Source organism: Mercenaria mercenaria, chromosome 13 (genome assembly GCF_021730395.1).
Source record: "Mercenaria mercenaria strain notata chromosome 13, MADL_Memer_1, whole genome shotgun sequence".
NCBI lineage: Eukaryota > Metazoa > Mollusca > Bivalvia > Venerida > Veneridae > Mercenaria > Mercenaria mercenaria.
This window is the reverse complement of record NC_069373.1, coordinates 41,934,362-42,078,540: the sequence shown is the minus strand read 5'-3', so window position 1 is coordinate 42,078,540 and position 144,179 is coordinate 41,934,362. Positions and strand designations below refer to the sequence as shown.

The 144,179-nt window shown below is 35.6% G+C and overlaps 5 protein-coding genes across 5 annotated transcripts; 2 read left to right on the top strand and 3 right to left on the bottom strand.

Annotated features, from left to right (window-relative positions):
- Positions 1 to 2,319: 2,319 nt before the first annotated feature.
- Positions 2,320 to 16,031, bottom strand: LOC123529869 (uncharacterized). Its single transcript, XM_045310433.2, has 3 exons — positions 15,753 to 16,031; positions 11,118 to 11,196; positions 2,320 to 3,479 (listed from the first exon to the last, which is right to left on the bottom strand). The coding sequence occupies exons 2-3, from the start codon at positions 11,180 to 11,182 to the stop codon at positions 2,966 to 2,968; spliced, it is 579 nt and encodes a 192-aa protein (XP_045166368.2). The 5' UTR covers positions 11,183 to 11,196; positions 15,753 to 16,031; the 3' UTR covers positions 2,320 to 2,965.
- Positions 16,032 to 22,694: 6,663 nt separating this feature from the next.
- On the top strand, positions 22,695 to 51,786 carry LOC123529472 (general transcription factor 3C polypeptide 6-like). Its single transcript, XM_045309818.2, has 5 exons — positions 22,695 to 22,829; positions 28,664 to 28,741; positions 42,863 to 42,974; positions 45,521 to 45,634; positions 46,848 to 51,786. Exons 1-5 carry the CDS (start codon positions 22,791 to 22,793, stop codon positions 47,060 to 47,062), a joined length of 558 nt encoding a protein of 185 aa, XP_045165753.1. The 5' UTR covers positions 22,695 to 22,790; the 3' UTR covers positions 47,063 to 51,786.
- A 686-nt stretch (positions 51,787 to 52,472) lies between these two features.
- On the bottom strand, positions 52,473 to 85,316 carry LOC123528826 (proton myo-inositol cotransporter-like). Its single transcript, XM_045308850.2, has 9 exons — positions 84,763 to 85,316; positions 71,046 to 71,205; positions 68,793 to 69,001; positions 66,935 to 67,046; positions 59,939 to 60,099; positions 59,066 to 59,201; positions 56,532 to 56,833; positions 55,750 to 55,902; positions 52,473 to 54,928 (listed from the first exon to the last, which is right to left on the bottom strand). The coding sequence occupies exons 1-9, from the start codon at positions 85,151 to 85,153 to the stop codon at positions 54,744 to 54,746; spliced, it is 1,809 nt and encodes a 602-aa protein (XP_045164785.2). The 5' UTR covers positions 85,154 to 85,316; the 3' UTR covers positions 52,473 to 54,743.
- Positions 85,317 to 88,135: 2,819 nt separating this feature from the next.
- LOC123530402 (zinc finger protein ZFP2-like) lies at positions 88,136 to 89,164 on the bottom strand. The gene has a single exon (XM_045311174.2). It carries the CDS (start codon positions 89,162 to 89,164, stop codon positions 88,136 to 88,138), a length of 1,029 nt encoding a protein of 342 aa, XP_045167109.2.
- A 24,773-nt stretch (positions 89,165 to 113,937) lies between these two features.
- LOC123529406 (pseudouridylate synthase 7 homolog) lies at positions 113,938 to 143,584 on the top strand. The gene is given in 16 exon segments (XM_053521625.1): positions 113,938 to 113,951; positions 117,586 to 117,964; positions 118,548 to 118,647; positions 119,072 to 119,176; positions 120,310 to 120,439; positions 121,726 to 121,837; positions 128,454 to 128,531; positions 130,328 to 130,393; positions 132,682 to 132,870; positions 133,842 to 133,903; positions 135,875 to 136,032; positions 136,391 to 136,538; positions 139,068 to 139,139; positions 139,950 to 140,088; positions 141,355 to 141,506; positions 142,231 to 143,584. Coding segments are annotated over 15 exon segments (2,001 nt in total). The 5' UTR covers positions 113,938 to 113,951; positions 117,586 to 117,599; the 3' UTR covers positions 142,356 to 143,584.
- The last annotated feature ends 595 nt before the right edge of the window (positions 143,585 to 144,179 follow it).

The following is a 144,179-nucleotide window of genomic DNA, read 5'->3' as shown; positions in this document are numbered from 1 at the left end:
CTTCCCCACATGAATCAGAGGTGGAGGACGAATGATTTCAGACACATTGTCTTTTATGAAATCGTCATGGAGAACATACGCCCCGACCGGGGATCGAACTCACGACCCTGCGATCCGTAGATCTGTACTCTCCCTATTGAGCTTAGTGGACAGGCTGGTTCAAACAGTATAGCTTTAATATTTGTCACCTAGTTCTTAATGTCTTTGTAACAATTCTAATTCCCCAAACAGAACATGTATCACTTATAACTTCCAATAACTTTTTACAAAATTTCAAATGTATTTTTTTAATTCCTTTGACTTCGCAAAACTGAATAATTCAAAATTAAACCAAAAAATGCATCAAAAAATTGACATAATATCTTAGGGGTTAGTTTAAGATTTCTATAATTGACTAATATCACATGCATTACTTATTTTACGCGCACAAAACATTACCAGTATAAATAAAAACATGTCCCCGTTTATCAAAAAGGCATATACTAGTATTGTATCAAAACATTTTTTCATATCTACATTTACAAAGTATAACCTTTTATTTTCACATAAATAAATGTAGAACAATGTTAAGCAATATATAAACAAAGCCGAACTCTGCATCCGATATAATATCATTTATAATTAAAACTTAAACAAACTCAAATAATGTTATGATATCATTCTATTCATTTTATGACCTCAACCCAGTTTTAAGATGTCGAAACAGAATTCACAACCGAATTAATCAGTTATAAGACAGGAAAATCATGACAAAAACAAAACAATCTCTTTATCCGGCCAAATCTTAGAAACAAATTTAAATTTGGTTTGATATCTGATCATCCATCTACAATGGAAGTCTATAGCTCATCAGTGGCATCGGTTGAAATCAATGGAGATTCGTACGTAGAATTAACAGTAAGATCTTCACTTATCGTTGCTATAAAAGAAACACTCGCTATAAGAATTGGCTTTACGAATGATATGAACAGTATTAATATGTTGCAATCATTAGATTTGTGTACAAGTTCAACATCTAAGTATTTTTGTGATAAAGTTTTGGAAGGCTCTAGGATGATTTTATTAGTGTATGGCGCTCCAATATTCAGAATGAAGTTGGTCCATCTGGTCGGGTAAGAAACAACTTACGTACTTGTAACAGAATCATACCTCAGATCACATTTATCTGTCAAACATAGATCTGCTTTTGCCAAATTTCGATGTGGGATGGTTCCGCTTTGATTTGAAAATTGAAGGTATGACAACATTCCAGAAAGTCAGCGTGCTTGCCCAATATGTAAAATGTCAGTTGAAAACGGCATACATGTTTTGTTTGAATGCAGTGCTTATCAAGATTTAAGAGACGTACTCACTGCTAAATCTATTGCTATTAATAACAATCATATGACTATTTTAATAACCAGGAGAAATTGAATTTTATGCTCTCCAACAATGATATAATTAATGTTGATGCCAAAACCTGCTGTATCATTTTAAAAACTAGGAACAATTTGCTGAACAAATAAACTAACACTTGTGTTGTTTTATCATGGATCGTTGAAATTATGATTCAGTATATAAAGTTCTATGTTGTAGATGGGTTGTAGAAGATTCATTAATTTGCAATGACATCTATTTATAAGTGTTGGTTATTGCATAATGATGTTCTATGCATTACGACTATGTGATAATCATGCTTTTGTTCTTCTTTGTTATTCTTAAATAGTCCATTCCTGTCTTCGTTAACGGAAGTTTTATGCTTTGCTGTAGAAAAAAATGACATTTCTATTACATTCGCTATAGAATCTATTCTGAACAGGATTATAACTTTAAGGCTTTCTACAATCCTGTAATATATAGACAATTTATTTTAGAAATCTTATATGTTAATTTGTTTTTCATCTGCCTCTAAAACACTTCTTAAGAAATATATGATCAATAAAGTACGATACAGAAACATTGTTTTACACCCGTTTTATCTAGTGCAGTAACACCCATTTATAAATTCAGTTTATTATCAGTATTTTAAGGCATTTCTTCTTAATAACTGAGCAGGTGTGTTTTCTTTTTAGTTTTAAAACACTTTTCTATGTTGGTCTATGTAGATGAATTATGTCTGTGATATCATAAGTATTGTCTCATAACACTGCGTAGAGTGGCAATGACTGTCAATATATTGTATACACTTGCTATCATTATAAATTAATAAGAATTTGTCAAATAACTATATGCTTGTATTTTTATTAAGTTCGATTGTAAACAAGTTTTGGTCGATTTACAGCTAACTTATATTAATCACTCTCGACACCTCATTCCTGATGGAATCCGTCGCCAGAGGGTATGAGAGAAGAGGCCAGTTGTCCCTTTTAATGATGAGCGCCACTGGTACCATTTTTCACGTCTTTGGTATGGCGCGGCCGCGGATCGAACCCACGACCTCCCGCACTCGAAGTGGACGCTCTACCACTAGGCTATTGAGGCGGTTCATGATGTTTTAAATTGTATTATACGGAGACATTAATAAACAATACAATAAAAATCTGTTAAAAAATCAGTATCTACACCCTTGTAATCGTAAAACGAGTACTATCATATCACTGCATTATCAATAGCACGTTTTGTTCTTTCTACACAACTTGACCGATTTTTCTAAAGTAAATTAAAAACATTTATGTACATGACAGATTTTCATAATGTCCATTGTTTCGTAAGGCTACTGGAATCACTAAACAAATTACGAAATCTAGATCATCTTCTACTTATCTTATACGCGTTTAGGCCTACTCCTTCGGTTATATTGTATCTTTGTTTTTGTTTTTATTTGATGGACCTTTTTTCTCACTTTTTGGCGAGCTTAACTTTTCCTTTTGTAGCTTCACAAATATGAATTGTTGTTAAATAAGCAGTTCATAATATTGTCTAAAATAATGATAAATGTTCAACATCAAGTGTTTGATAAAGCTTCATCAACGTATAATACTTTTAGTCAAAATAGTTTAGGTACATTTAGTATTTTTTCTGCATTAGTTCTTCCATCTATTATAAGCACGTGTGTATCATTCAGGTAGTGTTTAGTAACGTGTGGACCAGCAACTATACCTGGTACATTCTCAAGATGTTCGACTTTATCAGCATCAGTCGTATTAAGATCTATTTTTATATCCTGAAGCTCCCTGACAACCATTTCCGGTGTGTCTGTCATTACAGTTGCAACAGTTTCCGTTACATTTTCAGCAGCAGTCTTCGGAGTGTTCGGAGTGTTATTGTTTATCGGAATTATGACACAAAAAAGAACAACGGTCACCAATGCTATCCCCGTTACAATTATTCCAACGATTGTCAATCCAGCAGCTTTGTTCACATGTCTGTACGTCATGCTATATTGGCACTTAGACCAGCTCCTTCTTGAACGTAGAATAAAGTAAATTACGGTGGGTGCAAGAAAAGGGTTTGTCAAGGATACAAGGATACACAGTATAACAATAGCCTGTGGGTACGACCTGAAATAATAAATCAAAAGAATTTATGAATTCTGAAGAAAGAAAAAAAAACACTTCCACTACACAATTAACAAACGATAGACTCGTAATTAGATAAACCTGTCATGTTGGCAGTCCTTGAAAATGAAACAAGTCCCGAAGCATTTGAAGGCCAGTAGCGCATAATTGATTATTTTAGTCTTCGCACCTATGACACTACGGTAGGGTGTTTAAATACGAAAGCAAACCTTTAACTGGCCAGTGAGGTTCACCAGCTGTACAAATGACAGAAACTAGTTCTCTTATGCATGCTTTATTCATTAACACTTACCCAGCTAAATTTCTATAATGAACTTGTCCATCTTCCAATTTGGACAGTACCAAAACTGTTAAAAGGTGTGCTTACCAAAAAGATACTGGCTGAATAGCAAACAGTGCAGATCATTATTAGACTTTTTGAAAAATATTCTAAGTATGGGACAGTACGGTAAAACATGTATTGGACGGAACCAAAGTTTTGAGATATCTCTTCAGATGAACATGTTAGGCGAAACGTAAACAAACTGGCAAAAAAAACGGAATATGCATTCTTCACAAAAATCGAAATGATGAATGAAAGTCCTCTTAGAAATGATTCTAAATGTGAAAATCACTGGTTTTGTCTCCAATTATATATTCTGGAGTAAGCTCTATTTTAGGACTTTATAACAATATTCTATCAAGCATTTTCGTCGGGGGGCGGGCGGCATTTGTTATACCATGTTTCCACCATTCTTGTGTGTACTATTGTATGCGCACGTGTTTGTTATTATCTGCACACGTAAGAGCTAAGACGTAATAATTTGTGCAGTACAGAGGTGATATGGTATGTTATGCTAAATGCGTTCGCACGTATAAGCTTTCACGTTATAACTTACACATGCACAGGTAAAAGTATAACCTCTCCGGATGAATTGTTCAAGTGGTAACACTGTCTAACTACGAAACCAGTGGTCTTGAGTTCGAGCCGCTCCTCCAACTAAAATCATTAACATTTTGATACGAGTCCCGTGTATGGGTGCTTTACACCCGGCACGCTAAAGAACCTGGGAAGCTTCTAGAATTGGAGCGTATTCTATATCTTGCACAATCCTCAAACTAAAATTCACTAAAAGTCTTCTGGAGGAGTTGCCAATATGGGCTACTGGTGGAGGAGTTGCTAATATGGGCTACTGGTGGAGGAGTTGCCAATATGGGCTACTGGTGGAGGAGTTGCCAATATGGGCTACTGGTGGAGGACTTGCCAATATGGGTAACGGGTGGAGGAGTTGCCAATATGGGCTACTGATGGAGGAGTTGCCAATATCGGCTACTGGTGGAGGAGTTGCCAATATGGATAACGGGTGGAGGAGTTGCCAATATGGGCTACTGGTTGAGGAGTTGCCAATATGGGCTATTGGTGGAGGAGTTGTCAATATGGGCTACTGGTGGAGGAGCTGCCTAAAAGGCTACTGATGGAGGAGTTGCCAACATGGGCTACTGGTGGAGCTGTCTAAATGGCTACTGGTGGAGGAGTTGCCAATATGGGCTACTGGTAGAGGAGTTGCCAATACCGGCTACTCATTATCGGCTACTGGTGGAGGAGTTGCCAATATGGGCTACTGGTGGAGAAGTTGCCAATATCTGCTACTGGTGGAGGAGCTGCCTAAATGGCTACTTGTGGAGGAGCTGCCAATATAGGCTACTGGTGGAGGAGTTGCCAATATGGGCTACTGGTGGGGGAGCTGCCTAAATGGCTACTGCCGGAGGAGTTGCCAATATGGGCTACTGGTGGAGGAGTTGCCAATATGGACTACTGGTGAAGGAGTTGCCAATATGGGTTACTGGTGGAGGACTTGCCAGTATGGGTAACGGGTGGAGGAGTTGCCAATATGGGCTACTGGTGGAAGACTTGCCAATATGGGCTACTGGTGGAGGAGTTGCCAATATGGGCTACTGATGGAGGACTTGCCAATATGGGTAACGGGTGGAGGAGTTGCCAATATGGGCTACTGGTGGAGGAGTTGCCAATATCGGCTACTGGTGGAGGAGTTGCCAATATCGGCTACTGATGGAGGAGTTGCCAATATGGGCTACTGGTGGAGGAGCTGCCTAAATGGCTACTGGCGGAGGAGTTGCCAATATGGGCTACTGGTTGAGAAGCTGCCAATATGGGCTACTGGTGGAGGAGTTGCCAATATGGGTAAATGGTGGAGGAGTTCCCAGTGTCGGCTTCTGGTGGAGGAGTTGCCTAAATAGCTACTAGTGGAGGAGCTGTCAATATGGGCTACTGGTGGAAGAGTTGCCAATATGGGCTACTGGTGGAGGAGCTGCCTAAATGGCTACTGGCGGATGAGTTGCCAATATGGGTTACTGGTGAAGGAGTTGCCAATATGGGCTACTCTTGGAGGAGTTGCCAATATGGGTAACGGGTGGTGGAGTTGCCAATATGGGCTACTCTTGGAGGACTTGCCAATATGGGTAACGGGTGGAGGAGTTGCCAATATGGGCTACTCTTGGAGGACTTGCCAATATAGGCTTCTGGTGGAGGAGTTGCCAATATGGGCTACTGATGGAGGACTTGCTAATATGGGTAACGGGTGGAGGAGTTGCCAATATGGGCTACTGGTGGAGGAGTTGCCAATATCGGTGATTGGTGGAGGAGTTGCCAATATGGGCTACTGGTTGAGAAGCTGCCAATATGGGCTACCGGTGGAGGAGTTGCCAATATGGGTAAATGGTGGAGGAGTTCCCAGTGTCGGCTTCTGGTGGAGGAGTTGCCTAAATGGCTACTAGTGGAGGAGCTGTCAATATGGGCTACTGGTGGAGGAGTTGCCAATATGAGCTACTGGTGGAGGAGCTGCCTAAATGGCTACTGGCGGATGAGTTGCCAATATGGGTTACTGGTGGAGGAGTTGCCAATATGGGTTACTGGTGGTGGAGTTGCCAATATGGGCTACTCTTGGAGGACTTGCCAATATGGGTAACGGGTGGAGGAGTTGCCAATATGGGCTACTGGTGGAGGACTTGCCAATATGGGCTACTGATGGAGGACTTGCCAATATGGGTAACGGGTGGAGGAGTTGCCAATATGGGCTTCTGGTGGAGGAGTTGCTAATATCAGTGATTGGTGGAGGAGTTGCCAATATGGGCTACTGGTGGAGGAGTTGCCAATATGGGCTACTGGTGGACGAGCTGCCTAAATGGCTACTGGTGGAGGAGCTTCCAATATCTGTTACTGGTGGAGGAGCTGCCTAAATGGCTACTGGTAGAGGAGCTTCCAATGTGGGCTACTGGTGGAGGAGCTGCCTAAATGGCTACTGGTGGAGGAGCTTCCAATATGGGCTACTGGTGGAGGAGCTGCCTAAATGGCTACTGGTGGAGGAGCTTCCAATGTGGGCTACTGGTGGAGGAGCTGCCTAAAAGGCTACTGGTGGAGGAGCTTCCAATATGGTTAAAAATGGTGGAGGAGTTACCAGTATCGGCTTCTGTTGGAGGAGTTGCCAATATCGGCTACTGCTGGAGGAGTTGCCAATATCGGCTACTGGTGGTGTCTATAAATAAGTTCACAAGCACTGACATCTGTACTGCGGTAGAAATCAGATTTGCAACCTTTACACACACTAAAAATCAGAATAATGAATCACCGCATGACATTTTAGTAATAAACATTTTGGCACAATATTTTCAAACATATGTGCGTGCTCAGAACACAACGTACTTTGTTATAGAGCAAACAGCATTTATTTATAAACTTTGTCGATGTAGCATATATAAAATATAGGAAAATAAGTACAATACAGGTGCTACCTATATACACTCTTGGTAGGAACAGCGAAGTTGTAAATGTATGTCAAACGATACATGTCTATATGCTATAATGTCTAAATTTTGAAACACCATAGAAGTTTGATGTATTGTCAATAATCATATAAGAATCGTATATTTTATAAGTTCTTTACACGTTCGGATACAAGTCATATGAACTGACTTGATTGGTTACGTATTTGCTGCTTGGACACAGTTCCACATCATAAGATGTTTTGACGTCCTAAAAATCAAATCCATCTACCGGCTCCTTGAAGCATAGAACAATCATGCACCTGTCTCTCATAGAATGTGGATGGCTTCCCCATGCCGCTTAACCCTTATCATGCCGGGCACGATTGATTCTGTCGTGCAGTTTGATCAAGATCTGTACTGTTCGCCATCCAGTCAGAATCTGTTTGTAAGCACCCCTTTTAACAGCTAATGGTACTGTCCAAATTGAAAGATGGACAAGTTCATTATAGAAATTTAGCAGTGCAAGGGTTAATTTATTGATTTGAAGCACAAAATGTTTAATGACGTTACTCTGTATATTTGAAGCTTATTTATTTTATGTTTTTCGGTGGTTTATCGAAATATAACGGTGAATTATACCTGATAAACTCACTGGCCACTCAGTGAAAAATTTTCAAATCTGATACCCGGATTAACGTCAAAAAGTTTAAACCCAGCGTACTGAAAGCCGGAAACAATATGACGAGACGTCGTTAAAATGACGTCATCTTTGCGATGCTCCTGATAAAGTTTCCCGCAAATTCGACATTTTTGAAATAAACCAAACAAAAGTAGAGTTTTAGACCCTAAAATAAACAGAAAAATTGTTGGTATCGATGTAATATCACGGTAAATTTCACTCGTGAACACCAAAAGTTTTATTTCACTTGTGGCCCGCCCACCGTGAAAAAAATCACTTTTGGGGCCCACTCGGTGAAATTATAACGTGATATTACACCGAAACCAACAATTATCCTCTATATAATGCAAACATAATCAATTTAGCATGCACTGAAAATATAAAATATCGTTTTTTAGATGAAAAATAAGTTAGGAACACTGGTTGCCAAACCAGTTATTATTATGATATGAACGGAAACTAGAATCAAACACTGTTGTTATTTTGATAGCTTAGATATAAAAGAGTACAGACGTATAATTCTTGTACTAAATTTACATCTTGGTTCACCCACCATGACCCAGAAGTTGAAAGTTCGTTTAAGTTAAGGCCATCAAAAAAGCATATTCAATGTCACATATTTTTAGGAAGCGATGACAGACTCCTTTGCATTGTATCATTTTTCGTAGAAATATTTCATTTAAGTTATTGACTTTGTCTTGCTGTGATGATATTTCTCTTTGAAAATGGTTGTTCACGCACGGTGTGCAAATTATTGAATTATTATACCTCACATAAATGTTCAATGCAAATTTCCCATTAGTTTAAGTTGAATAATATATCATATTCCCCAGTGATTTTATATCACATGCGCAAAATCGTTATTTTCAATTTCTGCGCAGGTGATATGATCAATAATTTCATATCACATGCGCAACAGCGTTATTTTGTTTTTCTACGCATGCGATATTATTTAACAAATAATCAAGGCCTTCGAGTGGTTTATCGTCTAGTTTACCACGGTTCAGAGTTCAGATGCGTAGGGATTGAACCACGAGGGCGTTAGCCCGGCAGGTTGAATACCGAAGCATCTGAACGATGAACCGTGGTAAATTAGACGATAAATCACAAGAAGGCATTGATTGTTTTCATTCTGACATGCTCATTGACATATTTTAATAAATATCATGCTGGACTTCATTTACCCGAGGAGTAATGTATCGGACGTCATGCGGCAATTTGACGTCATAATTGACGTCATAATGCTCTCTTACCAGTCCGCGCGTCAACCGTTGTTTATCGCAGAATATACAGAGCTTGATTTCCTTCTTTGTTTAATTGGAAATCAAATCGAGCCATGTTAGAATTTTTCGTATCACCCGTTGAGAGATTGATACTTCGCATTGATTAAAATACTGAGTCGATAAATTTTCACACGAGGCGCTTACATAATTATACGTTAGGATTAAATTACCCTTTTCTGGTGCTCTTGCATGTGCGAACATGGCCGAAGTTTCTTTTTTATGCTACGTGCAAAATATTTCGAAAACAATTTTTCATCAAATATCGAATCGAAACTACCACAATAAGTTTGGAAATGATCTAACTAAGAAAATGAGTGCTCACACTTACATGTTATATTTAGAAAACAGAAAGTTATCGCCGTTTTTCGAATGTTACTGATTGGCGCAATGTTGAAATATTAGAATAAATATAGGGGTCAGCGATATGTAAACGTCTCGACTAAATCTATCAAAAAAAGTCTTAAATTACACAGCAAAGTCGCCACAAATTATGAGTGCTAACAAGTAAAGACTCTTAAATTTAATTCTGTCTTCATTATTTGGTTAGTAATTACTTTTTAATGTTAAATACATTATTATGTTGACTTTCCAGTAAATGCTTTGACCCTTATACGTTTTCGGTATAATAAAATAAATATTGCGTTCCTGAGAGGGTGATATGAAAAATGTTCATCCCTCGAAATATGAATATAGATCTCGGCTGGCGCCTCGGTCAATATTCATATATCTCGCGATGAACATTTTTCATATCACCCTCTCAGGAATGCAATATTTATATATATAACGGAGGTTTATATGTAGTCTTTTTAAATTTAAAGGTCATTCTGTACGCATTTATTTCCATGAGATCTTAAACGGCGACTGCAAATTCAATTTCGCACACGTATACGTAAAACACCCATGGTAACTTGGGCCCAGTTCAAGCTACAAACCCGTTGAATTATTCACCCTTTATTCAAATACGATTTGTTTTCCTATTAAACAAAGAAGACTGAAAACGTGACATTATTATGCAACGAAATCACTTAGTGTACGTCAAAATTATTACGTCATATTATCACATGCTTGACGTCGTGGGAGTGTAATAAAGCCATTACTTAAAAATGATAATGGTCAGAGACCACCAATTAAAAAAAGTACAGGGAACTTACTGGGAATGAGGTAAGTGTATACCTGGGAATAAGGTAACGTCTGTGCGTTCTGATTGGCCAGTCATGTAAACAAATCCAGGAAGTGATTATTTTTTCAAAATTGATATTTTTTCACTGCATTTACAGTATTTTATTATACATTATGACCAAATTTGCTACATTTTATGTGTATTGAAAAAAAGTTTTATCAAACGAATTTCTCCCGCCATGTCAATGATGTAAACAGGGGGTCATCTCATTCACACGAAAATTACTTAAATAAAGTATCACTATTCATATGTTTTTCGTCCGGTTTTTTGGTAGAACCAAGATAGCTCTTGAAAAAAAAATGTAATTAGATATACATGTTTCGATGTATGGAAGGCCGTACACGCCATTATGTTACAATGTAAGTCTATGGGAAAACAATTGGTGGTCTCTAACCTAATGCACTAGTGTAATAAAGCTTTGACGTCGACGTCGTTTATAGTATAGGAGACGTTGGTCAGACTTGTTTATATAGTAAAAGAAAGTAGTTTTTTTCTGTTTCGACAGGAAAAGCTGATATGTGATGTGACTTTCCACATTGAATTTATTAAACGAGTTGAATAAAATTAATGAAATGCTCGACACAGCCTCGCATTTTATTATTTTATTCAACTCGTGTAATAAATTCAGTATGAAAAGACACTCATGCAATATCCTCTATTTAAGACATAAATCTAAAGAAAAAATTAATCATGATATTCATGAGAAAATTTGCTACCTTGTCACCTGTCGTCCAGCTGAACCGTTTGGCAAAGAATTTTTCTCCGTTTCTGTGTCATCCATTTTAACCCCTTAAACTGAAAAAAATGAGCGCAGTAAATAAAACGCATTATTATATAAACTAAAATAAAAGGATTCTGATTGACCAGAATGACTGCTCCTCGCAGAAAAACACAACTTTGATATTGCACAGTTACAAAGAAAAGCCAATTACCAATTCATATCTGATGTGGACCAGTATTTTTTTTTTTTTGTTTTTTTTGTTGTTTTTTTTTTTTGTTGTTTTTTTTATTCGGTATGAAATAACGACGGATATTACAGGTAAAACTTCAAATATTTATGTAATAAAATGTAATAACTTAGTAATTGACTTCAGCTCGCAGGCTAAAATGGGGGGTGGGGGGTGGGGAGGTGGGGGGTGGGGGGAAGAGAGAGGTGCACCAGTTTAGAACGAAGGCTTTAACGGCGAGGCGCATAGCGGGATGTTGCCTTCCGCTCATGTTAAGGGGATCAAAGGGTCTCCCCGCGGAAAATTTTGAAATATTGGTATGAAACTGTGGCCTCATGTGCATTTTTTTTTAAATTTCGAGTTACGAGAGAGGATACTCTTCTCATTTTAAGGGGGTCAGTGGGTCTCCCCGCTGGAAAATTTTAAAATACAGGTCTAAAATGGTGGCTGGGTCTAAATTTTTAAAGAAATATTATTCCTTTGCCAAAATGGTTGTTTTATAGTAAAAACATTTAAGATAGTGTGCGTTTTTTATTCGAAATAGTGTTGTTTTGTAGATGTAATTCGTCGCAAGTGATAATACATTTTTTGTTTTAGTTCAGAGATGGATGCTAAAAAAGGGTTTCGTGCCAGGTTCTAGGCCAGCGCATAAAGGCTCGAAATACACAGAAGTTTAAAAAACATGTCCATATTGAAAATGCATATACTCTGTATTTTAATCAGACACAATTGTCATTATAATTCTATCGAAACATTGTCCCAAATAAATGCGAAAAATAACATAAATTAGTAGCATAAATGTATATTTATTAACATTTTTCTACAAATATCATTTTGTTTTACGGTACAGACATGCAACAGTTGACTTTTCCCCAGCTGAATATTACGAACCGCTACCTTGAAAAAGATGAATCCAGTTATACGACTTGCTAAAGAAAAAAGAAATTGTTTAAGGAAAACAAAATGTGCAGAAAAAATTATTACATTAGCCGTCATAAAAAACTTACTGGCACTATTCAAAAAATATCCCTGATAAGCCTTTTTCACACTTTGTTTTTAAAAGGCATTCATCAATCCATATGCATTTGTTCTCCAGATCAATACTTTTCCATGTTTGAAAATACGTTCCAACGCCTTGAATTTTGAATTATGAACTTTATGAAAATTAACCAACATTCCTGATTTCTTGATACATATACCGATTTTGCTAATTATCTGTGATCAGAAAATATATTTGTGTTGAAGATATTGGACATTTTCCACACTGTCGCTGAGGCACAACTGCATAAATATCACAAAGTTGACAACATTTTCTTACTCCACGTGACGTAACTCATAATTTAATCAAGTATCTATACTGAACAAAACTGCTAACTCGCCATTTGTTACTTCGCCAATATTTTAAAAGTTACTGAAAGTATTTCTTAAAATTTGGCATACTTTTAGAACAATATGCTGTAGCTTTTAAAAAATTTAAAAAAATATCAACAAAGTCAAGTAACGACATTTTATAAATTTATTCATTTCACGACTTCGACCCATTTTTTGAAGTCACAAAATACGCTAAAATTTATATAAAATGCAAACTTGAGGAAAACATTATGAGAGAAGAAAATGACAACAAACACACATTAATTACGTTGTCGTGACCTGTCGAAAAATATCGTTTCATATTCGTTTTCGATATTTCACCATTTTCTGGTAAAAAGTCAAAATCTAAAACTCTGTATTCTTATAAATTGAAATCTGTTGTCTTAAAACAGAACTTTTTAATGTATTTTTGTAAGTTTTAAAAATAGGATGTGGTAGTGAAATGAATAAAATTATACGCTTGCTTTATTTCATATTTTTGAAATATAGGTATATGTTGTTAAAATTATTGACAACATGTTGACCTACGGGTACGCTTGATTTAAAAAAGAAAAAATGTACTTTCAGTTTCTTTTAAGATATTGACTTAATAGTAAATGGCGGGTTAGCTATTTTGTTCAGTATATAAATAAATACACCATGCAATTGAAATTGCGTATTACAGCAAAGTTAACAGGATATAATCAGGGATATTATATAGGTTTCTGTCCGTCGTACATGTCGCATTCTTGTCATATCAGTTCCGAAACAGTTATACAGAAGCCAGGATTGTGAAATTAATGACGTCTGTAGACGGCATTGTCATAAACAGTTGAGAACTGTTTCATGGGCATTCACTTTGTATATGTTTTATATGGGCAAAATTTCAATGTTTTTTTTTCTTCTTCAGAACTCCTAAACAGAGTTTTCGTGGGTTCCTTTCGATGGATTCCGGACCAGTGCTAATGTTTCTCTGGCAACATACAACGAATTCCTGACATCTAAATCGACCTCTCTCTCCCCCCCCCCCCCCCCCCCCCCCCCCCCCCCCCCCTCTCTCTCTCTCTCTCTCTCTCTCTCTCTCTCTCCCTCTCTCTCTCTGTATATAGATAATAAACTGTATATAGATAATAAACGTCGTATGTTCAATACTCTCTTGCACACAGTTCAGTTATTAATTTTTTCTTAAGGAGGTAGGTTACCTTTATATTTGTATGTGCGCATGTCCAACCGGAAGCTAACGTGACGATTTACGACGACGTTTACGACAAACTAAATGTGTTTGTATATTCATTCTTCTGAAAACAAATCATAGACCTGTCTTCGATCTGACGCCTTATGGTTTAAATAATGCAGAAATAATGATAAATTGCCGCAGAAATGCTTCAAACAATGTTGCCTTAAAATGACGTCATTGACGTCATGACGTTACGTGTCAGTTACCGCGCAAAATTAATAGCTTTTATCTTGAAAGTACGTAATTCTGTGCATTTTCTTTATTCAAACTATTTTCAAATAACCATTATTTGCTGAGATATTTTTTATGCGTCTTTTGCTCTGAATAATAATCAATATTTTGCTTCTTTTATGTAGTTATATTGAAATGTTATGCGGAATGTAAGAAAATGGATGATGGTAACCAATGTTATTTGGAATATAGTTGGGTGAGAGGTTACTTGTTACGGTCATTTTCAAATAAAAAATCTAGCAGTTTGATTTGTAATACCTATTTTTCAGGTTCCGTTGATAATTTGTTACTTATATACTAAAACTAAGATCTAAAATTGTTCAAATTTCAGTAGAAAATTGTGGTTTCTTGAACTGAATTGATGTTACCATGGAAACGAAGCCCGTGACATATGTATCTAAATGTAAATTTCAAAAGCGTTGACACTAGTCTATTTAAGAAACACAGCTTCGGCTTTTTATTTTCATTTCAACAATATCCATGAGAATAATAGTAGCACGCTGAACGAGTTTTCCATGAAAAATGCCAGACGAGGGGTACTGCTGTAAGTATTCTAAGCTTAGAAATTTGTTTGAATAAATGCAGATAACACGAAAATATAACTTACGTTAGAAATAATATGTTTTAAAGCTACATCAACTAGAAAGATAATCTTATTCAATATTATTTTATAAGAAATTACAACAAAAAGCAAGATATAAGCCATTTTAAACATCTCTGTTGCCATGGTTACTTTAAACTTTAAGAAAAACAGGGTACCATGTATAGTGCTTGGTATTTTGCTAATAATATTACCCAAATATTCCATGTTAGTCATTTACAAAATGGCACTGAAGCCGTCGAAAACCCCTATTTTTATACATAGTTGTTTAAAAATGAGAGAAAATGCGTTACCATGGAAACATGAGGCCCGCGACATATACATTTTAAGCTTATATTAGAAAGCTAATGTGCATACTAGTTAAATTATATATTATGCTGACTTCTACGGATATCAATGAAACTAAAATACACTGAAAAGTGTTAAATATCCGTATTTTCCTTCTTCTTTCAATATGAAATACCTTTGGAGGGTCATGCTCTTCAAACCTGGATAAAAATTGAACTTGAAGGGACAGAGACAAACGAAACTGAGATTTTAGCAGTTAAAACTTCATATTACACGAAATACAAAACGTTGCTGCGGTTCAACTAATTTGAATTTACCCTTGTAACAAGGTAACCTACCTCCTTAAACAAAAACAATGAATACCAAAGAAATATTGTTCTTATATCTTTAACGACCACAGTATTTAAAGTTACATACGGCCTTTAATTTTATGTTAAAAACATATAAAGCAGCTATTTAATAGATGTTATGCAGAAATGAACAATTTATTCAGTAATGTTTTCTACCATGTTAATCAATATTCAAACCTTTGGAAAATGCTTGAGAAATCAATTATCGAAAACAGGATTTAACAAGAAATAGGCATATCTTATGACCATAATAAAAAAAGGTGTGGCAGCCACATTATTAACAAAAGCACTAATGAGCCTTTATATCGGATTATCAGAATAGTGTTCAAGCTGTAATTAAATCTTACCTTTGGTACCAGGAATATTTCTGATTGTTTCATAAAAGCTAATCAAATGTCTTTATTAAATGTCATTCCTTAATTCTGAATATATTGTCTGTCAGGCTGTCCAATGTCCAACCCTCTCCCCAACTTAATTGTAAGTTATTCATTCAATCAAAAAAAAAAAAAATACAAATTATTTAATACATGTACATTAAAAACATAAACTAAATGTTTCTGTGCTGATGATCTTCAACACTCGCGGTAGTCCGTATATTTATTCTATAACAATACACTCAACCTAATATTTTCATTGATTCTAAAATGGTTGATGAAACTGTCAATGGTTTTCGTTGGTGCTGCTGATAAGGCCAGTCAAAACTTTTCATTTGTTTCCATTTAAATTTTGCACTTTGTCAAAGACCTTGTGTTAAAAGTGGATTAATAGGATAAATATGAACTTCTTGAAATTTGAGATTTATTATTATTTTTTGTAATGGAATGTTTCGATTGGTTTATTAAACCACTAGATCTACATATCAATAGAAATGACAATTGAACAGATTGTCAGGTCTTGATCTGTGCTAGTCCATTCCATTCTATTTTTTCCAGCTACATTCCGCTCTGCACTGGTCTGCACCGCTACTTATCTGCTACTTGCTATTCTGGTTCATAAAGGTTTTCATAAAGACGCACTAGAACAGCGGAACTCGGATGAACTTGCCGAATAGAAACATTTCCAATGTATGATTGTTAACAGTTTCAGACATCACGTAAAAAGTAAGGTCCGTGCAATGAAGTTCATTATCGAAAACCAAACTGACACCATTTGGGCTGAAGGTGCACTATTTTATTACCCTTTGGATCCCGCCTGGTACTGACCTTGAAGGTAGGATTATTATGTGCACTGCACAGTGAAATGTTGCTACAAAATGTTACAATTCGAACAAGGTGTCAGGACACAGACAAATGGACAAACAGACAGACGGACAATGTTTGCCACTCAAATTTCAAAACTACCGCTTGAGGTCCAATGAACTGAGGGCAAATACTTTTGACTACGACAGGCTGGCATTCAATAAGTGTTTTATTGCATCAGAAATATTTTTTTCATAATGATTTTCTTCCCGTTTAGACTTTAGCCCGGCAAAATATGATGTTGAATATAGAATAGTCACATAGCATAAGCTATGAACTGGCGATTTACATCAGGAGTCATACACACTTACTGAATGGGTTCCCGGTCAATGGTCAAAATTATTACCCGATGTTCGAAGTCATTCAATAAGTGTTTGAATACCGAACCTGTGTTGAACTATAGACCGGTCAATAGTAAACAATGTTTTCCTTTTAGATAGGTCGATATGAGGACACTGGTACCGGAAACGTCAATAATTTTCCATACACTGACGCCTGAATTTCATAGCGGGTGCGTGACCTAGTTGCACGTTTTTGTTTATCTAGTTCAGTATTTTCAATCCTATTCAGGCTATTGAACAAATTCATAATAATTACATTATATTTATACGTGTAGATGCATATGTAATAAAAAGGTTATCATCTTTGCATCGGGAAATATTCACTTGTTCTTCGGCGGAGGAATATTGCGCTCCTAAAGTCAATATTGATCATTGCTGAAAGTTTGAATAAATTATATGAAATAATGAATGAGGAATTCAGGTCACAAACATTTCTCTATATATCATATAGAGTGCTAGCTATATTGCAATAACGGCGTTCCATAATTGCGATAAGCCAATCGCATATCGGCGTAGCCAGAGTGATATCGACCGACGGCGTAGCCAGAGTGATATCGACCGACGGCGTAGCCAGAGTTAGATATCACTTTTCCAAGACCGAAAAATCCTTACAATTACAAAACCTGAAAGGCAACAATTGTTTTATTATTAGATCAAACAATTCATAGGTTATTTCGAGAAAAAGCCAAAGCACTTGCAAAAGTTGGTCATTTTAAGTTTTGTACGAGGTCACCTTGTTATGACGTCAAAATGTTACGCCGTCACGCAGGGAGTGTTTTTGGCTCCGTCATTTTATTTCGGATGTTATGTAATAAAACACTTACTGAATGGCTTGACCGTCAAAGGTCAAAACTACTGCCCGAGGTCTGAAAATAAGTGACATCAGAAATAAATTTTCGCATTTTTTTGTTTTAAGTTTTGACTTTAGCGCAGCAATATTTAGTGTTGGTTAAACTATATGAACCGATTAATAGACCAAACTATGGACCAGCGACTAATGTCAGGAGTCATTCAATAATTTTGACCATTGACAGGCTAGCCATTCATAAGTGTTTACTAGTGGGCGTTCACCAGCCCCCTACCCCACATCCGCCAACCAGACGGTGGCGCCTAAATCATTTGATACACCGTGTTTTAGATTGGTGGCCAAATTAGATAGTTTGGCTGAAAAATGTCTGCTTCAGTTTCCATTTACTGTGTCAGTTACATGGATCGAAGTGGCAGTGAAACATATATTCTACATATTTTGAACGACCTTAGTACATCAAAACAAAACTGGTGAAGAAACAAGTATTTTTTTTCAAATGTCGTTCGCGCAGCTTTGTTTGCAGGTGTATGTTTGTTTATTGTTTTAAATGTCAGTTAACTCTAGTGTATGTCACTCGATAAGTATTCGGTAGAAGCACCAAGCGACCACAAAATGTGCTTTTGTCAGATATACCAAATGTTGCTGTCAGTAGTGTATATGGAGCAGATTTGCGAGTCAGTTCGTTCGAACTGCCCATCGTACAAAACCACGCTTTAAAAATATGCTTACTCACATTTTTAATCTAAAGTATGATCAATAACATTATGGATGTTAAGCCAAAAACTATTTTCTTGTCGAGGCAGGAACGAATTTAGAACTGCACGTGTTGACTTAGGTTGATATACCGAGGACAGTACACAATACCAAAGGACAACGAGACAGAGTTGCCTGTTTCAAAAAAAAAAAGAAAAACACGCATGAAATAATTTTAATGACAAGCGCATAAATAACTTTTTTGCAATTGATAACGATGGTGTAAATGATTTATGATTTATGACTGACGCATGAACAACGCATGAAATAACTATTTTATATATAGATAACTCATGTAATTACTGTTATGTAACGCATGAATAATGCATTGGGTACATGTAATTGTTTACTTTATTTTACAAATAACGCCTGGAATAACTGTCATGAATAACCCATTATATTTGTTTTATGAGTAACTCATGGAAAAACTGTTTTATGATTCCCGCATGTTTGAGTAAGTTTGCCAAATTTGTCATTCCACGGAAAATTGAGATATATGCAGCTGTTTATACATGTCATGTTATAGCGCCTTAGTTATAGATTTGACCTCTTGTAATTCGAAAAGCAAGAGGAGCTTGAATTATTTGTGACCACTGTGTCGATATTTACCCAAATTGCAATAATTACTAGGAGTATCTATAACGTTTTTGCTCTGTTGTATCATTTGAAATGCATATACGAGTACCATGTATGCGCGATGGAACTGGCTTTATATATAGTGTTTGCATACCTAAACTGTCAGGCATATGGAGTGCAAGTCACTGAGACTATCAGAACTTGTATGTCTGTACTTGTTTCTCCACCATACATGCTTCAAATGCATTGTCGAAAACGTGTTCTTCATTTTTAAAAGACACCCACTGGTGATATATTCATATGCCCGCGCAACAATCTGTATGGCCTCTGCAAATATAACTGCACAGAAAACGTGTGTTACATTTATCATACCTCAATTGATTTTCAAAACAAAACTCCGATATCATTGCTATCAAAAAGTATTCTTTATCAATTGTTTATAGTACTGTTTTTATTCAAGAAAGAAAAAAACGCGTTGATAGTTTTTACCTTCAGAGATACCTCGAGCTTTTCAAGAATAGCACACTACAATGTCTTGAATAGACCATGGAACTAGTACGTCGGTTTCTGAAACAGTTTCTCAGTTATTCATTTTTAAATGTGCGCGCAAATAAGCATAAATGAATCTTTATATTGTCTCGATATCAGTATCCTTCTCATGTTTACCGTCCCTCTCGAACCAATTTATTTAGTTTCATGATTTTACATCTACATCTACATCTACATGTTACTTCCAGCAATCATTGGCGATTATGACTGGAAGGCGCTTGTCTGGGCAGTGTTAAAAAATGAGAAAACTCATTAGGTGCAAAGAATAAAAAATTACTACAGGTGCTAAGTTAAAAACATAGTGAAGGAAGTTACTGCAGATGTACAGTAGCCAGCCGCTCAGCAAATATGTTGAGGCTGGGGCTGGACTGTACATAGTGAGGAAGGCCATTCCATAATCTGATTGTACGGGGGAAGAAGGAGTTCATGTGGTATTGAGTACGGGACTGTGGAATTAGGTAGTTAAGGTTTCTGGTCGGAGTTAGATGGTTATGGTCGACGCATACATGATTCGTTCGGATTTTGTAAAAATAGATGAGAGAAGATTGTATGCGCCGTTGTTCTAAAGTTTGCCAGTTTAGGGTGTTAATCATCTGGGTTACACTGCTTGTATAATTATAGTCGTTAAAGGTATATTAGATCCAAATTTCATATTTAAAACATGAACAGTTTATTTCAAATACTACCACTAAAAAACTGGCTGTATTTTTTTTAACGCCGGTTACTGCTTAAAATTAAATTATGAATGTCGCTCTATATATGCAAGTTTAATTTATATATTTAGTAAAGTTAAATACATTTGATCAGGATTTTATACATTTGAAATAAATATCTAAAGATAAAACATTTTAGTGGAAGATAGACACTGGATATCTTTAACATTCAGTTACGCGTGCACGGATATACTAATGCATTTGTACCTTGAGTGACTTGTAGTTGATAATTGGAAATACTCATGTATACAAAAATAATATGGACAGACCGCCTGAACAAGACTATTTAAAAAATCTTCATAAAGTATTTAAAAAAAAAAACAAACAAAAAAAAACAAACAAAAAAACTTGTAAGTAGGCCTAGGGCTCCAGATTAATTAAGTCGCATTTTTTTATCGATTTGATGTCCCCTGTCATCAGAATTCACTACATTTGTCAAGACTAGAATCATTCGGAGAACTCATCACGGTTTCTTGTATACGCCACTCTGTACTGGGTCGGCATTAAATCTCCCACATTGCGTGTACGCACACATTGAACCTATGTTAAACCTAACCCTAACCTTATTATAGTACACCAAAGAGCTATAAAATAAATGTATTTTTTATAGTTCTTTGAGTACACTCAATACGTGCGCACATCCAATACTATTATAGGGGCGATTTAATGTTGGCGCATATGGTCGGCATTTACATTTAAGCATACAACACATTCATTGCTATAAACAAATATTTAGCACACTTCTGTTTGAAATATTCTGACAAAGATAAAAAAAAAGTCCTTCGCTACTTCATTATATTAAGGAGGTAGGTTACCTTGTTACCAGAGTAAATTCAAATTAGTTGAACCGCATCAATTTTTTGTATTTTGTGTATATGATGTTTTAACAGCTACAATCTCAATTTCGTTTTTCTCTGGCCCTTCAAGTTCAATTTTTATCCAGGTTTAAAGAACATGACCCTCCAAAGGTATTTTATATTGAAAGAAGAAGGAAAATACGGATATTTAACACTTTTCAGTGTATTTTAGTTTCACTGATATCCGTAGAAGTCTGCATAATTGATAATTTTACTAGTATGCGCGTTAGCTTTCTAATATAAGCTTAAAATGTATATGTCGCGGGGCTCGTGTTTCCTTGGTAACGCATTTTCGCTCATTTTTAAACAACTATGTATAAAAACGGGGTTTTCGACGCTTCAGTGCCATTCTGTTAATAACCAACATGGAATATTTGGGTAATATTATTAGCAAAATACCAAGCACTTTACATGGTACCCTATTTTTCTTAAAGTTTAAAGTAACCATGGCAACAGAGATGTTTAAAATAGCTTATATCTTGCTTTTTGTCGCAATTTCTTATAAAAAATATTGCATAAAATTATCTTTCTTGTTAATGTAGCTTCAAACATTATTATTTCAAACGTAAGTTATATTTTCATGTTATTTGTATTTATTCAAACAAATTTCACAGCTTAAAATACTTACAGCAGTACCCTTCGTCTTGCATTTTTCATGGAAAAATCGTTCAGCATGTGCTATTATTCTCGTGGATGTTGTTGAAATGAAAATAAAAAGCCGAAGCTGTGTTCCTTAAATAGGACCAGTGTCAACGCTTTTGAATTTTACATTTAGATATATAGGTCACGGGCTTCGTTTCCATGGTAACATCAATTCAATTCAAGAAATCACAATTTTCTACTGAAATTTGAACAATTTTAGAGCTTAGTTTTAGTATTATAACTAACAAATTATCAACGAAAACTGAAAAAATAGGTATTACAATCAAACTGCAAGTTTTTTATTTGAAAATGGCCGTAACAAGTAACCTTTCACCCAGTTATATTCCAAATAACATCGGTTACCATCATCCATTTTCTTACATTCCGCATAACATTTCAATATAACTACATAAAAGAAGCAAAATATTGATTGTTATTCAGAGCAAAAGACTCATAAATAATATTTCAGCAAATAATAGCTGTTTGAAAATAGTTCAAATAAAGAAAATGCACAGAATTACGTACTTTCAAAATAAAAGCTATTAATTTTGCGCGGTAACTGACACGTAACGTCATGACGTCAATGACGTCATTTTAAAGCAACATTGTTTTGAAGCGTTTCTGCGGCAATTTATTCATTATTTCTGCATTATTAAACCATAAAGCATCAGCTCGGAGACAGGTTCATGATTTGTTTTCAGAAGAATGGATTTACAAACACATTTAGTTTGTCGTAAACGGCGTCGTAAATCGTCACGTTAGCTTCCGGTTGGACATGCGCACTTACAAATATGAAGGTAACCTACCTCCTTAAAAAAAGTCCGAGTGGAAGGAACGGATAGGGTTTCCTTTTCATAACAGGCTTACTTCCCTTTATTAAATTATTTCCATTTGCACACACGAAAAACATGGACGAGGTTGACAGTCACGAAGAGTATGATTATGAGGTAAAGTGAATATAAAATGAAACTATGAAAATGTTAAATAATACTCTAGATCTGTTTTTCACATCCAACCCTACCCTTATTAAATCCGTAAAGTCAGTAGCTGGTATCTCGGATCATGATATTGTCCAAATTACCTCTGAGGTCAAACCCCGTCTTAATAAACAAAAACCTCGTATTGTACACTTATTTCGGAAAGCCAACTGGGTCAATTTCCAACAGTTTGTAAAATCAAAGTCACCTTCTATCTTTAGTGACTTCCATTCCAAATCTATTGAAGAGCTGTGGATAGAATTTAAAGATCTTATCCATGAAGGAATAAATCTTTTCATTCCCTCCAAGAGGTTGGGTTCTAAACCATCTCTTCCCTGGATCACCCAAGGCATCAAGAGACAAATCAGAAAAAGAATAAAAATTGTACAAAAAACGAAAAACAGTTCAAATTCAAAGGTCAAACATCAGTACAAAAATTTCAGAAACCAGGTCAAAATGGAGATAAAGCAGGCCACACAAACTACCTAGAATATGTCCTAGAAGCACACTCAGAAGATCCAAATAACCCCAAACCAGGTCAAAACTTCTCCCGTAAAAAGCTCTTCTCAACTATCAAAAATGCTAAACAGGACACTGAAGGCATTGCCCCACTATCGGAAAATGATAACCTTATCACAGATAGCAGGGGCCAGGCAAATGTTCTCAACCGCCAATTCCAGTCCGTCTTCACTCCAATGAATCCCTTAAAACTAGGTCAGCTATGCTTAATGAAAACTAAATACCTGTTTAGCAATGCCCCAAAGCCTCAATACCCCAAAATGTCTGAAATTTCCATCAGTGTAAATGGTGTCCAAAAGCTTTTGTCCACATTACAGAGTGACAAAGCTTGCGGTCCCGATAACTTAAAACCGGTAGTCCTGAAAAACCTAAGTGTACAAATAGCCCCCCTGGTTACCAAACTTTTCCAAAATCTCTAGAAACAGGCACTATCCCTTCCGACTGGTCCAAGGCGAATGTCACTCCTCTCTTTAAGAGGGTGACAAAAGCAACCCTGCTAACTATAGACCCATTTCCCTGACATGTGTTCTTTGCAAAGTTATGGAGCACATTGTCGCATCAAACATCACTAAACATTTCCAGGTCAACAACATACTTTATCACCTTCAACATGGCTTCAGGTCAAAACGGTCATGCGAAACTCAACTGTTAGGACTTGTCGAGGACCTATCCAGGAATTTAATTCAAGGTCACCAAACAGACTTAATACTCCTCGACTTCTCAAAGGCGTTTGATAAGGTTAATCACCTAAAGTTACTATATAAGCTGCACCAACATGGCATCCAGGACTGTACACTACAGTGGGTCAGATCATTTCTCATCGGTCGCCGTCAGTCCGTCTTAGTCAATGGTGATAAGTCGGATGAGGTCCCGGTCACATCTGGTGTCCCACAGGGCTCTGTCCTCAGCCCTCTTCTCTTTCTGCTATACATAAACGACCTGCCTGAAAATATTGTTTCACAGGTCTGGTTATTTGCTGATGATACTGCTGTTTATATCACAGTCAACAATGTTACACAACAACATACTCTGCAAAAGGACTTAACCAGGTTACAAAAATGGGAACACACATGGGACATGGAATTCAATCCATCCAAATGTACAGTGATTAATATTTCCAAGTCTAAACACCCTTACAAATCCACTTACACACTACATGGGCAGATACTAGAAACCGTGAGTGATGCAAAATACCTTGGTGTTAGCATCACTTCGGATCTAAACTGGAACAAACACATAAACCAGGTCACTTCAACAGCTGGTCAAACACAACTTCATTAAGCGCAATATTCCCTCCAAACAGCAAAATATTAGGGAATTTGTCTACAAAACCCTTGTTAGACCACAACTAGAGTACTGCAGCTCAGTGTGGAGTCCACATACACAGCTCAACAAGTCAACATACATAAAATCGAGATGGTCCAACGCAGGGCCGCTCAATGGGTCACCAGTGACTATTCAAATTACAGCAGTGTCACACACATGTTAAAGCAATTGGGGTGGCGTTCCCTTGCAAACAGAAGAAATGATGCCAGGCTACTGATGTTCTACAAGATTGTCCATGGACTGGTTGCAGTGCCAATGCCATCTTATATTTTACCTCCTACCCGGCTCACTAGACACATGCATTCCCAATCTTTCCGGCAAATTCAAACACCCTGTAATTATTACAAGTTCTCTTTCTACCCGGCTACCATCATTCTCTGGAATTGTTTGCCGGCTGACATTGCTCAAGCACCTACCCTGGACCAGTTTAGGCAAGGGGTAACCAAACTGGGCCAGGACTTCTGAGTGACCAGGCTGTTTTTAATCCTTTTACTGTACATTTCGCCTTTTTATTAGCACTATCAGCTTTTTCTCAAATTCTCACAAATACTTTATGTATTACTTTAATTCTCCTGTACATTCCTGCTTTTAAACTCTTATGTACTGACGCGCACCTGCATAAAATACTCGCAAGGGTGTCATGCAGTATTTATAGATAGATAAATGTAGTTTAAGTCTTTATGCGTATATGTAATAATTAAATTATTTCCAGGACGATATTTAAATAATGCATACAACTGCATCGGTTAAAATTACGCAAATCGTGGAGTGATCTCCAGTTTGGAATCCTTCAACTGGCTGGGCACATCTCCCAATCGGGGTAAATTACCTCGTTCGGGGTAATATACCCCGATCGGAGTACAACTAGAACAATAGAAAAGCACAAAAAAATTGATATTTCTTTTTTCTTTAAAGTGCTAATATAAATATTTTTGCTACAGCTTTATATCATCATTACAAATATGCCTATGTACCATTTTATCAATTTTGCATATGTTAAAAAATGGTGAAAATCTGAAATATTTACAACAAAATTCTGTTTAAAAATTATCATATTGTCAACTGTTTATATCATACGAAGTTGACCTGAGAATATGAGCATTAGCACTTAGTTATCAAAAATTTTGTACTTTTCTATTGTTCTTGTTTTACCCTGATCGGGGTATATTACCCCAAACAAGGTAATTTACCCCGATTGGGAGATGTGCCCAGCCTGTTCAACTAAAAAACTTAGACAAATTCTAGAAAATGTACAACGAAGAAGTACAAAGCTTATTCATGAGATCAAACATCTACCAGATGAAGAAAGACTCAAGCGTTTAAACCTATCAACCCTCTAGTATAGACGTCGTCTTTTTGATCTAATCCAGCTGTTTAAAATAGTTCGTAATACTGTACGAGTACATTGATGTGAATAAGTTTTTTACCTTTAATGATTACATTACACGTGGACATATTTGTCAAATAATGAAAGTGAGGTGTCTTAAGACAATAAGACTGAATGCTTTTCCTCATCGCTGTATTGAGGACTGGAATCATGCAACTACCAGAAGATCTAGTCATTAGTGAATCTGTTAATGTTTTTAAAAATAGACTTCCGTTATAAGAAATGACCCTGTCACATACCCCAAAATTGAGAAATCGACCAATAAAATGTGACATAAAATTAGCAATTTTATATAGGGGTACTAAGACTTATCCAATCCATTTTCTTACAAATTTTCTTCGCTTTGTTGAATGGCATTTAGAGGCAAAATGCACACTGACACCTACTATTCTAAAGAGAGAATTAAAAAGGCATACATTCAGCCAGACACTTGAAAAATATTCCAAATTTCACAGAAAAGAAAACATTGCTCAAAAATTCGAACTCTCGAGCTCATTTGGTTGTCCCCTCGGCTCAATTACAGTGATAACTACATCTATTTAGTCAAACAGACTATTTCTCGCCAGAATGGCTTGTGTTTACAAAGTTTTTCACACCTCTGCCTGACATTTGCCAAGCTTCCCCTTTAACCGGCATGTGCGTCATTTTCACATGCTTATGTAATTAGCGTCGGTATACGACAAACATATTAAACAAAGTGACTTTCGTTCACTGCAATGCTTTAATGGGCTTTGATTAATACGAATAAAATTATTTAAAATAATTGAGCAATGTTTGTCTTTATTTTTTCTACATAAAAACGGGAGATCCGATGTCAACTTTCATACTGCTTTAGCTCAGCTGAACAACTTAAAGGACCCGGAAACGGGGGGATAGCTAAGTCGGCTACTGGAAAGCAAGGAACAGCACGAAAATTAGATCCAAAAACTTTAGAAACAAAATATAACGCCATCATCGAATGTGAAAAAGGTCTGAAATCAAAGACAGAAATCGCTAATATATTTGATGTTCCAAAAAACACGCTCTCTGGCTGGATAAAAAAAGTCTGAGTCAATCAAAGAGGGTTACGCTAAATTTGGTCCAAAACGACGAAATATGAGAACGGTATTGCGAGTAAACTGACTTATGCCCTATTTCATGTGTCTGTTTATAGCCTATGTCTACATGTGACGTCATTTAGTACTGTTCTTAAATATTTCTGTGTACATGTCCGTGAATTAATTGTTTGTGTTTTAACGTGTTTATATTTGATAATATTTGTACTGGACTATGATTCATAAAGGTTTGCTATTCATGTCTTTCTATTTGATGCTGTCTTCACCAAATTCTTATAATTATATTAGTGTTTTATCAGTGTTTTTTCGTATCTATTTTCTATTTTGTCATGTTTGAAAATAAATAATAAAGAATATTTCAGCGTTCGTTTTTTATTGATCTGATCATCGTATCATACACACATTAAGGTACAATATGACAATATATTACGATGTAAGGTTTGTAACACATCATGCCCTCGAATTCCCAAATTCAAAATGGCCGCCATTTGGATGGCTCGAACAACAGAAAACTCAAACTAATTTCCACGGGACCCTCGAGTTCGAGCCATCGAAGTTCGACTGTAATACTTAATCTTTAAGTGACACAAATTTTATGACTGTAAACATTACTCTCGTTGTCTCTTACGGGTTTCCCTACATTTTTTTCAACCTATCCAAAGCCGCATTTCAATTCCAACCTTTGACTGAGAGTGACCAGTAACATGCAGGTACATTTAGGCACCATGTTATTTATGGTCCTACTCCTTATGTAACCTTCTACCAAGACTACAACAGAACCAATGGAAGGTGACAACACGTAACACACTGGGTAATTTGAATGATTTATTTCAATAAATGACCGGTTTCGGTCTTATAAAGACCTTCAGGTTTATCTACCAAGATAGTTCAAATTATTCTGCTTTGTCAAAAAAACATGGTCACTACAGGGCATGGTCACTTTTCCCTATAAATGTATCATACTATAGTGGAAACTTAAAAAAAATTCTTGTGTAAAACTGTAGGCCTGATTTTAGAATAATTTTATGCAAATAGGTCTTGTGTGACCCTCTACCAAGAGTGTTCAAATTATTCTGATTCATTTAAAAAAAACATGGCCACCAGTCCTTATATGTATAAAGTGGAAACTTTAAAAATCTTCTTGTGTGAAACTGCTAGCCTGATTTTAAAATAAATTTTTTTAAAATGGCCACCAAAATTTCTTGGATATTTGGTGGTGATATCAGGGTTTTACTGTCTACTGTAATCGTTGGTTCAAAAATGGCCATGCCCAGGTGTGTGACATGTAAATAATAAGATTTTTTACCCAAGGGTTTGGAAAACACTTTCGGATAACCTTGTCTTTCCCCGCATGGTAGGCAAAAAAAATATGATTTTAAATTTGCTTCTTTGTATGTTTTAAAACATGAAATTTTGATGTTTGTCTGGAGGAAGGTCCCTTTAAAGGTATGATAGAATTACTTTACATGTTTATGCATGTATTATGTAGTCTGACAGTAAATATTTTTTTCTTAAAGGAAACAATAGTGATGGTGGAGTTACAAGGTATCATGGAAAATGACTTCTTGGGTCAAGTCAGTCAGGCAAAGATGCTTGTAAGTTTTATTTTATCACAGTTGATTTAAAGCAGTTATTTTATGGATGGTATAGTCAGATTCTAAATGACTGGTCAGAGTGCATAATTATGCCTATTTGTATTTATAAGTTAAATGAATTTCGTGACAGGATAGACAGTAAGTATAGTTTATATGTAATTGTAGATCTACTGATATTTATATGAAACATAATACAGGAAGTGCATTGGAAAAATCATGTTTATATTGTGAAAATCATTAAAGAGACTCACCTCCAATTCGTACGGCAACAAAAAAAGAAAATTTTTAGATATCAGAAAATTACTGCTATATTTCTGAGTAAGGCTTTGAAACTTAGTTACTGACAGAATTCCCGGCTGTCAAAATCCCAGAAGTTTGGAGCAATCGGACAAACTTTCCGGAGCTTGATATGGAATACTGGGAAAACTGTGGAAAAATGTCCAGGGATTTCCGGAGAACTTTCCATGGACAATTTTCCGGAGTGATTCCACAGACATCCGTGAACAATTTTCCAGAGTTATTCAGCAGTCGTCCAGGAAGTTCTGCTGACAGTATTATTCAATAGCAATAAATGTGACTTATAGACTTTTTTGCAGTACATGTATAGTGAGCAATAACACTGCAGTACAAGCAATATGATTTTATTGCATGTGATCACTTTTGCAGTTTCAAACACTATATGAAAACCTTTGCCAGTTAAAAGTGACTGATAAGAATATTTTTTAAGCATATACATAGTTTTGAACAAAGATTAGTTACACTTAAATAATGATGAAATCATTCAAAGAAAGTACCTACAGATATCTGTTTTCATATATGCATATTATTTATATATCTTTGTGAAGCCTTTGGTTATACTTTAGCATTCATTGTTTTATGCTATATAATGACTGATTTACAAATATACATGCATGTGTTAATTAGCATAATTACAAATGGATGTATTGTTTCACTGGTCAATTATGTAAACAAACTTAGTTGAGCAATTTCTAGAATCCTCAATATTAACTTTGAACTGAATTACCTCACATAATAAAGTTTCACTAATTTTAACACAACTTGTTAACATCAGACTTCCAGTTACACATTTTGAAAATTCCTCTGTAAGATCAGTTCATCTAATTGGCTGAGCTTGATCACATGGTATTCCCAGTCTGATGCTAATTGTTTTCTGATGTGTTTAAAATCCCTTAGAAAATGACAGAGTTATTTTCCAGAGTTAAATGACCAGAATTTTTTCAAAGTGCTACATTTCCGCAGTGTCGGTGAATATTCCATGAACATTTTGATAGATGTCCAGAGTAATTTCCAGAGATGTCCGTGGAAAACATTTGCAATCAATCTGGACATGTTATATAACAGGTGACTTTTCCGGACTATTCCATGGAAAGTACCTACTTTCCATGGAAGTTTTGCATTTGTCCGCAATTTTTCCACAGTTACTCTGGAATATGTACAGCCGGGAAATTTATATGTTATGGAAACACATAAGAATTAGTTGTTTTCAGTAATTTTTCCTTTAAAAATTGAAAAGCGTTTATAATGGAGTACTGGAGGTAAACTGCCTTAATTATAAAGCTTTATATTTAACGACCATATTCCTCCGTTGTGTATTGGTCAGTAACACTGGAAAATTTTTATTGCTGTGGCAGCCCTGGTTAGATTCCTGTCTCGGGCATGTTTTCTTTCTTGATTTGGCATTTTTAAGATACATTTTGTAGTTAAGAAACAAAAGCTCATGTTCTAAAGTTTATAGTATGACCAAATTTCTATTTTAAAGAAAGATCATTTTTAGCCAAAATCTGGAGGCCAATGCCTTTAAGAAATCATACATACTAGCTGACTATTTACACTCCTATGTGTAGGCTGAGTATTTTAGACTAAAGGTTGGGTATTTCAGACTATTACACTCCCATGTGTAGGTTGATTAATTCAGACTATTACACACCTATTATGTAGATTGAGCATTTCAGACAATTACACACCTTTGTGTATGTTGAGTATTTCAGACTATTAATTTACATTCCTATGTATAGGTATAGCATTTCAGACTATTACACTCCTATGTGTAGGACGAGTATTTCAGACTGTTACACTCCTATGTCTATGTGGATTATCGTACCAGCATTTTTCGAAGAAAATAAGGGGGACATAGAAATAGACTGCGTCCTTCCATCCGTCCTTCTGTCACACTTCGTGTCCGGTCCATAACTCTGCCATCCATGAAGGGATTTTGAAATAACTTGGCATAAATGTTCTTTGTAACGACTTGTCGTGCACAAGACCCAGACCCCTAGCAACAAGGTCAAGGTCACACTTAGAGGTTAAAGGTTAACAGGGTCTGTTTCGTTTCCAGTCCATAACTCTGCCATTCGTCAAGGGATTTTCAAATTACTTGGCATAAATGTTCCCCATAATGAGACAATGTATCATGCGCAAGACCCAGACCTCTAGCTCCAAGGTCAAGGTCACACTTAGAGGTTAAAGGTTAACAGGGTCTGTTTCGTGTCCGGTCCATAACTCTGCCATTCATCAAGGGATTTTAAAATTACTTGGCATAAATGTTCCCCATAATGAGTTGATGTATCTTGTGCAAGACCCGGACCCCTAGCTCCAAGGTCAAGGTCACCTTTGGAGATTTTTGGAATTTGTTTTTGTCTGGTCTGTAACTTTTATATGCATTGGATTATATTCATATATTCGCCATTTCAAGACATTCTGTCATGTACAAAGGTCAAGGTCACAGTCACCCAAGTTAACTTTTTTTTTCTTTTTTTATCCCCCGACGAAAGTCAGAGGGATATAGTTTTGGCGTTGTCCGTCCGTCCGTCCTTCCGTCCGTCTTTCTGTCCGTCCGTCCGTCCTTCCGTCTTTCCGTCCGTCCGTCCGTCCGTCCATCCGGAGCCATATCTAGGAAATGGTTGGGAATATTTATTTAAAACTTCATATACATGTTCACCACAATGAGTTCTTGCGGCCCGTCAAGTTTCAGTCAGATTGCCCAAGTAACACCAGAGTTATGGCCCTTAGAAGTTTCTAGTGTTAACTATATAGGGTACTATAAATATGGCAATTTCTGCATCATAACTTTTGATATATTTGACCTAGAACTATGAAACTTAAACAGAATTTAGATCACCATAATGTGGTTGTGTACACACAATTTCATTTGGATTTATTTGTAAATTAAGAGTTATTGCCCTTTAATTGTATAAAAATCCACATATTTGTACATAACAAACTTACCATTTGGTAGAATTTCATTAAATTTCTTTCATTCTTTTCCATGAACATTTATTGTAAACATGTGAAGTTGTGTACCCACACCTGGTCACCCCCTTACCTTGATCACACACCTCCCCCTATCCCCGACACCCCCCCCCCCCCCCCCCAAAAAAAAAATGATTTTTAGCTCACCTGAGCACAAGTGCTCAGGGTGAGGTATTGTGATCGCTCACCGTCGGCGTCGTCCGTCCGTCGTCCGTGTGTACGTCCGTCCACACTTTCCTTTAAACAACATCTCCTCCTAAACCAACAGGCCAATTTTTGATGAAACTTCACAGGGATGTTCCTTGGATGGCCCCCTTTCAAAATTGTTCAAAGAATTGAATTCCATGCTAGAACACTGGTTGCCATGGCAACCGAAAGGAAAAACTTTAAAAATCTTCTTCTCAAAAACCAGAAGCCCTAGAGCTTAGATATTTGGTGTGAAGCATTGCCTAGTGGACCTCTACCAAGTTTGTTTCAAATCATGACCCCGGGGTCAAAAATTGACCCGCCCCAGGGTCACTTGATTTTACATAAGAAATCTTAAAAAATCTTCTTCTCAAAAACCAGAAGCTTTAGAGCTTAGATATTTGACATGTAGCATTGCCTAGTGGACCTCTACTAAAATTGTTCAAATCATGACCCTGGGGTCAAAATTGACCCCGCCCCAGGGGTCACTTGATTTTTTACATAGGAAAATCTTCAAAAAATTTCTAAAAATAAACCAGAAGGCCTAGAGCTTAGATATTTCACTGTAGCATTGCCTAGTGGACCTCTACAAAATTTGTTCAAATCATGGCCCCCGGGGTCAAAATTGACCCGCCCCAGGGGTCACTTGATTTTTACATAGGAAAATATTTAAAAAAATTTCTTCTCAAAAACCAGAAGCCCTAGAGCTTAGATATTTGACATGTAGCATTGCCTATTGGACCTCTACTAAAGTTGTTCAAATTATGACCCGGGGGTCAAAATTGGCCCCGCCCTAGGGGTCACTTGACTTTACATAAGAAAATCTTCAAAAGTTTTCTAAAAATAAACCAGAAGGCCTAGAGCTTAGATATTTCACATGTAGCATTACTAGTGGACCTCTACAAAATTTGTTTCATATCATGACCCTGGTCAAAATTGACCCAGCCCCAGGGGTCACTTGATTTTACATAGGAAAATCTTCAAAATATTTTCTAAAAATAAACTAGAAGGCCTAGAGACTAGATATTTGACATGTGCATTGCCTAGTGGACCTCTACAAAATTTGTTCAAACCTTGTCCCCCGGGGTCAAATTGACTCCGCCCTAGGGGTCACTTGATTTACATAGGAAAATCTTAAAAAAAATTCTAAAAATAAACCAGAAGGCCTAGATCTTAGATATTTGACATGTAGCATTGCCTATTAGACTTTTACAAAGTTTATTCAAATCATGACCCCTGGGGTCAAATTGACCCTGCCCCATGGGGTTACTTGATTGTACATAGAAAATATCTTCAAAATTTTCTAAAAATAAACCAGAAGAGCTTAGATATTTGACATGTAGCATTGCCTAGTGGACCTCTACAAAAAGTTTCAAATCTTGTTTTTAAGTTTACTTAAGAAAATTTCAACTATATTTTCTCATTAATTCTTTTGATTGATTTCTATTATGATCTTTTGACCTTGAAGACTTGTCCTTAAGTGCAATGATAACAGGTGAGCGATATAGGGCCATCATGGCCCTCTTGTTTTTTAAAAATTCATTCCTTACTTTAGATTTTTTTCAAACAAACTTCATATACATGTTCACCACTATGAGGTTATGGGGCCCATCAGGTTTCAGACAGATTGCCCAAGTAACACCAGAGTTATGGCCCTTAGAAGTTTAGGTTAACTTAGGTCTATAAATATGCAATTTCTGCTCATAACTTTTGATATATTTGACCTAGAACTATGAAACTTAAACAGAATTAGATCACCATAATGTGGTTGTGTACACACAATTTCATTTATTTTTGTAATTAGAGTTATTGCCTTTAATTGTATAAAATCCACATATTTGTACATAACAAACTTACCATTGGAAATTTCATTAATTTCTTCATTCTTTCTGAACATTTATTGTAAACATGAAGTTGTGACCCACACCTGGTCACCCCTTACTGATCCCCCTCCCCCCCTATCCCCCGACACACCCCCCCCCCCCCCCTAAATTCATTCCTTACTTTAGATTTTTTTCAAAAACTTCATATACATTTTCACCACTAGACTATGGGCCTAACAGAATTTAGAGCACTATAATGTGGTTGTGCACAGACAATTTGGACGGATTTCTTTTTGTAACTTCAGAGTTATTGCCCTTTAATTGTCTAAAAATCAACATATTTGTACATAACAAACTTACCATTTGGCAGAATTTCATTAAGTTTCCTTCATTCCTTTCTGTGAACATTTATTATAAACATGTGAAGTTGCGCACCCACACCTGGTTACCCACTTGCCTTGGTCACACCCCCCCCCCCCCCCCCCCCCCCCCCCCCCCCCCGTCCCAATTTTTTTTTTTTTTTTTTTTTTCATTTCTTATTTTAGATTTTTTTTCAAACCTTCCAAATTGTACCATTCCCCCACCTCACTTCTCCACCCAGTCATGCCCACCATGATCATGCATCCTCTGCCCCACCCCCTCCACTTCACCCTTTTACCTTTTTTTTTTTCATTTTTAATTTTCAATCAATATTTATAATCAACATGTGAAATTTTGATTCCTCTCCGTTCCCCTGCACCCCACCCCCTAAAAAAATATATATTTCCATTCCTTTTTTTTTTAAATGTCAAACTTCAACATGTTAAGTTGTGACTGCACAAACCTTGCCCTCAGCCATGTTCAAGATATCTTACCTGTGTTCTCTTAAGGACATCTGGTCTTTTAAGTTCAAATGTACATGTAAAACAGCAACACCTGGTGCCAAACCACTCAAAGACAATATTTCATTCCAGTTAAACTTCAAGCTCACATTTCAGTTAACTGCATTTAATTTTAAAAGCTAACCTTATTACAGTAAGCATATCCCATTCAAAATAAATTCTTTAGTCAGGATCAAAGTATCATACATTTATTATGTACTCTTTAATTAAACATTTGTTTTCTGTTAAATTGATTTTGACTAATGAAATTATTTGCTTCTTATTAACATCCTTAACTTTTTGCCAGATATATCTTTTTGCCATTCCTCACCACAAACCCTTTCGGCGGGGGATACCAATTCATCGAATTTGCTTGTTGTACATGAAATTACCCGCCTTTTATATGATAAAGTACCGGTACAATACATGTGTTTTTATATCAGTTTTCCCACTAATTTAAAAACGAAATTATATTTTAAGTAAGATGATTGGTATTGATAGATATAAAAAGCTATTGACAATTGTAGACTTGTAGAATGCAAACCTGGGCACAAGTTATAACTTAATGGTTTATTTAGCTGAATGTAGCATTACTATGGCTGCAACACATTAGGTTGATATGTAGTGCAGCTCTGCATTGACCAACAATAGAAATAACTTTTTCTTGTGTGTAATTCAAAAACAAGTTTTTAGCTCACCTGAGCACAAAGTGCTCAGGGTGAGCTATTGTGATCGCTCACCGTCCGGCCGGCCGTGCATCGTCCGGCCGTCATTCGTCCACACTTTCCTTTAAACAACATCTCCTCCTAAAGCACCAGGCCAATTTTGATGAAACTTCACAGGGATGTTCCTTGGATGATTTTCTTTAAAAATTGTTCAAAGAATTGAATTCCATACAGAACTCTGGTTGCCATGGCAACCGAAAGGAAAAACTTAAAAAATCTTCTTGTCCAAAACCACAGGTCATAGGGCTTTTATATTTGGTGTGTAGCATCATCTAATGGTCCTCTACCAAGATTATTCAAATTATTTCCCTAGGGTCAAATATGGCCACATGGGGGTCACATGGTTTACATAGACTTAATTATATAGGGAAAACTTTAAAAATCTTCTTGTCCAAAACCACAGGTCCTAGGGCTTTGATATTTGGTATGCAGCATCATCTAGTGGTCCTCTACCAAGATTGTTCAAATTATCCCACTAGGGTCAAATATGGCCCCGCCCCAGGGGTCTCATGGTTTATAAAGACTTATATAGGGAAAAACTTTGAAAATCTTCTTGTCCAAGACCACAGGTCATAGGGTTTTGATATTTGGTATGTAGCATCATCTAGTGGTCCTTTACCAAGTTTGTTCAAAATATCCCCATGGGGTCAAATATGGCCCCCGCCCCGAGGGTCACATGTTTTATTAGCTCACCTGAGCACAAAGTGCTCGGAGTGAGCTATTGTGATCGCTCTCTGTCCGTCCGTCGTCCGTCCATCCGTCCGTCCACACTTTCCTTTAAACAACATCTCCTCCTAAACAGCTAGGCAAATTTCATCCAAACTTCACAGGAATGTTCCTTGGGTGAAGCTCTACAAAAGTTGTTCAAAGAATTGAATTCCATGCAGAACTCTGGTTGCCATGGCAACCAAAAGGAAAAACTTTAAAAATCTTCTTCTCAAAAACCAGAAACCCTAGAGCTTAGATATTTGGTGTGAAGCATTGCCTAGTGGACCTCTACCAAATTTGTTCAAATCATGACCCCGGGGTCAAAATTGACCCCGCCCCAGGGGTCACTTGATTTTACATAGGAAAATCTTAAAAAATCTTCTTCTCAAAAACCAGAAGCCCTAGAGCTTAGATATTTGACATGTAGCATTGCCTAGTGGACCTCTACTAAGTTGTTCAAATCATGACCCCGGGGTCAAAATTGACCCTGCCCCAGGGGTCACCTGATTTTACATAGATTTCTATAGGAAAATCTTCAAAAAAATTTAAAAAATAAACCAAAAGGCCTTGAGCTTAGATATTTGACATGTAGCATTGCCTAGTGGACCTCTACAAAATTTGTTCAAATCATGACCCCGCCCCAGGGGTCACTTGATTTTAAATAGGAAAATCTTCAAAAAAATTTCTAAAAATAAACCAGAAGGCCTAGATCTTAGATATTTGACGTGTAGCATTGCCTAGTGGACCTTTACGAAATTTGTTCAAATCATGACCCCCGCGGTCAAAATTGACCCCGCCCCCAGGGGTCACTTGATTTTATATAGGAAAATCTTCAAAAAATTTCTAAAAATAAACCAGAAGGCCTAGGTCTTAGATATTTGACATATAGCATTGCCTAGTAGACTTCTACAAAATTTGTTCAAATCATGACCCCCGGGGTCAAATTGACCCCGCCCCATGGGGTTACTTGATTATACATAGAAAAATCTTCAAAATTTTCTAAAAATAAACTAGAAGGCCTAGAGTTTAGATATTTGAAATGTAGCATTGCCTAGTGGACCTCTACAAAATATGTTCAAATCTTGACCCTCCAGGGTCAAATTGACCCAGCCCCAGGGGTTACTTGATTGTACATAAGGAAATCTTCATAAATTTGCTAAAAATAAACCAGAAGGCCGAGATCTTAGATATTTGATATGAAACATTGCCTAGTAGACTTCTACAAACTTTGTTCAAATCATTAACCCCGGGGTAAAATTGGCCCTGCCCCAGGGATTACTTGATTGTACATTGGAAAATCTTCCAAACAATTTCTAAAAATCATCAGTTTGACATTTGAAACATGTAGCTTATATTACTCAGGTGAGCGATCCAGGGACATCATGACCCTCTTGTATTGACTTACATAGGGAAAAACTTTGAAAATCTTCTTGTCCAAAACCACAGGATCTAGGGCTTTCATATTTGGTATGTAGCATCATCTAGTGGTCCTCTACCAAGATTTTTCAAGTTATCCCCCTGGGGTCAAATATGGCCCCGCCCTGGGGGCACATGGTTTAAATAGACTTGTACAGGGAAAAACCTTTAAAAAATTCTTGTCTTAAGCCATTAGGCCCAGAGCTTTAGTATGTGTTATGCTCTAGTGGTTCTCTACCAAGATTGTTCAAATCATGACCCGGGGGTTCAGAATAGGCCATGCCCGGGTGGTCCCTTGTTTTACATAGACTTTTTTGTTTTTGAAGCAGTGGCAAAGAAATTTGGACCACAAGCATAATGTTTGATACAGATTTCAATATTCATCTTGAATTGTCTTAATCATGACCTACTGACCTACTTCCTTGTTTTTGAAGGTACAGCCAAGAAATTTGGACCACGTTTATAACTTTTGATACTGATTTCAATACTCATCTTTAATATTCTTAACCCTGGACTAATGACCTACTTTCTTGTTTTTGAAGCTACAGCAAAGAAATTTGGACCACCAGTTTAAATTTTTAAACAGATTTCAGTAGTTATCTTGAATAATCTTTAACATGACCTACTCACCTAGTTTTTGTTACTGAAGCTTAAGCAAAGAAATTTGTTTAAGCAAGCAACTAAACTCAGGTGAGCGATATAGGGCCATCATGGCCCTCTTGTTTTTAGTACCATATGTCATGCATTTCATTTGTTTATTAAGTACCTCCCTTTAATATATAAAATATTTCATTCTACTCACCCTGGCGTCGGCGTCGGCGTCACACCTTGGTTAAGTTTTTGCATGCAAGTACATACTGCTATCATTTAAAGGCATATAGCTTTGAAACTTATTTATTCTTTTTCTAGGTCAATTACCAACCTCACTGGGTCAAGTTCCATAACTCTAACATGTATTTTGAGCAAATTATGCCCCCTTTTGGACTTAGAAAATTCTGGTTAAAGTTTTACATGCAAGTTACTATCTCCAAAACTAATGCAGATATTGAATTGAAACTTCACATGTGTCTTCGGGGTTATAAAACTAGTTGATAGCACCAAGTCCCATAGCTCTGACCTTCATTCTGGCCAAATTATGCCCCCTTTTGTACTTAGAAAATTTTGGTTAAAGTTTTGCGTGCAAGTACATACAGCTATTACTAAAAGGCATATAGATTTGAAACTTATTTTTGATCTTTTTCTAGATCAATTACCTACCTCACTGGGTCTAGTCCCATAACTCTGACATGTATTTTGAGCAAATTATGCCCCCTTTTGGACTTAGAAAATTCTGGTTAAAGTTTTGCGTGCAAGTACATACAGCTATTACTAAAAGGCATATTGATTTGAAACTTATTTTTTCTTTTTCTAGATCAATTACCTACCTCATTGGGTCAAGTCCCGTAACTCTGACATGTATTTTGAGCAAATTATGCCCCCTTTTGGACTTAGAAAATCCTGGTTAAAGTTTTGCATGCAAGTACATACAGCTATTACTAAAAGGCATATTGATTTGAAACTTATTTTTTCTTTTTCTAGATCAATTACCTACCTCACTGGGTCAAGTCCCATAACTCTGATATGTATTTTGAGCAAATTATGCCCCCTTTTGGACTTAGAAAATCCTGGTTAAAGTTTTACATGCAAGTAACTATCTCCAAAACTAATGCAGATATTAAATTGAAACTTCACATGTGTCTTCGGGGTTATAAAACTAGTTGATAGAATCAAGTCCCATAACTCTGACATGTATTTTGGGCAAATTATGCCCCCTTTTGGACTTAGAAAATCCTGGTTAAAGTTTTGCGTGCAAGTACATACAGCTATTACCAAAAGGCATATAGCTTTGAAACTTATTTATTCTTTTTCTAGGTCAGTTACCAACCTCACTGGGTCAAGTTCCATAACTCTTAACATGTATTTTGAGCAAATTATGCCCCCATTTGGACTTAGAAAATTCTGGTTAAAGTTTTGTGTGCAAGTTACTATCTCCGAAACTAATGCAGATATGGAATTGAAACTTAACATGTTTCTTCGGGGTTATTAAACTGGTTGATAGCATCAAGTCCCATAACTCTGATATGCATTTTGGTCAAATTATGTCCCGTTTCGAACTTAAAACTCTTTCGATATTTAACATTTTGGGTAATAATTTCCTGCTTCTGTGACAATATTTCGAATAGTCGAGCTTGGCTGTCTTACGGACAGCTCTTGTTATTATACGCCCGAAGGGACGTATTATGTTATGACACCGGTGTCCGTCCTTCTGTCTGTCTGTCCGTTAGCAATTTTGTGTCCGCTCTGTAACTCTGAACCTCTTGAAGGATTTCGAAGAAACTTGACACAATTGTTCACCACATCGAGACAACGTGCAGCGCGCATGTTTTGGATGGCTCGCTTCAAGATCAAGGTCACACTTAGGGGTCAAATGTCATATGACTTTGTTTTGTGTCCACTCTGTAACTCTTGAACCCCTTGAAGGATTTTGAAGAAACTTGACACAAATGTTCACCACATTGAGACGACGTGCAGAGTGCATACTTTGGAAGGCTCGCTTCAAGGTCAAGGTCACACTTAGGGGTCAAAGGTCATCTGACTGTTTCATGTCCACTCTGTAACTCTTGAACCCCTTGAAGGATTTCGTTGACACAAATGTTCACCACATCGAGATGCCGTGCAGAGCGCATGTTTTGGATGGCTCGCTTTAAGGTCAAGGTCATACTTAGGGGTCAAAGGTCATATGACTGTGTTTCATGTCTGCTTTGTAACTCTTGAACTGCTTGAAGGATTCTAAAGAAACTTGGCACAAATGTTCACCACATTGAGATGCCATGCAGAGCGCATGTTTCGGATGGCTCGCTTCATTGTCAAGGTCACACTTAGGGGTGAAAGGTCATACCTTTGGGCGTATATTGCTCTGCATTGCGGTGCTCTTGTTTATTTTTCCTTACCAATTTAAAAGTAAAATAAAAATACAGATATTAGCATTTGAAAGCATTCACCAGTTACAGATTTCCAGACATTTTCAAACTTCAGAATGTCTCCATGAATTACATGATATATAGTAAACTGTTATGATTTATATAAATTGTTAGTATGTTGCCCTATTACCTAGAATATATTGTATCGGCATGCATTGTGTTTTGTGAAAAATGTCCCTAGGCGGGGGACATTGGTAACTCTGTTACAGACTATTACACTCCTATATGTAGGTTGTGTATTTCAGACTCTTACACTCCCATATGTAGGTTGAGTATTTCAAACATTACACTCCTATGTGTAGGGTGATGATTTTAGACTGTTACACTGCTATATGTAGGTTGAGTATTTTAGACTATTACACTCCTATGTGTAGGTCCCATATTTCAGATTGTTACACTCCTTGTAGGTTGAGTATTTGAGATTATTACAATATGTGTAGGTTGAGCATTTCAGACTATTACACTCCCATGTGTAGGCTGAGTATTTCAGACTATTATACTCCCATGTGTAGGCTGAGCATTTCAGACTATTACACTCCCATGTGTAGGCTGAGTATTTCAGACTATTATACTCCCATGTGTAGGCTGAGCATTTCAGACTATTACACTCCCATGTGTAGGTTGACTATTACACTCCCATGTGTAGGCTGAGCATTTCAGACTATCATACTCCCATGTGTAGGCTGAGTATTTCAGACTATTACACTCCCATGTGTAGGCTGAGCACTTCAGACTATTACACTCCCATGTGTAGGCTGAGTATTTCAGACTATTACACTCCCATGTGTAGGCTGAGTATTTCGGACTTACACTGCCATGTTTAGGCTGAGTATTTCAGACTATTACACTCCCATGTGTAGGCTGAGTATTTCGGACTTACACTGCCATGTTTAGGCTGAGTATTTCAGACTATTACACTCCCATGTGTAGGCTGAGTATTTCAGACTATTACACTCCCATGTGTAGGCTGAGTATTTCAGACTATTACACTCCCATGTGTAGGCTGAGTGTTTCAAACTATACTATTAAATGTAGGTCGAGTATTTCAGTATCTTTGAGAAAACTGTACTCACATTAAGTGTTAAAGGGAGTGTAATTAGCTTCGGATCAAACTATCCAGCTTTTGGGTAGTAATATGGCTCTGCTGAGTTACAATTTAAACAGTAACCCAAGAATGGATATTCATGTCTGCACCTGCAACTGTAGACTGGCTCCCGTCCCTATGTTTGTTCTTATTTACATATATCAGTTTTCTTCATTAAGAGGGAAGTAACTCCAGAAGGTTGTTTCTACATTGACTTTTTTTTTATTGCCCCTGGCTCCAAACATAGGTATGGTTCAGCCATCAGATAAAACTGTGCTATTTTAGAGGTTTAAAAATTTCTTATAAAATGTTTCCAGTATTAATATAAAAGATAACCATGCAGCCTGGGAGCCAGGCTAATGCAACTGGTGATGGATTCTATTTCTTGTATGCTGGATTTTACAAATAAAAGAAGAAATAAAGTGCTTTTAGGTTAATCATTTATGTGTGTATTGATAAATGACATTCATAAATGACACATTCATTAATGAATGACGCGTTCATTCATAATTGATGCATTAATTACAAAAAAATGCGTTCATTCATAATTGATGCATTCATTCATAAATGACGCATTCATTCATAAATGATGCATTCGTTCATAAATGATTCATTTATTCATAAATGACACATTCATTTATAAATGACACATTCATTTATAAATGACGCATTCATTCATAAATGAGGTCATAAATGACGTTATTTACAGCATGAGAGACATCTTACACCCTGGGAAGAGTTTTTCCAGGGCTGGTGAAAACACTGGCAACTTTGGTCTGGTATGCAAGAAAAACCTGTTTACAATATATAGCTGTTACAGTCATGTCATAAACAGTTTATTGAACATTTGTTCCACCGTTTAAATGTTTGCTATTAAAATAATAAGTAAATATTTTTGCTGGCATTAGTACAAAAACAAAACAGTATAGAAAATTATTTGTTGTAAATGTCTTTCCTTGACATGCAGTAACACTGGTTTGATATTTGCAGAACTAAATAATAACTTTTGTTGTTGTTGTTGTTGTTTAGGGTATAGATACAGAGAAGCCTTTACTGCAGTTAGATGATTATACATTCACTGGACAATACTCAGATACCCTTGGCACAAATTTAGTTTTTCAAGATAAAACAGAGACTAATGGTATGATTTTGTTTCTTTGTAATTACTTAAGGTGATGTCACTTTTTGAATTTCCGGTGAATAACAAAAAACCAAAGAATATTCAGTTCTTTCCAAAAACCGTTATATCATGATTCAACCAAATAGTTTCCTTTGTCTACCAGAAAGGAACAATTCTTATATCTTAATATTGAGATTTGATACCTTTATAACAGACATTCATATGTGACGTCGGTGAGCTCAACAAAGCAATTTCAAGCACAAATATTAATGTGGAATATAAAGTAAGTTGCACATTACAATATCCGTCCAAGATACTTTCAAAAACAATGCATTTGCAGAATAGAGAGATAAAAAATAAGTTTGACAGCTCGCGAAAACTAATGACAAATTTTGACAGGTATATGATGACTCATGACCTAATTAATTTTTTTCTGTTATTTCTAACTTCCAGATTGATTTTCATAAAATGGGTATTCTTTATTGTAGCTTACAACTCATACATTTAAACAATAAAAGAATATATTGTTACCTCACTGTTGTTTTGTCTATCCATCTCTCGTACGAATTCCTATTGTTTCAGTCATTTGTCAGTAATTAGAGCAACTCACAGTGTTGCAATCATACAAAACACATCCCTTGTTTTCACATAGATATTGAGGATTTATCTAATTAGCACATGTATTGGAAACACAATTTCAATACCGACTGTGTATTGTAATAATGCTAAACTATCTCAGTCGTGACGTCTCCTTAATGTTGCAACATGCAGAAAAATATCAGTGACTGCATTGCCTATTTTGTAAATTATAGTGGGGCCTTCATGGCCGAGTGGTTAAGGTCACTGACTTAGAATCACTTACCACTCATCAATGTAGGTTCGAGCCTCACTCGGGATGTTTAATTTTTCATGTGAGGAAGCCATCCAGATGGCTTACGGAAGGTCGTGGTTCTACCCAGGTGCCCCCCTGTGATGAAATAATTCATGGAGGGCCACCTTGGGCCTTCCTCCATCATCAAAGCTGGAAAGTCGTCAGCTTGCTCATCTTTTAACAGTCTGTCCCAGACAAGCGCCTCTCAGTTATAATCAGAAATGATTGTTGGGCAGTACATAGTAGATGTAGATGTAGATATGACCTATACTTGTGTCAGTGCGACGTTAAACCCAACAAAAACAAAGTAGTTAAATATAAAATAAAATTATTTTCTTATGCAACCTTCTATTTTCTTGTTCTATATTTAATGCTTATATAATTTACTTTGTTACCTCTGTTGTTTTCTAGGTCAGGATGTTAAAGGTCAAGGTTAAAGTGACTGTGAGACTGACATTTGTCTATGATTTTTAACTGGAGAATGCTTGGGCCAGTGATCATCAAACTTCAGAGCATGATTGTTTACGGACAGTAGATAATCTCTGTGAAGGTCACAGAAGTTTCCAGACTGAAAGTTACACACTTACTTATGACAGGTCATCATGCTGGGCATTACACACTTACTTTGACAGGTCATCATGCTGGGCATTACACACTTACTTTTGACAGGTCATCATGCTGGGCATTACACACTTACTTATGACAGGTCATCATTCTGGGCATTACACACTTACTTTTGACAGGTCATCATGCTGGGCATTACACACTTACTTTTGACAGGCCATCATTCTGGGCATTACACACTTACTTATGACAGGTCATCTTGCTGGGCATTACACACTTACTTATGACAGGTCATCATGCTGGGCATTACACACTTACTTTTGACAGGCCATCATGCTGGGCATTACACTCTTACTTTTGACAGGCCATCATGCTGGGCATTACACACTTACTTTTGACAGGCCATCATGCTGGGCATTACACACTTACTTATGACAGGTCATCATGCTGGGCATTACACACTTACTTATGACAGGTCATCATGTTGGGCATTACACACTTACTTTTGACAGGCCATCATGCTGGGCATTACACACTTACTTATGACAGGCCATCATGCTGGGCATTACACACTTACTTTTGACAGGCCATCATGCTGGGCATTACACACTTACTTATGACAGGTCATCTTGCTGGGCATTACACACTTACTTATGACAGGTCATCATGCTGGGCATTACACACTTACTTTTGACAGGCCATCATGCTGGGCATTACACACTTACTTTTGACAGGCCATCATGCTGGGCATTACACACTTACTTATGACAGGTCATCATGCTGGGCATTACACACTTACTTATGACAGGCCATCATGCTGGGCATTACACACTTACTTTTGACAGGCCATCATGCTGGGCATTACACACTTACTTTTGACAGGCCATCATGCTGGGCATTACACACTTACTTTTGACAGGCCATCATGCTGGGCATTACACACTTACTTATGACAGGTCATCATGCTGGGCATTACACACTTACTTTTGACAGGTCATCATGCTGGGCTTACACACTTACTTTTGACAGGCCATCATGCTGGGCATTACACTCTTACTTTTGACAGGCCATCATTCTGGGCGTATGACTTTTTACAAATAGTCCATGTTTAATCAGTATTTTCAACTTACAGATTCAAGATCAGGAGAAAAGAAGTTAGAGTACAGTTGTTTGACAAACAAGAAACTCAGCCTGCAGAGGGTTTTTCTCAAAGATAATAATGAACTCACACAATTGGATAGCGCTGGTATTTGTCCATATTTTATACCAAAGTTACCTTATGGGGTTAAGATTTTCCATAATGCTCAAGACGAACCTCTTATCTTCATTATAACCAGAATACATTGTATTTAATAAAAGTATTAAGTACAGCTTATTTTGTTGTAAAGTTACTTTAAGCATGGGATACTAACAGTTCTGATGTTCTTATTGGGGGTTCCACGGCCGAGTGGTTAAGGTCGCTGACTTCCAATTACTTGCCCTCACAAATGTCGGTTCGAGTCTTGTTTAAGGCTTAGAATTCTTCATGTAATGAAGCCATCCAGCTGGCTTACAGAAGGTCGGTGGTACTACCCAGGTTCCCGTCAATGATGAAAGAATGCTCAGAACAAAAGCTGGAAAGTCACTCTATGACCAATAATTGTGTCTGTGTGAGCTTAAACCAAACAAAAACAAAACTGATACTCTTAATATAAAGTTACCTCACCCTTGCAGGGGCCTCCGTGGCCAAGTGGTTAAGGTCGCTGACTTCAAATCAATTGCCCCTCACTGATGTTGGTTTGAGCCTCACTCGGGGCATTGAATTTTTCATGTGAGGATGCCATCCAGCTGGCTTATGAAAGGTCGGTGGTTCTACCCAGCTTCCCGCCCGTGATGAAATAATATACGGAGGGGCACCTGGGGCCTTCCTCCACCATAAAAGCATGACCTATAATTGTGTCGGTGCAACGTTAAACCCAACAAAACAAAACCTCACCCTTGCCTCAGTTGAAAATTTATATATTCTGTATTAAACATGCTGGCATTGTACACAGTGTGTCCTGTCATGCTTGTGGGTATATTAGAATTAACCCACATCCATTTGCCCCAGACATGCATTGGTAGCAGAATTGTAAAAGTCTGGCTTAACAGTGTAGTAAAATGGGATGGATACAAATATACAAACAATTGCTGTTCGGTCCACCTTTTCCATAACAAGGACATTCTTAGTTTCTCATCAACCCTTATATGGTAGGATCACAGTTAGGGGTCACACTGGTTCAGATGTATTTTAGTTAGAGTTTTACATCAGAAAATCTGAATTTTAAGAGCCACATAATTTTTTTAAGGCTACTTGTAAATTTTAGCAGATGGCTCAAGTGGCACATGATAAAGTGACCACTGAGAGCTAATTCATATTATGAGTTAATCATTCATTTATTTGTTTACTTTGTGTTTCTATTTATCTACTTACTTGGTAGCTTGTGCTTCATCTGACGATGAGCAGAACGATAACGATGCAACACATTCCCCCGATGCTTCTCCTGGACCATCTGAAATTATAAGTGAAGCAGCCATAGATAGAGGTCTTAATAAAGACTTAGTGGCAGATGCCTTTTCTAAAACAGCAAAACATCATGTGAAGAAGACTTCAACAAATTCTGAACAGGCAGACGAAAAACATGAAAAGACTTGATCCTAAAGATTTTGAGGTACTTGACTGAAACTACGTTCATTTTAAATGAACCAAAAATGTTATTTAGCGGATCCCTTATGTGAATGTTTACTAAAATATCTGTACTTCAGTGGATTAATAGATGAAATTAAGTTTGTGGAAACTTTCTCAATTGTTGAAAATGCCACGTAAAATTTATGTTTACTAGGCTACCTTTCAAATACTGATGTGGTAAACGTGTGACTGTTTGGTTCATCTGAGGAGGAAGTGCTCATGGTGAGCTTTTAGGATCGCTGAATGTCTGTCGTCCGACTGTTGTCCACAATTTCTTTAAAGAACATCTTCTTCATAAATATCAAGCTAAATTCAACCAACCTTCGATAGAACGTTCCTATGGTGGTCACCTTCCAGATTCTCTCCAATCTGTGTACATCCATACAGAATTTGGTTTCCAAAAGGAAAAACTTTACCAAATTCCTGCAAATCATTCTGTTTTGTTAAAAAAAACATGACCTCTAGAGGGCGCAGCTAGTTTTCCCTATAATGATTGTATGGAAAATTTTGAAAACCTTCTCTTCTGAAACTGTTAGTTCAATATCAAAATGTATTGAAAGCCTTGTTCCATGGGTGACTGTTTACCAAATTTCTTAAGGGGCTTCCGTGGCCGAGTGGTTAAGGTCGCTGACTTCAAATCACTTGCCCCTCACCGATTTGGGTTCGAGCCTTACTCGGGGCATTGAATTCTTCATGTGAGGAAGCCATCCAGCTGGCTTACGGAAGGTCGGTGGTTATATCCAGGTTCCCGCCCGTGATAAAATGATGCACGGAGGGGCACCTGGGGTCTTCCTCCACCATCAAAGCTTGAAAGTCGGCATGTGACCTATAATTGTGTCAGTGCCACGTTAAACCCAACAAAAACAAAATCGAACCAAATTCCTTGAAATCATTCTATATAATTTAAAAAAACGTGGTGCCAGGGGCCGGGGCTAGTTTTCCTTGTTACTGTAATAGAATAATAATGGATGTATTGAAATCTTTGAAAATATTCTTCTCTGACACCACTGGCTGGATTTCAGAATTTTTTGACAGGACTGTTTTTTTGGGTGACGCCTCTACCAATTAAATTCCTTATAAACATTCTATTTTTTTTTTTAGTAAAACATGGCTGTTAGGGATGGGGCTAGTTTTTCCCTATATGGAAAACCTTGAAAATCTTCTCTGAAACCACTGGGTTGATTTCAGAATAATTTGAAAGCAATATTCCTTGGGTGACCCTTTACCGAAATTTCCTTCAAAACATTCTGGTTTGTTAGCTCGACTATACGAAGTATGGAAAGCTGTCCTACTTTACCCGGCTTTATGAATTATCCCCCCTTTTTACTTAGAATTTCAGGTTAAAGTTTTGATGCACTTTCACCAATAAATCATTCTGTTTCATTGAAAAATATGGACACTTCGAGGTGGGGCTAGTTTTCCCTGTATGACTATATGATCTTACTAGATCTCAAAAAAATTGTGGTACGATTTCAAAATAATGTGAATGAAAATTCCTTTGGTGACCCTTAAATCAGTCTGTTTCATAAAAACATGACCACCAGGGGGCAGAGCTAGTTTCATAGAAAACTTTGAAATCTCCTCCAAAACAGCTGGTCCATTTTCAAAATAATTTGACAGCAATGTTCCTTGGGTGACCATCTTCCAAATTCATTCAAATCATTTTGTTTCATTAAAAAACATGGATGTCAGGGGGTAAGGCTCGTTTTCTCAATAGCACTCTATAGCACTTTGTGGAAAACTTTGAAAATTTTCTCATCTAAAACCACAGGTCTGATTTCAAGCAGTGTTTCTTTTGTGGCCCTCTACTAAATTTCTTCAAAACATTCCTTTTTGTTAAACAAACATGGCTACCTGGGGACTGGGGTACCGGTAGTTTTCTCTATATCGCTGTTTGCCATACAACCTCCTCTGAAACTTCAGGCCCAAATTAAAAATAATTTCACACAGATGTTCCTTAGGTGACTCTGTACCAAATTCCTTCAAGCACCCACCAATATTATCCCTTCCCACCCCTACTCCATTATTCGCCACACACACAAATATACAATGTCATTACCCACCCATACTATTAAGCGTAAACTGCAAAAGTCTTCCAGTCAGAAAACACTATAACCCTATTTCAAAATAATATCAACATGTACTTTCCTTGCATGAGCAAATTACATGAAATTATTTTGTTTCATTTTTAGTTCGACTATACGAAGTATATGGAGAGCTATCCTACTCAACCCGGCGTCGGCGTCTTTCCGTGTCCCCACCTTGGTTAAAGTTTTTTTTACACTTTCTCTTTTTTCTCCTCATCTCTGTAATTACTTGATGGATTTGCTTTAAACTTTTAATAGTTATTCCCCATCATCACCCACATCATATGGCACAAGGGCCATAACTCTCACACCAATATTTCATGAATTATCCCCCCTTTTTACTTAGAATTTCAGGTTAAAGTTTTGACGCACTTTCACTCTATCTCAGTTATTCCTAAATGGATTTGATTCAAACTGAAAGTAGTTGTTCCACATAATATCCAACATCATATGACACAAGGCCCTTAACTCTGGTACCAATATTTAATTAATTATCCCCCCTTTTACTTAGAGTTTCAGGTTAAAGTTTTGATGCACTTTCACTATATCTCCGTTTAATTACTAAATGGATTTGATTCAAACTTAAAATATTGTTCAGCATCATCACTCACATCATATGACACAAGGGCCATAACTCTTGCACCAATATTTCATGAATTATCCCCCTTTTTACTTAGAATTTCAGGTTAAAGTTTTGATACACTTTCACTCTATCTCAGTTATTACTAAATGGATTTGATTCAAACTTAAAATAGTTGTTCCACCTTATCACCCACATCATATGACACAAGATGCATAACTCTGGCACCAATTTTTCATGAATTATGCCCCCTTTTACTTAGAATTTAAGGTTAATTTTGATGCATTTTCACTATATCTCAGTTATTAGGAAATGCATTTGATTCAAACTTGAAGTAGTTGTTCCACATCATCACCCACATCATATGACACAAGGTGCATAACTCTTGCACCAATATTTTATAAATTATGCCCCCTTTGTACTTAGAATTATACCTATATAGTGTTTTGATACACTTTATCTTTACCTCTCTTATTACTTAATATTTTTGACACAGACTCAAGCTATTGTGCAATATCTTCATCCACCATTGGAGTCATTAAACACTCCAATGACAGTTCCACTTTCCTCAGATGTGCCCAGTTTCACTATCCAGCATCGAAATAGTCAGGCACACTGTCTCCTGTGACAGCTCTTGTTTAACAACTTCAGCAACTTCGTTTGACGTATAACATCTTTTATCAGTATAATATTATGGCTCTACTGTTAAACTAAATATTGATGGTGAAACGTTTTGTTAATGATCAGTTTGATGTTAGCTCTATGGTAGAGTGGCCAGATTTGTTGTGTTTCTAGGTTGCACACTCCCTAAGTCACTTTTCGCTAAATGTGTGAGATGTTGTGGTCCTGTGTTTAAAAGACTGTTCCAGTCCACTGGCACCAGACCAGAAAGAAAATGCCACTGTATATGTTATACCATACCCCTTGGTATACTATAAGAACCAAGGTCATGAATGGGAAAATGTACTTACCCATTTCAATCGTGCATTTCTCACCTAAAACACGCAGTACGGTAAATGTATTCTATGGATATTGAACAAGTGGTAATTTATCTTCCATTGTGTACCAGTCACATTCCTTCAGTATTTCTTATCTTAGAGAAACAACGTGTAGTTTATAGTTTCATCAACGTTACAGAAAAAACTTGGATGAACTTCCCTAATGAAGTTCCGGTCTAGATTACAAAATTATTCTGACTGGCTGATGTGAAAATGTATGTCAGTCATCGTTTAACTACACGTGTACGCTAAAATGTGTATATGCAGCATAAATGTGCAATGTGAATTAAATAAACAATACAAATGTATACCAGTGTATGACTTCAAATTCAAAATCATTTCTAAGATGTATTTCATTCATCATTTCGAGTTTTATTGTATATCTGTGAATAATTTGCATTCTGTTTTTGTTTGTTTACATTTCGCCTAACATGTGCACACTGCTGTGACCTCTAGACCGGATGTTCCTGTAACGTTGACGAAAGCATAAGGTATGTGGAGTCTTTGCAATATGAAATATTGGGACAATTTGACTGGTGCACGATGGAAGATGAATTACCGCTTGTTCAATATGCTTGGTAGGCATTCATCGAACTGCGCGTTTAGGTGTGAAATGTACGATTGAAATGCGTTAGTGCATTTTCCCCGTTCATGACCATTGTTCTTATAGTATACCTAGAGGTATAGGGTATAACATGTACGGTGGCATTTTCTTTCTGGCCTGGTGCCAGTGTTTCAGTCTTTCTTAAAATGTAGGGACACACCAGAGCAGTTGTCTCCCTTTGGCCATATTATCTGGGAAAACATAAATTGTTTTTACCTCTGCTGTCTGAAACCCTTTAAGTCGTCAGAAATTTTGTTGACACCAGATTTGTTAGATTTTGTTTGATATTGGTAGATTAAGAAGTGATTTTATAAATCTTTCTTTGTTGTTAATATTTTGGTCATCATTCTCCAGTTCACGAATTTTGTTTATTTAATGAATATTATATGAAATATTGGTATGCATTATATAGATATCGTTTATGATATTCTCTCTTTCTTTTTGAAAGTGACAGTGAACCATAACTTTATGCAAGACGCCTATTAGTATGTGGAGCAAAACACAACCACAATCTTTCTATCTGAAACAACGAAATCGTCAATTAACCTTTAGCCTGCTGGTGGCAAGTGATTCTGTGTTTGCGACCAGTGCAGACCAAGATCTGCATTGTTCACTATTCAGTCAGTAAATTTTCAGTGAACGCCCCTTTAATAAACAAGTTGTACTGCCAAAATAAAAAAAGGACCAGTCCATTTTGGATATTTAGCAGGGTGAAGGTTAACAGTGGCTGTTGGAATAGCAGACTTTCTACGGCATCTCTGGGAAAACTTTTCACATTTTTCACAAGACGATATGACACTGATCTGCCCTTTGGGGCTCAAAAGATTCATGGGAATTGTAAAGCATCAGTCTATATAGTTTCATCTTAGGAAACCTGTTTTAACTGTTCATATTAAAGTGTAGAACGGCCTCCAGACACAACTAGGTCAAACAAAGATTCACATTTGGTCATATATTACACTTGCCACAGTCCTTACATTTGCCAATCATAAACTCTTCCAAAATTTAATTTTCTTCATAGTTCAAACATGGTCAACTTCTCTTGCTACCGAATGTGTGCTTATAATATAGTCAGATAGCGTTTGTTTATGAACAACAAAATATAATATACATGTACTAATTTTAATATCAGACTAGCAGCTAGTCTAGTCATGTATTTAGATATATTATAGAAGGCATATTTTGAAATATATGTATTAACAATAGATATTTATTCTCTGTATAGGAAAACTAAAAACTATATGCAGTTAATAACATTACAAGTGCAGTCATATAAATGAACGTGTCAAAGTGAGAACAGGCCTTAGGGTACTATAAAAGGGATGCAGATCAAAATGTACTCTTAAGTAAAATGTACCCAAAAAAAAGTACCTACAAAAAGTCTAAATGTACACACAGAGCTCCGTGTACTTGGACTCTGTGTTGTTATATTTTCTGGACCTTTTGGATCACTGAGTCCATTCTGTTTTACTATAATAAAATTCTGCTCAAGTCAGTGCTAGGGGCATGAGGGGTGGGGTGTTTCCCCATGAACAGACTCAAAGCGTGTCTGCTATTATTTTCCTTGGTTGCTTTCTATATGCTTCCAAAGGCTCTTTTAGATTTTTTATTTTTTAAAGGGAGTACATACTAACTTTTTGGGGAATATTTTGACTCTGAGACTCAATTTGAAGTACTGTGTAAAATCTAAAATAATTATTAAAAGAGTATAAAGTGTATGTCATGGTTATGTCCCTTTACTTGGATTTTTATAAGTATATGATGTGAATTTTATTCTAAGGCAAAGTCAATTAAAATCTTAGCAAAACATTCCAAATATAAAATATAAACTTTTTTATGTTGTTGGAAATTGAAGCTTATGTTTGATGATAGGTCATTTTTTATGATCTGGGGACAGTGATACTTTAAGGTATCCAATCCACAAAACATTTATATGCCTGGTGACCCCATGTTGTTTTTTTTTTTGTATCATTTGAAAGAGTTGTGTCTGCTAAAAACAAGAATTAGTAAATAAGATGACCATAATAATATGCACCAATCACTACAGTCATGTTTTTTGACTGCAATATGATAAATATTATACTATAATAATTGGATTTCTGTTGAAGCAGGTGTTTGAAAATTATGAAGTGAAAAAAATCTATAACATATTTTTGTCATGTAATTTATCTTTTCTTTTACAGGAGACAATACACTTTTAAATGATACCAAAATTATATGAGCTTACCAGGCATCAGTATTTGATATATTTTAAAAGCACTGTTATATAGAACATGCTTATTTGTGGACCAGATACCTTAACATAACAAAAATGAAACACTTAATTAAAAGATATTATGGGCAGAAAAGCCCATCATCTATTTCTGCCCCAGTCAAAGACATATAAGTGTACTAGTAGTGTTTGAGCCATTTTAATATATATTTGCAGTTTATTATTTTTACTTCAGTATAATTGGACAGACAAGTGTAATTTAACAAGTGTTTACAATATACTAATAACTACATGAATCTACCAAATGGCCTCAATTTTCCCAGAAGCTGCACTTTGCTTAGCAATGAAGGCACACATGTAATAATGTAAATGTTGCTGTTGATTAAATGTGAGTGTATGTACAAAATGTTTACAAAATTACACACAGTTTGGCTACATATACATGTATATGGTCACGTGACTGACACAAGACATTGTAATGTTCATGTCCAGTAACTGAATTATTTTTTTAAACTTTTTCAGTAAATGAAAAAAATCACCCCATCTGTGACTGGGACGTTTTTGAATTACATGAAATTGTAATACATTTTGTATAGAAATATGCACATAAAGATTTCATTGTCATGTCTGAATATTCAGTAATGAATTCAATTTAGCGTATCCGGATGTTACATATTTGTTGAAAAAAAGCGTTTCCTCTTAAAATTTGTTAATATTTGTAGTTTATGAACGCGGACGTCAATGTAAACTTTTTGACATGTGAATGCTTGTATACGATTCATGTAAAGTGTAAGAACAATGCATTGAATGGTGTAAAATGTCTTAAGAGGCTTTTGAAATTTGATGTATATACTACTTAGCCTGGTTCTACAAAAAATCAGTTATATATTTTATATTGGGGTTCAAATATACTGCGCCCTCTGTATAAACAAAGACGCTCTGTGTGTAAGCGAAGATGCCCTCTTTGTAAACGAAGATGTAGATTTTTTGCACCCCTGCTGTCATTAATAACATATAGCTTCGAATGAAAAATGGCGTAAATTGGCATTTATATAGGTTCACTGAGAATTACGATAATTTTCTGTTGACCATTAGTGTTTGTTTCTACGATGATAAAACGTTTTCAGATCTTTTTTATGAATACTTCGTACAAACTGTGTTTTATATTCAAAACTTCGTGTCATCGGCGGGGGCGTTGTTTGCCTCTTTATTTTTCAGATATTCCGCCTTGTATTCCGCTGACATAAATAACTCTTGAACTTGTTCTAAAGATTTGTTTTTCGTTTCCGGCAACATGAAACACATGAACAGCATGCCTAGGAAGCAGACACCAAAGTATAGCCAGAATGTGCCTGAAAATAAAACAAGAATGCGCATGCAAATTTTTTTTGTCAAACTCATTTGATTATAAAAATATACACTTGCACACATCACATTTATACTTGCATACAAGCAAGTGAAATGGGTTCGACGAAAGTTATTGCATGAAAAACTCTAGTAAGTTATTGTCAGCCATTAAGACATATAAATAGGTTATTGTTCATAGACTCAAATTTGCCTGGTTTGAATTTAAATTATTCATATTTTTTTCCACTTGTACTTTACGTTCAGTACGCTGTTGAGGCCGCTTTAATGGCCTAATTGCTCTATTTTACCAATTTCCCAGTAATTCTTTAAAAATTTCATGCCATTTAAGTAGCAATAAATTACGATTTTGTGACGGGCAGCTTCCGCGTTCCTTCTTGAATTTGGTAAACATCATGTGGATTGAATGAAATATTGAGAATTTCCAGTCACAATAATTACACCCAGTTCTTTAATTTGAGATAATTTGAAAGCTTTAATGTATTCGTATTAAATGCTGAAACATCGCAGTATAGCTTAGTGGAGGAAGCATCTTATGATTGTGGTCTATCCTTGCTATTTCTAATAGAAAACTGTGACATATTTAGTACTACAATAATATTTCACTTGTATGCTGGTTATTCAGTTTGCGCACCCCGCCCCCACCAGTCGGGTAGTTCGAATGCATTGCAAATCATAATACTAGTACATGAGTTTTTCAAACATTTATATTGTTTTGGTTGAATATGACCTCGATTAAATTTGTTAAAGTTAAAATCAGTATTTGTACATCAAATTAATAAATGAAATAAATCCGACATGAGGTTACCATATTTTCCGACACTTTCTAGAAGTGAAAGGAACGTAAGGGAGACAATGAGATTGAACACCCAGTTAGTGGCTGTCGCTAAGGAGGTGCCTGTGCTTCTAGCCCAGTTTGGATAGATCTCCGAGTTGATTGTCCAAGGCATAGGTCCAAGACCTGAAAATACATATGACAATATCAGTTATATCGCCAGGCGCATGCAATTTTTTTTTTTTGATTTCCGGTACTCGAGAGTCAAATTATCAAAATTTTAACTCAGTTTTTGTAACCAGATCCAAGAAATATCTTTAGTATAAACCTATTTTCTTATGTATCTGCACTGAGTATAACAGTGTTTTGAAATGAGTACATCGCTCGAGCGCATTGGATAAACAAAAGAATCTTCTAACATTTAGCCTGTTGGCGGCAAGTGTATATGGATACACATATATGTATGTATATGTAAGTTAATTACTAAAAGAAGTCTGCGAAGTCGTTTGTTCCCAAGTGGTATCGGAAAAAGTGTTTTATGTCCATAATATGTTAGTCACAGTAACAAATATCTATTCGAAGATACTGTTTAACTCCCCTTTCAGATATTAATAGACGCGCAGTCAGTTCAAGAGAATTTATTTTTTATAAAAGGGCATGTATTGGCAGTGAGATCTCGATGTGTGCCTAATCAAAAGTGTTAGATATACAGACACGAATACTAAAATCAGGTTAGAAACACTAATTGCATGTATGTTGGCATACCGCCTGCTTAAGAGATTGAAGCGTGGGCAGGAGAACAATGAAACTCGTACCTGGTGCAAAACCCATAACAAATAATGCCAGTCCAAGTACAGCCATCCAACTGTATTTTGTAGGGCAAAAACTGTCGGCCCAGTTGTATATTCTTTCACTGCGTGGTTTGTCCCAGGTACTTATCTTGTTACACCGGAAGTTGGCGTCAGTAAAATTATTCGTACGAGTGTCATTGTACTGCAAGTAGGCGTAGCGTTCCGGATTGTCCTTGAATGCTGGCAAACAACTTCCGCTTGATGCTCCATTATCTTTCTCATAACAGAAACCACAACCTTCGTCGGTTATACAGTCCTCGCATAAACTGAAATGTTCGAGGTCAAATAGTTTTGTTTTCATAAACTTTTCTGTAACAGACTTTAAGGTTTCGAAGTAGGCCTTGAGAAACGAAAATCAAACAACACCAAATCATAGAAAGAAAGAGTTGTTTGACATGAAAATTGAACAGCATGTAAAACATGTATATTACTTTAGAAACAAGTGTCAGTATACTGATAAAAACCTTGAATTCCGGAAAAGGACTGCCTAAAGGAGCTCCACTTCCTGACAGTTAAACGCCTTTAAAAACTCACCATTTTCAAAGAACAGATACACATGTTCGTTTTGATGCATTTGCAATAGCGTGCGAGTGGTGAAATTTCGCAAAACAAGGTGGAACACAGTTTTCAGCAATTGTTTATCTTTATTTCTTTACAAATGGTATTCATTTTCAAAGGGAGACACCTTTTTCCGATTATTTTAAGTACAAATGGCATTCATTTTCAAAGGGAGACAACTTTTTCCGATTATTTTAAGTAATCGTCGAGAAAAAGTTGTCTCCCTTTGAAAATGAATGCCATTTATAAAGAAATAAAGATGAACAATTCCTGAAAACTATGTTCCACCTTGTTATGTGAAATTTCACCACTCCCATGCTATTACAAATGCATCAAAACGAACACGTGTAACAGTTCTTGAAAATGGTGAGTTTTTAAAGGTGTTTGACTGTCTGGAAGTGGGGCCCCTATAGGCAGTCATTTTCTGGAATTCAAAGTTTATATCAGTATACTGACACTTGTTTCGTAAAGTTATATACATGTTTTACATGCTGTTCAATTTTCATGTCAAACAACTCTTTCTTTCTATGATTTGGTGTTGTTTGATTTTTGTTTCGCAAGGCCTACTTCGAAACCTTAATTGTAAGTCCATTAAATACAATGTTTTCATATCGTTTATAAAGTAAAGAAGAAAATTAAATATAAAGAAATCAAAAGTATTTCTCGTCTTCTACTGTCTGTCAATCCGTCCGTCTGTCATAAAACTTTGCCCGGACTACAACTATGAAATTACAGGCGGAATTTCGACCAAATTATTAGAAAGGTTCAGGTCATCGCAAGTCTTCGGCATTTACCTGTTGAATTATCGCCCCTAAAAGTTCATTTTTGTTTTATAACGCTTGTCCGGACTATTTCCTGAATACCACATTGTTGGATTAATCATTACTAAGCCTTGTTGCACCTATTTTCGGGAGTTTTTTTGGTTGAATTATTTTTGGTGGAGTTATAGGCCTTTGAAATAAAACAAGATGATACATATTTCGCTCTGTTTACCCTGTAACACATTGCTTCACCAATCCAAAGAGCTATAAAAATAAATTTATACTTCTTTGACCAATCGTATTCGCATTTACAAAGAATGTGCATATCTGAAAGATTTTGTTATAGCTGAATAATGGACCAGATCAGGGTATTTGCCATTAAATGCCCAACTATGTTTAAACCCGATCACCGTCCGGTCATATTTATGTGCACAGTATATGTAAAAAGTGTTAGATCTTATTCAGATATGATTAGTGATCAGATTGGGGTAGTTGGTCCAAAGTTATATGCCCTTGATCTAGTCGAATCTTAATTGTAAAAGTAATGTCAGGAGATCCGGTGAGGTCAAGCAATTGATTACTGAGTTACGGACTTCTGATTTAGCGATAACGTACATGTAACGTTTATATTCTGTTATTATACGTAACATATACTAGACTTTGTACTACTCCCGCACGATAATTTAAACGACAGCATGTTTATATTATTGTTTGATTATTATGGTTGTCATGCATCGTTGAACTCAAAAAGGTTGTCAATGATAGAAGTTAAGTCCATACTGTAATGTTATACAAAAATATTTTCTTGAAACGTACAAGTAAAATCATAATTATCAAACATGTTATCGTTTGTGTTATCGTGTGGGATTTAGATATGCATTTATCCGTATGTTGTATTAGGTTGGGTCTCTGTGACCTTGACCTTAAGTTAAGCGCAGTGTTGCCTAGATGGGCGATATTGGGCCGTCATGCTCATCTGTTGTTACTTTTGTTCATCAGTTATGGCGCCATGCAATATCAAATAGACTTTTAGTGATTTTTGGATAACTTGTATCACAAACATTGTACATTTCTTCTGTTTAACTCTTTGTGCTACACCCAGATGTTGCATCTTCATTCATCCTGTCATTTAAGAAGACATGGGGGCTTTTTTCAAAATTAATCTCATGTTATACTTACTTGAATGAAAAACACTTATTTGTACTGTTTGTCATTGAATTGTTATTCATTCCCGCCTCGTATACGCCCATTTCGGGGGTAAACTTTATAGACAGCTGGAAACCAATAGCCAACACAGCCAGTCCAATCATCACACCTAAAAACAACATATCATCATCATTATTCAATAATATGTACACAACTTAAATTAAATAGGCAGTCAGAAGGATTCGAACCCGGATAGACATCAAATTTCGTTAGCACATCGGACCCCTACCCCCCCCCCCCCCCACCACAACTCGCCGCCCCCACCTCCCCTGTAACTGCTGACAACCTTTGTTTTACTGCTCTGAGATTGGTCGTATTACGCCCCGTTAGGCGGAGCTCGTGTTTAAGGTCTGTAAAGGCCGCCGTGATCGTTTACGACTGATGCAGTTGTCAAATTGTGTCAGTGTCATGACAAGTACATGATCTACCCGGGAACTGAAAGATACATGCGATGGGTGTTGTTGGCATGCATCTTTTTTGATTAAAAAATGACAGAGCGTGAAACGAAGGTCGCCGTGAAATGCAGCACTTCCGACTTAAATACCTCGATTCAATTAATATATAGTAAATGGGTGCAGGATTTATATTTGTCTACTGACATTTTTTGACCATATAAACAAATGTGCCGAATGCCAACGGCACATTGCAACCTAGTAATAAAGTAAACATTAGTCTGTAGGGTATAATAGATCAAGGCAGTGGAAAGCTTGATATGTTTTATCGCAATGAACGGAATCCATTTGTTGTTCGGCTGACTTGCTTGATAATATGTCATTTCAGTTTTACCTTTTACTTGCCTTTACTATATGCAGTAATTATGTTTAAGCACATTACAAAGCTTGTTACCGATCATGCTGAAAATTGTAAGCCATCTTCTGCCGCTCCGCTCGACCAGCCATATACCAATAAATGTACACAAGCAGTTGACGGTGTTCGGTACACAGACAAGCCAAATAGCCAGCTCCACCGGGAACCCAGCCAGTTTCAAAATAGACGCGCTGTAGTAACTGGAAAAGGAGAGAAATGGTGTTAATACAGTTGCATGTATAGGACATATAAGGATAATCAACAGCAAACAATAGCGAGCAGACTCCGGTATGTGACAGTCTTTCTTCACCAGCTATACCCTCTCCCTACCCCTACCCCATATTCCCAGCAACCCAAACGCCAAAAGAAAAGCAGAAATAATTACAGAAATGATCATCCATTTAAAGCGAGACCATGTAGCTGTGCACTAAGGTAACTTGAGAGATTTCCGCCGATTCTCCATCAGTTTTTAGCTCACATGTCACAAAGTGACAAGGTGAGCTTTTGTGATCACGCAGCGTCCGTCGTCTGTGCGTGCGTCCATAAACTTTTGCTTGTGACCACTCTAGAGGTCACATTTTTCATGGGATCTTTATGAAAGTTGGTCAGAATGTTCATCTTGATGATATCTAGGTCAAGTTTAAAACTGGGTCACGTGCGGTCCAAAACTAGGTCAGTAGGTCTAAAAATAGAAAAACCTTGTGACCTCTCTACAGGCCATACTTTTCAATGGATCTTCATGAAAGTTGGTCAGAATGTTCAACTTGATGATATCTAGGTCAGGTTCGAAACTGGGTCACGTGCGGTCAAAAACTAGGTCAGTAGGTCAAATAATAAAAAAACCTTGTGACCTCTCTAGAGGCCATTTTTTTCATGGGGTCTGTATGAAAGTTGGTCTGAATGTTTATCTTGATGATATCTAGGTCAAGTTCGAAACTGGGCCAGCTGCGGTCAAAAACTAGGTCAGTAGATCTAAAAATAGAAAAACCTTGTGACCTCTCTAGAGGCCATACGTTTCAATGGATCTTCATGAAATTTGGTCAGAATGTTCACCTTGATGATATCTAGATCAAATTTGAAACTGGGTTACTTGTGGTCAAAAACTATGTCAGTAGGTCAAATAATAAAAAAAACCTTTGTGACCTCTCTAGAGGCCATATTTTTCATGGGATCTGTATGAAAGTTGGTCTGAATGTTCATCTTGATGATATCTAGGTCAAGTTTGAAACTGGGTCAATTGCGATCAAAAACTAGGTCAGTAGGTCTAAAAATAGAAAAACCTTGTGACCTCTCTAGAGGCCATATTTTTCAATGGATCTTCATGAAAATTAGTCTGAGTGTTCACCTTGATGATATCTAGTTCAAGTTCGAAACTGGGTCACGTGCGGTCAAAAACTAGGTCAGTAGGTATAAAAATAGAAAAAACCTTGTGACCTCTCTGGAGGCCATATTTTTCTTGATATCTTCATAAAAATTGGTGAGAATGTTCATCTTGATGATATCTAGGCCAGGTTCAAAACTGGGTCACGTGCCTTTAAAAACTAGGTCATTAGGTCAAATAATAGAAAAACCTTGTGACCTCTAGAGGCCATATGAATCTTCATGAAAATTGGTCAGAATTTTTATCTTGATGATATCTAGGTCAAGTTTAAAACTGGGTCACATGAGCTCAAAAACTAGGTCACTATGTCAAATAATAGAAAAAACGATGTCATACTCGCTTTAAAACTTGGTCATGTGGGGACAGGTGAGCGATTCAGGACCATCATGGTCCTCTTGTTTCCATAGGTGTCCCATTTACCCTATACACTAGGTAACCCTATAATTGGGGTTGATATTTATTGTCAATTCAAGTTGCGAAAAGAAAGACAGAGAAACGACAGACTGGATCCCGGGCTAATCTGAACTATATTCGTCTGTATTTATACCTGGCCATTCCCTTGAGGATCATCAGGCTGGAGATGTTTTATACTTTCATAAATATCTAATAGCAGAGGATTACAAAATCTTGTTTACGCTGACTTGGTTTCATAAAAATGTACTGGCATCGAACTTTGATCTATATTATCTATAAGTTCGGCAGTTAGTTTTTCAGCATCTTAGATGTCATGTAATAGTAGCGTCCCTTTAGCAGTGAATATGACTATGGTGGTAAAAATTGTAACCTCGAAGGGAGTTTTTAATTAGCATGTGATTTCTAAATATTTCCACATTATATACTTCCTGCAAATATACATGACTCGACTTACAAATGTACACAAATCACCAACGTTGCATTAGCATTAACAACATTTTGCATATCTGGTAGTCCACAAGGTTCCGTCATTTCTATTGGTTAAAAGACGTCACGTGATTATCCAATATATTCCATCCACATTAGTAAACACCCGAGTAGGATTTATCTAACAAACCATGTAACTTGTTATATTTTGTACAACTTTGAGATTATTTGGATAAATTGAGGGTCCTATGCAAAAAGTATTAATGCTGTATGGGTGGCTGCATTCTTTGAATGTGACTTAGTCTTGTTAGCTCGAAATTCGAAAGAAAAAAGTTATTGCATCACCCCGCGCCATTTGTAAAGCAACCATACAGTCTATTCCAATGTTAATAATTTTAAGGGGCCTCCGTGGCCGAGTGGTTAAGGTCCCTGACTTCAAATCACTTGCCCCTCGTCGATGTTGGTCCGAGCCTCACCCGGGGCGTTGATAGTTTATGTGAGGAAGCTATCCAGCTGGCTTACGGCAGGTCGGTGGTTCTACGCTTGTGATGAAAAAATGCACGGAGGGGCACCTGGGGTCTTCCTCCACCATCAAAGCTGGAAAGTCGCCACATGACCTATAATTGTGTCGGTGCGACGTTAAAACCAACAAAATAATAACTATAATTGAAAGCAAGGGGGCTGAATTCACGACCCCTGGTTTCGTCGTCAGAAAGTGTTGCCACTTGACCACTGCGTCCGCTCTGTGTCTGTTTGTTTTGTGCAGGAAGCTTTAAGTAACTGGGCTGTCTAACGCCTGACACTTAGAAGACTTCTGTGTGACTTTGATTACACTATTGTCAGTTCTTGCTCAACAAGATCTCCTTTTCGTCCACTTAATTGGCAGAAGTCAGAAATATTCTACAAACTCGGTCAATCTCTACGTGACCAGACGTGTGCGTTTTGAGAAAAACAAGATATTAATTGACATAACCAAACAAGAACCTTACACAATAAAGGCTAAGAACAGAAAATGTTATATTTTTGAAATATTGAGGGCTGAATGCCTTACGTTTTTTCGTTTAAACACCTTCTTCTATTCTAGTGTACATGCTATCTTTATAAATTCTATACAATGACCTCTAAAGGCAAAACCTGGCTAGAGATAAACGATGCCGTTGTGCGGATGGATGGATGGGCCGCGTCAAGTTTTTCATTTCCGTTAACTACCTTAAGTTTGGGAAGAAACTTGCCCCATAGGAAGCTTATGGTAATACCAAGATTGGCACATGTAGGGAGGATGAACGGATGGATGGGCCGCGTCAAGTTTTTCATTTCCGTTAACTACCTTAAGTTTGGGAAGAAATTACAATATAGGAAGCTTATGGTAATACCAAGATTGGCTCATGTAGGGAGGATGAACGGATGGATGGGCTGCATCAAGGTTTTCATTTCCGTTTACTCCTTTAAGTTTGGGAAGAAATTGCAATATAGGAAGTTTACGGTAAGACCAAGGTTGGCGTATGGCCAGTCAAATTATGGTCAAGGTCACTGTTACTGACTAATAGAAGAAAATTTGTTTCGGCTCAATAACTTCAGTTTGTATAGATGTATTGAAATGAAACTTGTCCTATATGTACCTTATAAAAACAGGTTTGAGATTGCATTTGTGATCAGTGGAGTCAAGTTTTCAAGGCCAGCATAACTTATTTAATTTCTGTCCTTTGAAAAACCGCCGTGGTACAATGGTCTAAGGCGTTGGTTTATCATGCCTTTTGAATGTAAAAATCTTGGAGGGCATCAGAATGGTAGTAGTTTCAATCACCGTCCGGGTTTAAGTGGAATTTTTGTGGGCATTTAGATGTCACAGGGTCAAGGTCAAAGTTACTAAAGTGTTTTTTTCTTCACTGGAATCATGGCAGATGTGGTTTTCGTTTTATAACCTTAGTTAGGATTGACATATTGTCACCAGACTTGGTGTATAGCTACCGGTCGCTGTTACTAAAAGTGTGTTGCTTTTTTCATGGCTATAATACTCTAATAATGACTTATTAGGAATGAAATATATTGGGATTGAACTTGATATGTATATAGCTTAGTAGGACAGAAAGTCTGAGGATTGTTTTTGTAGCTACTATGAGCAATGTTATATATAGTTCGAGGTCATTGTTACTAACAAGAGGGCCAAGATGGCCCTAGGTCGCTCATCTGAGAAACACACCATAACAGTGTAAACATGTTTGACATAAGTGATTTCATGGAAACAAATATTCTGACCAATTTTCATTAAGATTGGACCAAAAATGTGGTCTCTTGAAGTGTAAACAAGTATTTTCTTCAATTTGACCTAGTTTTTAAGCCAAGGTAACCTACATTCAAACTTGACCTAGATTTGATCAAGGCAATCATTCTGACTAAATTTCATGAGCCTCAATTGAAAAATACAGCCTCTGTTGCATACAAAACGTTTTTCTTTAATTTGACCGGGTGACCTAGTTTTTGACCCTAGATGACCCATATTCAAATTCGACCTAGATTGCATTCAGACAAATATTCAGATCAAATTTCATGAAGATCTGTTGTAAAATGCAGCCTTTATTGCATACACAAGGTTTTTCTTTGATTTGACCTAGTGACCTAGTTTTTGACCCCAGATGATCCATATTCGTAACTGGCCTAGATTTCATCAAGGCAGTCATTCTGACCAAAATTCATGAAGATCAATTGAAAAATACAGCCTCTATCGCATACACAAGGTTTTTCCTTGATTTGACATAGTGACCTAGTTTTTGACCCCAGATGACTCATTTTCGAACTCATCCTAGATTTCATCAAGGTAATCATTCTGACCAAATTTCATGAAGATCAATTGAAAAATACAGCCTCTATCGCATACACAAGGTTTTTCTTTGATGTGACCTAGTTTTTGAGCCCAGATGACCCATTTTCGAACTCGGCCTAGATTTCATCAAGGAAATCATTCTGACCAAAATTCATGAAGATCAATTGAAAAATACAGCCTCTATCGCATACACAAGGTTTTCCCTTGATTTGACATAGTGACCTAGTTTTTGACCCCAGATGATTCATTTTTCGAACTCGGCCTAGATTTTATCAAGGTAATCATTCTGACTAAAATTCATGAAGATCAATTGAAAAATACAGCCTCTATCGCATACACAAGGTTTGTCTTTGATTTGACCTAGTGACCTAGTTTTTGAGCCCAGATGACCCATTTTCGTACTTGACCTAGTTTTTATAAGGTAATCATTCTGACAAAATTTCATGAAGATCAATTGAAAAATACAGCCTCTATCGCTTACACAAGCTAAATGTTGACAGACGACAGACGGACGCCGGACATTGAGCGGTCAGAAAAACTCACCTGAGCATTGCTCAGGTGAGCTAAAAATAGAAAATGTATGAAAACCCTTGTTTTCTTGGAATTTTCACGTCCTTTGTTATATATGATAAAATAATAAAATATTCTTTTTTTAGTTTATTAAACCAGTTTTACACACTATGTAATAGATTTTTAAACAACAAACATCTCCTCAACTAATGAAAACTGTTTAAACTAAAGTAAAATGCAAGTTTTTTTTTCATACGAAGTGACATATGTAATCATAATTACATGACAGTACGAATGGTATTTAAACTTAGTTACATGACAGTTTGAATAGTATTTTAACTTGCTTTCATGACAATAGGGGTGGTATTTTAACTTGCTTACATGACAGTATGAATAGTATTTTAACTTGCTTACATTATAGTATAACTTGTATTTTAACTTTCTTACATTATAGTATAACTTGTATTTTAACTTGCTTACATTATAGTATAACTTGTATTTTAACTTTCGTACATTATAGTATAACTTGTATTTTAACTTGCTTATATTATAGTATAACTTGTATTTTAACTTGCTTCCATGAAGGGGCCTCCGTGGCCGAGTGGTTAGAGTCGTTGACTTCAAACCATTTGCCCCTCATCGATGTGGGTTCGAAACCTCATTTGGGGCGTAGAATTCTTCAAGTGAGGAGGCCATCCAACTGGCTTACGGAAGGTCGGTGGTTCTACCCTGGTGCCCGCTCGTGATGAAATTATGCACAGAGGGGCACCTGGGGTCTTCCTCCACCATTAAAGCTGGAAAGTCGCCATATGACCTAAAATTGTGTCGCTGCGACGTTAAACCCAACAAAATAAATAAATAAAATGCTTCCATGAAAATAGGGGTGGTATTTTAACTTGCTTACATGACAGTATGAATAGTATTTTAACTTGCTTTCATTATAGTATAACTTGTATTTTAACTTGCTTACATTATAGTATAACTTGTATTTTAACTTGCTTTCATGACAATAGGGGTGGTATTTTAACATGCTTACATGACAGTATAACTTGTATTTTAACTTTCTTACATTATAATATATAACTTGTATTTTAACTTGCTTCCATGAAAATAGGGGTGGTATTTTAACTTGCTTACATGACAGTATGAATAGTATTTTAACTTGCTTTCATTATAGTATAACTTGTATTTTAACTTGCTTACATTATAGTATAACTTGTATTTTAACTTTCTTACATTATAATATAACTTGTATTTTAACTTGCTTCCATGAAAATAGGGGTGGTATTTTAACTTGCTTACATGACAGTATGAATAGTATTTTAACTTGCTTTCATTATAGTATAACTTGTATTTTAACTTGCTTACATTATAGTATAACTTGTATTTTAACTTGCTTACATGAAAATAGGGGTGGTATTTTAATTTGCTTACAAGACAGTATGAATAGTATTCAACAGGAATAATGTTTTAACTTGCTTACATGACAGTATTGATTCCACAGAGTTGTTGGAAAAGCTGCATACCACAACCAAGAAAGAGCGCTCTCCTGACAGGCTGCGTCCTCAACATACGCCCAAGTACTCCTTTACCGCCTGAGAATACATGAAAGAAAACAAAATATTATGTTTAATTCTTATTAACGCCACATACCGACATGTTATTAAGATGATTTTAACCTATTCTATACTATTGGTTTAAATCCATCTATGGCCATTCTTTGACTTAAAATAACTTGGTAATGAATGTCTTGCATGACTATAATGAAAGTTAACTCTCTCTTTTTAACTTTTACCTTTTAAATACTTGTCAAAAAGTTGGGCGTGCAGTCTTATGGACAGCGCTTGTTCCATTGTTGTATTCCCTTGTATAAGTAGTATGGTTAGATCAAATTAAAATACGTTAAGATAAAGTCAATATAAATATGGGTCTGTTTTTTCCATCAGTGTGGTGAACACTTTGACTTTGTAAGTAGCACATTGCATTACGGTATCGATATTTGTCAGATGTTAGAGTTGTTTTCGGGTTGTTGAACCTATCAGTTTGTGAATTGTCGAAAATGGCATGTGCTTGGGTGTAAGGTAAGTGACAGAATAATAATTTAGTCGAAGCATGGCGTAGACATAGAAAGATTAACTTTTAGCCTACTAGCGGCAATTGATTCTGCCTTTGCATCCATTGCAGACCATGCAGGCTGGTCATAAGTGCACTGCCAGTAAAGTTTCAGTGAACAACCCTTTGAATAATAAGTGACACTGTCCAAATTGAATAATGGACTAGTCCATTTTTAAAAAATTAGCAGGGTAAAGGCAGCATGCAAATGAAATACACAGAACATAATGTAATTTTAAATGTGCGTTTTAAGTTTTGATGCTTAGAAGCTTAATATAGACTAACTTTGTATGACCTTATTACAAAACTATTTCCGTCTTGCAGCCTTCAAAATGGGAGAAATGGATCAAATATTAAAATTTTTGTCTTGGGAAAATACTAGTTCATAGAATCTAGGAAGGATAAAGAAAGGCTGATACAGCAATTTTCCTTTTTCAGGAAATTAAGTTTTTAACAGAAATGTCCTTAAATGGTTTATAACATGCGATCTATTGATGGTGCACGAGTAAATAATCTACAGCCTCTTTGATCAAATTCATCAAATTCAAGAGTTGTTGCGTTAAAAAGACTAAATTTAGTTTCTCCAATTTTGCGAAAAGTAGAAATTACGTACACGTCATCAAAATATTTTCTTTTTGTTTGAAACTAAATTTTTGGAATTAATTTTGCAAAATGATAACAATGCTCTGCACGTTTCCTAAGTGCATGCTCCTTACAAGTATTACGGCGATATTTAATAGCATAACATTCACTTCCCTCGCACGTCATTATTAGTTATGACTAATACCACAATAGCTACATTTCTTTGAAATTGAAAGCTTTAAAAAAACACAAAATTATATGTTCTGTTCTTTTTATATATCGCGCAAAACACGCAAAAATGAGAATAAAAAGTACCAAATTCTGCCCCTCCAAAATCCACGAACCGCACCCAAGTCGTTAAGTCGTAAGACAATGATGACATTAAATCTAGACGTCATCCTGTTACGTGTCTTTTTAATGTTGTAAAACGTACAGATTACAATATACAGTTGAAACTCGTTATCTCGAACTCCAAGGGATCGAGCGTTTTACTTCGAGATATCTAAAATTCGACTTAAAATGATATTTTATGAACGTGTTTGCGGGACACGACTTGAAAATAACTTCGAGATAGCCGGATTTTTTAGACAAGCGAGTTCGAAATACCGAGTTTTACTTGTATATGCAGCGACTACTAGTCTTAGTACCTTCCATTTCAGCTTGTCTACTTTGGTCAATTGCCATCTCGATTTCTTTCAGCTCGTTTTCAACTCTTTTGACCTTTCTGATTTTCTGTAGAGCCTTCATCGCATCCTCCCTACGTCCCTTTTCCATCAGCCACCTAGGACTTTCCGGCAGACCAATAAATCCAAAGAACTGAATAACGCTGGGAACACCTGCTAAACCCAACATGTATCTGTAAATTATAGTCAACAGTAATTTAGTGCATGTGACCAGTGAAAACTGAAACCCCAGACATCTCTGGGAGAACGATGGACTTTTATATACAAATAACATCCGCGTAGCCCAACAAATGCCTGTAACATTACACGAAAGACTTGGTAAGGCACTGCATGTTTGATCAATCAGAAGTAATGGCGTAACATCATTTACCTGGATAACATATGATAAAGCCTGGACCCGGTTTACGGAAATGAAAATCATTTTGTGAAGTAATTGCAACCCTGGGTAAATTCATTTACAACGGCAATGTTACTATCTTTCTAAAGTTTAAATATGGTATGAAAACATCTGACACTTTAAATAATTCCAAATAATGTCTTAAAATCAGCTTGAAATGTGCTGAACTCTTTTATTATGGGCAGATATCTCAAAAATAAGCACACGGACCTACTAATGGTATACATGTTATTTGGCAATATGATTATTTACGAAAGTGAGAGGTTTCATTTAAATCTACATCGTAAAAACTTTCCTATATATTCGTGAAATGTTACCAAAATTGAGGTTTTTCCATAGACTCCCATTATGAAAACTTGTGCTAGGTCCAAATTTTTCAAATTAGCCGAGCGAAAATATCGAGCACACGACCCAGTCTTTTTTATCTGCCAAATTTTCGAAGTATATTCAAATGTTTTTAAAACTGGATTTAATCAAACTCTACACTGTAGAAAAGAATTGATCCGAACGTGCAGAACTATCTTAACACAAAATAATAATTGTCAACTCCTATTGAAAATATCATGCACCCACCGAATCGAATAGATTTATAAATGATAAAAAAATAATGAATTGAAACGCGAAAACTCTTAAAATATTTTAAACCTTATCAGGGCCCTCTTTTTACAACATAACGATTTGAATCTGTAAAATGACATATTCATTAAGTGAGTAGTTTCTAAAAGCGTGGTTGCTACGAATCCGTCGTCATTATTTATTTATTTATTTATATATATCATGTACTGTTTCTTTTTGACAGTGAATAAATGAATATGTTGGAAATCAGACGTTTTCAGGTCCGATCGTGGTCATTATTTCAAATATTTACCCTATTTGCAGACAGATTTTTATTTAGACAATTGAAGCACTAGAAAATGCAATTTGAAACGTAGTAGAGAGAAATACACTCCCATTTTCTACTTTAATCAGCTGATTTTTCTGGGACGCAGCGCACTGGTGTTCAAGTTATCTCGATTGTCTATAAGTATATTTTTATTACTGAAGAGTCTACGGTTGCACTTTTGTTCATTTTCCCTAGATTTGATACAAAACAATGATATTTATGACTAGGTAGAAGAAAATATAACCTCTAGTGTTTTAACAATGTGACCTCTGGAATGTTGACAAAAATTTTCTATGATTTGACTAAGTGACTTAGTTTTTGATCTTATGTGACACTTCCATATTTGACTTAGGTTTCATAGAAACAAACTTTCGGACTTGTTTTTTGAAGATTTGATAGAACATGCGGTATATTGAGTGTAAACAAGGTTTTTCTAACATTTAACCTGGTGACCTAGTTTCAGACCAAGTATGACAAACTTAACACAGATTTTATGCACACAAACATTCAGACCAGATTTCAACAAGATCAGGTAGAAACTGTTGATTTTAAAATATTAAAAAATGATTTTCTATGGTTTGATCTTGTGACCTAGTTTCTCAGATAACGCAGTTTCAAACTAGACAAAGATTCATTGTAGACACACATTCTGACAAAGCTGTATAAAGATCAGATATAAAATGTGGCCTGTAGAATGTCGGAAAGGTTTTTTTCTGTTATTATACCTAGTGTGGTCAGGTTTTAAGACCCCAAATGGCCCAGTGCCGAATTTGTTCACGGTCTTATTCAGGCAGACATTCTTAGTTACTACCAAAGTTTCATTGAAATTGGGCCAGAACGATGACCTGTTAAGTATTGACGGACGGAAGACGGCGGCTACAAGGGCTGACAAGAAGAGTCGCATTGAGCAGCTTAGGCTAAAATGTAGAAAACTTACCTCCAGCCATCCTCTTGCATACCACTGAAGAGGCCTGCGACTATACTGGAGATGAGTATGCCAATGGTTATAAACAGCTGATTGATTGTTACCAACCGTCCACGAATATCAGCGGGGGCTGCCTCGGCCACGTATACTGGGATAGACATGGAAGCGAAACCTGAAACATGCAATAGATTTTGAGTTGTTTACTTCGGATAGCTTTATACTGAAATTACCTTGAAGTACATGAAAATCACTCCGCTCTCTGCCAGCGACTTCTTAGGTGCTTTGGTAATCTATACCAATTCCTCTGTGTTTATCGGCCAGTACTTGATTTTTTTTCACGCCCTCTTGTGAACATGTCACTATTTCTTAGTTTTCTTTCAAATGGCTTCCTAGACTAGTTCTCTGGATAATTTAAATGCACAATTGGAATTACCGTTTTCTTCATTTGATAAACCAATTTATCATAGTTGTCAGAATTTACGGAAGAAAACAGAAATATTTTCTTTTATATTCAGTATGACCCAATTACCTACAATTTTCGAAATGTAATACCACGCAAGTTTCGAACAAAACAATGTCAATATATTCATATATTCCATTGACGTTCATATTGTATAGGTCGTATATACTGAATGTGACTTTTGCAGGATACTGATATGTGCGAAGGAATAACAATCAGATTAAGGAAGAAGAACATTGCTATTCCTCCACTTTATAGTTGTGGTCTTGTTGAAGACAGTCATCAATTTTCTTTGTTTGTCCGCGTTACACCCAACTATTGTGCGTTTTATTCGACCTGGCGGGGCGGAGTTAATCTCTGACATGCAAATAATGGTGATCTTAAAAAAAACGAGCAAAATAGGTAGAGCAATATAATTGTTTAATTCCGTTAACCAACGACTAAAATTGTATGCTACATTGGTTACAATGTAAGGAAGATTGCCACTGAATAAGAAATCAGGTTGCCGAATATACTACATATCCTGCACAATAATGCAGTGGACCGTCGCGAAACCCCGCCCCGCCAGGTCGATTAAAACGCACAATAAGAACAGAACTTTTCGACACATTGTCCCCAATGTCTTTTATTGATCTTCATACAGTACTAAATGGAGACGTCTCGAAAGACTTTGATACTTAATGCAGTGTTTGGGTTATTGTTACTAAACTTTATTGTTCTGGCTTCTCCAAAGGCTTATTGTTTCCTGTAGTTACATATCAATGACACATATCAATGATAAGTTTGTCTTACTTTATTTATTATCATACTAAGTCCATAATCAGATACCCAATATGTTACTCTTATTTTCCACTTTATTATTTATTCAAGCAAAAATATCATTAAGATCCTTAACTCATCAATTGAATGAAATAATTAACCGCCATAGAAGTAAAGATAGTGTTGTTATATTGGGAGAATAACTATATAAGTTTTTTTTTCGTTCTAATCCCTTTCGTTTTTGTGTAATATATGTATACTTATGAAATTTTGATCTAACATAATACTAATCTCCTATGCAGCGGTCTGGGGATTACAGTAAAGCGACCTCTGCCAGCCAAGATTTTAATGAATCTTGTTTTTTTCATCACTCGATATTAGATTTAAGCTATTGAACTTCTTTTTATGTATTTTTCCGAGATTTATGGCTAATGTGGGTGATAAAATAAAAAAAAACTTCTTTTCAACGGTCATGTGATTCGCGTGGTAGATCAATGTAGTGTAAGGGGTGATAACCGCTGCTTATACAAGTAATATCCACACGTTTCTTTGCGTCATTACGTATTATCCGTCAGTCTCTCACTTCCATTACTTTTGTTCAAGATCCATACAAAAATGGGAACATCTATGATTTGCAAATGTTCTCTTTAATTACAAAAATGAATTACGTTATCAATATGTAAAAGAAACAATATAAATACTTTTTCGTTATATATACAAATTTATAATTACAGAACACATAGAGCTCAAGTTTATTGTCGGCTCTATGACTTGTTTGCCTTATGAACATTCAAATTCTTGGCAAACATATTTACCATACTTGCAAGACTCAGACCCTTAGCTCGATGGTCATTACTACATTTAGATTACTAGGCATATTAAGCCACTCTCTTTCTAAGATCATTGCGTAGAAAAAAAAAGCTTGTTCCACGAAGACTGCGATGCATGTGCTTCAGATGTCACTGACTTTGTACAGACTATGTTTTGGAACTTTAAAATTTATATTTCAAATATATTTTTGTAATACTGAAATGTTCAAATTTGATACAGTTAAAGGTCTTAAAGGTCCATAATGCTTTAAAATTTTATCTTAAAAACAGATGAAACAGCTTTCCAAATAGATGTTATGCGTACTTAAATGGTTAGAAAAGCACTACCTTTAATATTGCACATGAACTGTTATAGTTAGAGCCATAAAGGGAGGTAATAAAAACAATAGATTCAATAAAACATTCTAGTACATTCAGCAATATTCAGACCTTTGACAAATGTTGAAGAAAGTAATTGTCAGAAATAGGATTTAACAAGAAATTAATGTATTTTATGTTCATAACGGAAGATGTGGCAGCCACATTTTATTAACGAAAAAGTGGTGAAAGAATAACGGTAACAAGTAATGTGCAATTCATCTTAATAGATAATATATCTTGCTCGCAATTCTACTAGAATTTGTCCTCTAGATAAAAGAACACGTCTTCGTCATGCCCTTATTACATTCTGACGTGATCTGTGTCACAGAATTTGTACTTTTTTTCTTTTCTTAAGAAGATAACCCAAATTTTCTTACATGAATAAGTTGTTCTTTCACAACAGACGAATGTTGTAGGGTTTTGCCCGGAGTCTTAAATATCAGGATATAGGACTTACTTTTGAACTGAAAAATATTTGATAATGTCAATTTCAGGCTGTGTTCACATAGGTATACTGTCAGCATAACTGCGGATTTAAATAGTCCTCGAATGTGAGGCACTGCGGAGCGTTATTCCTCAGTTGTACTGAAATTCTTTTCTGAAATCACACAACAGGCCTATTCTTGGCATTCTGATAGCATTTCATCATGGAACACGTAGGTTACACACCACAAGTCATTTTGGACCCATTTTTGATTTATTATATTTTATTTGTATTATTTTTATTATTATTATGTTGTTGTTGTTATTATTATTATTATTATTATTATTATTATTATTATTATTATTATTATACCAAAATGCACTCTTAAACATGACCCACTATTTTCTGACATTATTTTTCAAGCATACGGTTGCAAAGTATTTTCAATTTCTCATCGTGTTTTAGAGTTTTTTTTTTTATGGGAAATGTCTGTTTGAAACATTAACTAAACAACCAACTGACTACGTTGATGGAAACTTTACTCGGTTATAAATGCAAATTTTTATTTAGACAATTTCGAATTTCCATACTAATTTCCATTTCTAGTGTTTATAAAACACACGGTTTGCTATATACAACAAAACCTGTATTAAGAAGCCAACGAAGGGAACGACATAATCTGGATACTTGAAGCAGCTGGTAGCTACTAAAGCACTTTGACTGTACACTTTGTCAGGATAGTAACTGTGAAAACAACTGATAATTATGTTGATATAAGATGTCTACTTAACGACTCCTTGGATCTTATCAGTGTATCTAGATAATATTTGACTTGTTACTTAAGCGATGGTTCTTCAAAATGCCACTTCAACTGAAAACAACTGCATTTGTCTTCTATTATATCCACATATGCGCATTCAGGTCGTTTACCACATAACTTGCTTTAACAGCACTTGACGAAAAAGGACATTCTCCATAACCCGACAAGGTTATTGACCACCCACACATGGTCTGATTTGCCTGTGGTGTCGTGAAATACATTTTTTTGCACAAGTTCAAAACATTCCGCATTTTTGCAATAAAGATGAGTCTGTAACTCATTTAAATCAGTTATAATAACATTGTAATATTAAAGCTAAGTTCGATTTGTATGGTAATCTCGACATAAATAAAAACATGAAAAAGTAAAATAAACGATAATTCATATAAGATATAAATTATAAAAATCATAACTAATACAGTTGATGTCATTCTAGCGCTTTATGTAGATGTTTAAAATCACATTTAGTTTCATTGCCTATCGAGAAAATCTGGAATTTTCCCACCAAAAAGCACGCTTAGGGTGGCAAAGATTTTTGCAAACACTTTACAGGTACAAAGATACTGCAAATCAACTGTACATATTTCACAGATCGGGAAACAGCTGTAAGAAAGAAGTCAGCTAGTTCAAAGTGATCTGGCAGTACATTCAAATGCATGTATTTATGCATGTTTTTTTTTTGTGTGTCAATATTTTGATATTTGAAGTATATAGTAAAGCTTTTGTGGTTCAATTTAGATCACATATTTATCGACACTGGGTGTATCCCCTAGACCCCATACACGAGCAGACAGATAAAATGTTGATCTAGGACACAAAGAAAAGATGTGTTTAGGGAGGATTTGGGTTATTGACACCTGATAGATAGTTTATCTTGGTATGTCAACATGTACGAGGGGTACACAAAATTATCTAAATATTACAAGTTAATGTATAAAAATCTGTTCGTTATCGAAAGAAATACAAGTAATGTTATGATAACTGAGCATACTACGACCGACAGGTACGGGGCAAACACACCTCATTCGGAATGCTAAATAGTTTGAAAATGACGGCCAAGAATAAGTGGAGACGCAGGAACATTTGTTAACCATTCTGATATTCCTAGTGAAGCTTTCTTGAATATTCTTTGCTGGTATTAACTGCTGGTCACTGGGTCTAATTTTACAAAACTGCCGGAGTTTTTGGTTTCAGTTTGCAACATTGTGCTCAAAATCAACTAATAAGATGTTTGCGTTACCAAATTGATTACAACATTGGGTCAATGTACAAGAACTTTTGAAACATTCAACTTATTTTTTTTTCAAAATATAAGAAATGTTTAAATCAACTTTGCCAGTGTGAGTTGATCATTTTGGTCACTTACCGGGAATGTTGTTAAAAAAAGTTAAAGTTAAGGATTCGTACTATCAGGACACTGGTTCAGTGACAAGGTCTGGTCCATATGGATACAATTTGTATTTCTAAACTTGTACGAAAATGTAAGCAGACGCGAAACAACATTCCCATCTGCGACATCAGACGCGCATAGGCATACAGACACTAAATAGGAAAATGGCGCAAAAAAATGGAAACTAAGATCATATACCACCACTACAATTTGGGGTCTCATTTTTAGCTGATTTTGCAGTTTGTGTGTTTGACTGAAAATATTTTTCTTGTATGAAACATGTCCACTCACTTTTCTTTTGATTTTTATTCAGCACTGACAATATTCTTCAAGAAAAATGTAAGTTACAGACATTTAAAATGGGTCCTGATGTGTGCTGTGGCCATTGGAAATATATCAATTTTATATAGAATAAAGAACAGATATTTATTGTGTTGAAACATCATAAGGTTTCGGCGTTTACAGAAAAAGATCGAAAGTTCACACTCTCTCGCATTACATTTCCGGTTCTCTGCTTTCAAGAGCTAGAAATTGTAACAGTTTTCCGATGATTTGGTTCTAGAATTCGTTCAATAAGGAAAAACTTTCGTCTTTAAAGTACACTTGAAGGATTTCAACGTTTCTTATTTCCGTTTTGTCCTATGAGAAGTTCAGACCAAGCTCAATGACGAATATGAAGAAAGATCTGTTTTGTATTTGTTACTTTGAATTCTATGGGCTATTTCTTACACAGTGGATTAATGTCAGATTTTATAAAACAAACCATTTACACAGCGTATTATTTACCTGTTTCAACTGAATGATAATAATTGTTTTCTATAATGTCAATACTCATAACAGACGATAAAAATACTTGATAAATACATTTATAGTTACACACTATGTGAACCTATTAAATTACATCGAAGTTGCTGTTGTTGTTGTTTTTTTCTAATGCTGAAATTCATCGTGGAAAATAAGGTCATATATCTACATCATTACTACATATTGGGGTATGTTAAGTTATTTCAGCTATAATTATTACTGGCTATTTTTCGACTGAAATATTACACTCAGTGCATCAAACATGACAAAACAGTTCTGTTGAGATTTTAGTACTGACAACGTAGATTAAAGACGCTTAAAAATACAAACTATTCACATTTATCCCATACCAAACTCTGCAATACGCAGGTAAAAGCTTTTAACTTGTGTTTTATTATATTTACTTTTTTTATTTACTATCAAACCTATCTGTAAAGACCACCCTTGTAAGCAGGTTGTGTACCTGGGGTTTTCTTTGGGTTTTCTTTCCCCAAGGCCAGAGTTATGGCCCTGCATTCTTGTCATTAAAGGCCTAAATGTATGTGTTCTGCACGTATCTCAAAAATGTTTGACCTGGATTCATCAAATATTTAGAAACGTAATTCAGCTAGTGAATTTATGCACCTAGGGTTTAATTTTGAATGAGTAGGGTACAACAGAATTATTTCTTTAAAGCTACTACATTTGTACTTCAAAAGTCAATTACTCAATAATGAAGAAAATAGTATTCGTCTGCCCTTTTTACCAATATCAAACACTTTGAAATTCGCAAGGTTTTGTTTAACTTCCAAGGCTCTACTACCAACTCGGTGAAACGATTCATTTGTGAAATGAAAATGCTGTGTTATACATGTGATAAACAGATTGGAAAACATTGTATGTTTACTGTTGTGTTGTAAAAATATAAATTCTTTGTAAAATTGTAAAATTGCTTATTGTAACAATTTGCCCCAGACGCTGTAACAATTTACCCCAACGGTGGGGTAAGTTGTTACATTTCACCAACATGGTACAACTATCTTTATCGGATAGAAATATTCTTCGTTTTAGAATTAATAGTACAAAATTGAAAATTGCAATGAATGAGCTTTACAAAGATAATGAGCTGGACAAAATCGGTTAAATAATTCATCCGATACAATATAAAATGTGAAAAATGTAACAACTATCCCCGGTCTCCCCTACTTCCACTTACTTTCAGTGACATATATATATTCTATGCCAAACTTGGTGGAAATGAAAATATTCAAAAATTTCACACTAACTTGGTGAATAGCTTTAAAACTGTTGCATATGATACAAACAATTTTATTTTGACCACTACTCTCAGACAAACAGAGCACATGACAGACAGACAGACAGACAGACCAATAAATCTTGAAGAGTACTGACAAGTTGAAAATGGTTATTATCAAGAAACGTTTATTAATTATGACAAACAAGTTGTTTAGAAAGAACTTATAAACAGCTGAACATTTTTGTGTTTCCAAGTAATGGGCACTCATCATTCATTAGAGAAAAAAATGAAGTACCCTTGCGCGTTTTTCTTCTAATTGTTTTATACTAATCTGACCCTTACCGGACACATAATTCTATGTCGATGATTCTATTCTGCTCTTAATGAGAGATAAGGAATTCCAGGATTTTCTAAAAGACATGATTTTCACGAGTGTAAAAGAGTCATCCTATTTAAATGTTTACTCATGTTACAGGCGTGATATGGGTTGAAAACATGTCTCGTGATCGTAGAAGTATTCTACTCTATGGCCTTGCTAAAGATATTTGTAATCAGTATTAATCTTACAAGAAAGGGCGCCAGTCAATGTCGAGCCTCTCCATTAACTTGTTTCACAAGACATAATGGGAACCGGGATGACATGTCTGCAAAGCGGATCACTATTGTTCTAACAGTTACACATGTTTCATGACAAAGTTCAATGTCAATAGCACAGCAAACATAGTTATGTTTCTGTTTTCATTCTACAAGATCATTGGGTTGAAAGAAATGGCATCAGACACAGGGCAAAGACTTTTGCAACACTTTTGTAAAGAATAAAATGATTTTAAAAAGAGATATAATCGATTTTCGCCACACAAAAAATGATAATTCCGGTTTATTTGTTATATCTTTTAAAAGGTTTAAGATAACGATTTTACGATTAAGGCAAAAGTGTTTCTAATCTTTGCTTTAAATGATAAAAATTATCTGCAGTAACCCCTTTACCTTTGAAAAAGTAACCACCTCAGTTTCCACCAAATCAGTTGGAAATATATTAGGTCCATTGTTGTTAATATTGTCTGCAAAGTACGGAAAAACGTGGAAAATCGTGGTTGCATTGGTGGCGTTTGAAAGAAAAAAAATCCACTGTGTAAAAATGATTATTCTAACACGATCCGATTCATTTTCCTATTAAACAAAGAAGGAAGAAAGCAGTGAATTATCATACAACAAATCACTGTTCTGACGTCACAATTATTACGTCATGGCGTCAAGCGGCATAGCGGCGCGCTGGAAAAGAAACCGATTGAAAACGGGCAAATATTTAATGCATGTCATCAAGGATGTACTTTAAAATCCTTTATAACGTGTTAGAATCGAAATAATATATCTCAGTTAGTGATTTGCTCTTGAATAAATCATTGCTTGTCGTTCAGATGCGTATTATTATATCACTCGGGCTACGCCCTCGTGATATAATTCCTTCGCATCTGAACTCCAAGCAATGATTTATTCAACGACAAATCACTGGATGAGATATATTATTTCTTAAATTTATTTTTGTTGTCAACGTGATATTTAGCGCCATGTACGCATCAAGAAATAGCGCATTCAAATTTCATGAAATATTTTACTTAATAACATGTTTTAAACGAAATGTCACTTTGCACAAATATGTTAATTAATTTACAAACATACTGAGTCAGTTATTCGCTTTGCTAAATAATTCGCAATAATTTTCGCCCGAACTGAACTCTGCCGGAAGACGTATTACCATTTCCGGCCCTGGCGTGTACTATTGGCGCCATGCTTGCGCGAAGAAACAGTTCCATCATATTTGACATAAAGTTTACAATAAAGAACATATTAGAATCGAAATAATTTATAGCAAAACCGTGCTTTATCACTTTTTATACACTCGGGCGGTTATACGTCGTCCGAAATAAGTTCACGAGGGCTGCGCCCTCGTGAAATTATTATGCTCGACGTATAACCGCCCATCGTGTATAAATAGTGATAAAGCACTGTTTTGCTATAAATTATTTCTTCAATAAAAAAAGTAAATTAACAAAATTTAATTTTAAAGAATTTTCTATTTCTGATTTTTTTTTAACAAAAGTGGTTTTATAAGATAATTACATTCTCAAATTACCCACAATCTAAATAATGGTAAAAGGTAAGGATAAACCCTTTAAAGTCTTTAGCATTTCACTGATACCTTATCAGTCAAACTGCGTTATTTATCAATAAAGGAATTATTACGTTCAGAAAAAAAAATAGAAACAAACTTTGAATATTGACATAATAACTTGTTCCAGTGTTATTTTGTTATTTATTTAGAAATCCGTGACAAAACTTCAAAGGTTTCAGTAATATTTCAGAACTGGATAGACAAACAGGTCATGTCTTCAGTAAACATGATGTTTTCTTCTATAATGAGGTGATTGACAAAGTGATTAACTTATTTTCTGTCATTATAAAGCAGACATAATACTCATCAGCCGCGACAAATTTCACAATATGCTAAATGTGTTGATTCCCAGTTGCATCCTTCAGACACGCAAAAGTGTAAAGTTAGACTGCAGTGTATTGTGTAGTCTGTCCATGCATTATTCGCAGAGTCATTGTCTCCATGGCCAAGGTTCAAATTACAAAAAAAAAATAACGACAATGTCTCCTAGGATCAGTGAACAGAAATACTGTCCAACCTGGTGCTAACCTGTTAATAGCCGTCACCTGCCGATAACGGCCATTCCAAATCCTCCCAATATAGCTACACCCTCTCTAAATACATGTACTTAGAAATATTGCATGTAATTGATATTCGTAAAATGATAACCACTTTGAAAAAGAAAACAGAGAAATATTATTTTTATTAGCTCGACTTTCCGAAGAATAAGTAGAGCAACTGCACTCGGCCCGGCGCCGCCATTGGTTGAAGTTTTTGAAAAAGTCAAATATCCCTGTTACTATCAAAGACATTGACTTGAAACTTAAAATAATTATTTACTATCAAAGTGTACACCAGGAGAAATAATCCCCCTAACTCTGATTTGCATTTTGACAGAGTTATGCCCCTTTTTAACTTAGAATTTTTTTGGTTAAAATTTTTTATTAAGTCAAATATCTCTGTTACTATCAAAGCTTTTGATTTGAAACTTAAAATAGTTATTTACTATCAAAAACTACACCAGGTGAAACAATCTACATAACTCTGATTGAATTTTGACAGAGTTATGCCCCTTTTTAACTTAGAATTTTTTGGTCAAAATTTTATAAAGTTTTTACTGGCAAAGTTCTAATTCAGAGTCAAGCACTGAGAAAAGTCGAGCATGCTGTCTTAAGACAGCTCTTGTCTGAAGTTGTCAAGTACTTGTAACTGATAAAACGAGCTCGTGTTACATGTTTTAACTGTCAGTCTATGGCAAAATTGCACAAACTGTAACTATCTCAGTGTGCATTGGCTTTGGGTTCATTTAGATAAGCCATCGTTATTTAAATTAAACTGAAAATGGAATATCAGAGAGGTTTATCAGTGCGAAATAACGGCTTGTACCGTCATGACTAGTATACACCTTAAAACTAACCCTTATTAAACAGACACTTAAGAATTTATCCTTTTTTTCTATCTAACCACCAATATCAATGTTTTATTAAATTCTGTAAAAAGTTGGGTTGTATTTTACAATTAAATATAAACGGACAGACAAAAATTCCGTATTATACCTTTTAAACTCCGTATTGTACTTCCGTATTGTATGCTGCCGGACTATTTTCATAAATATGCATGACCCGACACATTTCTATAAATAGCGCACATAAAAACTTCACTAAGGTCCATTTAATATCGATAAATATTGAGATTTCGTTCAAAGACAAAACAAGAATCAAAATGGTAAAGGTATATAATAAAAGGGTCATTATAACAGTAGCTAGATCTGGGACTTTGTATTCGGCTCTCGTAGATTTTGCAAGGTCGGATCACACTCGGCGCTTGCGCGCCTCGTGAGATCCGATCTGGCAAAATCCACTCGAGCCGAATACAAAGTCCCAGATCAATCTACTGTTATAATAACCCTATTATATTCCTATCTTTATATATATCTTTGATTTTATTTAAAAATTGTTTAATTATGTTTCTTAGACTCCTTTCAGTTATATATGCGCATTTGTTTATAGTCTTGCAGTTTTTGAGTTATCTTTAGAAAGCAGACGCGCATGCGTGGAAGTGAAATGCCAGTAATCATTAAAATGTCAGTCATTAGTGTAATGCTATAGATCAGGGAAATACCTGCAAAAAGTGAAATGCCAGCAATTAGTTTTAATGCCAGTAATTAATGAAATGCCAATAATCAGTGAGATGCCAGTAATCAGTGCAATGTCATTAATCAGCGAAATGCCTGCAAAAAGTGAACTTTCAGCAATCAGTGCAATGCCTGCGAAAAGTGAAATGCGAGCTATCAATGTAATGTCAGTAATCAGTGAAATGCTAGCAATCAGTACAATGCAATTTATTAGCGAAATGCCTCCAAAAAGTGAAATGACAGCACTTAGTGAAATGCCAGCAAGCAGCGGAACGTCAGCAATAAATATAATGCCAGCAATCAGTGAAATGCCGTCAGTCACCGAAGTGCAGGAAATCGTCAAAATGATTTTAGTTCTTTTGGTAGATTCACATTACTCCATTATCCCCTGCTAGAAGTTGTGCGTTACGCAATATACTGTAGATATCTTTTTAAAGATCATTTTCAGCCTTTATAACCGAAAACATTCATGACACTGCATATTTTTGATAAAGCTGAATAAGGTCATTTTGCCTGGACCCGAATGTACCCGATATACCTAGTATAACCGTGATTAAATCTCGCATTCCAAAGTAGTTAAGAGAAAATGATAATACTTATCAAATGTTATTCATCATTTAAGAGCGTATTTGATTGTACTTAATCTTCAATTATGATATACGCGAGTTATTTTCTGAATTAGAAGAGATAACAGGTCTCTTAAAATGTCTAAAATTGTATAACTTTATGTTACTGAAATGAGAAAATATGTCAATAACAACACATACGTGGATAAAACAGCTGATTCATATAGTTTAGCAATATCAGGTGTCCAGTTTGAAGGCACTTTTCTTCTTTTAAATATATTTGGGTTGGAGGTGTTGGTGTGTGAACGAAAAGTAACGCAATTGTATTTTATATAATACCTAGTATATTGTTTTTGTTAAATGTTTTTAAGCAACTTTTTTGTTTCACATTTATTATATATTGGCCTATGATACGATATCATTTTTAGGATCACGTACTTGTTGGGAGGGTATTTCCTAACATGGGTAAATTTACCAGAAACGCCAGACCGGTGAGCAGAATGAGAAATAGCCGAGACCTATATATACTGCGCTATCTAGTTGCACGTGCAGAAACATATATATCAGCTTACATGGGCTTTGGAAATATATTTGATTACAAAACCACTACACGTGCAAGTGATGATTATACTAGTATCTTATATATAGAGAGAGAGACATTGCACTCCAACTCTTTGTACGAATTACAGTGCGCTCTGTATCAACATGTCGGTGACTATTAGATTCTTTCACTAGTTGTAGGTGCAGATGGGAATATCTGGCTCTCGGGTAACTGTTTAAGCGGTAACGAGGCTCCTGCCGAGTTACCGCGTTAACAGTTACCCGAGAGCCAGATATTCCCATCTGCACATACAGCCAGTGATTAATCTTTTTCTTGCATGCCATATTCAAAAAATAATAGTAAAAATAAATTCAAAAAATGATTTTCTTTTAGCACTTTTTTCTTATAGTAGCGTACTAACAAAGCGCGGGAACTTTAGGTCCGTAAACAGGAAGTACGTCATGACGTTACAAGGTTGAAAACAACGTAATAGTTCCGCTTTTGTTTTATCATCTGCATTGAAATGTTATTTCGGTTAAATGACGTTTTTTTGAATCGAGAAATATGTTATAAGGAACAAAGAGAAACTATCAAGGTATTTGATTTTTATCCCGTTTTACGTAAAACATTATTATTACTACACAAATCTTCTGTACATATGTAGTTCGTTATACGTCATTTACAGCACGAGAGTCATCTTACACCCCAGGGTGTAAGATGGAGTTTTCCAGCACCGGTGAAATCACCAGAAATTCCAGTCTGGTATGCAAAGTAAGTGAAGTTATTACATTCTGTTGGCTATATTCAATACTTGAGAAAATCTGGAAACTTCTCACAGGTTGGAACGTGTACTGTATGCGACGTCAATTTTACAAGTTGGAAACTTTGCAAAAAAATATATGATGGGTTATGTTATTTTTTACAGTCAGTTTTTATTTGCCATAATAAAGCTTTCATCTTTTATTAATACAGCGATTTATTTGATGTATGAATTCGACAAAATAGTGAGAACTTATAGTCTCTGAAAGGTATATGGAACAATTCCTAGGAAGCCGGCAGGAATCAATTCACGCTTCAGCTAATGGTAAACTATGAAGGCTATACATACGTTATCAAATTATATGGGTTATGGTTGTGTTAATGATTTGTCCAAAATATGAATTAGGTCCCCCGGCTTTAAGGACATCTAGATCGAATTTTTGCTCTAGATTTTGGTTTCCGGGAAGTGTCTGAAAACTAATCATTTACTCACCTATTCCCGCCCCCACAACTAATCGGCCCGCTAGTAGCATTTCCTTGTTTTGGGACACCCCCATGAGAACAGCACCTCCCGTGAAAATCACACTGGCAAGCATAACTACTTTCTTCCGTCCAATGCAGTCCGTCAAGTATCCGGCAATCAGAGCAAATAAGGCTGCCGCCCCGACAGTGGCACTGACGATTAACTCTTTCCATATTGTCGACAGGTTCCAGTTATCGCCAATTAAAAGCATTGAACCAGATATAATACCGGTATCATAGCCGAATAGTAATCCGCCCATTGTTGCGAAACAAGTTAAGTAGTAGACAAAAAATCTAGAACCCTTCTCGTCTTGCTGGCTATTGTCCGTTGCCTCGTACTTCTTTCCATTCTCCACACCCATTGCTGACTATTAATTTACGGACTCTTTCCCGAACAAGTTGCCAAACTGGGATTTTTTTCAAACTAAACCTAGGCAAGTCAAACTTTTATGCGTTCTTTACGGGTATCACTAAAATGAAACGTTTGTGAAATGATTTGTACCCGAGGTAGGTGTCCAAATGACCGTATATAGGAAGAGATAACGGAATATCATGTATTGGCCGATATTTCAAAACCTTTATCAGCTGTGTCCTAGTGCATGAAATATGTCAACTATATAAGTATGGTTAATTTATAACTCAGAAGTTTGAACAAGATTAATTACCCATTATGTTAATGTCTGAAGTAAACGTGTTTCTTGGTGTGAATTTACACTGTACATTGCACTCCACACAGTACAATATAATCCCTGTTATAACGACACCTCCGTTATAAGGACACCTCCGACGACAGACCTTCTTTACAAACGCAATTATAGTCAATGCTAATAGTCAAATTTGTAGTTCTATGTGCCAAACGTACCTCAAGATGTTCTGTAAAAATATCACACAAAACGCTTAGATTTTCATTATCTTGGTACCACTGGAAAATAATGCTTATATAAAGCATTCTGTCCAGAAACGGGGGAAAATTGTTTAAACAATTTGAATATCTCCACTCCCGAAACAAATGACTTGACCTTGAATATTTTCCATGAAAGAGCAGAACGGCCGTTACTCGTGCATGCTACGTGTGCGGGCATTTATATCACTGAAGCGAACACTGAACAGGAGTTATTTTGTTGAAATGACCCCGATATAGACATAATTATGTACCATGTATCCCTGTACTCTACGTATATGCTATCAGTGACGTAATTTTCGTTTAAGTACGGTACATGTGTATTTTAATATCGGTTGTCATTTCAGCATTTTTTATCGTGAACTAATATTACATATCTAAGAATGAAAATATAAACTCCATTCTTTTAGCTAACTACGTTCTACCAAACTTGCAAAATGTAAATTATTTTCAGCAGACATTTCAAATGCTATTCTCACTCCTTTATCTCGTAATTATCGCATAGTGCGGCAATTTTCCTTTGATCTTTGCAGCATGTTATACATAGTAACACACATTATTACTACAAAACTGTGCTGATATCTTACAAAACTGTTGCGATATATATCAACACGAAAATCTCTATGGAGTTTCATAAGAAAAAAAGTGTTCCGATATATATCAGCACAGTAAAACTGTTCCGATATATATCGGAACACTTTTTCTCTATTGAGGTCCTATCAAGGGAGTATAATTTTTTCCTTTCAAAGAAAAGATGATTTTAGCTCCAATTTACAGTTCACAGAGAAAGAATTGTCACAAACACCTACATTTATAAAGTAAAAGAATAAATAAACTAGAATATTTCAAAAACTTGATAGTTATTGCCAAATTCAGAAATACATGAAATATATGAAATTCTGAGATTTCTCAAATGTTTCTTTTTCTTTGATTTTTTTTACAAACAAAACAACAAGTTTTACAATATGTCTGGCCAATGAAATGCAAAGATTTAAAACCAATGCAGAAATTTGTTGGGTACTTTTATCTGGGGAACACATTTTCTAAAACAGAAGTTTTAGTGTTTCAGTCAGCGAGGCGCAGAAAGGGAATCAAAATAGTAAAAATAATAATAAACAAATTTAAATGAAAATGATATATAAATTTTAATGATAAACTATGCGATAAAACAGTTATAATATGTAGTGCTCGTGTGTTACCAGGATATATCAGAGCTAGGGGTACATCTCGTTATTTTTCTCTTCACATATCTGTCTCGGCCTACCGGCCTCGACGATATGTGCAGAGAAAAATACCCTCGATGTACCCCTAGCTCTGATATATCCTGGTAACACACTCTCACACATACTATAACTATTACTAAGCACGCAGTGCATTTATGCTTGCTTCGTGTTATCACCCTCTCATATGGACGTTGATCTTATCGCACGAGTCATGATTTCGCAGCTCATGAGTCCACGAGTAAGTACTGTCTGTAAACTGTGTAAGTGAGATAAAAACCTGTAATGTCTATCTCAAGTCAATTTTCTCTTTTTGATTTATCCGCATGTCTAACGAAATATAAATAAAAGAATTATGGGGAAAAATTATTTCCAAAATTGTGGGTCGTCTCTTTCCATTTGATGTATTTGAACAAAAAAAGGATTTTATAATAAATTTATATAATTTACAAAGTATATCTGCTTATTGGCGGAAGCTCGTCACTTTTCTTTGACATTAAACGTCAGCTCCCTCTCTTCAGTTTCATTGGGTTTTTTTACTTTGACTGTGACATTTTCAACTCCATATATGTACATATAGGAACCTACTATATGAAAACTGTCTACAGTTTCACACTCAGCGTTTGCAAAGGCTTCTTATGAATGCTCTCAAAATTACATGATTTAACAAATAGGACGGACTCTCCATGCTAGAACGGGTAAACCTTGGACAAAGATACTTAATGGAACTATTACGATTTTGGTACGCTGGTTACGATTACCGTAAGTCGTCACGACTTGTATATAGTTTTCAGCTTCTGGTGTTGCCTACATTTTAAGTTAAGGTGAATCAAATCTTGATCTGTACAAATGCCCAATTTCATATGCATAATTATATCTTTTAAATTTTATGATCTGCATTGCAGTAAAATATATCCCGAACGTTTTGATGCATTGACTGGTAGCTCTTAGAATTACCTTCTTTGTTCTTACCTTTGGTTGACTAAAACAAGAGTTCATTTTTTTTCAGGTGTAAGTGCAAGAATAGAATACGAGAACCACTGACCGCACAAATATACAAATACTAAGAAACTGAATTTGATTTAGTAACAGTTTATTTTCAACAAAACCATAACAAATTAGCATGCAATCATACAATAATCATGTCTTGGGTATCCACTGGTCATGAACATGTAATTAAATAGATTGATTTCTTACAGTCAAATTTCTTGTTTCTTACGTAATTAGTTATGAATATTCATATGAAGCTGGAGTTGAATCTTCTGTGGAAATGCTCTCACACATCCGGGTACCTGGCATTTGAAGGGGTTATCTCCCGTGTGAAGTCTCTCGTGCACTGTGCGTGTATATTTACTGCTGAATGATTTGTGACAGTAGCTGCATTTAAAACTCTGATGATCCCGATGATAACGCTGGTGCTGAGTTAGCGATGACCTCTTCGCAAACTTCCGGTCGCATTTCTTACATGAAAATGGCGTACTTCCGGTATGAATATTCATGTGATCTTGTAATCGACTATTGCTTGAAAATTCATGGTTACAGATTCCACAGAAATGTCCGCCATGAATACGCTGATGTTTAGAAAAGAAACATGGGGCAACAATTCTATCACAAAGTCCACACTGCATTTTCTCTTTATCGATGTTCACGTGTTTTGTAACATATCCGTGCTTTCGGAAGAACTCCATTTTCAAATTGCACGCAATACCTTGAATGCCATGCAAATATTGGTGCCCTTGTGCGTCTCTATTATCCACACACCAGGAGTTGCAAGCATGGCACCAAAACGATCTATCAAACACTTGGTCATAGAATTCGGATGTATTGCTTCCTGAAGCTGACGTGCACGGTGTTCTCGCTGTATAGTAACTATAAACAACAGCTGGTGTTGATACATCATCACTTCTCTTGTGTTTGGTATCACCAAGCAAAGCGTCTATTGAAAAGGGATGAGGCGCTGCTTTCTGTTCATAAGATTCAGCCTCATGTTTTACTTGAATAACAGTAGCACTTGACCCTCTAGCGGAGGTGTCTAGTGTTGAGCAAGATTGTTGACATGTACTATTTGTTGAAACGTCATCAAAGTCTGACTCGGTGTTTAAATCACTGCCTGGACGTAAATCCTCATGGTTCACCAGACGATCACATATGCGGCGTAAGAATTTGGTTTGCGTCAGATCTAATGGCGCATCGTCCGCTGGTCGCTTAACTGCTGCAACACGCTTAATAATATGCAACATCAAATCCTCCATTTTCTGCAATAAATAAATTTAGGATTAATACACGTAAAAAAACGTTTTCCATTTCGCTGCTTTGTCGATTTAAAAACGTTCACCACCAAGGTAGATCTACACGAACGGGTCAAATGATTTTTGGCAATATTGAATTAAAGCCCGTGTTTCGAAGTATATACTAATATTTCGGGGAATTCTTTTTTAATAGCTGTAGTGATTTGAAATCACTGAACCTGAAAGCCTGACTTCTTCGCAATAGGAGACATCAGAAATATGACGTTTCCGAGTATAGAAAAACTTGAGATTTTTCTTTATTTCTTACAGTTTCAAATTAACAGATTTTCTACCACAGGTCCTGGTGATGCTTGTTGATTTTGAGATGTTTGTCCATGAAATGCAAAATGTGCAGCTGTATTTATAACAGAGAGTGAAATTACTTCTTGTGCAAACTTGCATAAAGAGATCATCTAAGAGGAAGGGCAAATTAAATGCGGCCTCGTTATACAATATCATTTATTTTTAACAATACAAAAGTGAAATTGTAAAAATGAAAATTGTCTCTTCTTGTAAGTGGTCTCATAAATGAAATCACTAAAAGGATGGCGAAGTTGCTGTACAAGAGTCATCACTGATTTTTTTGCAATATCCGGACTCGGATTTTATTCTTGTCTGTCCTCCCGGTATAAGAAACGTGTAAAACTACCATAAAGATTGGTTATTATGATTATAATAAATGGTTCTATAGACTTTATAGAAATGATAGAAAAAATAGGGAAAGATTTCATCAACATAAATGTAATTATCAGTTTACTTACAAAAACTTAATACTGCTATTATGTTCATGAATAAAAATCGTAAAATGGAAATCTTACCTCGATTGAATTAAATGGTGTTTCCGTCACTGATAGCTAAGTATTTGTTATTAGATTGAATTAGCAGACACGTCAGTGATGAATGATAAAACCAAACAGTGTGTTTGCCATTAAATAGGAATTACACCTCGCACATAACGTGCATTAATTACTCAAACTGCGCGTGTAATATGTGCTCGCGCTCAAAAATAATCTGTGAAAAGCGGGCGTCCACTTACCCAAGCCAGGTTGTAATTTCGGAAAACTTACTGGCATAGATTTGCCTTTAGCTAGTTATAAATTATACACGCGATGTGTAGCATTACAACAATCAAAATGCCCGGGGTATTCTTGCCCGTCTTTGACAAACATAGTTTTTTTTCATGTTTTTTGTTTGTTTTTGTTTTGTTTTTTTTGCTCCATCGAGACAGTTAGTATTAAATATGTTCAAGGAGAGCCAATTTAAAGCATATAGGTGCAATTATATTCTGATTCTGTTACGACTTTTTCTATTTAATCTACCCTTCTTTTTCAAAGTTGTGTCAACCAAGTGTAATTGTAGTTAATCAAGGCTGTTGATATGAAGGCACATCGTTTATACTGGGTCTAGGAAATGCTCCTTACGTTTTGTTTCTTTCATATATCTGTCGTATTCGACTTTGATACAAAACTGTATATCTTTCCCCAGCAAATGCCTGAAACAAACTACACTCATGAAATTCAGACGACAGTTGCATTTGGTACAAAAACAACAATTACAGAGAAACCTCCTTAATATAAACCCCTCTAATCCGGAAACCTCTTTTAATCGAACAAATTGTTTTGTTCGAACAAATTGTTATTCATCCTTTACTGTAAAGATTTGTAATATGTTTAAGAATTGTGATATGGTTTTTATTATAAAACATTGTTTTTCCATTGATTATCGAAATGTTAGAGTGAAACATATGTGGTATTTTCACAGTGATAAATATCAAAATAGTGGGTTTTCGCATCCACGCAGTCTGGCTAAAAGTTACAGCTGTAGAAATATTACAGATGTTGAAAAAGAGGGCATTATTTTAACGGACGAAAGCAGTGGCACAAAAAGTTTTAGGATGAATTGTAATTCTCTAGAAAGGCTAGTAACTTCTACAAAAATGGCAAAATAGTTAGTACATAAATGATCTAGTAAGTAAAGAACAATATGAAATATGTTTACAGTATAGAAGTTGCAAAATTTAAGAGTATGATACAAAGTAGAAACTATGCATCAGATCTTGTTTATAAAACTTTCTTTGTCAAGAAAACATATGACAATCTTGTCACTTTAAACTTATTAGCTTCAAAAATAGTGTAAATAGTTAATATATGTACTTAATCATGTCCTTTTACAACTATATATAAGATAATTAAACATTTACACTTACTCCATGTACTCCATAACGGCTAAAATTCCAATATTGTAGATGATGTGGTGTCTGTGAATTTTAGTTATATCCCATCAAAATGCATGAAAGATGGCTGACAATACTCATGTTTCCCTCCAAAAAAAATACAGCTGTAATTTTGAGACATGACCATTTTACAGCTGTAACTTTCAACTATAATTTTATACAGCTGTATCTTAACAACTGCAGATTTCAACAGTATTTCTGGTCATAATTTCCACTTACAGGTCTTTTATAGCTGTAATTTCAAAATACAGGTCTTTTACAGACGTTTTATAGCTGTAAACAGGTCCTATTTTCGTACAGGTGACATTAATTTATTAAAGAAAATATACGACCCTGTATTATATAACCTTTTAAGAAACTTACTTAGCATAATCAATGGCCGATCGGAAACATTTAGAAAACGTTCCTATTCTAATGTCGATTTTCTTGGCTACAACTCAAAAACAGGCAAAATTGAAAATATAGCCTTCTATTTCTTGCACACCCAAGACTCTGTAGATTCCAAGTAAATAGTATACTAAAAGTTATTTTTATTCAGTTTTGAAATTCCTGATAAGTTATGCTTTTGAACCGTCCATCGAGTTTATTTTTGTTGAGGGTATATCTACACATGCATTTAAAGAAAAATACTCATAATAACAATACTTACGCATGTTCTTTTGTTAGAATTCTAAATTGTTAGACTGAATTTCATTCAAAGTTCAATAAAATATTTCTCATTAATATATATTACATTTTTGTGTTCATTCTCTATGAATTGGTAAGTCACACTTGGCTGGCCAATCAAACTCCGTGACCTTAGAAATAACCTCTGACTTTAAAATTATTTCCTAATTGAGGCGACTCTGACTGAACGCGCTCCGCGGATTAAATATTTCTAAACCCGAGGATGGAAAAGTGGCTTTTTTAAACATGCCAAACATCTTATTTATCACAAAGGTTAACATACATCGTTACCTTCGAAACCATTGTCAATATGTGGAAACAAACCTCATATGCGACCCTCTAATTGTGTGCAACAAATTCACCCATCGAATGGTACTCTACATGTGGACTGACCTTGTCAATATTTCTGAAATTCTGTCAGTGATATTAATATTGCAATAATGCTAAAGGTCCTTAAAGGATTGATTGATTTCTTCTATGCAGTTTATGCATGTATATTGTTCTTCAAAACCACATGCAAAGTCGTAAAATATGTATGTTCTAGTCTATAAAGCTTTATAGATTGGTCATGTATATGTTGTCTTAATGTTTTTATTTGGTTTTATACATGAATGAGACTTAAATAAACTAATAAACTAAACTAAAATAAACTAAACTAAACTAAACTAAACTAAACTATGTTTATAGCCAGAGTTTCTTAACTGCCGTATTTACTCTTAATTGCCGTATTTACTCGACTGAAAGTGGTGGTACTTCGTTGTAGGATTTAACAACTAACATGTTAGCATAAATACTTTGGAAATAGTGGAATTGACATTTTTCGGTAATAGAAAGCAACATAGTTCTTTTTCAAAATTCTAGTGTTTTTTTTTTTTTTGTATTTGGTACAGATAGCTACGCACCCTTGGTGCAGAATGTAACGCCCACCCCCACCCATCCACCGTCAATAAGGTAGAATGGTATTGTCCTTGTGTCCAGTCCTGGGGTTCCACACAATGATGACCAATATTTAAAACAGATATTGCAACCAAAATTTTACAAGATGATCATTATATATTTATATAGATGTGCCCTAGAAGGAACTTTTGCTATGCTTTAACGCTTTAACTTGTTCTATATAAGGTTCGTGTTAGGGGTTTGGTTACATTCACTAATAAAATAAAAATCCTGGTGTGTACTGAAGCCACTGGTCAGATGCCCATAAGGGCATTGACTTTTCTATAAACTTAAAACTTGGAGTTTCATTTTATATTACTGAAATGTCAATTAGACTAAATTTTGAAAGCCGAGTTATGTTTGATGATCTTTACTTTTAAGGTATTCTAGTACCTATATCTTGTACTTATGTTAAACGTTTATCGCTTGTTCATCAGACAACACGAGGCTTGGTGATATAGAATCTATGGCAACAATCAATGAAATTACTGCACTCTAAATAGTTAAAGGGTAGTTGATTTTTCCAGGAGAAAAAGATGGCTGCCATGTTTTGGAATCGGTGCCTTCATATCTATATCACTTTGAAAGAAAAAAAATCTTAAAACTCAGTTTCCTCTCCACGAACAACTTCGTTTAAGTCATGCACCAAATATACAAATTGCACTACTTTAAATTTCGTTATTATCAAGAGTGTAAAGTAGATACTTTGTAGACAAACATTAGATAACATTAATTATCGGAGTATAGATTTTCACCAGCTTAAGAAAATATGAATAATATGCATCCATTGGCATACTTAAACATGAGAACAACCAGCTGTTTTACAGATAACATTATTGTACATGAGTCTTTATATAAATCACCGATCCATAGTTTGTGCTATTTGACCGTCTATAGTTCAATATACCAAGTATTGTCTTTCAGTCTTTCGAACCCAGGGAAATAGTTTTTACTATTCACCGACAAATCATTCAATAAGTATAAACTATAGCTACATTCATGTTATATTACACTATATAACCATTTGTTTATTGTTTTGTGAATAAATATTCACTCTTGCTCTGTATGAATATGTACCACATGGGTCTCTATGACCTTCTGGTCGAAATTTAAGAAAACTTTAAACTTTCAATTTTCATCCTGCCGGACTCTCAGGCGAGCGGATATAGGCCGTCATGACCCTTTTGTTTTATAGTAAATGTTGATGGAAATTAAAGAAGGGATTGCATGAAAAAAAAATATCACATGACAATTTAACAATAAACATTATATCTCTGCGGAATTACTGAATCTAACCTGCAGCAGACGACATTGCGAACGCTATATATGGAAATCAGTTTAATGAGTTTGGTGGGAAAAATAATTAAATGACGTCATGGTTGTGATAAATCACTTCATTTTTTATGGTTTTCTATTTGTTTTCCAGAGGGTGAAAAATAGGTGAGAAAATAAGAGTGCATGAGCGCTTATAAAGTTGTTGCCCCGTTCTTGACTGTTTGAGCAGGCATAAGCTAAGTACGAAAGACTGGTAGAAACATTTCAACTTCATGACTTCACGACTGTAATTTCATGAATTCACGACTGTAACTTCATGAATTCACGATTTCAACTTCTCAAATTTACGAATTTACGATTTCATCGTTTAGATCATTAAAAATACGTTTAACAGTTATGAACAGTAACTGTATAGGAAAGCCTTGCCGTCATACTGAAGTTAATAAAACCATGTGTATGAGTTTAGATATCGTATATTTCAAAGGTGTAATCACATTTGAGCAACATTTTATGACATTTTGCTGTTTTCATTTATTCTGCTAGAGATTTATTTAAGGAACAAAAGGACCCATTACATAAAGTTAGACCCGTACTCGAAATGTATATTTCATTATGATTACTTTTTCATGAAATTTTGCAATTACTTCCCTTTAATATAAAAGTATTCAAAAAGTGGACTATTTCTTTCGGCTTAAATATAATTTCTAGTTTTACATTTGTATTTGAAAAATATTGGGATATTTTAACTACTTGAAACAAAAGGCAAGTTTTAAAACAGCACTATAGCTTTGGAATTCATCCATTTTCAATCCGTCTTGGTTGCACAACCGAGATAGGCAAAGTGAGGTAATACTAATTTTATAAATTTGCATTTCTAATGAATTTTGGCAAAATATATACCTGTTAATGCAAATATTTGACGAATTCAATGTAACAGTGCTTATATTCATATTATTCATTAGGCAAAATAGGCTTATTGAATTTATAATTACATTCTGTATGCTAAAATAATGCTATCTTGGTTGGGCAACCAGGATACGAAAATCAAATTTTAAAAATAGTTCCAGTGAAAATTTAACATGTATTAAGAACTCGGTGAATACAAATAAATGTAAATGATTTGTTGTTAAAGTTTTGAACAAATCAATTAGTTGACCAAAATCTGCCGGATTAACCACCTTTAACTGCGACAGTATCATAATTTACCCTAAACATATAAATAAACAGAATTACTGTGTAATCATTAATATTCATCGGCAACTATATTTCTTGGTTGAGCCTATATACACGAGAGTAAATTCCAGCGCACAAGTAAAATTTTACCCCGTAAAACAGCTGTTTTGACCAAATCACAAAATTTCAGGCCCATGAAATTTAACGATTTTACAGTATTCTGCCATGTCTGCAAATGGGAACGACCTTCGCTTATGTAATTTATGTCTTCTGTAAACGCGACTTCACGTCGATTTCCTGTTTTTGCAAGGATTAAACTAAAAAAGTAAAGTATTTCTAAACAGCTTCATTAGTGACAATTTCGTTAGAACATTTCAAAATATGAAGGTATTGTATCTCCTGTGTTTCCGATGTATTTGATTCATAAGAAATAGAAATCGTAGGAGGAAATAAAGTAATGCAATCGCAATATCTGAGAATTCTGTGTCTCAAACGAGTCATTATCTACAATGTTTGTATAGAACAAAAACTTTGAAATCCAATCTGCAGCCCATTAAAATTTTATTGAAACATTCGGGAAATTGTGTATTGTGCAGCAATATTATCTACGGTAAACTCGATTTTTTTAGTATGTGGGCGAAACTATCAAATTATATTGAATGCACATGTAATATAGTTACCCGGACCCACTTCACGCCTCCACACTACCATCTCAACTCCGTATCGTAACTAATGTGACTATTGATCCCCGTTTGCAAAATCAGACTTGTCATTCCGTGCTATACTAAAAAAGGACAGAAAAGCACTATTCGTTGATATGTGCACTCACTTGTATTTAACAGAAAGCCGGGGACAGTGGTTTAGTTTTCCCTGTTTTTCTTCGCTTCGTACACGATACGAGGGCTGTTAAAAATAACGTAGACTTTTTCTCTAGCTTTTATATACTTTAATGAAACAAAACAAAAAGTATAGCATCGTGATTCACAATCGTTCTGCTCACTGCACTTCAAATTGACGTGATTCTGATCATACGGTCAGGTGTTACGCCACTTCGAAAACAGACACTTACAGGCGCAAGGTGATCATATTTTAACGACGTCGTGCCTTCATCGTTTTTGCATTATCCAATATTTGTATTTCTTTTATGAATTTTGATGAACAACTTGTAAATCATAATGAGTTGTTTGGTTAGAATACTGAAAAATGTATGAACACTTCTGCCAAGCATCTCAGACTGGGTGCTAAACGTGAGTATTTGGTCTTTACGTTAACGCGCAATCACGGATTTTTTTAGTCATACGAATTTGGATGCAGAAATTGATACAAAGTTAATTTCATTTTCCCCTTCATCTTACACTATCCTGGCGGATACAAACAGTCCTCAGTTTTTTTGCTGTGTAGAGCTATTTTCCTTATTTTCTTTGCAATTTTTTGGGGTAAAATCACATGACAGATCTATGCTTGACATGTAGATAGCATTTTGATCATGAAATAACAACATGACAAAATTTTTCATGGAAACTTAGATCATACACCACCAGTATAATTTGGGGTCTCATATTTTAGCTGATTTCGCAGTTTGTGTGTTTGACCTAAATTATTTTTCTTGCATCAAACATGACCCCCACTTTTCTTTTGATTTTTATTTAGCACTGACAATATTCAAGAAAATGTAGTTTACAGACATTTAAAATGGGTCCTGATGTGTGCTGCGGCCATTGGAAATAGGTCAGTTTTATACAGAATAAAGAACAGCAACTATTTAGTGTGTTATAACCTATATAGATCTGACGTCCACGTCAAAATTTCTGCACACTAACTGTTGCAATACCAGACTTATGTTGTTTTTTTATTATTATTATTTAACTCCCGTGACGTCAAACATGTGATGAACAAATGTATGATCAAGCTATTTGTGTAGCTATTGATGGACTTGAAAATTCTAACTAGATTGTTTGGTGTTGCATTAGGTGCATTTTGAAGTCAGTTAAGATATGCGTTGTGCATCATAGCACTGTGTTGCTAATAGCTTTTCTCATTTAGAATGAAAATGAACCAGAATAAATTAGTATTTATTTGCAACGCTCTTTCAAAGCACATAAATACAATGTAACATGAAAGAGTAGTGACTGAGACTGTTTAATTATAAAACATCCCCTGGGAGTCTGGTTTCAAAGGCTATGACGTAAAAACATCGATCCTAAGTTTGTTTTATTATTCTTTGGTAACCCTCGCACGGTCAAATAATAGATTACATGATTGTTTTAAAATACAAGGCACTCCTGATTAGATGTTTGTTGCCACAGGCGGAGAAAACATACTTATAAACAATTAAATCTTGAGACCTCGTTTTCAGTACTTTGAGCATTTCAGTGATATGAACACCATCATAGACAGTTAGTATAACATGTCTTCTTAACAAAAATATAAAAAAAATATTGAGATGTTATGTTACATTTACATGTAACGCTGGGTAGTCACTTCCTATTTGGAATAAACAGTCCACATGGGTCCGTGAGCCATATATATATATATAAATAATAATGATCCCATAGAAACAAATGTCAAAGAGCCATTTTGAAAAATAAAACTATGCCGTTCGGTCAATGAGCCATAGAATATTTAGTATATTGCTAATTGACACAGGAACAAAGCTTTTTCAAAATTATTTTAATATATTTAAGCCTATATGTCTCATGGAACCATGATGCATCCTGGGTACTTTACTTCCACTTGTGGCTGCTATCGTCCAAATAGGAGGAGCACCTTGTGTTTTCATGATGTTACATTATGTTTTCTCTTCATTTCATTTAGGCCAAACATAAATCATTTATTACCTCACTTAAATTCGTACCAGAAATAAACAAGCAAGAATGTATAGGATTGGTACAAACAGGTAGATGTATTTATTCCATTTTCGCACATTCAAAAAGCACACATGAATAATGGTTCAACAAAACAACAAAAATTGCCATAATGAAACGATGGCTGCACTGTCTCTTAACATATAAGAAAAGAAAAAAAATAGCACGTGAACATTAATGGTATCACGTGAATAGTCCTGAACCACTATTCCCACTCACTATGTAGTATATAAATCACAACCACACTTTGCATGTCTCCCGTCTTTCGTACCCGAACATACTTCAATTCCCATGGCAACAGAAAATCACCATAACTGAAACATATAAATTCATGTAGAAATATATACATAACATGTGAAATATATTCGATCAAAATTATATAAAACTTTTTATTTATTTAAAAAGTTTATGTGCGACATCTACCTGTTCAGACCGTCGAATGAAAAACATTTTATAAATCCATAAAGCACGAAAACTTCGTGAATACACTTGACTGACCACTATCACGGTGGTCAGTCTAACATATCTCGGTACGGCATACGACCGTCAATAAATATATTTATGTTTTCTCTTCATTTCATTTAGGCCAAACATAAATCATTTATTATCTCACTTAAATTCGTACCAGAAATAAACAAGCAAGAATGTATAGGATTGGTACAAACAGGTAGATGTATTTATCGACAGAAAAAGAACGGGCCAATTGTTTAAGTTGATTATGCCTTAGCTTAAGAAATTTAAAACAACGAAAATATATTGTCATTGTAAATAATGTAAACAATATTTTTCTTTTGAAGAGGTCAAAATAATTACAATAACATAGAAATATAAATTATTTTAAAACAGTTATTCATAGCAAAATACTCATACTTTTGAGCAAAGAAAAACAAGTTTATATAAAACGCTAAATTCCCAAATTTAAGGAAATAGATCTTTTAATATCGCCGGGTACACGCACGTAATGATCTTTGGCATTGTCTGATCGCCATCTAATGTGATTTTTAAACAAACGGTCATTGACACCAACAACTGCAGCTTTTGTCGCTCTACCGGTTCTAAAGGAATGAAGGCCGAAGTTTTTAGCGCCTAAACCTAACATGGTAAGCTTCTCCATAAAACCTCTTTAGCTCTAGTATAGCTCTAGTGTAAAACGTGCTTGTTCTCATTCTTGATATACTTGACCTTTCGAAAAATAATCTACACTGGACACGTAAAATTCCCAGTTCTTGCGATAACAACAGTTTGAATTTTATTTACAGATCAGTTTTACTTGAAATAATAGTCACTTTGACCTGTTTTTCGTCAAATTTCAAATCGCAACCTCTAAGTCTAACAAGTTCATCGAGGGGTAAAAATCCTTCGAAACTCAATAGGCACATAACTGTGAATCTAGCATCTATCAAGTCCGACGCAAAGCCAAAACGTGTTACATATTGTAAACTCGATACAGAAACTTCCTGTTTCTCTCATTATACCATCTCTTGCCATATGAACCATGAACCAGTTAAGACTTACATGGATCAGAAAACCCAGCAATTAGATGTGCAAAGGTAAACCCCTAAATAACTGCATTGACCTAAAATCTTTTTGTGAACAATGCAACAGAAATACCAGAAGCTTGGTAAAGAACTTAATTTATAAATTTTACACCAATTAAACCTTTTAAAATAACTATTGTACTGTTTATAAATGTCAGCTTTAGATGTTCTCACTAACTATTTAATATCTTTGCCGAGCCCTACCATATCTGTATGAGTTATCAATAAAACTATCTCTTGCCAGATACCAGCACGAAAAACGTCTGTCAAATGTATACAATAAGAAAACATCTTTAAGAAAACATATTTACAGATAATTAAACTTAATTCCTGTTTAACACAGGACTTCGCCCTATATAACTGTGATGTAGGCGGCCTCATTCAATGAATTATAAATGTGAAAGATTTTTAATTCCTGTATAACACAGGACTTCGCCCTACATAACTGTGATGTAGGCGGCCTCATTCAATGAATTATAAATGTGAAAGATTTTTAATTCCTGAATAACACAGGACTTCACCCTACATAACTGTGATGTAGGCGACATCATTCAATGATTTATAAATGTGAAAAAAAAATTAATTCCTGTTTAACACAGGACTTCGCCCTACATAACTGTGATGTAGGCGGCCTCATTCAATGAATTATTATTGTTGAACCCAACCTAGACGCCCTATAAAACTCTACACGAAGGCTAATTGGGAAGGGCTAAAATCTGACATGAAGGCTTTTGGTGCTAGCTTTCTCACCGAAAACCATTCAGACCCTGAAGTAGCGTGGAATTCATTCAAGGACTGCCTTAATGAATCCCAGTCAAAACACATTCCATCTAAAATGTCTAAACCCCGTGCCGACTTGCCATGGTTAACCCCGAGAATTATCAGGCTTATACATAAGCGTGATAAACTGTACCAGAAACTACACAAATCTCCCTCCTCAGCCCGCCAACAAAGATTCAAATCCCTTAAGTCTTCTATCCAGAAGCAAATAAGAGCCCAATACTGGTCATATATGGAAAGTGTCATATTTGACCATGACTCACAACCTGGTAAAAACAAAAAGTTTTACAGCTTCATCAAGCACAACAAAAAAGAAAATGTCGGCATTGCCCCCCTTAAATCAGATGGTCTTACCTACACAGACCCCATCCAAAAGGCTACTATCTTAAACAAACAATTTGAATCTGTCTTTTCCCCTCCCCAGCCCCTTAGTCTGAAGCATATATGTTCCAACGTCCTCTCATCCCCAGTCTCCATGATGAATAAGATCCAGGTCACCACTGAAGGTGTGGAAAAACTGCTCTATGGCCTATCCCCACATAAAGCCTCAGGACCTGATGAATTATCCCCACGCATCCTAAAAGAACTCCACCATGAAATTGCTCCTGTACTTGCCCATATATACAGGTTATCTCTCGAATCTGGCCTAGTACCCAGTGATTGGAAAAAAGCCACCGTAGCCCCCGTATTTAAAAAAGGTCCCAAGTCTAAACCTAGTAACTATCGCCCAATTTCCCTAACTTGCATTGCTTCCAAACTCCTTGAACACATTGTTGTTTCCAATCTTATGACCTATTTTGACAAGCATAAGCTACTTAGCCAGTTCCAGCACGGCTTTAGATCAGGTCACAGTTGTGAGACTCAGCTCATTAATTTCACTCAGGAACTTTACAATAACACTGAACAGGGTCAACAAACAGATGTTATTGTCATGGACTTCTCCAAGGCGTTTGACAAGGTCGATCACATTAGACTAATTTATAAACTACAAAGCCTTGGTGTCAACCCACAAATTACCAAATGGGTCAAATCTTTCCTGTCCAACCGCTCCCAGAAAGTCGCTGTTGATGGTCATTTTTCCAGTGAACTTCCTGTACTGTCTGGAGTTCCCCAGGGGTCTGTTCTTGGGCCATGTCTCTTCCTGGTATATATCAATGACTTACCAGATTCCGTCAAATGTAACGCAAGAATGTTTGCAGATGACACCATAATATACCTTACCATCAACTCCATTTCAGATAGTATATCTCTGCAACAAGACCTGATTAGCTTAGAAACCTGGAGAAAGACATGGTCCATGGAGTTCAACCCGGACAAGTGTGAAGTCCTTAGAATTTTTAGAAAGAAAAATCCTGTAGTCTACCCTACAAACTTCACAACATAGAGTTAAAAACTTGTGAGGCAGCTAAATACTTAGGCATAACCATTTCCAAAGATCTAAACTGGTCCAAACACATTGACAGTATCACTTCCAAAGCAACTTCCACTCTTCGCTTCATACAACGAAATGTCAAAACTGATAATAAAAAGGTCAAAATTGCTGCCTATAACACCTATGTCCGCCTCAACTTGAATACTGTTCAAGCGTCTGGCATCCTTGGCAAAAAACCCTCACTAGCAAAGTCGAAAATGTCCAAAGGTCAGCTGCTAGGTACGTCATGTATGACTACAGTTACACCAGTAGTGTTACACAAATGCTGAAAACCTTAGAATGGAATACACTCCAATATAGAAGGTTACACAATTCATTAGTAATGTTTTATAAAATAAGGACCCAGACAGTTGCAGTCGACCAATCTCATCTTATTCCAACTAGAAACCTAAATTACTTAATCCCCATGTCTCACACTCAGTACTTTTCTAACTCCTACTTCCCTAGGACCATCCGACTCTGGAACTCCCTACCAACTCATGTTAAATCTAGCCCCAGTCTCAGTATCTTTAGAGACAGGCTGGCGGTGGTCAGTATGTAATTCTGTTGCCTCTGTCCCATTTTAACTGTAGCATACTGTCTTTTTTAGCTTTTATTCTTTTAACATTGTAACATATCAGTTCTTTAACAACTGTTTCTCTGACAGCGCCGCCCAGTGATAGTCGGAAATCGACGGTTGGGTGAAAGATGTAGATGTAGATGTAGATTATAAATGTGAAAGATTTTTAATTCCTGTATAACACAGGACTTCGCCCTACACATACCGAAGAATATTCCTCCGGCCAATAATCGATAGCGGTCAGATTTTCTATATAGAAATAAGAAGGGCATGTACACATTTTACTTAATAACAAAATTACTAAAAATAAGAAACCTTAGGTGCAAACATATTACCAAAGTTCAACATTTGATTCATCACAAGGTTTTTTTTAATTAAATTTTATCTTAATTTTTGATTCGTTCTTCGCATGAAGTTTGATGTCATCATTTCGTCATTTTTTCCCTTCTTTGTTTCCATATAAAATGTGCAAAAATCTCATACATGCGTTTCTTCAAAGCATTTTTTTGTATAAAACCATTGATATGAAAGCTTAGGTGCAAGAACTTTCCTACTCTCATTGAATTTATCTTTTGAATGATATTTATTTCATTTTTGTGAAATAAAATTTTGATTCGTTCTCAGACGGTTTATTTCCACTAATTTCGAAGAAAAATTAACTTCAGCGCGAAGTTGTTGTTGTAGCGTCATAAGCAGACGATATTATAGTATGCCGCGTGAACGTGCGGTATTGTGATCAAAAGGTTAAAGTAATGATTTAATCATTTAATGTAATTTTACTTCGCGAGTAATTCATTTTGTGTTAATATCACAAAAACAATATAAGATAAATATTGCATTTTAATATTTCGGTTCTAAAAAGAAAGAGATGCGCATTTCTTCTTATGTTGTTGTTCTCACCTTATTTCATATACATTTAAATATCAAGTGTCAGTTATGCCAATTATGTCAATTAAACATTAAAAGAGATAGCTTTCCTATCGACCCTTGGATCACAAATGCAAACTGTCGTAAAAAAGTAAAATACAGAATTTTTTGTACATATTTTACTTAATAAATTTGAGTAAATAAATTTCAAGGTCCGCCTTGATCAAATTAAAGCTGGAAAATATGTCCGGAGCATTTTTTTTTTTGTGTACAAGAATGTTTTTGCAATGCGAATAATATCTGCATTTAAAACAGAATTGAATTTTACTTCAGTAGCATAATGATATATTTTTGTTTCGTGAACATTTTACCTGGTTTCATGATCTTTTCAGTTATCATAAATGTCGTCATGATTAACTTACTTTCATAATTTATTGTACATGTTCAATTCAAGATAATTTTACATGAAACAAATTTCTATATAGAAGTAATAAAATGTTGTATGCATCACGCATAAATACTTTTTATTGGACCTGTAATAAAACTTGCCAATTACCTCTAAATAAGGAACGTTAAAACAACACAGACGATTATAATACTGATAAGGCTATAATTGCGTTTTGAATTTAATACGAGTATTTGTTTTGTAATTACAAGGTAAAATTATCATGCGATTTTAATCTTTTGCATATTTTTTATTTTGCAAACAGTTTTCATATATTGGTGGAATATGTGTAGTTATATTAAAATGAATAATGTCTGCCTGGATACGGCAAAATACCTTTACCACGCTGATTGCCACTATCTTTTTTTTTTTTTTTTTTTTAAATTTTACAAACATACCATAATTTTCTATTCATTAAACTTCCTATTTTGTCTATATGTTAAGAATTACTGAATTGATATACGTGTGATGTTCAACCATTTCAGATTAAAATAATTCAAAACATACACCTGTGTAATTATAAATTGTAAACAGCTGTTAAAAAAAAAACAACAACAAAATAACTTACGTATGTATTTTTGTGACATAAGAATGGACGTGGTAGTGGCAGCAGGTATAATACATATCAATCAGACAATTTTAAAATATATTCGTCAAGTTTATTAGTATTTTGTGACTTCCCTGTTTGATATTTGTCTTTGTTTTCCTTTTTTTGGACAAGAATGTGTTATGGCCGTAAAAGTTTATAAAATCGGATAAAACATGGTTCGATCTTCTTTTTTTGTTGTGTGTGTGTGAGGGGAGGGGGGGGGGGGGTGAAGGGGCGGTGGTACCTAGGTCTTTTACACATATTATACTTAAAGACAGCGTTATTTAAAACAATGTAAAATCAGATCATATTTCTTAAATATATATGTCAGATTTTATTTTTCAACGACAGCATATTTTATATATGGGAGACGCCGTAAAAATATCAATGCTAGTGCTATATAAATATAAAAGGATGTGTCTATGGGTACGAACCTCCTTTTTTCTAGAGATTAAGGGTCATTTACATTTCAGATTTGGTTGAAAATGAAAAAAATAAAATAAATAAAAGACTTCATCGATATTTGCCTTTAACTTGAATCTAAATGGTTTACAGATAGCAATGTTCAGCCGATTTGTTACATTGTTTTTCGAAAACATGTTAAAATATACATTCTTCTTATATAAGAATATGTATGAAAATAATTTTATATGAAAATATGGTTTTTATTGCTGATAGATATGGTCTATTGATATAAAAATAAATTTAATTATTATAAAATAACATGTTAAAAATGCTATGGTTCAGAAAATTACATATTAAACATTCATTTGATAAAAATGACTTCTTTTATTTCTAATGAAAAATCCCTTTTCCATAATTTGTAACTCCAGTGATAATTGAAGCTTGTTTAATTATCTTATGAAAAACCTTCCCTTTTATTACACTTGATATTGAAATAAACATCCAGGTGACAATACCCGGAGGCAGTAGATGTCGACATCGCAATACCGGTCACCTGTTACCAATATATGTTACCAATACCAAATAGCTGTTGTCTCCCCTGATATCGATTTTCTGCAATATCGGTCATGAGGTCAATTCTTCCTCATGTAACTGTGATGTAGGCGGCCTCATTCAATGAATCATAAATGTAAAAGATTTTTAATTCCTGTATAAACACAGGACTTCGCCCTACATAACTGTGATGTAGGCGGCATCATTCAATGAATTATAAATAAGATTTTTTTTTTTTTTTTTTTTTTCTTCTATATCACAGGACTTCGCCCAACATAACTGTGATGTAGGCGGCCTCATTCAATGATTTATAAATGTGTAAAAAAAATAATTCCTGTATAACACAGAACTTCGCCCTACATAACTGTGATTTAGGCGGCATCATTCAATGAATTATAAATGTGAATTTTTTTAGAATTCCTATATAACACAGGATTTCGCCCTACATAACTGTGATGTAGGCGGCATCATTCAATGAATTATAAATGTGATTTTATTTTTTTTTCAGAATTCCTATATAACACAGGACTTCGCCCTACATAACCGTGATGTAGGCGGCATCATTCAATATATTACTAGAACAGCAACGAATTCGTTTCGTTGGCCCCTATGTTAAAAACTAGACATCGCCTGCACGATTTTGAAACACGTACCAAATCAGAATAAAACAAATAACTAGTTCTACATGTATAGTTTGGTTTGTAAAAAAAACTAAAACAATGTGTCTGAAAAGTCAGATTTGTTTTTCCTACATTGACGTCTCAATCTCGTACATGTATTTTACATTTATTTTTAGAAAATGAATCTATTTTTATGCTTCCATCAAAGGGACTATCTCAAAATGTGTTTTACCTGTCAAAATTGACAGCTATATGAATGTTACGAATTATGAAAATATAAGCAAATATAAGCGCTAAAGAGAACAGAAAATAACAGGAATTTTAAAATAAACGTATTCAAAGTATCGAAAATGAAGACAATAATTTTCTAAAGCAGCAAATATTTATATGTTTATTTATTTATTTAAATGTGTGTTTATATAGGCTAAAGTTAAATTCTCACAGACAGAATTTTACTATCAAAACGTCTTGTTCCAAAGACTGACTGGCTGCCTCTGACGAAAATGTCTCGTTCTTTTCTTAAATTCCAAAATTTTACGACAAAAATCTTGTTTCTCAGCATTGTGCTTAAAGAAAACTGGACCTAAAGGAATAGCTGGGTCATTTTGGCAGGGACTATAGTAGAACAATAGTACTTATTGTCCACACAGAAACCTAGAAAATTTTGATAGGATAGATATACATCAATATGATAGTACCCATTTGAATATAAAACTGAACTGTCTCTACGGAAATATTAGGAAACTACTTTCCAATTCTTGAAAGATATATTTTCATTACAAATATACTTATTTACAATTCTAAAGTATACTATAAGCCGCCCTTTCCTAGACTGTTACCTAACACGCTAAATGGTACAAAAGTGTTTCAACAATATAATGACAACTGAACATTTCGGATATTGATTCCATTACAAAATCCAATTTTTTAAGCGCAGACTAGTTAACAGAACGCAGAGGAGTATTGAAAAAAGGAATCTTGTAGCCTTCAGTCAAAACATCAATTATTTCAGTAATGTAAGTGCTGTTTAAGACTACCTTTGACATTAATACTATTGTCAGAAATTTTTTCTTGAAAGTCAATTTCGTGAACTTCAAAGAAAGTATCGTACTCAAAATACTGAAAATAAAACTTATCATTTATTTGCGTTTGCTGCACCGATTCCTCTTCCAATAGACTTTGTGTTAGACTGGTTGTACGTGTTGGTGAAGTTGGCCCATAAGCAATCTTTTCGGAATGGCCTGTTTTCCGGCATGCGAAGTAGATGTCTATACCCGAGTCTCGTCTTTTCCAACGAAAACCAGTCAAACACTGGAAAGGATCCACCTTTGGTCCATCTTGACAATCTTGGGTCCATGACACCAGAACGCATGAAATTAAAAGAATTTTGAGCATTATTGACATGAGAAGTTTTAAGCTTTTTAATACCCTTAATTTCAGCAGATTTTAGTTTCTTTTCGTCTTCACTATCATCACCAAGTGAAGGGGTCCCGTATTCGCGAACCGTGGCCCAACCCCCAGGGGAATTTTCTGCGATCTTAATGAGTTTATTTCTATACTGCAATTTTTTAAGCAAATTCTTAGCGAGAAATTTAACATGTGCTGAATCCTCGGAATGAACAATAATTTATTCAACAAAGTTAAAAACGTCGCTGTTACTACAAACTGCTGCCTGTATGATTCAATCTTAAACTTAGGTACATCATCTTTCACTTTGGTGTTGCTCGAACTGCCTGCACCGAAAGAAAACTGTTTCTTTAAATCACTAATTTGACAGTCAAAGTTAGATCTAAAAAGTCCTAAAGCTTCGAAAACATTTCCTTCACAATCCCCTGAGGGCTTACCTGTAATAGGGCCACGTGCGCCTCCTTCTAGTTGACCGAAATGCCCTCGAGTGTCACCACGTGGTCCCCTTTCTTGCACAAATTGCTGACTGCTTGAAGAACTTTGAAAAAACCGGCTGTCGCTCTTTTCCTAAACTGCCCTCGCCCGATGAGTCTTGGTGAACAATTTGAGACAATAAACTAGGAGTTTTGTCTATTTTGTGCGCGGAAAAAGAATGTCGTTTTCCCTTGACATAATGGTAGAAGAGAAAAGTTTATGTGCGACATCTACCTGTTCAGACCGTCGAATGAAAAACATTTTATAAATCCATAAAGCACGAAAACTTCGTGAATACACTTGACTGACCACTATCACGGTGGTCAGTCTAACATATCTCGGTACGGCATACGACCGTCAATAAATATATTTACTTGCACCTGTGTTAGTAGCTAACTACGTCATAGTTTTACATCCAATAGATCTACATACATGTATTAACTCATTTGCAATAATGTGGAAGTTTGTCTAATGTTTGTAAGCTCTATATACACAATTAGTTTATTTAGACATTTAGACACACTAATTGTATTTGATGAGGATATTCTACGGTTCAATCAAATTCTAATGATAGAATAATTTAGTGACAGATGCGCAAAGTGCATCATTAATATTTCTTTCAAATACAATAAATGGACATTTATTCTATACCTAGTTTTCTACTCCAGTCAGCTATTTGCAATTTACCAAGTGATTGTAAAAATGTACATGTATTTCCGTATTTCGTTTTAGTTGATGTAACTTTCTGAATACGTAAAATAGTTGACCGATGAAAATATCCGCATGTCGGAACATGAGTGATGTCGGCCCGTCCAATATGACTTTCGAATGGTTACGCTCATGCGAATACATGAACAATATTAAATCGGTTAATGAAATTAAAGGCATACTACTAAAGCCTTATTTTTCATGAAACTATTGTATTATTGAGAAAAAAAAACTTTCTGAAAATATATAACTAATTTTCGGGGGCTAGATTATTTGTGCTTGTTCCATTTTACGGAAACATTTTTACGGTTGTATTTCGGTAAAATATCGATGACAGTGATTATCGATTTTCACAGGAAGTTTACTTACATCTTATTGTCATCACAATGTGTTTGCAAAAGTTCTCTACCACATAAATCAGGAGAAGAAAATTAAAGAAACCTTATCAGTGAATATTTGTTGTTCTTGCAATGTTAATGTCTCCTAACGTCTGAGTCAATTGTTCGATTTTCCAGAATCTTGTATTTATATGAACAAACATAACTATGTGTACATTTAACATTATAAAGTTCTTTTCAAAACTCTTAAATATCTAAGATGTCGATACAAATTTGACAAACATACATGTTAGGAAGAAAACGTTGTTTCGGAATACGTGAATCAAACAGTTGATTATGCTTGTATACTAAATGACTTACCCAGGCCCGTTCCGGACACAATCCGACCAACAAGAAGGATATTCTTCCCAGGAGCAATTGCCATAACGATTGCGCCAGCTGTAAACAGGACGCTGGCAAACATGACCACTTTCTTCCGACCGATCCAATCTGTCAGGTTCCCGGCAATAAGCGCGAATACAGCTGCTGCCCCAACCGTTGCGCTCACTATTAATTCCTTCCATATTGTTGTGAGCTGGAAATTGACCTCAATTATTAACATGGAACCGGAAATAATACCGGTGTCATACCCGAAAAGTAATCCACCCATAGTCGCACAACACGTTATATAATACACATAAAATCTCGATCCTACTTCGTCTTCTTCCTGACTTTCAACAAAAAACTTTGAATCTTCCCTTTCTGAGTCCAGGCTTTCCGCGCAAAACTTTGTATAATCCTTTTCATCGGCTCTGTCTTGTATGAACAACTTTGAATCCTCTCTGACTGGCTCCTGGCTTTCAACACAGAATTTTGTGTCCACCTCGTCATTTTCCTGGTTGCCCAAATAAAATGTTGTCGTCTTTTCCTTTTCTTCCTTGCTGTGTACACAAAATTTAACGTCTCGGTCCCCATTCACAATTCTAGCTCCACATGTCCCTCCATTCTCTACACCCATTATTGAAAACACTTATTCTTCTGTACGTTATAAATGGCTCCTCCGTATTATTTATGACTGCCCAACACAAATCGTGACAAAAAACATCTCTGTAAAGTTTTACCAGAGGAATTATCAGACTCCAGTCTGCAACATTTTGAATAACGTCTGTATTGGATCAAGAAACTTAATAGCTCGTGCTCTGATACTGGTGATTGGAAATATGAGAAAGTTAAACACACAAGACACACTGTGACAAATTGGTCATAGCATGGCTCAGAATTATCAATTTTGTGGCTCTTTTGACAAAGTAGAACGTTGCATGTACTTTCGTGCACTTTCTTACATTGAAACTGCAAGACAATTTCCTTTTACAATGAACGAGGTTAGATGCCCATCATATTTTTGGTCAACGGCCGTCCCTGAGCGGTACTCCACTGTGTCTTTCCAGCTTGTCTGTTTGCTATGAGTGTGTGTGGTGCATACGCGCGTGCGTGTATGTGTATCTTGTGCACGTGCGTGGTTTGCGGTGTAAGGAGACTGCGCTTTTAGAGCGTGACTTGCCATGTTGAATACTCAGTTTTGCCTTTCTCCACTCCCCCCTACCCACTCCAAAACACCCGCCCTGTTATCTACTCCTTACCCCTTTTTTGTATTTTGCATATAATTAAAATGTACTTGTATTTTTGAAGCTTTCTTTTTGATACGAGCCTACTTTGTGATGCGTAGCTCTTTGGTTGTGTTTGGAGTGTTCTGTGCTTCCGGGAAATCTACCATTACCTTTTTTTCCATATCTTTCTGTAAAAAACGAAATTTTTGAAGTCACATATTTCAAAAACATTTTCTTTGAAATACTATTTTTAACAATTTAGTCATATTTTTGTGTTTATTCGTTTTACACTTTCGTAGACAAGTTACCTATGGGGAATATGCAACATTTGACATCATTTTTTTATTAGGAATAGCTTGGGGAGAATGAAAATCGGACTACAAATAAAGAAGATACAGCCATTTGAATACCATGTGGTCGTTTCGAGCAGTCACGGACGTCATCATTTTTTCCATCATGTGACTTTTGACATTACCCGATATATGGTTATTCATGATAATATATGTTTTTTAGTTTGTATTTAAAACTGTAAACATTGAATTGAAGTTCCAGCTGTAACTGTCTTTAACATGTTATTTAATTAATACTTGCCATAAATACCATGTTTGATCATTTCTGTATAAGGAAAGAACGATCATCGGACTTCACTATACCCAAAATGGCTGCCGTTTCAAAAGTTGATCATATAGAAATTGCAATATGTGCTTTGTATGTAGTCATCGTAGGAGATTCATGAAATTTTCGCCAGGTTACATGTTTCTTTAAGCTTTTTGAGCCTGTCGCTTGAACATGCCAAACCTAAACGTGTTTCTAGAATTTGCACTTTAAGTCATTGGAAACAGATGCAATTTCGGGAGAGAAAAAAAAACAGTTCGGAGGGTATATGTACAATTCTATAATATTTGTTAAGGACACAAGAAAATGTGGTACATAAGTAATATACAGGACTGCCAGTCAATGACTTTCAACCTGGAAGAAATTTTACAAGGCGGGCTTTGCTTGGGATATATGTATAGAGAGAGAGAGAGAGAGAGAGAGAGAGAGATGGTGAGATAGTTGATATATTGCAGTGTTATTTATTGTGGCACCGATGCAGACGTGTTCTGGAAATTGATTGCTATATAAAGTACTTCATACATAAATCTATACCGAACTCCTTTTTAACCAGAATTTCGTTCATCTTAGCATTTTAATGATAATAACAAAAAATATTAAAAACAACCAATTCCCATATATGTTTCCATAACATATAATCTGTCAGTAACTAAGTTTCAAAGCCTTCTCAGTAAGAAATACATAATGTATAGCAATAATTTCCTGATTTCTAAAAATTGTTCTTTTCTTTTATAGGCGTATGATCTTGAGGCCAGTGCCTTTAAGGTTTTGTATTACATTTCTTTAAAGGTGGTCAATCACATTTAATCAACATTTAATGACATTTTTTACTTTTTGTATATTCTGGTAGAGAATTATTTAAGGAACAAAAAGACCGATTACATAGAGTTAGATTCCTATTTGAAATGTATATTTTATTATTTTTATAAAATTTTGTAATTACTCCCCTTTAATATGAAAGTATATAAAAAGCTGGGTATTTCTTTTTATTTCGATACAATGTCTAGTTTCACATTTGCATTTGATAGACATATCAACTATTGAACAATCTGAACCAAAATGCAAGTTTTAAAGCTGTGTGTAGCTTCTGAATTCATTTATTTCCAATCTATCTTGGTTGCGCAACCAAGATAGGCAAAGGGAGGTAATAATTATTTTTCAAACTTGTGTTTCTAATGAATTCCATCTAAATACATAATTTTTAATGCAAATATTTTACAAATATATTACAATATGTCTAATATTTATACATTTCCTTAGGCAAAATATGTTTATCAAATTTATACTTATGATAAAATAACTCTATCTTGGTTGGGCAACCAGGATAGGAAAATGAAATTTTAATAATACCTCCAGTGAAAATCTAATTTGTATTAAGTGTTAAGTGAACATAAATGAGTGTAAATGATCAGATGCTAAAGTTTCGAACAAATCCGTTACATGGTCAAAATCTGATTATCCACCTTTAAAAGTGCGGGCGATCTGTGGTAAAATTTAGTGAAAGCCATCCGTAGTTTATGTAGTATTCCAGTTGTAATAAAAATGTTTTTTAATTAAAATAGTTCTAAAATTAAAATCCTCTTACTTTGATCAAGTTCTCGCGGAAGGCCTAATTATAGTAAAGGAACCAGCGTAATGGTGGACATGTATCTGAACACTAATTTTTCACTTGGCATGGCCGCAGAGGTCTAAATTAAAGCTGTTTTCTGTTTTAATTTCATTGTAGGTGCATTTTTGACATTTTGATAGAAAAAATGGGAGAGGATGTTGTATTTGGTGAAGTGAAACTCAATTTTAATATGAGTAGTACTTCCAGGTCACAGCAGTGTGATTTTGATGTGATTTTACAGTAAGCAAATGTGACAAGAGAAATCTCTCTTAGAAGATACATGACCCATACTTTTCTCTTCATTTTATATCAGTTTTATCATAACTGTTTAAAATAAGGTAAGGATTTGTTCTCTGAAAGGGGTCTAGCTATGTTTGGTAGTTTTTAAAAAATGTCAGTTTTATATAGAATATATAGGGAATATTATTTAGTGTAGTGTGACCAGGAAGAATAAATTGTGATATATAGACACCGTATGATGTTGCTCGATGGACAAATCCGTTCAGTTAGGGGAAACTGACAAGTTTATAGTTGAAATCGCCTCTTTTGCTATTTAGGCCTCATGATTTTTCTTTCTAAATTGCTGTTGAAAGCCATGTTTAATTTAATAAGCATACTGGAATATGTATAACGTCAGAAACAAATTTATGGACTCCATATGTAGGCCTAAGTTTTGATGATATTGTTTTTCTGCAAAATGAAAAGCATTGCAAAACTGACAGTCAGTCACAGTGCCTCAAAATATAGAAAGGTAAGATTATGCAAAAAGACAATAAATGGAATGGTATGATTAAGTAATACAGTCGTTCTAAAAAAAGATATTAAAAAGGTATGATTTGTTCTGGAATGTTATGATTTATAAGTAATACAGTCGTTCTAAAAAAAAATGATATTAAAAATGTATGATTATTTTTCTCGCACTGTTACCGACGCATTTTGTGGAATAGTAGTAGAATCTATGCAAATCAACTTAATTAAGATACGCTGCGATTGGATCAGATAATTTTATTTTAGATCCTGTACGGATACCGTACGTCAAGGTACTGATTATAACAAAGATATAAACTCTTCTTGGTGGAGGTAGAGTAAATTTTTTTTCTATTTTTTGTTATGGATTTTCCTGGTATTTTCTGACATATCACTCTTTAAATCATGTGAATTTCTAATAACATATGTCCACTGGCATGAACAGTTTATTTTCTATACTAGTTTATCATAACAACCTGAAAGTCTTTACATTTCCAGTATTGTCATTTGTTTTCGCGATCAAAAATCTCAAATATTTTGGTTAGCGGTTATTAAATGAATATTTCCGAAGGCCATATTTTAACTGACATTATTAACTCGACTATTCGAAGACTAGTCTAGCTATTCTACTCATCCTGGCTTCGGCGTCGCACCTTGGTTAAAGTTTTGCATATATGTCATATGGCTATCATTTCAAGGCATATAGCTTTGAAACTTATGTTTTCTTTTTCTAGGTCAATTACCAACCTCACTGGGTCAGGTCCCATAACTCTGACATGTATTTTGAGCAAATTATGCCTGGTTAAAGTTTTACATGCAAGTTACTGTCTCCAAAACTAATTTAGATACTGAATTGAAACTTCACATGTGTCTTCGGGGTTATAAAACTAGTTGATAGCATCATATCTCATAACTCTGACCAGCATTTTTGCCAAATCATGCCCCCTTTTGGACTTACAAAATCCTGGTTAAAGTTTTGCGTACAAGTACATATAGCTATTACTTGAAGGCATATAGATTTTAAACTTATTTTTTCTTTTTCTAGATCAATTACCAACCTCACTGGGTCATGTCCCATAACTCTGACATGTATTTTGGGCAAATTATGCCCCCTTTTGGACTTAGAAAAATTCTGGTTAAAGTTTTGCATATGCAAGTTACTATCTGCAGAACAAATGCAGATATTGAATTGAAAAGTCACATGTGCCTTCAGGGTTATAAAACTAGCTGATTGCATCAAGTCCCATAACTCTGACATGCATTTTGGTCAAATTATGTCCCCTTTTGAACTTAAAACTTCTGGTTAAAGTTTTGCATGCAAGTTACTATCTCAAAAACTAATGCAGATACTGGATTGAAACTCTATAGATATTTTAACATTTAGGGTAATATTTTCCTGCTTCTGGGACAATAATTCGAATAGTCGAGCATTGGCTGTCTTACGGACAGCTCTTGTTTTTTATTGGCATTAAACATTTCATTACGCATTTCCATCAGTAAATCTAAGATATTTACGAAGTGCAGGCACTCAACATGTGTAAACAAAATAAAGTTTTGCTGTTTCATGGATTTACAGGGATATAAATTAGCAGGGGCACAATAGATTTTGGGCTGGGGCTGGGCTGGGCTGGGCCCCTAAATTGTTGGAGAAAATGCCCATATAACTAATGTTAAACATTTATTTTTGACAGTCTGGGCCCCTAAATAAAAATAGCTAGTTTATATCCCCAAAGGTGTAGGTGTATAGGTGTATTAAATGAAATTAGTTCCTACATAGACTATGATAGAGTCATCATCATCATTGTGGTGTTTTATTAATTTGAAAAATGCTGTTAATACATGGTGGTTCTAGGAAGTATACAGTTAAATGGTCATTACAACTGTTGAACAGTGTTCAACTCTTCTATTTTAGCTATTGGACTCACCCATGCGTCGGCGTCAGCATCCCGATTTGGTTAAGGTTTTGTAGGTAAGCTGATATCTCAGTAACCGCTTGTGGGAATGGATTGAAACTTCACACACTTATTCACTGTGATAAACTGACCTACATTGCAAAGGTTCCATAACTTTATTTTGCTTTTTTACAAAATTATGCCCCTTTTTCGACTTAGAAATTCTTGGTTAAGGTTTTGTATGTAAGCTGGTATCTCAGTAACCACTTGTGGGAATGGATTGAAACTTCACACACTTATTCACTGTGATAAACTGACCTACATTGCAAAGGTTCCATAACTCTATTTTGCTTTTTTACAAAATTATGCCCCTTTTTCGACTTAGAAATTCTTGGTAAAGGTTTTGTATGTAAGCTGGTATCTCAGTAACCACTTGTGGGAATGGATTGAAACTTCACACACTTGTTCACTGTCATGATCTGACATGCACTGTGTAGGTCCCATAACTCTACTTTGCATTTTTTTCAAAATTATGCCCCTTTTTCGACTTAGCTGTTTTTGGTTATGTTTTTGTATGTAAGCTGGTATTTCAGTATCCACCTATGGGAAAGGATTGAAACTTCACGCACTTGTTCACTTTATGAGCTGATAAGCACTGTGAAGGTTCCATAACCCTTTTTCCCATTTTTACAAAATTATGCCCCTTTTTCGACTTTCGTATTAATTCAATTGACAAGGCTGTTGAATAGTCGAGCGTTGCTGTCCTCCGACAGCTCTTGTTTGCTAGACTAGATCACACTTGGCGCTTGGTTTCCTACTAATTAGCCTTCCTACCTTACTAATTTTGTGGGTGTTACCCGAAACATACAGTTTTACGCCTTGCAGACCTAGGGTGCTGCTGACCTGTTTTTCATTTCAATTTTACTAGAGGACTTTTGTCAGGGGTGCCAAACAGTTGTAAGCCTTAAATTTATTAGCTCACATGAACCGAAGGCTTAGGATGAGCTGTTAGTACAGGTGGATGGTCAGGCGTCCATCGTCCCACATCCTTCATCCATAGTTTACATAAATATCTTCTCCTCTGACACTACAGGTCAGAATTACAACAAACTTGGCCTGTAACATCCTTGCAAGGTCCTCTCTCAAGTTTGATCAAATTGGATCCACTTGACCCCTTCTGCATGCAGCTAGAGCGAAAAAATAGAAATATCTTTAAATGATTTCTTGTCATGAACCACTTGATTATCTTCATCAAACTTGGTCTGAAGCATTATTATAAAGTCTACTCTCAAATCTGTTCAGATGAGGGCAACTGGCCTCTTTTAGGGCAACTAGAGCTAAAAATAGAAGAACCTTGTAACATCTTCTTCCGATCAACCACATTATGGAGAGTCACCAAACTTGGTTTGTAGCATCATTAAAAGGTCCTCTCTAAAATGTATGAGAATGTGGGAGCTTGGTAAAAAATAGAACTACTTTTAAACTACAGTCTTCTCCCAGATTTGTTCAAATTGGCCAGTGGCCCCTTTTTGGGTTGCTACAGCTGTAAACAGAAAAACCTTGGAATGACTTCTTCTCATGAACAGAATGTTAGATCTTCATGAAAATCGGGTCTGTAGCATCTTTGCAAGATCCTCTCCCAACTTTGCACCTGGCACCTTTTAAGGGTCATTAGTTTATACTAAACACAGGTGTTACAGTTTATGATTCAGTCTTTTATACATAGTATTCATGGTCAAAGAGTAAAAAAGCTATTGTTAGAAAAACACAGGTGTTACAATTTATGATTCAGTCTTTTATACATAGTATTCATGGTCAAAAAATAAAAAAGCTATTGTTAGAAATAGCCTCTTAATTAAAGAGAGGGGCGGGTAGTCCCTTAAAATACATGTACGTGCACTTCTGTTGTTATAGGACATGAATGAGGTTGAAGTGTTCTGAGTAGAAATTAAAATGATGAAGTTGTATGAAAATGCTCCTTTTGCAATTTAAGCAGTGTCTAGTTTGGGCTTTTCATATGTCAAGTGGGTATTTTTTGTTTGTGTGTGTTTAAATCTACAAAAGTATTTTTTTAGATCTATCAACAAAAATGGATGAAGTGACAGACTCTGTGTCTCCCCCTGCTGCAAAGAAACTGAAAGTTGATGCAGATGTTTCTGAAAAGTCTGAAGAACCAAGTGCTGTAACAAAGGATGTGCCCAAATTGGAAGTACTGGAAAATGTTCAGGAAGGGAGAACTATTGTGAAGTCAGTTGAATCAAAACTTGACAAAATAGAATGTGAAGTGCCAGCAAGTGATCAGGATGAGTCTAAATCATCAGTGGATGGTGATGCTAGTAAAAAAACAAAAACTAAGCAAACTGAAGATGTTTCATCAAGGGTTCTTGAAGCTGATGTAGGAATCCAAGAGTACATTAGTCCTTATCCTGGTTTTCAAGCTGTGATAAAACAAAGGTTGTATTTTAGTTTATTGATTTTGGCTTAGGTTTACTTGATTTCTTTCATCTATACAGCAAATTTGAATTTTTATTAAATAAGATTTGGTATATATGAGTCGTGCCATGAGAAAACCAACATAGTGTATTTGCGACCAGCATGGATCCAGACCAGCCAGGCCTGCGCATCCGCACAGTGTGGTCAGGATCCATGCTGTTTGCTAACGGGTTCTCTAATTGCAATAGGCTTTGAAAGCGAGCAGCATGGATCCTGACCAGACTGCGCTGATGCGCAGGCTGGTCTGGATCCATGCTGGTCGCAAATGCACTATGTTGGTTTTCTCATGGTACGGCTCATATAACAATGGTGTAGATTTCTACCAAAAATGACATTGATGATTAGCCACTTTTTGCTATGTAAGATTCACCTCTTGAACAATGTTTTGACCACCTACTTTGATTAAGGTATGCTAGTATACTAAACTCTGATCTGAACTATCTGTTAGATGAATGTGTTTGTTTATTGTTGTTTTCTTTGGCTACTGACTTTGTCATTTACTTTTACATACTTTTGTCATTTTTGCTTGAGATATCTGTTCTAGGTATTCAGATTTTCTTGTGAATGAAATCAACCAAGATGGTAAAATAGTTTAGCTAACCAATACAGAACTACCACCTGCAGTGCCTGAACAGAATATACAAGTAAGTTCAAACCAAGATGGTAATATGCTTACCAATACAGATCTTCCATCTGTGTTACCTATACAGAACACAACGTGCTGAGTTACAGCAAAACTGTTAACCGAGAGGGAGGTATTTCCATCCCTACATTCAGCTGGTGATAGATTCATTTTCCTGCATACTATGTATTTCCAGAGAAGTAAGACGAGTTTTTCCAGCACTGGTAAAAACACAGGAAAATCCTGTCTGGCATTCAAGAATTAGAAATATTGTTTTACTGTGGATATGCAGCAGCAAAAAGTACAACAATAAGACATTGTTTCCTAAATGTAACAATTAATTGTCTGTTGAAGACATTTATCACTTAACATCATATTATTTTGAAGTAACATTTGTTAGGACTCGTCCCATGTATTCTAAGTAAGACTAATTCTGTTTGTTTCAGGCTAGCAATTATGCAGCTGTCTCCGGACTGATTAGTGATGAAGACATAGAAAAACTGAAAGAACTCCAAACATCAGGAGACAAGAAAAAGACCATTTTGATAAAGGTATGAATGAAAATTTTCACAGTTAAGGGTGTATCTGCCTAGTCTGTATGTCCGTATGGCCAGAAGTCTTGTGTGTCCAACTCCTCCCACACTATTAACCTCATTTGCTTCAAACTTCCACAGATGAACAAGCTTGATATGCAGATGACCATAAAGAAAGGAACTTTTGGTGTGACTATTTTTACGGCAGTTGTGACCTTTTGATAGTTTTGCTATTTGGAATATAGAGAAACATCTTGTGTGTCTAATTCCTCCCACACTATCAGCCTGATTTGCTACAAAATTTCACAGATGAACAAGGTTGATATGCAGATGACCATAAAGGAAGGAACTTTTGCCATGTCTATTTTTACCACAGTCGGCCCTTTAACAGTGTTGCTATATAGATATAGAGAAAACTCTTGTGTGTCCAACTGTTCTAACACTATTGAAAGGATATGCTTGAAAGTTTCACAGATGAAGGACCTTGATGTGAAGATTACCATAGATAATTTTATTTTTTTTCTGTGGCTATTTTTTCCCCTAGAATTACAGCCCTTTCTCAACACCTCATACACTTTTTGAAGGAATGGATTCAAAGTTGCTCGGATGCACCTCCTTACCTGAATATGACCATGAAGGACTGTGCAGTATGTGGGGGCATACAATATTAGTTTTTATTAAATGTCTTGATAGTTAACATTGATAAAAATACACGGAATGCTTTTACTGGTATAATATATGAGATGATGACTAAAAGTTTGTTTCTAATCTTGAAGATGGTCAGCTTGACAGGGGTGGCAAATTCAATTGTCCATATTGCCCAGGTTGTCCCAAAGCTTGTACGGACAAGTGAAATTTGACCAGAATCTACTATATAACTATCAAACGGACAAGTACAAAATAGCAATTGACAAAAACATACAAGCAAGTCAAAATCAGATTTCGCCACCCCTGCTTGATTAACAGATAGTTTAATTTGCTGGTGTTTGATGTGTTGCTGCTAATCCAATGTTGTTTATAGTGTAATAAAACTGTAAATAGTTTATAGGGACATGCCTTGTTGTTTGTGACACTTCATAATCGTACACAATTTAAACAGAATATTTCAGTCTTTTTAACCTATTTATCAAATATATTAATATATATCACAGACAAGTGAGGACAAGTCAGTGAGAGCCAAGCTGCATGGTGCAATCGAGACAGGATTTCCAGGAATAAATACAAGTACAGTTACCAGAGATGATCAGAAATATATTGAAGCTAGAATTACTAATAATCGAGGTATGTGTATTTAATGGTTTGATTGTATTTAGTCACCACCGGTAACCCATATGGGTAATTCCTCCAGAAGACTATTCGTAATGTTAGTAGAAGAATAGTGCAAGATACAGAAGACGCTCCAATTCCAGAAGCTTCCTTGGTTCTTTGGTGTGCCAGGTGTAAAGCACCTATACACAGGACTCTTATCCCAATGTTAGCAATTTTTAGTTGGAGGAGCAGGGGCTCGAACTCACGACCCCTGGTGGAGTAGTCAGACAGTGTTACCACTGGACCACTGCATCCACTGTTATTTAATGGTCTGTTCCAGTCACCAAATAGAATGAAGTCATTTAATTTCGTGAGCCTGAGATTTGATGGTTTAGGCCAAAACCATTGTTTCATAGAGATGTGATTTAGAAAATCCACTTTAGATGATCAAATGAATAGATACTCTGTTTGTTCGCTTGGATATATTATATATGTGGATTGGAGCAATCTGCAAAAGTTAGTCCCCCTTGAAACTTGTAAACTGTGCTTGTTATTACATAAACTCTAGATATTTGAAACTTCATTGCTACAGACGTTTAAAAAATGTACCCGTCTGCTTAGCTCAGTGGGCAGAATACACAACTATAAATCAAGGTGTAATCTAGTGTGCTCAAGATGATTTGAAAGAGTTTCCCCACCCATGTTACATGTGGAAAAGTTGTAATTTCAATGTGGACAGTAATTGGTACTGGTGCAGAATCTAGGAACACTGCATAGGTTAATTGATTTCCATTGCTTAGCTGAAATACTGTTGGAAAAAATGGTGTCAGTCCGAAAGAAAACAAACAAAAATGTTAATTTCATCAGGCATAAAACTTTAAATTTGCTACAATCTGACTACCTCCTTTCATAGGTCTTAATTTGAAAAAAGTTGTTCAAAAAGGAAAAAAGGAGGAATATATGTAATATAGTGAATACTGTAAAATCATTTAATTTTATGGACATGAAATTTTGTGGTTTTGGTCAAAATGGCAATTTCATGGTGATATGAATACATGGATTTCAACTTTTGAACATGAAATAAATGGGAATTTTACTTGTTCTTTAGGATTAAATTTCATGGATTGACTCAACCATGAAATCCACGAAAATTAGTCCCCCACGAATATTCATGATTTCACAATATGTAATTATGATATTCTCAAGTTCCATAGCTTTTTCTCTGTTGAATATTAGAGTGAAAGCTTTTATAAGACTATATCTGAAATGGAAATAGTAAAGGTTCAATGAAACATGAAGGTTATATATATTTGTAACAGGTAATGGTTTACGAAAGTGGCCCAAGGGCAGAGGGGACTATTGTAGGTTTGTGTTGTACAAAGAGGCCAAAGATACAATGGATGCAATAGGACTTATATCTGGTAAAATGAGGTAAGTATATTTTCTCCTTTGTCATTTCAATAAATTTAATTTATTATTTGCTCTGATATAGCCATTTCTTTCTAATTATTTTGAGGCAAAGTATACTGGGCATGGCGTTAGCAACCAAAGCTAGAGAACAGCATCAAGGTCATAACCATATCGTCATATGAGACACCAGCTTCATTTTACCAGGTCTCAATGTTACAAAACTGAGTTTGAGACCCTACTCAAAAGGAAGCCTTCTCTTAACCATATCTTCATATTAGCGAGTAAGATATGGAACAAAAAATGGCAAAGATGTTCCCCTTTGTGAAGAAAGCACCAAAGTTTGCATGAAATTACTTTAATGTATCCCAAATCCTACAAGAGGAGGAGACACGCTATATCTGCACTGGAACCTCCTTTTAAATCAGTTTAAAAAAGGGAGGTAAAAATGTCTTGAAAATAATAATATTTTTTCCTTTAAATTGAAATTTATCTATAAAGTAATGTTTCATATGATCTAAACATGGATAACATATCACTAGCATAGCCAAACAACCATTTGGTATTGACAATATACAAAGTTTACTACAAAATACTTTTATTTCTCAAGATGCATACTAAAAAGGGAGGCAATCAGATTTTATTGTACGTTTAATTTCATAACTGCGTGTGAAAAGATGTTTCTTATGAAGAAAGAATGAAAGTTTTATTATAAAGTTTTACTGGATCGGAAATGGACTACATATACGATTTGTTGACTTGAATAGACCGAAACATGAGGCCCCAAAGGGGAACTACCTTTTATTTATTTCAATTAAATATATCTACAACAATTTCAAAAATGTTAATTCATTACCTTAACCAATTATAAACCTTGACACAAAATTTATTCAATTACATTTTATACACATTCAATATACATGACTCAGGAAAAATAATATGAGGTCCTTAAAGGGGAAATTGTTAAAAATCACACTTTAAGGGCAAATTAATTTATTTCAATCGTTAAAATGTCATATTTCTGAACTTAACATAAGTAAAAAAACAGAATTCATGGATCAAATGTATAACATATCAAAAAAAGTAAAAACTATTCACATGTTTAGGTCCATGAGTTAACCTATATATCTGTATTTTTATTAGGGCAATGAATTTATATAAAAAGAGAGGTCCTTCAATGGATCATTTTTGTATGTTACATAACAGTATAATATGACATAATCAAGTTTTCAAATCAAACGACTCATCCAAAGACCCATAAAATAAAAGAAACTGATATTTACACCCGTTCAATAGATATCTTAGAATTGTAACAGGTTTCCCATTACTTCTCTAATACATTTGTTTGACAAATTTATATTTCTTATACATGAATGTGTTATTGCACTGGCATTTAATTGGTTCTATGAAGTGTACATAGTAATGAAAGTCAAGTGTCATTACTGGTCAATCCAGATTCAACAGAATTAAGCAATGCAAGGGTCACAATTAAGGTATACAGACACTAAAAAGAAAACTGGCACGGAAAAATCATGGTAGTTGCAAAATGGCGCATTCAAAGAGTCCTCCTTCTTTGCTCTGTAGAGCTTTTTTCCTTCCTTTTTTACATTTTGTTTGCTGAAATCACATAACAGATCTATCCTTGACATGTAGGAAGCATTTTTGCAATAATATGATAGCATGACAGATTTACTATGGAAATGTAGGTCATACAATTTGAGGTATCATTTTTAGTTGATATTGTAGTTGGTTTGTTTGACTGAAGTACATGACTCCCTTTTGATGTTTTTTTCAGCACTGACAATATTCTTTAAGAAAATGTAAAAATGTAAGCTACAGACATTTAAAACGGGACCTGCTGTGTGCTGTAGCCATTTAAAATTTGTCAACTTTATCTAGAATAAAGAAGGCCAGCTATTTAGTATGTCCATACCTTAATGTCTCCACAAACATGGCTTCATATATAAATATTAGAAATGTGAACATCAGGTAATTTAGATGTTTTCATGCTGTCTATTTCCTTTAGGAACTAGAATTTTATCTGGCACCATTTACTGACTTACAGCTTGCTACCTTTGTCCATAACACGACCATGTATTGTTCCAAAAGTTTGAAGTCACAACATGTGGTGCACTAACTGGTATGCGAAATGGTACACATTTGTTTGCCGTAAATGCATAAAAACAAAACCACAAAGGCATAATGTTACGAGCAACCAACACTGATACACACTGCTACTTTCTATAGTAAAACAGTTTGCTAGTTGTTAGCTGTAGCTTCATTTGGCTGTTTCCAACAGTTCTGGTACATGCTGACTTATTCCGTAGTAAGCCGTCTTTTTGGCATAAAAACAAGGACAAAAATAGGAAAAGACACGTAAAAGAACGTAGACTTAAAGCTAACATTCTTTATAATGCATTATCTGGTTGTGATACTGTCTTAATACGTTTGCAGAAAAATCAAAATGAAGCCAGAGAATATATTTTCTTAAGCAATTAGACGTATTGAAAGCACCCCCTGAGAGATGTTCACGTATGTAGCAAATATCATTGTATCAAGCAGGTTGTAGACAGGCATTTATAGCATACATTGACATTGCTAATCATGTCAACTAGAAATGGTCAATAGAACTGGTACTTTGCTTTAATTATGTAATACACTTCATAATTAGCTGCTATAAGTTAAAGGAAACTGATCAATGCAACTACAAGAATACATACGAAGGCAGATATAAATGTATCAAGCCAATCCTGTGTACTTAGACATTTTGAAGACATATGTGCTTGAGAGTGAAATACTGGCAAACCTATTATTGTTTTAGTTAAATATTGAAAGGGTTGTTTAGGGTAACCTGATTTCAATTTTTTTAAGTTCACAAAAAATGTTTGGGACATTACCCTAAACAAGCAATTATTCTAGGACTTATAACTGCGCTACTGAGAGGTATTCCTAACTCTGTACTGAACAAAGAGCACATATCAGCTATGATTATAACTAGGACGGCTAGTATATTTTAAGGAGACATTGTTTATAAACTAATCGATTAATCTTTACCTTAAAAAACTTACATCTAACTCTATTTGGTATGACCCTCTTTATTTCTGTATCATATTTTCATCTTAAGCTATTTTTATATGTAACTATTTGCGTTCTTGGGGTGTCTGCAGTAAATCACTGCACTTTAGAAATGTTTATAGTTTTAAGCTCTGTAGAGGGGTTCAGTGAGAGAGACCGTCTAGTGGTAAAGGTGTTGTCAGATCAATAGGAAGGTTAATCTGTCCTACAATACCAGTGCTATTTTCAAGAAATCAGAATTTACACTGATTCTACAACTTGAAATCTTTATCTAATTCAAATAAATTAGTATTGAATATAGTATAAATTACTAATAAATACAACAAAACATTTAGTTCACATTCCATTTTCTTTTGTTGTAAAGAAAGCATTTGGATGATCGTATGCTTTAGCTTGAAGTCATTAATTGTCTTGAAAAACATATAAATTATGTTTTGTATAATACGTTTTACATGAATTTAAATAAGATATTGAATTACAAGAAAGACACAAAATAACACCTTCTATAGCTGCTCTTTTGAATGCTTGATAATATGCATAGGGAAATCAAACTATCGGTACCCCATGTAAGTATAAGTGCTGTAAAATCGATTATATGAATTACAGTATGTAGTACTACGTATATGTGAACTTGTTTTATAAAATACCCTTAATGAACCTCAAAATGTAAGGAATGTTTAAATAATATTTTGATATAATTAAATACTAAAATTAGTTTTGTTTACCTGAGTGATATAATATTCACACTTAAAAATAAAGTCATCCTGTAAATGAAATTTTTAAACAATTTTCCCCCTTTTAGGGCCTCATCTATGTCATTTGTTAGTGTCCTATATATCAAATGTGTATAAAATGTAACTAAATAAATATTATGTCAATAATAGTTACTTATTTTGGTTTTAAATTAACCTTTTGGACATTGCTTTCAAAAATATATGATTAAAATAAATAAAATATAGGTCCCTTTTTGGGGCCTCATTTTAAGCTAATTGAGGTTAGCGAACTGCGTGTCTCCTCCTTTTTTTGAATTCAGCATACTTCAAAATAGTTACATACAAAGTTTGGTGCTTTCTTCACAAAAGGAAACATCTTTTTCCTATAACCTACTCACTATATGAGACACTAGCTTGATTTTACCTGGTCTGAAGGTTATAAAAGTGATTTATAGACCATTTTCAAAAGGAAGCCTTTCCATTGGTCAGTTTCAAAACTCAGCCCAGAATCAGCCAGTCAAATGCTGCAGTTTTGAGATTGGTTTCCAAATAGAGTTTTATAGCCTCAGAGCTTGCTTGTGTGTCAGCTTGAGATTGATTCAGATAAAGATCAGCCTTTATTTCTCATTCTAGCTTCTAAAACAAAGTGCAAGTCAGCCAAGTTTAACTAAAAAAATAATGTTTTCGAAACTGGTATGGTATACTTGTCAAGTCAAGTCGAGTAATGTCAATTACAAATTCGGAGGCAAAGCAAATAACATAAGCTCTAATGAGCTTTTTATTATGTCTCCCCCAGGAGACATATTGTTTTTGCCCTGTCCGTCCGTCCGTACGTCACACTTCATTTCCGAGCAATAACTGGAGAACCATTTGACCTAGAACCTTCAAACTTCATAGGGTGGTAGGGCTGCTGGAGTAGATGACCCCTATTGTTTTTGGGGTCACTCAGTCAAAGGTCAAGGTCACAGGGACCTGAACATTGAAAACAATTTCTGATCAATAACTAGAGAACCACTTGACCCAGAATGTTGAAACTTCATAGGATGATTGGCCATGAAGAGTAGATGACCCCTATTGATTTTGGGGTCACTCAGACAAAGGTCAAGGTCACAGGGGCCTGAACATTGAAAACCATTTCCGATCAATAACTAGAGAACCACTTGACCCAGAATGTTGAAACTTCATAGGATGATTGGTCATGAAGAGTAGATGACCCCAATTGATTTTGGGGTCACTCCATCAAAGGTCAAGGTCACAGGGGCCTGAACATGGAAAACCATTTCCGATCAATAACTAGAGAACCACTTGACCCAGAATGTTGAAACTTCATAGGATGATTGTACATGCAAAATAGATAACCCCTATCGATTTTGGGGTCACTCCATTAAAGGTCAAGGTCACAGGGGCCTGAACATTGAAAACCATTTCTGGTCAGTAACTTGAGAACCACTTGACCCAGAATGTTGAAGCTTAATAGGATGATTGGTTATGCAGAGTAGATGACCCCTAACAATTTTGGGGTCACTCTGTGAAAGGTCAAGGTCACAGGGGCCTGAACATTGAAAACCATTTCCGGTCAGTAACTTGAGAACCACTTGACCCAGAATGATGAAACTTCATAGGATGATTGGTCATGCAGAGTAGATGACCCCTAACGATTTTAGGGTCACTCTGTTAAAGGTCAAGGCCACAGGGGCCTGAACATGGAAAACCATTTCCAATCAATAACTTGAGAACCTCTCGACCCAGAATGTTGAAACTTCATAGGATGATTGTTCATGCAGAGTAAATGACCCCTATTGTTTTTGGGGTCACTCCGTTAAAGGTCAAGGTCACAGAGGCCTGAACATTGATAACCAGTTCCGATCAGTAACTTGAGAACCACTTGACCCGGAATGTTGAAACTTCATAGGATGATTGAACATGCAGAGTAGATGACCCCTATTGATTTTGGGGTCAGTCTATTAAAGGTCAAGGTCACAGTGGCCTGTTTATGTAAAATCATTTTTTGGAAATAACTTGAGAACCACTTGACCTACTATGTTGAAACTTAATAGGATGATTGGACATGCAGAGTAGATGACCCCTATTTATTTTGAGGTCACTTGATCAAAGGTCAAGGTCACAGGAGCCTGAACAGTGACTTGAGAACCACTAGGCCAAGAGTGTTGAAATTTAGCGGGATGACTGGACATGCCAAGTAGATGATCCCTATTGCAGCCAACCATCAGTGTCTCTTTGACTTTCGCTCCTGACCCCTATTGACTTCTTGCCTATAGGACTTTGCATTAGGGGAGACATGCGCTTTTTTACAAAAGCATTTTCTAGTTTTTATTTTTTTTCGTTGAGTTTAACGTCGCACTGGCACATTTATAGGTCATATGTTGACTTTCCTTTAAGGAAAGACCCCAGTTACCCCTCCATGCATTATTTCATAACGAGCGGGCAACTGGGTAGAACTACCGACATTCCATAAGCCAGCTGGATGGCTTCCTCACATGAAGAATTCAACGACCTGAGTGAGGCTCAAACCCACATCGGTGAGGGGCAAGTGATTTGAAGTCAGTGGCCTTAACCACTCGGCCACGGAGGCCCACCTAATGAGCTTTTTACACTGACCTTGTAACTGAAGTACAGAAACATGTTTATCTTCCTTGGTAGCAAATTTTATAATATACTATATTACCCAGTCAGTGGTATAGATGTACAAACATGCAGATTGTAATAGTGTGCTTTAAAATGAGGCGAGCAAAGAAAAAATGAAATTACAAATTTTTATCCATACTATTTTGAAAACAAACCTATGTAACAGATGTCATACACTTTACAGAGAATATATTTTCTGGCTCCAGATTGAAGACCAGTCTGTTTCAGTACGCAGGCACTAAAGATAAGCGAGCCAAGACGTCACAGGAGATCACAGTATATAGGTACTGACTGAATTATAAGCACAGATATACGAGGGATGTTCGAAATGAATTGCTTATTTCTATCTAGAGACTTCAAATTTCAAGTTAGCCCAAAAGGGCTCATTTCATGCCCTCGAAGTACTCCCCGTGGCTAGAAATGCAAAGTTTCAGCCGATGTATCCACTTCTTGAAGGCGTCACAGTACGCTGATTTGGGCACAGTAATAAGGTACTGATGAATGGCAGATCCAAGTGCCTGCCGGGACTGGTATTTCCGCCCAGCAAGGAATGATTTCAATTACAGAAACAAAAAGAAATCACATGGGGCAAGGTCTGGGGAATACGGGGGGTGAGGCAAAACAGTTACTTTTTCTTTCTTCAAAAACGCCGTAACTATTGCGGAGGTATGAGCGGGTGTATTGTCATGTAGAAGACGGACATGTTTAAAACCAGTGGCAGGGCGTCGTTTCTGATAATACTTTTTCAGTTTCTTCAGTACTACGTCTTTGTAGTACTTTCCGGTGATGCTTTTGCCCTTTTTCACCGGCACTTTTATTGCGACTCCTTCACCAGAGAAGAAGATTGCATACAAAACCTTCTTTGCACTCAAAGAACGTTTGGCAATTATTGGGCGTTTGCTGTGTTTAGTGGCCCAGATCTTATTGCTTACCTTTCTGACGGGCTCAAAATAATGGACCCAGGTTTCATCACCTGTGACGACATTGGCAAACTGCTTTTTGTCATATTTTGGAAACATTTGAAGCAGCTTTTTGGCCACTTTAACCCGTTGCCTCTTTTGCTCATCAGTCAACAGATGTGGCACCCATCTAGCAGAAATCTTTCTGACTTTCAAATGCTTCTTCAAAATAAGGTGAACCGTTGATAGTGATATGCCTACCTTTCGTGCAATATCACGAACTGTAAATCTGGCATCTCCTTCAATGATTTCCTTTATTTTGGAAACGATTTCTTTACGAGATGCAGATTTTGGCCTACCTGATTTCGGTGCATTTTTGATGGACTCTACACCAGACTCAAATTTCTTTTTCCACCGCCGAACTGTGTCATAAGACACACAAGACGGTCCATAAGCAGTAGAAAGTTCAGTCATCAGCTGCTTCAAAGAACAACCAAGTTTTGAGCGAGCTTTGATGTAAGCCTGTATTTCATCTTTCTTGTCGACGCTTCTACCAACCATTTTTACTACAGTGGTCAATGATTGCATGTATTCAAATGGCAAATTTTATGTCTTACACTTAGTCTAACATGTACATTTATACACCATTGTGTAGGTATTGAATAACCCTATACAGGTAGGTATTGGTTTTTATCGTGCCCCACGTGGAAATCGAGCTAGAGGACAATAAGCAATTCATATCGAACACTCCTCGTAACTGTAGCCAAAATAGTACAGTTTTTTTATTAATTTTTTTTACCAGAAGAGCAAATATTCTATGATGTTGCAAAGTTGTTTTACATTAACATTATATTTTATTGTAACAGTATATATTTTAACTTTTTACACAAATTAGATTTCATTTTTTTTCTGGAACTTTTACTTTATGTATAGTAAGGTAATAATGTATACAACACACAAACTGATATATACCGTAACTTGTACGTTTGTTAAATTCACATGAGTTATTTATTTATTGCGTGGATGTGCAGGCTGGTCTGGATCCATGCTGGTCGCAAATGCACTGTTGGTTTTCTCCTGGCGCGGCTTAAATGTTCTCTATTGATATTAGATCACAACTTGTTTCATGTATACTACTGTGTCAGAGAAAAAATTTTGACGTTGAGCTTTTTTTTTTCCAGGGTTGCAGCAGAAAAATTGAAAGATGTCAATAAACAGTTAAGAAATATTGTGACTGGGAATTACAGGTACTTCTGCTGTCTGTATGTATATATTGGTTGACAAAACCCTAAATGAGTAAAATTTTATTGAAACAGGAGATACAAGAGATTCTGAACAAGCAAAAAAGAAATTCAGTCTAGAATTTTATGATTGACATACTCTGTGTAGGGAGGTATTGACTTGTAGAGTGGTATTGACTTGTAGGGAGGTATTTACTTGTAGGGATGTCAGTATTTACTTGTAGGGAGGTCAGTATTGACTTGTAGGAGGTATTTACTTGTAGGGAGGTCAGTATTGACTTGTAGGAGGTATTTACTTGTAGGGAGGTCAGTATTGACTTGTAGGAGGTATTTACTTGTAGGGATGTCAGTATTTACTTGTAGGGAGGTCAGTATTGACTTGTAGGAGGTATTTACTTGTAGGGAGGTCAGTATTGACTTGTAGGAGGTATTTACTTGTAGGGAGGTCAGTATTGACTTGTAGGGAGGTCAGTATTTTCTTGAAGGGAGTTATTTACTTGTAGGGAGGTCAGTATTGACTTGTAGGGAGTTATTTACTTGTAGGGATGTCAGTATTTACTTGTAGGGAGGTCAGTATTGACTTGTAGGAGGTATTTACTTGTAGGGAGGTCAGTATTGACTTGTAGGAGGTATTTACTTGTAGGGAGGTCAGTATTGACTTGTAGGGAGGTCAGTATTTTCTTGAAGGGAGTTATTTACTTGTAGGGAGGTCAGTATTGACTTGTAGGGAGGTATTTACTTGTAGGGATGTCAGTATTTACTTGTAGGGAGGTCAGTATTGACTTGTAGAAGGTATTTACTTGTAGGGAGGTCAGTATTGACTTGTAGGAGGTATTTACTTGTAGGGAGGTCAGTATTGACTTGTAGGGAGGTCAGTCTTGACTTTATAGGAGGTACAGTGGAACTTCCGAAAACCGGACCTTCTAAAAACCGGAAACCTTTGAAAACCGCACAAAACTCAAAGTCCCGATTTTTCCGTTCTTATTTCTATATATTTTTAACTTCTGAAAACCGGAACTTCTGAATTCTGAAAACCGGACGATTTTTGGAGGACCGTTTATATTTTTAACACTAAAGTTAACTTCCGAAAACCGAACAGCAAAATATTTGCCGGATTAGAAGTGTCACCGTTCTTTAACATGTTGTTAATCCAAAAACGCTCTTGGCAAGTTGTCAATATGTTCTTTTGTTTATGTTTATTTTGACACGCGTTATAATCACAATTATCATTTGATGCAAAAGTAAAGAAATAATCTGATTCTTAATGTTCAAATGAAAGAAAGATTGGTATTTTTTACATCAATTAAACTATGCATTATCAACATCAATTAAATACTGAAGAACTCGGGACTTCAAAGATGGTAAAATGTAAGTGGAAAATGTTTGAGTAAATGCTTTTTTTTTTTCATATACAAAAATGGAAAGAATCATGTTTTTATTGCTTTGAAAAATGTCTGCTACACCTCCGTCAGTAGCTGATTATAAATAAAAGATATTTTTTTCATATTTGTTATTCATGTATTTATTATACATACATGATTATCCTTAATATTTGAAATTTGATAATTGATTAATTCATTCATTATTTAAATAATAAATTTATTAATTACTTTATGCAAACTTGTACAATTATAAAGGATAATAATCCCCTTCGTTCTACGTGTAAGAAAACATAACTCTAGTACACCATGTCCACTTTACCTGCTAACTTCTGAATTCCGGAAACTTCCAAATACCGAACATTTAGGCTGGTCCGGAGGTTGTTCAGTTTTCGGAAGTTACACTGTATTAACTTGTAGTAGAGGGGTAATGACTTGTATTGAGATATTGTCTTGTAGAAAAGTATTGACTGCTAGTGAAGTCAGTATTGAGTTACAGGGAAGTATATGCTCTTCGGAGTGTCACAAACATAAACAGAGGTTATACTGTATATTCTGTTTCAGCATGCTTACTTCTGTTTTCTGTTTGGGTAGCCTTGACAAAGCGCTGAATATTGTGCACTGTGCACATGTTTGATATTCAGTTGTTTGAAAATGATGATTAACATTGATCCAGTGATTAAACTCCCAAAATGTGTTGTTCTTTGTTAATTGACACCTTGTGAAAGAAGGTAGATGTGAAAACGATTGGTTAATCTTAAACTTGTTTATTGTTGACCATAACAAATTCTGTATTTTTTTAATCTTTTGGCATCTACATGTAAGCACTGTTTACAGGAAAGGGGATTCTACCATTTTTCAGTGCAACCTTCTTTATATATCTCCCACAATTTTGGATATGTTTAAATATTTCAGTTACACCTCAGACAAACTAAAACTTGGTCAGTTAAAGGGTAACAAGTTCACAGTGGTGTTGAGATCAGTGACGGGGACGGAGGAGCAGATAGATTCAGGCATGACATCACTGAGAGATCATGGTTTCATTAACTACTATGGCATGCAAAGATTTGGTGTTTTCTCTGTACCAACACATCATATTGGAAGGTAATTACATTTGGGCTGCGCCATGAGAAAACCAACATAGTGGCTTTGCGACCAGCATGGATCCAGACCAGCCTGCGCATCCACGCAGTCTGGTCAGGATCCATGCTGTTCGCTTTCAAAGCCTATTGGAATTAGAGAAACTGTTAGCAAACAGCATGGATCCTGACCAGACTGCACGGATGCACAGGCTGGTCTGGATCCATGCTGGTCGCAAACCCACTATGTTGGTTTTCTCATGGCGTGGCTCATTTATATTGTAGCATGCACGTTTAACTCAATAGGGAGAGCGCAGATCTGCAGACCGGGGGGTTTGATTCCCTTGTGAGGCTTATGTTCTCCGTGAAGATTTTATAAAAGTCATTGTGTTCTCCATCTCTGATTTATTCAGGGAAGTTGGTAGTTACTTGCGGAAAACAGATGTGTACTGGTACAGAATCCAAGAACACTGGTAACGTTAACTGCCCGCCATTACATAACAGAAATACTTTTGAAAAATTGCCTTAAACCCAAAACAAACAAACAAACAAGTAAATAATGTGCAAAGTCATCAGATATAATGGATCTTGCTTAAGCCTGCAATGTCTTTAACATGACTTCATAATTACTGTAAAATCTTTTAGTTTTGTGGGCATGACATTTCGTTTTTTGCTAGTATGGATATATCTTGGGGAATATTAATTTGTGGATATAAACTTTTGAAGGTAAATAGGAGTTATACCTAGGGATTTCATTTCGAGGATTGATGCATACCATGAAATCCATGAAAATTATTCACCCACAATTAGTAATGATTTCATTGCATGAAAAACAAAAATTAGTCCTCAACAAACATTTACCCTTACCCTGCTAAATTTCTATAATGTGAGATAGTACATTTATGGATTGAAATACATGTATAGGTAACTTCATTTTTTCTAGGTGTGTAAGTTTCTGTTCGTAAAAACTCAAAGAAAATGTTGTTCATATTTCAGGGCACTGTTGTCATGTAATTGGAAGGAAGCTGTAGAACTCATTTTAAAACCGAGAATTGGAGGTAACAAAATGATGTATCAGTCTTCAGGATATTTTTTTTTTTGTTCCTCTACAAACAAGGAAGGATGTAACTGATATTTCTTCTTTTTTATCGGTGTAAGATCAAAATATTTTTGACGGAGTGAACGTCAGATGCAGTATTTTCTGGATAGGGACAGGCAAAAGTGAAATTGGCTGATCATGTTCTGCACTGTTCCCTATTCAGTCAATAAATTTTCAGTGAACACCCCTTGGAATAATAAATGGTATTGCCCAAATTGAATGATGGACCAGTCTATTTTAGAAATTTAGCAGGATAAGGGTTAAAGACTGCAATGTCAATGTGGATGTAATACAGTTTTACCCACACAACTTCAAAAGTGAGAACATTATATCATATGCAACATGGTGACGTCTCAGTGTTATGTTAGAAATAGTATTATAATTCTGTGAGATTTGTACATTTCTGGTACATCTTCATACATCTTACATTCTAATATTTTGATGTTCTTAAAAGAAATAATTTACATATCTGTTTTTATTGAAGTATATTTTTGCTTGGATTTTTATGCCTCCAAAGGGAGGCATATTAGTTTTCAACCGTCCGTCCATTCGTCACAACGTTAACTTTTTGCATGAAGGCAACGTTAACTTTTTGCATGAAGGCACTTTACTCGCGAACCACTGCACCCAGGACCTTCAAACTTCACATGCTGATAGTACTTATTAAGTACACGACCCCTACTGACTTTGGGGTCACCAGGTCAAAGGTCAAGGCGCTGCGGGGGCATTTGTCACCATTAGTGACAGCTCTTGTTTAATGCAATATATCTTCCCAGGTGAATGAGAGATGTATTGTTTTTGCTTTAATTACCAGTCTGTCTGTCTATCTACATTTATCTTGTCCATGTTCCCCTAACAATTAGCTGGAATGCAATGAAATTTGAGGGCAGTGATTGGTATTAAGTCTAGTTAGGCATATAATTGGCATGTCCAGCTCAGAATGTTTATAGCAGAGTTATGGTTCCTTAAAGTCAAATACAAAAAAAACTTGAACATAAGATGTACAACTACTGTATAGGTGGAAAAGTTTGCAACATGGAATGCAGGCAAATTCGCGAAGAAAATATCAGTCAGTGTAAATTTCCATGTGCACCAAGGCACGTCATAATTATGTCTCCCACCACACAGTCGTGTGGGAGACATATTGATTACTCCAGTCTGTCAGTCTGTCTGTCAGTCACAAAGCTTGTCTGCACTCTAAGTCGAAGATTTCTCATCCGATCTTCACCAAACTTGAACAAAATGTATTTGACCATAAGACCTCGGCCAAGTTCGATAACTAGCCAAATCTGCCCAGGCACTTTTGGATTGAATTACCGATCGGATCCAATCGTCTAGGCCATGATTAGATCGACTCATCTAGCCCATCTAGACAAACAAGGCAGTTGTGGGAGACATGCGCTTTTCTCAAAAGCATCTCTAGTTAAGTGAAGATAAACAAATTTAGCCTTTGTACTTCAGTTTTCAGTGATTCACGAATATTTCCGCTCACAAAATGTCTGGGATCAGCAATTCGCAAACTTTTTGACCCGCGAATATATCTACTTATACAGTATCTGTTGCGTTGAATGCTTTATACAGTAGAGCTACAAAAACATAGAACAAAAAGTGTAGAGGGGCAATGGCATATTTATAATTGAGCCGCACCATGAGAAAACCAACATAGTGCATTTGCGACCAGCATGGATCCAGACCAACCTGCGCATCCGCCCAGTCTGGCCAGGATCCATGCTGTTCGCTTTCAAAGCCTAGATTGCAATTACAGAAACCGTTAGAGAACAGCATGGATCCTGATCAGACTGGCAGATGCGCAGGCTGGTCTGGATCCATGATGGTCGCAAATGCACTATATTGGTTTTCTCATGGTGCAGCTCATATGTGGATTGTTGGAAATAAGATGAACCATTATGTTTTTCTTTATCATTTACAGAAGATAAGGTGATCTCAGAGGCACGAGAGTTTTGGTGGGAAACTAGGGATAGCAAGCAATCACTTACAAAGTTCCCGAAGTATGCATACATTGAAAGGAGTATTCTACAGGGTCTTGCAGACAGAGGTGCTAATGACTACATGGGAGCATTTAACAAGGTTTATTTTTGGCTGCAGTTTTGTAGTATTCTTGAAACCGATCAGAATTTCTTGCATTCCAGACAGGATATATCTGTGTTTTTATTGGTGCAGGAAAAACACCTTACCCCCGGAGGTTTTAGATGACTCATGTTTTGTAATTTATGAATGAATGTGTAAATTCATACACAACTATAAGATAGTGCTTAAAAGAAAAGTATTTAGTTTATTTTGTTTCTTCTATTATTTGAGGAATATGGTATGCAAGAAAAAGAACCTTCTGTTGGTATAAGGTCTGGATGGAAATATCTGCCTCTTGGTTAACTATTTTTACAGTAACAAAAACTTCATATCACAGACTTAAAAATGTTTTCTTCAGGTAGCCAGGAATACCAGGCTGATGTATGTACATGCATATCAGAGTTATATATGGAACACAGTGGTTTCACACAGGATCAAGAAACATGGTTTACGTCTTGTATGTGGAGATCTGGTCATCCCACACAACTCATTTACATATATGGAAGGTAACATGTTACATTTAAAGAAACATATACAGTCTAACCTGTCTTAAGCAGCCAGCCAAGGGAAGCAGACAATTTGGCCGCTTAAGCCAGGTGACCGCCGATCGGAGGTGCAGCCAGTATATGTATTTTTCAGACTTCTGACCAGTCTATAGCCTTTAGGCCCATTTCTTTTTGGGTTTTCTTTTATTATTTTACCAGGATACAATGACGTGCATTTGCCTTCGCAATACGAATGGTATTCTTTGCAATCTAAAACTCCGGCGTGTTTTTTTTACTACAAAAATTGTTACAGACAATTTTCCAACTTCAAAACAAGTTTGTTTACAATTTTCGCCATTTTGGTAAGGGACTCTACTCTCGGCGCTTATTGTCTACGCTAAATCTAAGATTGCCGTTACGTTCCGTAAAAGATAGAGTGGTTTATTATTTTTTTTTCAAACACAATTTCGTATAAATTTAAAAGTATTTTGATGACAAAAGTATACAAAATCACAACTATTATGCTACTAATTAATTATCGAGTATTATCTTTAACCGAGGTCAAACTGTGAACAACAAATTTGACACGAGGTGACACGTTAATTGCCGATAATTACTGGCCATTTGATCATAACAAAAGGGGATTACACCTTTGGTTATCAGTTTTAATTGAGAAGCTCATGTCATTTTGTCGTTCTTATGGTGAAGTCACGCGAAACTTAGCAACCACGTGCTTCTCAAAATCGGGTATCTTCGGCGATTATTGCCTAAAAATAATTCGTTTTGGAAGAAAAATGGCCGCTGAAAGGGGTCAAATACGGCGGTCGGGAGGCAATTTCGGTGGCCGCTGGCCGCGGACGGCAGGTGGCCGCTGAATAAAGTGATAAAATAGAGGAGAATCCGTCGGGGGCGTCATAAAATGGCCGCTGAACGGAGGTGACCGCTAATCGGAGGTGACCGTTAGTACAGGTTAGACTGTATGAAATTTCTTATGCATGTATTCAAAACTATGACATGCAATCAAATAAGGAATCTTTTGGGCAGTATTATTTAAATGTAAGATGTTAAAAAGACATGTTTTTAGCTCACCAGAGCACAATGTGCTCAAGGTGAGCTATTGTGACTGGTCATTGTCCGTCATCCGTCGTCCTTGATGATCTCTAAGTCAGGTTTAAAGCTGGGTCATGTGGGGTCAAAAACTAGGTCAGTAAATCAGATCAAAGGAATAGCTTGTGAACACTCTAGAGACCACATCTGTGACCCAGTCTTTATGAAATTTAATCAGAATCTTAGTATTGATGATCTCTAGGTTAAGTACGAAACTGGGTCATGTTGGATTAAAAACTAGGTCACCTGGTCAGATCAAAGGAAAAGCTTGTGAACACTCTAGAGGCCACAGTTGTGACCCAATATTTATGAAACTTAGAAAGTTTGGCTTGATGATTTCTAGGTCAGATTTGAATCTGGGTCATGTGGGGTGAAAAACTAGGACAGTAAATCAGATCAAAGGAATAGCTTGTAAACACTCTAGAGACCACATTTGTGACCCAGTCTTTATGAAACTTGATCAGAATCTTAGTATTGATGATCTCTAGGTCAAGTTTGAAACTGGGTCATGTTGGATTAAAAACTAGGTCACCTGGTCAAATCAAAGGAAAAGCTTGTGAACACTCTAGAGGCCACAGTTGTGACCCAATATTTACGAAACTTAGTCAGAAAGTTTGGCTTGATGATTTCTAGGTCAGATTTGAATCTGGGTCATGTGGGGTCAAAAACTAGGTCCCCTGGTCAAATCAAAGGAAAAGCTTGTGAACACTTTAGAGGCCACATTTGTGACTCAGTCTTTATGAAACTGGGTCAGAATGTTTGCATTAATCATTTCTAGGTCAAGTTTGAATCTGGGTCATGTGGAGTCAAAAACTAGGTCACTAGGCCAGATCAAAGGAAAATCTTTTCAACACTCTAGAGACCACACTTTAAGTTTGAAACTCATGAGAATTAGTCAGAATGTTTGTTTTGATAATCTATAGGTCAAGTTCGAATCTGGGTCATGTGGGGTCAAAAACTAGGTCACTGGTCAGATCAAAGGAAAAGCTTGTGAACACTCTAGAGGCCACAATTGTAACTAAATCTTTATGAAATTTAGTCAGAATGTTTGTCTTGATGATCTTTAGGTCAAGTTCAACTCTTGGTCATGTGGGATCAGAAACTAGGTCAGTAGGCAAGATCAACTCTGGTGAGCGATGTATAGGGCCATCATGGCCCTCTTGTTTGATAATTGAAAGTATTTTTTGTGTCAGAGTCTTTGAGGGCTTCCTGGATCAAGGCCTCTGATGTAACAACTTAGCCCTCAAGCTGCTGGCTTAAGCTCAAAGTCAAAATTTACATGCAAGAAATTCATCCAACAGGCTTACAAAGAAAAGAAAAAAACAGGCAATAGTAGGCGCCTTCCTTAACTAACAGCACAGAAATTTCTGAAATTTTTACACCGATTTATCTTATACAGCTTGGCAAGTTATTTGAGGGGCTCTTGTTTTATTTACCTTGCAGAAGCAGAGGATTGTCCAGCAGAGACTGATAGAACTAAAGTAACACCAACAGTAGTAGATGACTCAAATATAGGTATTGAGTATAACTAACTGTTGCATTTTTATATGCCCAAAGGAATGTATTATGTTACCACCCCAGTGCCGGTCTGTGTGTCCGTCAGTTAGCAATTTTGTGTCCACTTTGCAACTCTTGAACCCCTTGAAGGATTTCAAAGAAACTGCACAAACGTTCACCACATCAAGACGACGTGCAGAGCACGTTTTGGATGGCTGGCTTCAAGGTCAAGGTCACGCTTAGGGGTCAAAGATCATACCTTCGGGCATATATTGCTCGGCATTGCGTTGCTCTTGTTCTATAAGAAGGCCCCTAGCCAAGCCCGAAAGTTAGTTTTCCATGGATTATAATACTGCCATTACTAATGTGATACACAAGTAAAAACAACTCTAAGTTGAAGACAAACATTTTGATTGGTAGGTTTAAACTACTTTTAAGTAAAGTTAGATAGATCATGGGAATATTTAGGCATTGAAATGTGTTTGTTTTCTAGAATGCATGTGCACTGTGAAGTCATTAATATTTTTGGTGGATTTTGAGGTAGTGTCAATCCATAAAAGTAAATCCAGTTGATCAAAGTATATTCTCGTTCATATTGTCTCCAAAATCCATAAATTTATATCCCAACCAAATACTCTTATTTTCAAAAACAGAAGTTTCAAGCCTACCAAATTTAAATGATCTTAGAGTATAATTATGTATACCAGGAACAGTAGTTTGCTTGTAGCAAGCAAGAAAAATTTTGCATGTTTTGTTTTAAATATTCTTTTTAATGGTTCATGTTGGAAGTTTGAATTTGCATAATATATACATACAAAATTGTTTCAGGAGAGTTTACGATATATGACGTAGTCTTACCGAAGCCTGGCTATGATGTTATATACCCGACAAATGATATAGAGGGTTTGTACAAGGACCTGATGGAGAAAGATGGCTTAGACTATCAGAACATGAGGAGTAAACATAAGTAAGGCAGTTGTTTTAATTATATTTTTAGCTCGTCAAAACATGCTCAAGGTGAGCGATTGTGACCACTCACTGTCCAATGTCCGTTTGTCTTTCAGTGTCAACATTTTTTTTCAAATGACATATGCTCTGAAAACTTTCTATATTATAGATGGAAATTGATGAAACTTAGCCTGGATGTTCTTTAGATGGTCCTTTTCCAAAGTTATAAAACAGTTTTTATAGGGGCTGCCAGAGCTAAAAAAGAAAACTCTTCAAACTACATGTACAATGATCCTACTGTAAATGATTTTGCACAAATGTGCATTGGGTGACCCTGTACAAAGACTGTTCATATTATTGGAATATTTCAAAAAACATGGCTGCCATGTGGGCAGGTCATTTTCCCTACATGTATGTAGTGGAAACTTGTAAGAAACTGCTGGTCAAGTTTTGAAAGCATTTCACACAAAAGATCCTTGGGTGACCATCTAGCCAGATTTTTCATATTATTTTGATTTTTCCAAAAACTTGTCCACCTGAGAGCGTGCTCACTTTTACCTGTATGTTTTTAGTAGAAAATCATCTTATCAGAAACAGTTTACTGATTTTAAATTTTTTTTACAGAAATGTTCTTTGGGTGACCCTCTATGTAGTTTGTTCATATTATTCTGATTCATCAAGAAACTGGCCACGGGGCTAAAAAATCTTCAAACAGTATCTTTTCCTAAGCCATTACTTTAAATTTACAGAAATGTTTCTAAGGTCACTATCTCCTAGATTTTTCAAACTCTTGCAATTTGTTAAAAGGCATTGCTATTTGGGAGCTTGAAAGAATTTTAAAAAATCTTGTCATAAGAAATTGCTGGCCCAACTTAAAATAATTTTTCAGGCATGATTTTTGGGTGACGCTGTGTCAAGTTCAGATCATACTGAATGGTATCCAGCTTGGTTATGGAGGGTTAATGGTTCTACCTAGTTACCTGCCCTTGTATGAAATAATGCACAGAGGGATCTAGGGTCTCCCTCCACCATTTTATTCTAGAACGCTGCCATATCACCTAGCATTGTGTAAGGGCATCTTAAAACCCAACAAAATATAAAAATTAAACCAAGGTCTGGTATATTGCTTGTTTGCACTGTATTGATGTAAAATGACAAGAGAAGGTCATCTTCTTGTAACATTCTGTATTCTCCAGAAATGATCCCTTTTTGAAGGACATTAGAAACTGATCGAAACGATAAATTATTTTGTATATTGAAGTAGCACTTGCTCTTGTGATTTCAGAGATTTCTCCTTGTCTGGCGATTACAGACATATTGTCGTCAAGCCGGCAAATGTTGCCTGGAAACTATACAGATATGATGACTTCAATGTTCCGCTAGCACTCAGTGACTTGGATAAAATGAACAATAAACCAGAACCAGAAAATATTGAAGGTAATACTTCACATTGTTAAACACTGGAAAACAAACTTAAGCGAGTATATAAGAATCATCTTATGATCCAGTGTTGTGCGGAAATGTGCTTTTTTTCAAAAGTAATCTCTTGTCTTGTAATTAATGATGGAGACAGAAAAAGGAGTTTTTATGTCTGTATAATCAACAGAAATTCTGAAGAATCTCTAGTCAAACTGAAAAGTACAAAAAAACTTCGGACAATGATGTGATCTGTGGCAGCTATAACAGAAATGAACACCAAAGGTTATGGTGTTGTTTGAAACACACACCAACTGTGGTTACTAATAGTAATACTGCGAAATCATGTAATTTTTGGGGACTTTTTCCAAAATTAGAACACAACTCAACTTTTGAAGATAATTTTGTTTGTTGGGGGTCTGCTTTGTGGGTTGAACCATGAAATCAACAAAAATTAGTCTCCCACAAATATTAATGATTTCACAGTACCTGAAATTTAGTGGAATGTAAATTGTCATTGTCCAAAGTGAAAATGCCTTGCATTGTTCATATTAAAGGCCTTTAGTAATAAACACTCACTGTTTTATTTCAGTATAGCCATTTGTTCATGTTAAAGGCCCCTTTCAGTTAATGTTCAGTATTTTATTCCAGTATATTTTCAATTTATGTTTCTTGTATACATTTTACAGTCAATACGAAATTCCCCAGAGGCAGAAATAATATCTGGTAATATTTATCACTTCAGGAGGATCTCAGCTGGCTCTGAGGCTTGAACTCACACTGCCCACCTCGTGTTATGCTACAATGGCACTTAGAGAACTCATGAAGATTGACACGTCCAGTTTCTACCAGGCAACGCTTAATACATGAAAATATAACTTGTGATTTGGCAATGGGAAATTAACCGAATTCCTTCCTGTGATGAAGGATTTTGTCACAAGTATATTTCTGTGGTCTTTAAGGGAGATGCTAGATTCCGACAGTGTTAGTGAATTTTCCATCAGACAGTTTTCTTTGATTATTGGAAGTATACAGAGAGTTTTCACTAGAATGAACACCTGTTTTCTTTAAAGTTATGAATTCCGGTAAAGTGATAATACTTATTGGAGGTTCTTGCAGAGAGTACAACTTTAGGAACATTCAGCAGTAACTGTTACTATAGATTTTCTACAGATTGTTATTTCATTACCATTAAGTAATCACACTACCATTCTTAGTTTATAGGTGTGTTCAAAACACATGTGTATAAACTACGAGTTTCTTAAGTTAGAAAGGTTCCAATAAAACTTTACACAAATGTGAGAAGATGGGTGTCTTGCAAGTCTGGTTGTACCTTCAGATCACAGGCAACTCTACAGTGTTACCTTACCTTACTGGTACAGTACAGACACTGCCATTTTGTATAAACCAAGCTGAAATACTGCCGTATTATATATTTTCATTTTTGAATTCTGATGTACAAAGTATATATCTCAGTATTATATATTTTGCTTGTAAAGAACAAAAAAAAAATACAGGGGTACTAAATATACTTCTTTTTCTGGCTTTGTGATGCACACCTGTTGAAAATGTAAACAATGAAATTATTTGAAAGTGTTTTGAGTACAGTCAAAGTATTTGATGAATCTCTTACTGTAAAACATAATCAGATTGAATACTTTCATTATTTCCTTAAAGGTTGTGGCATATTTGCCAGTTTATGTGTAGATTATGGCAAATGTTTAATTTAAAAGGCGCAGCCAAGGGTGTCACCATTTTAAGATCACATAGTTGTACCATTGTTACATGATTTTCTTGGAGGTATGGAGGATTCTTTGACAATATCCCTGGGTGGGGGTTGAGGCAAGACCTTTAACTCTGAACTCAAACTAAACCACAGGTAATGACATTTCTCTTCAGAAGCATTCAGTTACTAGTGACATAGCTTTCTGACCTGCATTGAAAATTTTATACCATTCTGTAAACTTTTATGTTAAGTGTCACAGAATCTGTATTCACACGACAGATTTTTATGCAGAAGAATTAAAAATCATTTATTTTTTGCTAAATCTGATCACGTCATATTTAGAAACTGAATAAATTCATACAAGAACATGAAAGTAGCCTTTTATTTGTACTCCGTTTGTGTCCAAAGTCATTTGGTATTCACCATATTGATCATATGAAATGCAACTAGTTGCATGTCCATAGGTTCCAATCCTGGTCACTGTAAACATATTTACGACTAAATCAAGGGCCACTGACTGAAAGGTCCTTTACCAGCGCCTTGCACCTTGCATTGTATGCTTTGGAATTTTTAAAAGTCTTTTACACTGTTGTATAAGCAAAACTTAAATTGGAAGAGTGCCAAATGTAGGAAATCCGCCAATGAACTACTTGATGAAGATCTAAGAAACTTCTTCCAAAGCTTCACTACTAAGATGAGCCATGTGCTCAGTCGTTGAATTACCCAATCATATTTCTGGAAGCATCCATCGGTTTTACCAATATTTTCTTGTTTTCCTATAAGTTTTAATGAATTCAATTTACATCTCAGTTTGTGTGCATATGACTAATATTAGTTTTATTTTTCATTCAAATTTGGTACTAAAGATCAGCATCATATTATATTATTTATATGTTTTATTATGCCCCCCTTCGAAGAAGGAGGGGTATATTGTTTTGCATATGTCGGTCGGAATGTAGACCAATCCG

What these genes read in the sequence shown, in the direction of transcription:
- LOC123529472 (XM_045309818.2), top strand. Translation starts at nt 22,791, where the DNA reads ATGGACGAGGTTGACAGTCACGAAGAGTATGATTATGAG. An exon ending in TCAGTCAGGCAAAGATGCTT is followed by an intron (nt 28,742 to 42,862) that starts GTAAGTTTTATT and finishes GTTGTTGTTTAG; the next exon opens with GGTATAGATACAGAGAAGCC. An exon ending in CACACAATTGGATAGCGCTG is followed by an intron (nt 45,635 to 46,847) that starts GTATTTGTCCAT and finishes CTTACTTGGTAG; the next exon opens with CTTGTGCTTCATCTGACGAT.
- LOC123530402 (XM_045311174.2), bottom strand. Translation starts at nt 89,164, where the DNA reads ATGGAGGATTTGATGTTGCATATTATTAAGCGTGTTGCAGCAGTTAAG.
- LOC123528826 (XM_045308850.2), bottom strand. Translation starts at nt 85,153, where the DNA reads ATGGGTGTGGAGAATGGAAAGAAGTACGAGGCAACGGACAATAGCCAG. An exon ending in AGTTGTGGGGGCGGGAATAG is followed by an intron (nt 71,206 to 84,762) that starts GTGAGTAAATGA and finishes TGCATGTTTCAG; the next exon opens with GTTTCGCTTCCATGTCTATC. An exon ending in TACAATTTTCAGCATGATCG is followed by an intron (nt 59,202 to 59,938) that starts GTAACAAGCTTT and finishes TGTTGTTTTTAG; the next exon opens with GTGTGATGATTGGACTGGCT.
- LOC123529869 (XM_045310433.2), bottom strand. Translation starts at nt 11,182, where the DNA reads ATGGATGACACAGAAACGGAGAAAAATTCTTTGCCAAACGGTTCAGCT. An exon ending in GCTGGACGACAGGTGACAAG is followed by an intron (nt 3,480 to 11,117) that starts GTAGCAAATTTT and finishes TTATTATTTCAG; the next exon opens with GTCGTACCCACAGGCTATTG.